General features: G+C 42.5%; 5 protein-coding genes and 1 pseudogene across 5 annotated transcripts in view; 5 read left to right on the top strand and 1 right to left on the bottom strand.

The window, feature by feature from the left end:
• Positions 1-8612: 8612 nt before the first annotated feature.
• On the bottom strand, positions 8613-16049 carry LOC111966903 (COMM domain-containing protein 7-like). Its single transcript, XM_070444318.1, has 8 exons — positions 15985-16049; positions 15766-15868; positions 13859-13915; positions 13692-13729; positions 13525-13615; positions 11141-11190; positions 8958-9006; positions 8613-8841 (listed from the first exon to the last, which is right to left on the bottom strand). The coding sequence occupies exons 2-8, from the start codon at positions 15818-15820 to the stop codon at positions 8765-8767; spliced, it is 417 nt and encodes a 138-aa protein (XP_070300419.1). The 5' UTR covers positions 15821-15868; positions 15985-16049; the 3' UTR covers positions 8613-8764.
• Positions 16050-19322: 3273 nt separating this feature from the next.
• On the top strand, positions 19323-60999 carry LOC111966294 (DNA (cytosine-5)-methyltransferase 3B-like; annotated as a pseudogene).
• Positions 61000-61189: 190 nt separating this feature from the next.
• LOC111966901 (DNA (cytosine-5)-methyltransferase 3B-like) lies at positions 61190-73893 on the top strand. Its single transcript, XM_070444605.1, is given in 5 exon segments — positions 61190-61251; positions 61609-61645; positions 61648-61683; positions 68949-69067; positions 71716-73893. Coding segments are annotated over 5 exon segments (396 nt in total). The 3' UTR covers positions 71858-73893.
• A 5626-nt stretch (positions 73894-79519) lies between these two features.
• Positions 79520-84049, top strand: LOC111966900 (DNA (cytosine-5)-methyltransferase 3C-like). Its single transcript, XM_023991853.1, has 5 exons — positions 79520-79633; positions 79898-79983; positions 81030-81099; positions 82429-82550; positions 84022-84049. The coding sequence occupies exons 1-5, from the start codon at positions 79523-79525 to the stop codon at positions 84047-84049; spliced, it is 417 nt and encodes a 138-aa protein (XP_023847621.1). The 5' UTR covers positions 79520-79522.
• A 4288-nt stretch (positions 84050-88337) lies between these two features.
• Positions 88338-95162, top strand: LOC111966293 (microtubule-associated protein RP/EB family member 1). The gene is made up of 7 exons (XM_023990808.2): positions 88338-88556; positions 89253-89376; positions 89579-89724; positions 92953-93145; positions 93474-93583; positions 93712-93864; positions 94342-95162. The coding sequence occupies exons 2-7, from the start codon at positions 89256-89258 to the stop codon at positions 94390-94392; spliced, it is 774 nt and encodes a 257-aa protein (XP_023846576.1). The 5' UTR covers positions 88338-88556; positions 89253-89255; the 3' UTR covers positions 94393-95162.
• Positions 95163-106986: 11824 nt separating this feature from the next.
• Positions 106987-130080, top strand: part of LOC111966292 (acetyl-coenzyme A synthetase, cytoplasmic) — a 24784-nt gene continuing 1690 nt past the window's right edge. Inside the window, exons 1-15 of the mRNA XM_023990807.2 lie at positions 106987-107637; positions 109132-109327; positions 123049-123244; positions 123503-123575; positions 124199-124274; positions 124709-124820; positions 125280-125327; positions 126902-127039; positions 127260-127430; positions 127923-128056; positions 128457-128589; positions 128817-128873; positions 128997-129077; positions 129229-129337; positions 129514-129582. Of these exons, the coding sequence (XP_023846575.1) occupies positions 107511-107637; positions 109132-109327; positions 123049-123244; positions 123503-123575; positions 124199-124274; positions 124709-124820; positions 125280-125327; positions 126902-127039; positions 127260-127430; positions 127923-128056; positions 128457-128589; positions 128817-128873; positions 128997-129077; positions 129229-129337; positions 129514-129582 (1720 nt within the window). The 5' untranslated portion in view covers positions 106987-107510. The remainder of the gene's footprint in view (positions 107638-109131; positions 109328-123048; positions 123245-123502; positions 123576-124198; positions 124275-124708; positions 124821-125279; positions 125328-126901; positions 127040-127259; positions 127431-127922; positions 128057-128456; positions 128590-128816; positions 128874-128996; positions 129078-129228; positions 129338-129513; positions 129583-130080) is intronic.

Below are 130080 nucleotides of genomic sequence, written 5' to 3'. Positions count from 1 at the left end.
AGGTTCATCAAAGAAAACAGTTGTTCACACAGGTATGTGCTGCCAAACATAGACAACGTTTGAGAGCACTCCCCTGGATGCGCAGCTGGGGCATTGTATCGGGAGGAAACGGGCGAACTCCGCAGCACCCACTGCCGCATTATTTTGCCCTCAGTGCATCATTGCATTGGGAGGTCAATCAACTCCATTTGGCGGTTTCGGTGGTGAGCTTTCCCACCGTCAACAGCAAATGGGTTACCGAGCAGTTCCAACCTGCTTTTTTGTGCTTCAAAGTCAGCAAATCGGCGTCGAAAGTCAGCGCAAGCATACTTACGATTTATCAAGCCAACTGTGCGCTCGGGAACGCACTGGTAGAGAGCTTTCTTTCATGGTCTGGCAGCTGGAGAAGTGGCTCAAATTTCTTCCGCATCTGCGTCTCCACAGAGTCAGTTTGGTTTTTAAAGCCTTCACTGTACTGTACATATCAGAGATGACATGATCCGACCCTGCAGCTGCAAGTTCATTGCATTCAGATGACTCGTAATGTCACACAGAAAAGCCATTTCACACAGAAACATTTCGTTCTGGAGTTGTGTTGTGTCTTTCCCTTTGCTGTCCAAAGAACAGACAATCTCCTCACGAAGCTCGAAACATCTTTGAAGCACCTTTCCCTGGCTTAGCATCGCACCTCTGTGTGATAGGCAATCCCATTGCTCCGTTTCTACTCCGTCAGAAATGCCTTGAACTGGCGGTGATTCAAACCTTTGGCTCTGATAAAGTTAACTGTGCGCGTGATGATGCTCATGTACATCTCCCATTTCAAGGCTTTACCGACACAACGCTTCCATGGTGTATTGATACAATGATAAAGCTTCAGCTCACTGTCGCGTTTTCCTCTTGCATCTTTTTCCCGTATCTTCGCCACCAGGTCCGCTCCTGTGTCCACACATCGCAGGTGCCTCCGTCGGTTGCTCAAACCCACGAGGTTTTTCCCAAGGCAGCTCCATCTCATTACACATCTTGACACCCTCTTCATACAAATCATGCCCCGTAGTTGTGCCATGCATAGGACGTTAAGCCAAAAACTCCTCTGTCACGCTTAGGCTGGAGTCCACTCCGCGGATGAAAATTGACAACTGGGCAATGTCAGAAATGTCGGTGCTCTCATCCACAGCCAAGGAATATGCAATGAAATCTTTGTTCCCTTTTCACAAGTCTCTTTTAGATTGATGGACAACTGGTCTACTCTCTCGGCAATGGGTTTCTGCTCAGACTCACATTTAAAAAGAGTTGCCTTTTTTTCTGGGCAAACTTCGTCACAAACTTAATCATGCAGTTTTTGATGAAATCCCCCTCCGTAAATGGCCGGCTGATTTAGCGATCTCTTCTGCCAAAATAAAACTGGCCTTGACAGCAGCCTGGCCTTGTGATTTGGCTTTTTTGAACAGAGCCTGTCGAGATTTGAGGCCTCGTTTTAATTCCTCTGCCTTTTGTAGCCTTTGTTCCATGTCCATATTTCTTGTTTTTGTCCGCGTGTTTCGTTTTCATAATGTCGTCTCAGATTATACTCTTTCAGTCCGCCACACTTTCTCCACACAGAAGACACACAGGTTTTCCAGCTACCTCCGTTGAACATATACTCCGACTCCCACCTTGTTTTGACAACCCACCGTTCTTCAGTGTCCACCTTCCGTTTTGCCATTTTTGATGGGTATCTGAAAGTTAATTTTACTGTGATGCTGACGACTGCTGTGCCAATAAATATTGAAATGAAGCAGCCTACTGCTCGGTGCGTCACCGTTGCATTGTGGGAAATGTAGTATTGGTGCGTGTAAAAGATCTGCGGGCTGCCGGCTTGCTGCGGTCTGCGGGCCGGTTCTAATAATAAATCAAGATCATCCCAGGGGCCGTAAAAAACCTTCTCGCGGGCCGGATGTGGCCCGCGGGCCTTGACTCTGACATATGTGCTATAGAACATTTGTGGGCAGAACTGAAAGTGTGTGCAAGCGAGGAGGTCTACAAACCTGATTCAGTTACACCAACTCTGTCAGGAGGAACGGGCCAAAATTCACCCAACTTATTGTGGGAAGCTTGTGGAAGGCTACCCAAAACGTTTGACCCAAGTGAAACAATTTAAAGGCAATGCTACCAAATACTAATTGAGTGTATGTAAACTTCTGACCCACTGGGAATGTGATGAAAGAAATAAAAGCTGAAATAAATGATTCTCTCTCCTATTATTCTGACATTTCACATCCTTAAAATAAAGTGGTGATCCTAGCTGACCTAAGACAGGGAATTTTTACTAGGATTAAATGTCAGCAATTGAGAAAAACTGAGTTTAAATGTATTTGGCTAAGGTGTATGTAAACTTCCGACTTCAACTGTATATATGAATAATGAAAACTAGTAGTGGATGTTTCAATAATTCATAAAACGTTTGATACATACTGAAAAATATATAAAATGCAACATGTAAAGTTTTGGGCCCATGTTTCATGAGCTGAAATAACATATCCCAATGTTCGAATGCACAAAAAGCTTGTTTCTCAAAAACTTTGTGCACGAATTTGTTTACATCGCTGTTGGTGAGCATTACTCCTTTCCGAATATAATCCATCCACCTGACGTGTGGCATATCAAGAAGCTGATTAAACAGAATGATCATTACACAAGTGCACGTTTTGCCGGGGGCAATAAAAGGCCACTCTAAAATGTGCAGTTTTGTCACACAACACAATGCCACAGATGTCTCAAGGTTTGAGGGAGTGTGGTTGTGAAGAGTATGAGCAGGCACAAGCTACGGACAACGAACACAATTGCATTTTATTGATGGCAATTTGAATGCAAAGAGATACCTTGACGAGATCCTGAGGCCCATTCATCTGCCGCCATCACCATGTTTCAGTATGATAATGCATGGCCTCGTGTTGCATGGATCTGTACACAATCTGAAAATGTCCAAGTTCTTCCATGGCCTGCATACTCAGACGTGTCATCCATTGAGCATGTTTGGGATGCTGTGGATCAACGTGTACGACAGCATGTTCCAGTTTCCGCCAATATCCAGCAACTTCGCACAGCCATTGAAGAGGAGTGGAAAACATTCCACAGGCCACAATCAACAGCCTGATCGACTCTATGCGAAGGAGAAGTGTGGCAATGCATGAGGCAAATGGTGGTCACACATGATACTAACTGGTTTTCTGATCCACGTCCCTACCTTTTTTTAATGTATCTGTGACCAACAGATGCATATCTGTATTCCCAGTCATGAAATCCATAGATTAGAGCATAATTCATTTCAAATGACTGATTTCGTTAAATTAACTGTAACTCAGGAAAATCTTTGAAATTGTTGCATGTTGCGTTTATATTTTTTGTTCAGTATAATAGAACCCTCCTCCATCCTTATCTTCGGAATGTATACTTCTGAGAGTGTGAGACAAAGTAGCGTATGTCTAACCGTAAGGGACTGCATCATAAGTCATTGAATGGTGCAAAGCCTCTTTTGCAATGTGAAGAATTTGGCTCGTAGAAAAGGAAACTCAGAAGAGACAGGGAGGAAGTTATCTACACTGAAGTGCTACAGAAGCCAGACTTTTGCAGTTGGAACGTTCCCATATCAGTCAGAAATTCGGATATTCCAGGAAGTAGTGGGAAAGTGTTTGGGGAGTATGGGGGAAGTTTCCAGGGAGTAGAGTCTAGGGTCTCCTCTTTCTGGATTGGCCTTTGTTTCTGTCTGTTGCCCCACTCCTCCTACAGATGGAGACAAAAGACATCAAACCAAAAGAGAACTGAACTTTTCTTGTATCCAATCAGGTTGTTTTCATAACGACCTGTGGTGAAATCAGTTTGGTGAAACGTTCCAATTGTTGCAGATAGAACGATATGAAATGATACGGGACTGTGAGTCAATTGTCCAACAACATCTATTTATATCTATAGATTGTGTTAAGTTGCACTCTAATGAATAGATGTTGTGCACAAATTTGTTTACATCCCTGTTAGTGAGCATTTCTCCTTTGCCAAGATAATCCATCCACCTGACAGATGTGGCATATCAAGAAGCTGATTGAATAGCATGCTCATGACATAGGTGCACCTTGTGTTGGGGACAATAAAAGGCCACTCTAAAATGTGCATTTTTGGAATTTCTTTCCTTCTTAATGCGTTTGAGCCAATCAGTTGTGTTGTGACATGGTAGGGTGGTATACAGAAGATAGCCCTATTTGGTAAAATAACAAGTCCATATTATGGCAAGAACAGCTCAAATAACCAAAGAGAAACGACAGTCCATCATTACTTTAAGACAGGAAGGTCAGTCAAGTACAAAGTTTCTTCAAGTGCAGTCGCAGAAACCATCAAGCACTATGAAGAAACTGGCTCTCATGAGGACCGCCACAGGAAAGGAAGACCGAGTTACCTCTGCTGCATAGGATAAGTTCATTAGAATTAACTGCACTTCAGATTGCAGCCCAAATAAATGCTTCACAGAGTTCAAGTAACAGACACATCTCAACATCGACTGTTCAGAGAAGACTGTGTGAATCAGGCCTTCATGGCCGAATTGCTGAAAGAAACCACTAGTAAAGGACACCAATAAGAAAAAGAGACTTGCTTGGGCCAAAAAACACAGGCAATGGACAATAGACTGTGGAAATCTGTCCTTTGGTCTGATGAGTCCAAATTTGAGATATTTTGTTCCAACCGCTGTGTCTCTGTGAGACGCAGAGTAGGTGAACGGATGATCTCCGCATGTGTAGTTCCCACCATGAAGCATGGAGAAGGTGTGATGTTTGGTGGTTGTTTGCTGGTGACAATCTCAGTGATTTATTTAGATTTCAAGGCACTCTTAACCGGCATTGCTACCATAGCATTCTGCAGCAATACGCCATCCCATCTGGTTTGCGCTTAGTGTGACTATCATTATCACACCTCCGGGTTGTGTAAGGACTATTTGGCCAAGAAGGAGTGTGATGGAGTGCTGCATCAGATGACCTGGCCTCCACAATCACCCGACCTCAACCCAATTGAGATGGTTTGGGATGAGTTGGACTGCAGAGTGAAGGAAAAGCAGCCAACAAGTGCTCAGCATACGTGGGAACTCCTTCAAGACTGTTGGAAAAGCATTCCTCATGAAGGTGGTTGAGAGAATGCCAAGGCAAAGGGTGGCTACTTTGAAGAATCTCAAATATCTAATATATTTTGATTTGTTTAACACTTTTTTGGTTACTACATGATTCCATATGTGTTATTTTATAGTTTGTCTACACTATTATTCTACAATGTAGAAAATAGTAAAAATAAAGAAAAACCCTTGAATGAGTACCAAACTTTTGACTGGTAGTGTATATAAAGTGTAATATTGGGATGCAAACTCAAAATGTAATACATTTCAAGCCCATAACCATGTGTGTGTGAGGTGTATACTTTTGTTTCAAAGTAGATTGGTTTAAGACCAAGAAACACTGTGTGACCCTGATTTAGCCCACTGCAGTAAAAGGCTAACTCCAACATTTCTCCACATTTTCACCGTCATTGTAAAGCCCTAGGTATTTGTTTGCTTTGACAAAGACATTATTATTTATTTCATGTGATTAGTTAAGGTAAAAATGTGATTATGTTTGTCCCTCATTTTAAGATCAACCCTGTTATGTGAACTGAACTCTATTATTACGGTGATTATTTTTACATTTTTTAAAATATTTAACATCTAAAACGTAAAATCAAAAGTGTAAAAGCAGGTGAACTGGTTCTACTCCTTCTGGCAATTTTCTGGTGTTTTGTGGTAAAAAACTGAGCGGATTCAGCATCACACATCAACCCTGTTACCCATAGATAATCAGGCTAGACATATTTTGAAAATATTTATTGGGGGGTGAAACTTGCATTTAATTACCACTCCCTGTTGCACACAAAAAGCTTCCATTCCACCTGTCACACAGGGATTCATGGCTGATTTAAGATGAAATTGTCAACCCTGTTACTTTATTTGTCACTTAATTTAGACTTACTATAGTCATTTTTACTTAACCTCAAAATGCACAATTTTTATGTTTATGAAAATGTGCTCTTTATGACAGAATGATAAAATTAGGTGACATCAAATGTTGTTTTTTGATCAAAGTACACTTCTCAAAAGGCCTCGTAGTGGTGGAATGACACACCTAGCAGCCAACATGCTTGCACCAATCCCATGTAATTACAGTAAAATACTGTGAAATACAAACCCCATCTCTCTTCAATGAATTCCATTCACTCACTCAATTATTCACTCATATCGATTACAGTAGCATTTACTTTTGTACAGTATAAAGTAGGAAATTCCATGGTATTGGTTTCATTACACAGAACTTGCTTTGATACTGTATTTAGATTACAGTAGATGTACTGCAATATGAAATACAGTAACTTACCACTAGTTGCTTGTAAGTTTCTGTCAAATGCGCTGCAACCCGTTTACATTGTAGTACGATTCAGGTTGGCCCTATAGTGTAAATCTGGTATGAGTATAGTGATACTGGTAATGGAAGAAAAAAAAACATTTCTCTCAAAGGACTCTGGCAAGACTAGTGTTTTCCTCTATTCCTCCAGAAGGACGGTGGTTTATCAGTGACATTGTGCTGTTGGCACATCAGCACCTGGCCTAAAAACGAGCTCCCAGACTAAAGTTTGATGGATGCATGGCTGCTTTCACTTTCTTGTCATGTGAGACTGTGAAAACTTCAGGGAGCTAGTCTCAGAAATCCCAGACCTTGGAGCTACGTAAGCCTAGATTTCCACAGAATCGACTCTCTCATAGAGCAAAAACATGTATTTGCATAAATGTGCATAAACTGCACACCCTTAGGGGAATGTTATATGATTTGACACACTCCCTCAGGTAACAACACAATAAGTCAGGGGAAGTTGGTTTTAAACATTCTGGAAATTCTTAACTGGATAACACACCCTCATACATATCCTAGGGGCAGGATGAGATCTAGAGTGATGTTGAACCACGTGGAAATGTTCAACATGAGCCACATACATACATCAATGAAGTTCTTGATCTCCTGCATTGATACGGTGTCTCTCAGGGGATATACCCAGGGGATACACCCAACTGTGAAACTTCTCAATTACCACATTCAACGAAGTATGAAAGGTATGAGTAATTGCAGTAGGTTCTGTGAAATAACTAACCTGAACCAAGCTTCTACTTCCTCTTCTGTGCTGTGCTCACCAACGGTATTCTCTGTCTCTCTCTCTCACACACACACACCCACACTGCATGTGGCTGGTGGGCTTTGGTGTCATTGGGCGAGACACCGTAATCTGTCTGATCTAAATGGGAAAGACATTTATTTCACTGACTCATTTCTTTATTGAGAAATTGCATATATTCCTTCTTCAGAAACCTGTGAGCGGAATCCCCTCTTTAAATCAGTCAGGCAGTCTAAATCATGCAGGTAAGAAAGTGTTTGTTTTCGTATGAATTATTATGGATATGACTTGACAAGGGAATTTCCTCACTAGAATACACTGGAAATGGGAGTACACAGCTGGGTTTATGAGAAACAGGTGGATTTCTGAGAACATGCAGGTGAAAAACGATCCCCCCTTCCTCCCCTTTTCAAAACTGCACCATGTATCAATATATCTCATATTTTGTTTGATAGGTATAGGATCCTTTACTGTTATCATATCCAAGTTCTCTATTGAATTCATATGTCAACTGAGTATAACACTGGATTTAAGGATTGTTTAAAAGCCTAATTTAGGTTTTAGTTCTACAACAAGGAATATCAAAGGGGAACAGGCATGGTGTATGAAGGGGAATAAAGGAACATAATTATACAAGTGAGAATGAAAGAAGGGAGAATAGCCATTTCCATGAACTTGTCCAGTGATTTTTCTTTGTTGTTGCCATTTACAAAGTTCGCATTGAAAATAGATGCAACAAATGCCTGCTATTGTGCATTTCACTGAAAGATCGTCGCTGCAGGCTCAAATGACAGTAGACAATATCTGGGTGTAAATTTGATGTGACTAGTTGGATAATTAAGGTACAGAAGTAGGATGGAGTGACAACTAGTATGCACATGCTCCTCTCTCTCGTGGTTCCTCATTATGGTGTCAGTGGAATAGCTACTGAAACCTGTTATTAGAGCCAATTCAATAGTATCTTCTATGTCAGCGTAATAATCTTGTTGTGTAATTGTCTGAGGATATTGTTCAGAATTTCTAGCATTCATTCATCATTATGTGAATACCTACAGCAGACCAATATGACATCTGAATACTTAATAAAATAGACTAAATGAATTGAAGCAAATCTGTGATACAAATGATTAAAGATTGCAAAAAGAAACAGTTACATGTATGTCTCACATCACTTGTAGTGACAGCCAATGGAATTAAAGTAATTGGGTTACAATTCAATACTCTCTCAAAACACACCCGCGAAGAGTTACTCACGCACACAAAATCTCTACTGCAAAATAATTGTGCACATTTCAAAAGACAAAATATTGAAATCGTTTAATGGTATGTGAGAATCTGGAAGATTCCTTCAGATTCTGTATGTTCTATTTTGAACTCATTGTACATCCCAAATTGCACTCTATTCTCTATATAGTGCACTACTTTGCCCCTGTTCAAAAGTATTGTCCTATAACGGGAATAGTATGCCATTTCGGGCAGACCAAATGTCAATCACTGTCGCTGGCAACTCCATTCATGTTTTCTCCTGTCCCTCAAGGACACATTCAGTACATTCTCATGTTACTGGTGATAAGGCTCAGCTGAAGCAGTCCATACTGGCTTTGGCCCTCTTAATTTCATGGAGGAAGTTGTAAAACTGGGGGAGGGTCAACTCTGAAGAAAGAACAAAAAAAAACAGACCAAATCTGTCAATGACACCAAGAACAATAGGCAAAGTGAACCAATGACATGTTGACTAGGAGATAGTGCAGCCAGAGTAAGAGACTCACCCACGTAGACATTTTCAGTTGAGTTCCCCTTTCTGATGACCAACTTAAGCTAGAAGAGACGTAGAGATATTTTCAAATAGTGTAGAACACTGCAATGTGCCAATTTCCTCGAAATTATGAACATGGACAGATTCTGTATAGTGTGCTAGTCAGGGTTACTAGTCACATGTCCAAAATTGTAATTGGTAACAACTTTTGGATTACCCAAACTCAGTAACGTAATCTGATTACTTTCCCTCTAAGAGGCATTAGAAGAGGACAAATTAATATTACCAATTGAATGACATACACTACCGTTCAAAAGTTTGGGGTCACTTAGAAAGGTCCTTGTTTTTGAAAGAAAAGCTTTTTTTTTGTCCATTAAAATAACATCAAATTGATCAGAAATAGAGTGTAGACATTGTTAATGTTGTAAATGACTATTATACCTGTAAACGGCAGATTTTTTATGGAATATCTACATAGGCGTTCAGAGGCCCATTATCAGCAACCATCCCTCCTGTGTTCCAATGGCACGTTGTGTTAGCTAATCCAAGTTTATAATTTTAAAAGGCTAATTGATCATTAGAAAACCCATTTGCAATTATGTTAGAAGAAGAAGCAATAAAACTGACCTTCTTTAGACTAATTGAGTATCTGGAGCATCAGCATTTGGGTTCGATTACAGGCTCAAAATGGCCTGTAAGGGTTTTTCTTCAAGTTGGATAATCTTTGGATGTCGACAGCAGTCACACCATTAGAAGACATAGCTTGGACTGTAGCCTATTAAAATCCTGTTCCTGCTCTTTTCCCGCAATCCATCAAACGCATTGGTGTGTCATAGTGGTCTCTGACTAACCCTAAATGTCATTGAGAAAACAGAAAGGTGTCCGATTTTTTGTTGTTGCAACAATCCTTTCTGAATTTAAAAGTAATCATCTAATTTGATTACAATATTTTTGCTGGTAATGGATTACAGTTACTGTTTTTTGCAATCTGTTACTCCCCAGCACTGGTGCTAGTAATATGGTCATGCTATGCTCATTAAAAAAAATGTTTTTTTCACACGCATCAAATAAAACAAGTGTAGACTTTACCGTGAAGTGCTTACTTACGAGCCCTTTCCCAACTATGCAGTTAAAAAGTACAAATAAAATAGTAACAAAATAACAATAACGAGGCTATAAACAGGCTATAGCCTACAATTCTTAGGGCCTTCCTCCTTCAGAGTGTTACTTTCACTATGTGTGGACATATTTATGTCAACAAATCAAAGTGGCTGAAGCCATGGGAGAAAAACAGTACTTGGCAGGCCGCAGGAATTCTGACACATGTTGGAAAACTAACCATGAAGACTAGAGGCTAAAAGGCGAACTAAGCTTGAATTAAAAAAAAATTAAAAGCAGCAATAGTACCGTTTGTCCATCTTGAGACGCTGTAGCCAGTGACACTGCTTCAAAATAGTCTGAATTAATCTAAGATAACTCAAGAAATACAGTACCAGGCAAAAGTTTGGACACACCTACTTATTCAAGGGTTTTTCTTAATTTTTTTAAACTATTTTCTACATTGTAGAATAATAGTGAAGACATCAAAACTATGAAATAACACACATGGAATCATGTTGTAAGCAAAAAAAGTGTTAAACAAATCAAAATGTATTTTATATGAGACTCTTCAAAGTCGCCTTGATGACAGCTTTGCGTTTTTGCTGAGGAAATCTTAATCACGCAATTTTAAATCGAACTCAGATGTTTGGTGCAGTACTTCTCAAGCCTCTCTTTGAAAGACAAATACTTCATTTATGAATCCCTACTGTTGACCAATCACCGATGAAGGGACTTCGGTTTGCTTCGAGAATTTTTTTTGTATTCACGAAGAACAAAACATCACAAAATGTCATCGTAATATATGCACAAACTGTTCCAAACTTTTTTGGATGGGAAGCATGCGGACGCCTTAAGTCTGTCATCATAGCGGTCTATCACACCCTCATCAGTCTGTCAGTTAGCCCATAAAGCTGGAAATGGTATAATTCAAACTTCTTACAAAAACATGACTGTCTATCAATCTTAAAATAATCAAAGCTATGAGTTTATGGTCAAGAAGACGGTAGATACACACTGAATAGATACACACCATATTTGATAACATGGTCAATTTATACATGGATTTAATAGAAATCATGACGACAACATAAATACCTGTAGAAAGATGTTCCCAACTTTCTGAAGTTCACTCGTCCTGAAGGTCACTGTGGAGACAGACAACATTCGATCGCAATGCCTTATTGCACATTGTTCATATTGTACTTCAACAGCACTTCTAACATGCTGACTACACCGCTTGCGTCGCGTGCGCGAGCATTGTAAAACACTTTTAGAAATCTGTTATTCAATTATTGTGCCAATGAGCGTCTGCGTTGCCAAGGGCTAAAATAGAAATCATTCCTATTTCTGACGCAGATCGTGCTGCAAGTCCTGCCTCTCCCATCTCCTCATTGGTTTACAGAAGCAGGTACCCACGTGCCATCTCCTCATTGGTTATACCCACGTGGGTGACTGAAAGACGAACGAGGTCAGTGGCGGTAATGCACCTAATTTATGAAAGTTGCCAATCGCATTATAGAGTCAAGAGAAGAAAAGGCCTGGAAGGAGGAGAGATGATTAGAAAAGACTCGGTTGACCGTTTTAGGTGTGGATTAATTGTCAGAGTAGAGGACCTTGTGCATTTCAGGTAAAATAACAACTCAATGTTTATATCGCAGGACAAATTAGCTAGCAACAGCAAGCTAGCTAAATAGAACAAATTAGCTAGCAAGTGCAAGCTAGCTATCTAAATTGCCATACATATTTAATGCTTTTCGACCTGTCCCCAAATTAATATAATTGGTTCAGAGTTTGTTTTGATATTTTAACCTGCGTGTCGTGATCGCGTTTGGTGTGGGGGGACAAAATGCATGTATGCACGATGGCGAACGATGGCGAACGCGCGCAGCCGGTTTGAGTTCCGTGTAACTATCAAGAGACATGCATTTGAAAGTCAACACCATTAGTTTGGCTTCAGCCAAGGCTCCTAGATGCATGGATTATAGACATGCAAACAGGATGCCTGAGAAATATGTTGCATACGACTGCCTTCTCGTCTTGTGCACCAGAGGCACGGAATAGTCTACAATCCATGCTTCATCTAGATACGTTAGTGCCTCACATTTTAGTGCCACACATTTTCACTCACACACAGTCAACGCTGCTGTCCCACTTATATACCATTTTATTCAACTGCACGACAAAGACACTATCCACTTTATAATTGTAAATAAGACCCAAGACACTTTATATCTGTAAACAGTCATTCTTGACAGAGGATATACAGTATACATTCTGAATGTGCTAACGAGTACATAGCAGCTCTATTAGTATGTTTACTATTACTATGCAAACTACTTTCTCCAATGACTTTTGTATCTTTTGATTACTTTTGAACAGTTGATTCGATACATAACAGTCATCAGATTAATGAAAGTCACGTCACGACAGTAGTCATGGAGAGGCTGGGAATTGGGTAATTTATCTATTATACACTGAACAAAAATATAAACGCAACATGTAAAGTGTTTGTCCCATGTTTCATGAGCTGAAATAAAAGATCCCTGAAATGTTTCATACGCAAAAAAAGGTTATTTCTCTCAACGGACAAGGCCACAATCAACAGCCTGATCAACTCTATACGAAAGAGGTGTCGGACTGCATGAGGCAAATGGTGATCACAACAGATACCGACTGGTTTTCTGATTTACATTTGTTTTTTTAAAGGTGTCTGTGACCAACCGGTGCATACAGTGGGGCAAAAAAGTATTTAGTCAGCCACCAATTGTGCAAGTTCTCCCACTTAAAAAGATGAGAGAGGCCTGTAATTTTCATCATAGGTACACTTCAAATATGACAGACAAAATGAGGGGGAAAAATCCAGAAAATCACATTGTAGGATTTTTAATTAATTTATTTGCAAATTATGGTGGAAAATAAGTATTTGGTCACCTACAAACAAGCAAGATTTCTGGCTCTCACAGACCTGTAACTTCTTCTTTAAGAGGCTCCTCTGTCCTCCACTCGTTACCTGTATTAATGGCACCTGTTTGAACTTGTTATCAGTATAAAAGACACCTGTCCACAACCTCAAACAGTCACACTCCAAACTCCACTATGGCCAAGACCAAAGAGCTGTCAAAGGACACCAGAAACAAAATTGTAGACCTGCACCAGGCTGGGAAGACTGATGAATATATTTCAATTGACTGATTTCCTTATATGAACTGTAACTAAAATCTTTGAAATTGTTGCATGTTGTATTCATATTGCCTAATTGCATGTTGTATTTTCATAGTGCCTAATGAATATATTTCAATTGACTGATTTCCTTATATGAACTGTAACTAAAATCTTTGAAATTGTTGCATGTTGTATTCATATTTTTGTTCAGTATAAATGAGTGAAACACACATCTACATTACATGATAAGGTGGGGAGGATCACAAAAGAGTGGACCATTCGCAAGGGAACTTCTATCCTAAGGTTATTTGTCTTACCACCAAACTTCCACTCCATGTCAACCAGCTTGTTGACCATAAGAGTCTGCCCTACAGCCAGCCTGGACAACACAGGGTAGTGGCTGCTCCACTGAAAAAAAATATTCGAACAATTACATTTTTTCTCAATTCAATATCCAACATGGATGATATATTATGTAACATACCTGTTGTGAAAAATGGGCTGTCTTGGAATCATTGAATCCTATAAATTAAAAAGTTATCGTTAAAAGTTGTTTAATGACACTGTAAAGCTCAGTACCAATATGGACTGTGGAGACTGGAGTATTTGCAGCTTTGATAGTGTACATGGGATTTATATTTTACAACATACCTAAAGCGAAAAGGTCCTCTTTGACTTGGTCTGCCGTCAGATTTTTCTTCAGGGCACCTAGATTAAAAAAAAATAAACTACAACGTGTACTTTGTCCATTTTAGGTTGCTGTAACCACATAATTAAATCGAACACATTTTACAGTGCATTCAGGAAGTATTCATACCCCTTGACTTTTTCCACATTTTGTTATGTTACAGCTTTATTCTAAAATGTATTGAATGGCATTTTCCCTCAATCTTCACACAATACCCCATAATGACAAAGTAAAAACAGGTTTTTAGAAGTGTTTAGAAATGTATAAAAAATGTTTTGTTGAAATATCACATTTAGTATTCAGACCCTTTACTCAGTACTTTTTTGAAGCACCTTTGACCATGATTACAGCCTCGATGCTACAAGCTTGGCACGCCTGCATTTGGGGAGTTTCTTCCATTCTTCTCTGCAGATCCCCTCAAGCCCTCTCAGGTTGGTTGGGAGCGTCGCTGCACAGCTATTTTCAGGTCTCTCCAAAGATGTTCGATCGGGTTCAAGTCCAGGCTCTGGCTGGGCCACTCAAGGACATTCAGAGAATTGTCCCGATTCCTTCGTTGTCTTGGCTGTGTGCTTAGGGTCGTTGTCCTGTTGGAAGGTGAACCTTAGCCCCAGTCTGAGGTCCTGAGCGCTCTGGAGCAGGTTTTCATCAAGGATCTCTCTGTACTTTGCTCTGTTCATCTTTCCCCTCGATCCTGACTAGTCTCCCAGTCTCTGCTGCTAAAAAACATCCCCACAGCATGATGCTGCCACCACCATGCTTCACCGTAGGGATGCTGCCAGGTTTCCTCCAGATGAGACGCTTGGTATTCAGGCAAAAGAGTTCAATCTTGGTTTCATCAGACCAGAGAATCTTGTTTCTCATGGTCTGAGAGTCCTTTAGGTGCCTTTTGGCAAAATCCAAGCGGGCTGTCATGTGCATTTTACTGATGAGTGGCTTCTGTCTAGCCACACCACCATCCACCATAAAGGCCTGATTGGTAGAGTGCAGCAGAGATGGTTGACCTTCTGGAAGGTTCTCCCATCTCCACAGAGGAACTCTGGAGCTCTGTCAGATGACCATCGGGTTCTTGGTCACCTCCCTGACCAAGGCCCTTCTCCCTCCATTGCTCAGTTTGGCCGGGCGGCTAGCTCTAGGAAGAGTCTTAATGGTTCCATCATTCTTCCATTCAAGAATGATGGAGGCCACTGTGTTCTTGGGGACCTTCAATGCTGCATAAATGTTTTGATACCCTTCCCCAGATCTGTGCCAAGGACACAATCCTATCTCGGAGCTCTACGGACAATTCCTTCGACCTCATGGCTTGGTTTTTGCTCCGACATGTACTGTTAACCATGGGACCTTATATAGACAGGTGTGTGCCTTTCCAAATCATGTCCAATCAATTGAATTTATCACAGGTGGACTCCAATCAAGTTGTAGAAACATCTCAAGGCTGATCAATGGAAACAGGATGCACCTGAGCTCAATGTAGAGTCTCATTTCAAAAGGTCTTAATACTTATGTAAATAAGTTATTTCAGTTTTTTATTTCATGAAAATTTGCTAAACTTTCTAAAAACCTGTTTTCGCTTTGTCATTGTGTCGTATTGTGTGTAGATTGATGAGAGAAAAATGTATTTAATCCATTTTAGAATAAGGCTGTAACGTAACAAAATGTGGAAAAAGTCAAGGGGTATGAATACTTTCCGAATGCACGGTATAGCTCTATAGTTCTAATAGTATGGACCCGAAGAAAGGCAATTTTCCTTGATATACTAATATACTAAGATAATTGCTGGACTCTTTACCATATTTTGGTTTAGGTGTATTTCATGTTGTATACACAAGTTATTTCTAAATCTCTATTTGTGAGTGCTGTCTGTCAGTCTCACCATGGGGAAGCAGCATGCAACTCTTCATAAGGTTTCTCAGAGGGCCTGCACTCATCCCATTCTCCTCTGCAAACTCACTCAGCTGCTACAAGAGCCTGTCCGTCTGCAAATACACACCACAATGAATGAAGGAAACACAGTCAAGTGGCTGTCTGTTCACACGTCCAGCACACAATTAATGATAAGATAATGTCTGTCTGGTCTCATGAGTGTGTTTACCTCTTTTGGCTCCAACAGGAAATTGAAAACAATCTCAGTCAGACGTATAAATTGCTGCAGGGAAACAGTTTAAGAATACAGAGTTTATTGGTCTATTCAGTACATTGATTCATAGTTGCCATAGATCTACTTTGTTGTCGGGTAAGATGGGCCAGACCTKATTTGAATCATGAATCAAGTGACAGTAACTAGTCATGTGACCTGGGACGTGTATAGCCTAACTACACACATTATGAAACATTGCATCATACTAAAAGCAGCATGTTTCGAAATCAGTTAGGCTTTATGTCAATTCGTAAGTACAAGCAAGCATGCAGCTAACATTTGCAGGCAACTGGGGTGTATTCATTGCGGATACCGTTCACCGTTTAAGAACCACACGGAAGCAAAGAGAAAAACGAGAGCTTCTATTGGACAAATTCAGGCAGGTCCCGCAGACGCCTCACAAGTCCTCAACTGGCAGCTTCATTAAATAGTACCCGCCAACAGTGAAGAGGCGACTCTGGGATGCTGGCCTTCTAGGCAGAGGTCCTCTGTCCAGTGTCTGTGTTCTTTTGCCCATCTTAATCTTTTCTTTTTATTGGCCAGTCTGAGATATGGCTTTTTCTTTGCAACTCTGCCTAGAAGGCCAACATCCCAGAGTCGCCTCTTCACTGACGTTGAGACTGGTGTTTTGCAGGTACTATTTAATGAACCTMCCAGTTGAGGACTTGTGAGGCGTCTGTTTCTCAAACTAGACACTCTAATGTACTTGTCCTCTTGCTCAGTTGTGCACTGGGGCCTCCCACTCCTCTTTCTACCCTGGTTAGGGCCAGTTTGCGCTGTTTTTTGAAGGGAGCAGTACACAGTTTTGTACGAGATCTTCATTTTGGCAATTTCTCGTATGGAATAGCCTTAATTTCTCAGAACAAGAATAGACTGATGAGTTTCAGAAGAAAGACCATTGTTTCTAACCATTTTGAGTCTGTAATCGAACCCACAAATGCTGATGCTCCAGATACTCAACTAGTCTAAAGAAGGACAGTTTCATTGCTTTTTTAATCAGAACAACAGTTTTCAGCTGTGCTAACATAATTGCAAAAGGGTTTTCTAAATTAGCCTTTTAAAATGATAAACTTGGATTAGCTAACACAACATGCCGTTGGAACACAGGAGTGATGGTTGCTAAAAATGGGCCTCTGTACACCTATGTAGATATTCCATTAAAAATCAGCCGTGTACAGCTACAATCGTCATTTACAACATTAACAATGTCTACACCGTATTTCTGATCAATTTGATGTTATTTTAATGGACAAAAAATATGCTTTTCTTTCAAAAACAAGGACATTTCTAAGTGACCCCAAACTTTTGAACGGTAGTGTACATGCTATGTTACCCACAGGCTGGCCAATCCTAACCAAAGCCAATCAAGAAAAGGATCATAGGCTAATGCCAACTCAATATCATCTAACTCAACTGTACTGTGATTCAATCCATCTGAACAACCTTCCATGTACCATCATCTGAATATAAAGACTCCGGTCTGAGACATTAGCATAATGGATGACTGGTGGACCGCATTGAGCCCAGGGCTGAAGTTTTGTACAAGTTTTGTAAGTGCTTCTGCTATCATTAGCAGTCATTGCATGTTTTCTTTCTCTTGAATGTGAAATATGTCATTTTCGTTGATTTTGAAGAATATTCATGTGATAATATTACTGATCTTTGAACTGTCTTACTTTATCAATATAAAAATGTGAAAGACCTGTCAATGTTTTGTTGTCATGTGATAATTTACAAAGAAAAGATAAGGCATTTGAAGCTTCAAAATCAGGTTTTGAAAAAAATAATGTTGTACTCATTAATTATTTCCCTGGACAAATGTATTAATTTGTATTTTCACAAAACTATATTTTCTCATATCCTTTGTTTGAGCATAATACTGTACATTTGACCTTTTGTAATTACCAATGAGGAGTTCATCAGCACAAGAGCAGGGAATACACAATAAGTGGACGGACACCCTTCTACTGTAGTTGGGAACTCCAGAAGAAGGGATCTAATGCTGCACTAAACAGGACTCGAAACACCATACTAGTGTTTTCAATATTTTCCGGGTTCGTGCTCCCAGCCTCTTGCAAGGTGTTKCACAACTATTGATTAAGTGGTGTTTCAGAACACTTTAGGATGAATGTTTCAGTACACCTTAAATCTGTCTCATAACTCCTTACACCCATGTGTTTCAAAACTCTAGCAAAGTTAGTTTTGTTTCCTTAACATTGGTGGCAGTTCAGTTGCCACTAGTTTTAGTGTTACAAAACACTTCATTATGACAGTGCAGTAGCAAGTAAAATAAATAAAAGTGTGTCAAAATATAAAGGATATTTCATGCTGAAACCCTCATATTAAACACCAATGGTATTCACAAGGTTGATAGGTTAAATTTAGGATAATGTTTCACAGCTTTGTCATTCTATTTTTTATCTTAAAATCTTCTTATTTTATTATTTTACATGTGATAAGGCCACACAGGGGGCCAGCGATAACTACAGACACCTGTGACAATCTGAAGTATCCAAAAAGGCCACTAGATGTCTTGTGATAKATTACATAAAATCCTTGAAAGTTACCAAAACGCTGGTAGTTTATTTTTAAACTTCAAAGGTTGCCAGTAATATACCCMCCCATTGCACCCRTATCAATAATCAAGTTCAAATTCAAGTTTGGTTTGCAGGTAGGWTGAACAAAGCACATTACATAGGCTACAATACAAAACATAGAAACATGTAAGACAAATGTGCGATAGAATTTAAATGAGCACAGTTATGATGATGCGTTTGTTATTATACCAATGGATTTAAGAAGACTTCGGTAAATGAATAGAATGGGCAATACTTTTTCAGTGACAACTTCAAATGTTTGGATATATTGTTATTGTGGACATTCGGTTACACGTACATGCCGTCTACTAACAAGGACCAGTGGGGTACTACTAAATATACCATTGGCAGAGCAGTTTATAAATGGTGTATAATGCAATGTAGGTCTATTAAGGGTTAACACTGGAAAAGGTAAATATATTTTTCATTCAGCTACAGCGTGATTCGAGACCCGGGAAAAGTTACGCCTGAATACTGTTGCAAWAAAAAAAAAAAGGAGAAAAAAGATTGCAGCAGMCAAGTTTGAGGAGTAAAGAACTCGGCTTAAATATTCTCCCGCAGTGTAAAAAAGGCGTGTGTAGGTTGAAGTAAGTAGAGTGTGGGCCAAGCAGTGAGAGAGGACCAATCAATTTCAATTGTTCCCCCTCTTTCTTTCCGAATGACAACCTCTGCAACAGGTAATTWTTTTGTACAGTTGCCCTTCTCATGATAAGTGTTCAAGTAGCATAGGCTGTGCTCTCTGCAAAACAGCACCCAGGAGATCAATTTACCCTACAGCATGCTGCTTGAGACAGTAAGAATTCCTGCATGAGGTTTGACAACTTTCTTACTTTTACAGTCATTTGTTCGATTGGGAGTCATATTAATTCCCACTTTTTTTGCTTAAAGACATGCTACACTTCGATGTAATTGATGCAACAAGGTTGCGCGGATGTATAATTATGAAAGTTGGAGACAAGGAAGGAAGGGGAAATATCCAACATATCCTCAAACATGGCAAATATAGGGCTATTTACTGTGAAATAAATCTATATTATTTTATGTATCGGAATGTTTAATGTTGCAGTTTAAATTCACCGAGTTCATCTGCGTCGCGCAGTTAGTAGCCTGTACAGTTGGCAACAGACGTTGCGAGGGGAATCTAATGCATTTTTACGCGTGAGTAGGCTAGTTTGTGATTTTCAAGAAGGCGGTGATTTAGTTTTAGCGTGTCTTAGACGTTTATTGAAAAGTTGGTTCATCTTGAACTTGACTAACGAAGTGTTACATTGTTATTATGGCAWTGGCACAATTTCCTCAAAATCATTTCAAGTTCGATTGCGACGTTTTTCATACAAGCAAGCGCATGTTTCCTAACTCCATGCCGTGCCAAAGAGAAAGATATATTTTTTAATCGTTTATTTGGAATCATTGTTTTCTGTAAGAATATGTGCCTTCATAATCATTGTATGTGGTAGGCCTAATAGGGCTACATTGTAATGCGGAAACTTAATATAATAGGCCTATAACCCTAGCCTAGTCGTTTTGAGTGTTACAGAATTCGTAAACTGTTGTGCACCTGCGTGGATTTTTATATCACGTTTGCAGAGTCTTTGAAGTTGGGTCTTTATTCTCTGAGAGTTCACACGCATCAGCGCGAAAGTAATAGGATAATTGGCGTATTTGACTGTAGCCGACACCGCACCGTGTGAACCCGCTTGGGCCTGCTCAAGGCATGCCCGCCGTAGTGGGATTTCCAAAGATACATTTTTACCACACATACATGGATACCGTTTCTAATTAYGAACAAAAACTCGTTGCTTTGGCTTTGTTGTTAATCTCTCGAGAACTATACGTTCTGCTTAGTGGCGAGGGATGGCATGAACCTTCTTCGTACCCCTCATAAACGCTGCACGCACACGTGTGAACACACTCATTTTAAAACATCCACATTTTTCATTTTTCTGCCCCAATTTGAACTATTTGGAGGTTACAAATATAACAAATACCGTAGGCTTACAGTTTCTTGCACACAGAATTTATGAATAGTCAATTTAAAGGTAGGCTGCAGAATTGTAATGGCTGTTAGCGGTGACACCCCCTGTGGGTAAAAAAAAACCTTTCATGTTGTAGCTCCTAATCTCTGACATTCAGGCTGCCGAAAGAACTTTGATGTGGCCCCTTATTGTCCCCCCACTCTCCCCTCCACCTCCTACCTTCACCCTCTCAGTCGCCATGGCTTTTGCCCAGTGTTAACTTCACAATGTGGCTTTGCATTTCAATGTGTTTCTAAAGAAGCAGTAAAAACAGAGGTTTTTATTTAGAGATTAATCTTGAGTCATTTACCACTCAGACTGGAGAGGATCATTAGGACTTTCCCTGGCTTTCCCTGGCTGTGTGTGTGAGTGTGTGTGTGAGAGAGAGAGAGAGCGTGCGTGAGTGTGTGTCTCCAAGTGTGTGTCCCTTGTAGTTTGCAGGATGCACCTGTGGCCCTGGCTGTTTCTGGTCTTGCGTATGGGCTTCTTCTTTTAATGCCTAGAATATTCTTGCAAATGGGGATGTAGATGTTGCATAGTAAGCTGTATGTGATCTTTCACTTCTTCTTTGGTTTATGGGGTGCTGCAGYGCTGACTGTTAAGCCCCTCCCGTTGAAAATAACATTCAGCCAATGGCTGAAATTATCTCTCTGAAATTATCTCTCAAACAAAACGACAGCAGTGCCCCAACACACGATTTCAATCGGTAACCGCCTGATCACTAGGCACCAACCAGCCTTATCTGACCTCYCTCATTGCCCTCCAGCGGGGTCAGATCACTATCCTGCGAGACAAATTCCTCTCTCTCTCTGCAGAGGCATGTTTGACAATACTGTTGACCTGTTAGGTCCTTCCCGGCCTCTGTGTGTGTGTTTACCCCCGGGGAAGTGTATGGACATGTCTGGTCTGCTCCCGGGCCTCATCATGAACCCATTGTCCTGTATCCAGTGATGTAGTGGTAAAGATAAAGGTGGGTAAGCTGTAAACTCCAGTCAGTGGGCTAACGAGATAAGACGAACAACCACCGATATAAACTTTTTTTTGTAAACTGTTATTTGCATTTTGATTGCATTTTAATGTAGGCCTATAGTAGTGTTGAGGGAATAGTGCTTTTTGAGGTCAGTTCGTTTTTTGTAGTTTTTTTTAAATTTTTTACATTAAATGATTTTAGAGCTTTTTAATGGAAATTCCAAAGCCAAAAATAGTGACCATTCAATTGCCAAAACATAGAAAATATTGTATTGTCTCTGTCAGGGCCGCAATGGGTAGACATCCGTAAAAAAACGTGTATGTTGTTGTGTATATTACTTGAAATAAATAAATGAGGCCCTAATCWATGGATTTCACGACTGGGCAGGGGTGCAGCCATGGGAGGGGGTGGCGGGCCCAGCCAATCAGAATTWGTTTTTCCCCACAAAAGGCCTTTATTARAGACAMAAATACTCCTCAGTTTCATCAGCTGTCCGGGTGGCTGGTCTCAGACCATCCAGCCGGTGAAGAAGCCGGATGTGTAGGTCCTGGGCTGGCGTGGTTACYCGTGGTCTGCGGTTGTGAGGCCGGTTGGACGTCCTGSKAAATTCTCAAAAATGATGTTGGAGGCGGCTTATGGTAGAGAAATGAACATAAAATGATCTGGCAACAGCTCTGGTGGACATTACTGCAGTAAGCATGCCAATTCCACGCTCTCTCAAAACTTGAGACATCTGTGGCATTGTGTTTGTTGTGTGACAGAACTGCACATTTTAAAGTGGCCTTTAATTGTCCCCAGCACAAGGTGAACCTGTGTAATGATCATGCTGTTTAATCAGCTTCTTGGTATGCCACACCTGTCAGGTGGATGGATTATTTTGTCAAAGGAGAAATGCACACTAACAGGGATGTAAACAAATTTGTGCACAACATTTGGGCCCCGACCTCAAGTTTTGGTACCACTGTACTGTCCTCTCTGCTTGCTTCCTATCTCTCTGTGTCTCCTCTGCCTCCTCCTGCATGCATTGCAGCCTTCCTCAAGCTCACCACTGTCTGTCTCACTAGTACACTCTGTAAAGCAAAGTTAGAATGAGAACTAGCCTATCTTTTGCTCCTGCTGAGGTCAGGATCTGTTTAAAAATTAGAACTGAAATGCTCAATTCAACCTATAACATTATTTTACATGTCAGTGTTAGGTAACCTTGTTGAACCATTGATTTACATGTCGATGTTAGGTAACCTTGTTATGAAAATGTATACTATTTTAAACAACGTCATGGGAATGGGAGTGTACGCGCTTTACTCATGACTTTTTGATCAAGACTGATCAAGAAGTGAATAAAATCTAACCTTAAACAATCAATTTGAGATGGAAAAACGATCAAATACTCACAACCATGCTAACAAACCTGTATTGTCCGCTCAAAAATTCACTTGCATATGTTTTTGAGCACATTCAACTGTAGGRTACATTACATGGGCAGAGGCATCAGATCTACTGTTACCCGACATTAGTAACCTAGCTAAATGCATGATGTCCACAATAAGAAAGCAGCTAGCTAGCATCGAATAAGTGTCTATAGTCCAGTCAAAACCCACTTGCACATGTTCTTGTGTTCATTCAGCAAGCAAGGTCTATCTGTGTTCAACATTACAGTAGTTTTGACATGGGCATTGGATCATACTGTGTTAGCCAGCAAGCTAGCTAACAGAAAACGAGATTAGGAAGCTAGCTAACTACATGGTCATGCACCTGATAATAAAGACACTTTTGAAYGGAGATCGTGTACACAATGGAGGAAATGTTATTCAATATGGCTTGTATTGAGGGTCTTCAGATGTGCCAAACCCAGTAGAGGCTAGCTAGCTAGCTAGCTGGGCTAGAAACAGCTGGCTAGAACTTCACAAGCTAACGTTAGCACAATATCCATCAATGATAGCTGAGCTTGTCATTGTTTTGGACTAGCTGGCTATGATAGCCCACCTGGCACAGAATACTTTTTTGGTCTATTTGTCATTCATGCCATGTTACCTGGCTAGTCTCTAGCAGGATAGCCCTCTAAAAAGTTTTCAGATTTTTTTTATGTTGTCTGGTCTGCCTTTCAGCCGAACCATTCAAGTGATGTCATTGATGACACATTATCAAAATGGCGGCGCACAGTAGTCAGATGAGGCCATTTTCAAACGTTTTAACATAAATCTGTCACGTTGGCATAAATGGTCGGGAGACAGGCGCAGGAATGCGTAATAGGGTTTTTTATTTACCCAAATTACAGCGTGCCGTGTAAAGGCACGGGGACGAAGACCAAACAAACACGTAACAAAACACAGGGTAGAAACCCAAACAAAAGAGCAAGGAGAACCTCGAATAAATACACAAGCGCACAATGATTATCACACGGGACGAGACCCGTAATCATCTGCGCAATACACGTGGCACAAAAGCCAAAACAACACAGCACAGGTACTCACATGACCAACGGACATTGTAACAATAATCGACAGGACAATGGTGAACAAAGGACACACTTATACAATTACTAATGAATGGGAATAGGGACCAGGTGTGCGTAATGACAGTTCCGGAGGGATCCGTGACAAAATATGAGTTTTTCAGCTGTTTTAAGAGTAGGAACATTATCACATTTGGTTATCAAAATCACGTTAACTTACATAAATGTTTCAGTTCATCTTTAACATGAGCTTCTTACTTCATCCTAACACCAGAGGCCTTTAACATTACTGCAATATTATTAATAGAAGTCTCTGCCGGCAGCTAGCCACCTGACTAAGCGACTATTTACCAGTTGTGCACTAATTTCCCGAGAGTCTGTTTTTTCTTTGTTTGGGGGATMTCTGGAGACACAGTCGGAGTCGCGGACACCTTATATCTGGCATCTCGCCAACCCACTAGCCTAGTCTGTCGGCGCCGTTGGTCTGCTGAGCCCAGCTCCGAGCTGGTGTAGTTTGTTTGCGCAGGTGCTGCGATTCGCAAGAGGGCCGTTTGAGAGAGTGGGGAATGTGCTACTAACAAGGCAAATCCGAGGGGCGCACGCAAACCTAACGAGCAAACAACTATTCATGATTCCACTCGTTCGCAAAGAGGCAGGCGCGATTACAACTCAAGAAGATCAACAATATAAGCGTTTTGAGCTTTGATCAACACTGGGAACGTAATAATATGTGGGTAAACGCTCATTAACAAAATAAAAAGGTGAGTAAACGCTATTTCAGAAATCAAAAGGTGCTAAATGGCGTTTACGTGCGTTTTATCCTCCACTACATCCCTGCCTGTATCCCCAACCCTGGCCTTGAACTTCAGGAAGAAGAACACTTTATGTTGAGGAACTGTATTGTTGATGTTGTTTCTTGAGCTGTTGCTACTAAGTTAATCCAAATTATTTTCGATAAATTTATTTTTACGTGTGAATTAGCTTTCAGAGCCTATTTTSGTGGGGATCTTCTCTGGTGCTCTGATTGTAGTGTCAAGACTGTTGCTTAAAGACAACGAGGTTAAAGCTTATTTTTGAAACATGAGATCTAACTTTTGTGGTGGGCGTTTGAGTGGAAGATGTACGTCGAAAATGTAGCATTGGTGTATTATAGTAATATTATAATACTATAATACTATAGTAATACATATTCAGGTGGTCACTTAGCTAGTGATTCTGTGTGATTAGATAAGGAATTTGTATTTGACTCAAGATTCTGTACCTGTTTAGTTTGTGAACTTGMAAGAGAGGGAAGTATGGGAAATGTATGTCGATTGTGTGAAATAATGCACATTTAAATGTGCTGTTTCCTGCACTCTCCTAACTGCTACATCGGGGTTTTTGGGGTTTACTTCCAGGTTAAAAGAGAAACAAAAGAACAATCCCTGAAGAAAACAACTGCAACAGTAATGCCATCCAACAAGTATTCTTCAGCCGTCATGGTGGAGAGTGACAAGATGACGGCAACAGTAAGTGGGGGGTGGGGTGGGGGGGGCTTAGGTCTTCTGCTGGTGGTATTGCCAACAAAGTCACCAAATATCCACTGTTCACATCGTTTTCCACTGGGTTTTTGCTCCAAAATGCACACCACCGTTCTGCGCACTGTTATACTATACTATATATTGTCCTCAAATGTTTATTGAAAACATAAATGCACGATAAGCATTTGTTGTSTCTCAAATGCACCATTACAGTTGTTGGCTAGCTAGCTAGTCGAATTTGAGCCATATTAGCATAGACGTGGCATATAAGTCGTAAACACCTCAAAACAAGACGTGGTATCAAGAACAAGATAAAAACTAGCTGAAGGGAGCCATCTACGGTTTACCACGTGGCAGCTCCGAGATGCGTACACATTGTCATGATGTTGTCAACCCACCCTTCATATCATGGTAACTCATCTGCCTGGCTTTAGTGTCTGCCCCCTCCTCCTCCTCCTGTGTTTGCCAGAAGCCTCAGGCCTCAGCTCCCTCCCTCAACTGGTCTGCCTCTGTGTCTCCCAGCCTCCCAGGCTGAATGTGCATAATCATTTGGCCTCAGAGAGCAAACAGGCAACTTTTCACAGTACATCTGGCCTGGATGTGTCATAGCCTTTCATGGAGCAGCCAGGGCAGCTGCCTCTTTAGAGAGAGAGAGAGAGAGCGGGAAAGAGGAAATGGAAGAGGAGGAGCGTGTGTGTGTGGTGAGATCCATCATCACAGTGGGCTCTTTATGTTCCGAGTTAACACTCGCTCTAGTGTGGACTTCAGGTGGCCGTTGTTTCCGCCCATTGCTATTTCTTGGTATTGCAGTATTACTAGTGTGTTGTTACCTGTCTACACATCCCTCTCCTCTATTGGGGAACTTGGTACAAGGTACAGTGCTTGGTACTTCTCAGCAAATTACCGCCGTGTTTTCACCCTACAAAGCATTTRRRCCCCCCCRCTGCAATTCCATCAACAGGTGGTTTTTCACATCATATCAGATGAGATATGCCCACTGCTCCAAGAGTTGAGATTCTTATAGTTTCTCGCTGGTCGGATAACACTCCTTCTGGTTCCACCACTAACGATCTCGCACAGAACTGGATCATGATACATTGGGACTGTGATAGTTTCGGTTGTATTGGTTTTGCCCTCAAATCCCTCTTTTTCCGTTCAGTAGGACAATCTATCTGCCCAGTTAATTAGAGTAGAAGAATGTGACTTCCAGGCAGCCCCAATAGCATTCTCTGCCTGTTAGGTTTTGGGTTTCAGTCCTGGATTATATTATTAGTTACTTTGAGTAACTGGARGAGTCAAATGGTTACGTAGTTATACAGTTACTTGAGTTTGTGTCGAAGACTCAGCCGGTCTAATGGGACAACCACGGCTATGTTGAGAAATGTTGTTATGGGAGAATATCTAGATCAYTCGGCATATCGTAATACATGTAGTAAGTTCTCTTCTGTGGTGTCAGTCTGTGTTGGAGCAGGGTGGGCGTGTGGCGTCGCCTGTGGGACTGTGTRTGCTGCTGTGACCCGGAGTGCGATCGTTCTTCAGGGCGTCAAGGAACAGCTCGAGGGAGAGAGAGAGAGACCAGTTTCAAACCAGAATGACCTGCTCTTTATTTTCTCTTTCTCTTGGATTTTTTACATGCTTTTCCAATGGGAGTTTCTACCGTTTCTAGGTCTGCCTTGCAATCTGGTCCTCGGCTATATGAATCTGTGATCCCAGAGCTTTTGTTCTATGGAAGGCAGTTAAAGCACGGACATGTCGTCTTAAGTGTTATATCTGTTGACAAACTTCACCTTTTATGGTTCTCTGTCACGTTCTTATCTTGGTGCCATTGTGCCGAGCCAGTGGAGCGAGTCTAGACTGTGAGAATGAGATTAACTGACGTCGGCTAAGCACCTGGACATGGCAAGCCAGTGACTTATATTGTAAATGTGTCTGAAAGGTGTGTGTGCTTGTAATGCAATGCTGTGTGTGTGTGTAATACTGTAGGTCGGGTGTGGGTCCATTGAAAGGGCCGATCTCTCTCTCCGACTCGGCATAGTCTTTCCTAACATCTCCTTCCCCTCTGGAGACAGACAGGCAGATCAACCAAAGGTGTTGCTCCGCAATTTGTCAACACACTTTGAATGAATCCATACATGCGTTGTCTTATGTCAGGCACCGATATGTTTCCTAAGTCGTCTGCACTCTCCTAGCCAGATGTGGGGAGGAGGGGTGCAGACAGGGGGGTGGGGTAGCAGACGGAGCGTTAACACACGCAGAGGGGTGTCCTGGTTTGGGACAAGGCGGCTCTCTCAGGTCTAATCTCACTAATGAGAGAAACTCTGGCACTGACCTCCCGGCCTGGATGTGTCACTCTCTATCTCTCTCGCTCTCTCTCACTCTTGTCTGTCTGTCTCTCTCTCACTCTTGTCTGTCTCTCTCACTCTTGACTGTGTCTCTTTCTCTCCCTCACTCTGTCTATCTCCTCTTTCTCTCTCTCTCTACCTCTGCCCCCTGTATGGTTTAATAATCGCTGTATCCGGCGTGAATTGAGTTCATTGGGACCTATGGCTGTACTGTACTGTGCCTTACTGTATTACACTGTGCTGCGCTGCCTGCGTGTGAGGCCCAGGTCGGCTTAGGTGAACTGCAAATTGGGCTGAGATGGATGTGCGTCAGAATGAATCTCACAGCCCGAGGGCTCTCTTTTCTCCTCCATTAAGTTTGAGAGGAGCAGGGAGAGGGGAGAGAGAGTGAGAGGGGAGAGAGAGAGAGAAGGACACAAGGGCACAGCAGCCAGAGAGAGAAACTGCTTAGTTCTTTTTCTATTGTAGTGCTGGTTTTCCAGAATGAGAGAGAACACACTGTGTGGCATGTAGGGCACTATAAAATCTAGTGAATTTTTTTGTCTTTCCCCAAATTCCGTTTTCTCCTGGGGTTTTTTCCAGGCCCCCCCCGTTTTTTCCAGGTTTTTGTTCTCAAAATCAAACAGAAAAACAACTAAATTGAATGTTCTAAGTCCACAACAAATCTTAAACCACCTCAGGAGACCACTTTTGAGACCTAGAAAAATTGAAGAAATGTCGAATTTTGGGGTGTAATTGCCCTTTAATGCAAGTGTGCACCAGCAGTGTTTCTGTAGCGCTCATGTGATTGCAGAGTTTGCAACACAAATGGCTACTGGATTCAATGCAAATATTCATGATATCATTCTGCCCGGKTACTTTGTGGTGTTTGGGAAAGCCTTTCCATCGACCAGCAGAACGGTTATCATTAGCATTACCACTAACAACTACTCAAAGTGTAGACTAAACATAGGCGCGCCACACGACACACACAGACAGGGCTATTCCTGTGCCGTTTCTCAAAGTTGCAGGAAAATAGAAATCGCTGATGCATTTTGTTCATGTCACATGATTAACTTGGGCAAATGAATGAATGTTCYATGAGATGAGATGTTTTTATTTAGTCACATGCACAGATGTAGTTGCAGTGTACAGTGACATTCCTAAGCTGCGAGTTCCGAACAGTGCAGGTGTTGATATGAGAACAATGACATAAAAAGAAGTGTAGAACATATACAGTGGGGAGACAAAGTATTTGATAACACTTGCCGATTTTGCAGTTTTCCTACTTACAAGCATGGTAGAGGTCTGTAATTTTTATCATGGTAATCTGTTACTGTGAGAGGACGGAATCTCAAAAACAAAAGTCGAAAATCACATTGTATGATTTTTAATAATTATTTGCATTTTGCATTGGCATGACATGTATTTGACACCTATACCAACCAGTAAGAATTCCGGCTCCTCACAAGACCTGTTAGTTTTTTCTTTAAGAAAGCCCTCCTTGTTCTCCACCTCATTACCTGTATTACTCACCTGTTTACAACTCGTTACCTATGTATAAAAGACACCTGTCCACACACTGCAATCAACAGATTCCAACCTCTCCAAGCATGGCCAAGACCAGCGAGGCTGTGTAAGGACATCCAGGGATAAAGATTGTAGACCGCACAAGGCTGGGATGGGCTACAGGACAATAGGCAAGCAGCTTCGTGAGAAGGACAACTGTTGGCCCCAATTATTAGAAATAAAGGAGAAGTTCAAGATGACGGTCAACTCACCCTCGGTCTGGGGCTCCATGCAAGATTTCAACCTCGTGGGGCATCAATGATCATGAGGAAGGTGAGGGATCAGCCCAGACTACACACGGCAGGACCTGGTCAATGACCTGAAGAGAGGCTGACGCCACAGTCTCAAAGAAAACCATTTAGTAACAACTACGCCCGCATGGATAAAATCCTGCAGGCGCCGCAAGGTCCCCCTGCTTAAGCCAGTGCATGTCCAGGGCCTTCGAAGTTGCCAATGGACATCTGCGATGATCCAGAGAGGATGGGAGAAGGTCATGTGGTCTGATGAGCACAAAAATAGAGCTTTTTGGTCTAAACTCACCTACTCGCCGTGTTTGGGAGGAAAGAAGTAGTAATGATACAACCCCAAGAACACCATCCCAACCGGTGAAGCATGGAGGTGGAAACATCATTCTTTGGGATGCTTTTCTGGCAAAGGGGACAGGACGACTGCACCGTATTGAGGGGAGGATGATGGGGCCTGGTTATCGCGAGATCTTGGCCAACAACCTCCTTCCCTCAGTAAGAGCATTGAAGATGGGTCGTGGCTGGGTCTTCCAGCATGACAACGACACGAAGCACACAGCCATGGCAACTAAGGAGTGGCTCCGTAAGAGCATGCTCAAGGTCCTGGAGTGGCCTAGCCAGTCTCCAGACCTGAACCAATAGAAGAATTCTTTGGCAGGGAGCCTGAAAAGTCGGTATTGCCCAGCGACAGCCACGCGAACCTGAAGGATCTGGAGAAGATCTGTAGGGAGGAGTGGCCAAAATCCCTGCTGCAGTTGGTGCAAACCTAGTCAAGAACTACAAGGAACGGTAATGCTCTGTAATTGCAAACAAAGGTTTCTGTAACAATATTAAGTTTGTCTTTTCTGATGTTCAAATACTTATGTCATGCAATAAAATGCAAATTAATTACTTAAAATCATACAATGTGATTTTCTGGATTTTTGTTTTAGATTCCGTTTCTCATAGGTTGAAGTGTACCTATGATAAAAATTACGAGACTCCTACAATGCTTTGTAAGTAGGAAAACCTGCAAAAATCGGCAGGTGTATACAAATATACTTGTTCTCCCCACTGGTACATGTTTACAACTGTGACAGTGATGAATATTATTATGTCCATTGGTGTGTGGGCAGGTAATTGTCGTGTTGAGGGGGGGTGTGTAACTGACTTGTGGTGGCTATTCAGCAGCCTGATGGTCTGGGGGTAGAAGCTATTGGCAGTCTGTTGGTTTTACCCATGACTGCTGCGTCTGAGTGATGGCAGCGGGGAGAACAGGCCGTGGCTCAGGTCGGTGAGGTCCTTGATGATTTCTTGGCCTTCCCTGTGACACTGGTGTTGTAGGGTTCCTGGATGGCAGGCAGTGGCACCAATTGATTAAGTTCAAATACATTTAGTTGATTTCCTACTAAAGTCAAAAAAATATATCAATATTTTTTAAATTCCTTTTTATGTCTGTGATTCCGTGATTCAATCCACGTTTTCCACAACAAAGATTTTATAGGCCCTAGGTATGTAATTGACTGTACTCAGCTCTGCTGTCTGCTGTGCTGTTGTGCTCTGTGCAGTCTGGGCTAGGTTGGGTTGTGTTCTTGCCCTGTGTCTGCTGCTGGCTGCGTTAGCTTTGGCAAGTGACGGTGCCACTGGAGGACTTGTGGTGGGAAGTGTACGTGTCTCAGTCTGGCATTCCAGAGGAAGATCCTGATAACCACAGCTGCCGGCATTGTTCCCAAGGCCAAGGGCTTACGCTCCCTGAGGGAGGAAGCCTGACTTTGGTGAAGGCCCTTAACCTCTTTACGTCTCGTTCGCACTCCTCTCTACCTCCTCGCCTCCCTCCTCTACACCTCTTCCTCCCTCCTCTCTACCCTCCTTCTCCCTCCTCTCTCACCCTCTCCCTCCTTCACCTCCGTTCCTCCCTCCTCTCACCCTCCTCCTCCCACTCTCTCACCTCCTCCTCCCTCCTCCTCTCTCACCCTCCTTCTTCCTCCTCTCTCACCTCCTCTCTCTCCCTCTCTCTCACCTCGTACTCTTGGCCTCTCCATCGAGCCCACGCGGTTCCCTGTCATTGCACAGAGGTGTGACAATTAAAGATGCTCCATCCGATCTGTAATTCTATTCATACAGTGCAGGTCCATGATTATTAGCGAAGCGCCGCACTCTAGACATAACAACGAATGAGCACGCAGATCGATACTGCAGAATAATATAAATTCGGAGCAACACCCCTTCAAATTAGTGGATTCCACTATTTCAGCTACGCTCATTGCTGACAGGTGTATAAAATTGAGCACACAGCCATGCAATCTCCATAGAGAAACATTGGCAGTAGAATGACCTTACTGAAGAGCTCAGTGTCTTTCAACGTGGCACTGTCATAGGATGCCACCGTTCCAACAAGTCAGTTTGACAAATTTCTGTCCTGCTAGAGCTGCCCCAGTCAACTGCAAGTGCTGTTATTGTGAAGTGGAAACATCTAAGAGCAACAACGGCTCAGCCGCGAAGTGGTAGGCCACACAAGCTCACAGAACGGGACCGCCGAGTGCTGATGTACGTAACGCATAAAAATCATCTGTCCTCGGTTGCAACACTCACTACCCAGTTCCAAACTGCTTCTGGAAGCAACGTCAGCACAAGAACTGTTCGTTGGGAGCTTCATGAAATGGGTTTCCATGGCCGAGCAGTCGCACATAAGCTTAAGATCACTATGCGCAATGCCAAACGTTGACTGAAGTGGTGTAACGCTCTCCATTTTTGGACTCAGGAGCAGTGGAAACTCGTTTTCTGGAGTGATGATTCATGCTTCACCATCTGGCAGTCCGACAGATGATTTTGGGTTTGGCGGATGCCAGGAGAATGCTACCTGCCCCAATGCATAGTGCCAACTGTAAAGTTTGGTGGAGGAGGAATAATGGTCTGGGGCTGTTTATCATGGTTCGGGCTAGGCCCCTTAACGCTACAGCATACAATGACATTCTAGACSATTTTGGGCTTCCAACTTTGTGACAACAGTTTGGGGAAGGCCCTTTCCTGTTTCAGCATGACAATGCCCCAAAGCGAGATCCATACAGAAATYGTTTGTCGAGATCGGTGTGGAAGAACTTGACTGGCCTGCACAGAGCCCTGACTTCAACCACATCGAACACCTTTGGAATGAATTGGAATGCCGACTGCGAGCCAGGCCTAATCGCCCAACATCAGTGCCCGACCTCACTAATGCTCTTGTGGCTGAATTGAATCAAGTAACACTAACACAGTTTTGCTTGTGCCTGTCGTTTTACCCGTAAACATTACGTCCGRGGAAATGTTTGTAATGACCTGTCAAACACACCCCGGTAATGGCTGAAATGGGTTCAATGGAATACATTGTCTTTCCGTTGTATCTTTAAGAACGCTAAGCTTGTCTGGGATTTAACGCAACGTCTCGAGACATACATCACCAAATAGAGAAAGATAACTTTATTTTGATGGGTGTACATTTTTTGTGAAGTTTAACAAAATAATAATTTAGTACAGATTAAATGTTTTCAAATGATATGCGCTGAAATGAAAGCAACTTCCTAAAATGTACACTTGGATTATAGTAATATTATGTCTGATCTCGCAAACAATGTAAAGTATGTTTAGATAGGTGTTATCTAGAGCCAAGCATGTTGATTTTTAATCTGAGCGTATCCTGCTATTGAATTATGCAAAAGACCGTGACAACAACAGTAGTTAATGAGGCAGTCTAGACAGCACATGTGAGTGCAAGTAGGGTAAACAGAGCAGGTGAGTGCAGGTATGGTAGACAGAGCAYGTGTTTGGTGGTTTCAGCCCTCCTCCACCCCTTTATGTTAATTMAGTCATATATGKAAATATGCCCAATYTATTTASGCAAATTAGGCACATATKATTTTCTTTATTTTAACACACCATATAAAAACAATACCTGATACAATATGAACATTTATATTTGAATGCATTCTAAAATAAAATAAAAAGGAAATGTTTGACAATAAATGTAATACCTTCCCACCAAAATCCCTCATTATTTGTCCATGCCAGTAAAATGTTTTATGTGCTACAATTCAGTCAATATCTGATGGATTATAAAAATGATTAAAGTTTGGAGTTTCTTCATCCATTGTCCAACTGTTGTATTTATTAGAATTGTTAAAAAAATAAATGTTGCTACTGTGTTCCATAGTGTTGTTGAGTGCTGTTTGTTGATAGCTCCTCTCCTGTCGTCCRCAGGCTGAGGTGAATGGGGACATGGCTGCAGCCGACGACAGTGGCATGGAGATGACCAAGGAGAACAGCCCGCTCACCCTGGCCGAACCGCACTCCCCGTTCAGCCCCAAGCAGAATGGAGATGCTGCCTCACCTGCAGGTCCGGAACACACACACACACTGGACATTCTCGGAAAGCTTTCACCCCTCTCAGTTGACTTCAGGCCTTTGCTCTCGTTATCACATCACACCTTCCGACCGCGTTAAGTTACATCATTCTCTCACCTCTCAACCCTCAACCTTCTCACACACTCTCTGAAACCTGTGTTTGCATAAAGGCGTCAGCATGCTTCAGTTCGAGTGTGCTCGCATACTCCCTGGAAAGACCTTCGCTTGAAAAACAAGAAAAAGCACCAATCGTACTGTTTGTCCATTTTGTGACGCCGTAACCAGTATATACACTTCCTCAAAATAGTCCAAATGAATCTAAGATWACTCAAGAAATCTGTCATTCATTTTTCAGTTTTTGCCGAAGAGATCTTATTTCACATCTAACTAAGTCGTTTGGAGTCTGAAAATGAGTGGTCTTTCATTGAATGACAAAGACTTTATTGAAGAATCCCTACTGTTGACCAATCACAGTCGAAGGGGCGTAGACTTCGGCTCCGAACTTCGTCTTGCCTCCAGAAAGAATGTTGTGTGTCCGAACAGCCGAAAAAACCCTCACCGAAGTCCAAACCGAAAAAAATACGTGACAAAATGTCAGCGTAATTTTGGAGAGGCAGGTAGCCTAGTGGTTAGAGCGTTGGGTCAGTAACTGAAAGGTTGCTTTACCGAATCCCCGAGCTGACAAGGTAAAAATCTGTCGTTCTGCTCCTGAACAAGGCAGTTAACCCACTAGGCCGTCATTGTAAATAAGAATTTGTTCCTAACTGACTTGCCTAGTTAACTATTGTTTTATTTTGTATTATTATAATGTATGCACCAATTCTACTGAGCTGTTTTGGCTGGGAAGCAGGAGGATGGCTTAAGTCACCATCCCTTACCTTGTATCCCATTCTCTCTCTCACTTTCTCCCCCCCCCTCTCCTCTTGCTCTCCCCCCCCTCCAGACTCAGATGTGAATCAGTTTTCAGGCAGCAGAAAGAGAACTAGGAAGAGGTCCTCAGAGGAGGAGTGCAGCTGGACTCTACCTACAGTGAGGTGAGTCTCACAGACACTACATAGACACAACCACACACACACACACACACCACCACACACACTCTCAAGGGTGTCTCAGGTGCTCGTACAGGTTACCCACTTGTGCATGCAGTGAAACAGGACAAATATCTTCTTTCCCCCGTTTTTATTTTTTTATTTTCAATGTTTTTATGAATATCGCTAGCAACAACAGAATTAACCCCAAAAAATGTTTTTTCTCAACTCCTGTTATTGAGCAAATTACACTCATTGAGCCATTTACACTCACTTGCGTATTTGACAAAGGCTTTGAAAAAGCACCTGTAGCCGCAAAGTTTATACTTATCTTCCAATTTAATGTGGGGAGGTCAAAATAATGACAAAACTATCTACCCAATCTATTCATTTTAAAATGTGAATTACTTCTCCTTGCGTTCACCTGATTAGACGAGACTTGTGATTATTATATTGTTTTTGCTAACGTATGATGGCCGTCCCATGGGTCGCCGTTTGCCTGGAGGGGGTCTCTGGTCAGAAAAGGTGAAGACCCCTGCCTGATATAGATAGCAATCACACACACACACCACACACACACACACACAACACACACACACACACACACACACACACACACACACACACACACACACACACACACACACACACACACACACACACACACACACCACCAACACACACACACACACACACACACACACACACACACACTGCTCCAGCTCTCTTCCCCAGACACTGTCATACCTGTGACCCGTAAACCAAAAGAACTGGCAGTCTGTCTGGCAGATAGCAGGACTAACTGGTTCTAACTGTTAGGGTCATTGCTGGTATCAACTCAGCTTTGATATAACCACACATCTCTCATCAACCGAAACCTGAACGGTGTTGATGATCATCTCGTAGCCAGACACCCTCTTCTCACATTCCTTCTGCATCCTGGAACCAAGACAAGCACGGCTAGTAATGCTGAAACCTGAGTTGTGTACAGTTGGTAGACACGTTTTGAAACGGTGAGGCAATACCAGAAATTGCCCAATAAGAACACAGATTGTTGTGTTCCGTTAAGATTTTTTTTGAAACATTTGCCCTATTCAACACGACTCTGACGCTGTGTTTGCCTGGATCTTGGTCCCCTGGTACCTATTGGTTGAGTGAAAGGGTTGTTGTGTTGTGTCTTTTCAACAGCAGAAGGCCAAGGTGGCAGGGGTGGGGGCCTCGGAGTCGGGCTCGGGCCTGAGACAGAGACCTTCTCCCAGGACCATCTTCCAGGCCGGTCTGCTGGCCCCTCACAACAAACCGCGCAGCCGCGAGCAGAGAGGAGGAGGATGCCAGAGCAAGCTGGAGCACCACAGCAGCTCTCTGGTGAGAACACACCATTCAGACTAGACTGAATGTGCAACAACGTAATGAACAGACACTATAACTCCCGGGGCATATCCTATCCAGTCTGTCAAAATATTCAGCTCTGGTCTTTTATATTATAATTCATTATTTACACAAAACAAAACATGTCCGCCTCCCCTGAATCATATTTTTAAGTCATTCAAATTTGACACCCCCTAATAAATGTCTTACTTTGTTCCAACAGTACCTGAGACATTATTTGACATTAAAGAAGACATTGTGTCAATCCCATTAGCGATGACATGGCTAGGTAGTCATACTTTTGGCTGTCTCTCTGACTCTTGGCCTCACAAGGCAATACATGTTTCTCTCTGCGTCTTCTCTCAGTTCTCTGAGACATGACGAGTCAGCACCTGTAGAAACACACCATCCAACATGACTTGTCACTCTCAAACAGTCAAACACACACACACACACACACACACACACACACACACACACACACACACACACACACACACACACACACACACACACANACACACACACACACACACACACACACACACACACACACACACACACACACACACACACACACACACACACACACACACACACACACACACATACACCACACACACAGGAGATATGACGCTCAAACAGGAGATATGAGTGGGTAGGTAGAGCTAAACCAAACCAAATCGTTGGAGACATAACACACACAGAGAAACCGTAAGTGCTGCCTTTGTTTGAAAGGCTGTGGTGATTGTTTCTCTCTCACCCACTTTTTCCTCCGTGTTTATTTTCTGAAGCCTCTTCTTTGCAGCGAGAGCCAGTTAAAACATGATTGTCTGCAGTCCGTCACGTGATGAGATTTCAGAAGTGCTTACTTAAGTCCTCGCCGTCTCCGCTTCGTGACGGCGCCGACAACGCCTGGCGCCTCTCTGGGTCTCTCTCTTTCCCTCTCTTTCGCTCTCTCTCGCTCTCCCTCTTGCGCTCTCCTTCTCCCTTTCACTCTCTGACGTTCTCGCTCTCCCTCTATCTCGCTGTCTCTTTCTCTCTCTCTCCCCCCTCTCTCATACCCTCTCCGTCTGTCCCTCTGTCACAGTACCTGCATAAAGAGTTGCTTTGGTTCAGTTACCACTGAGAATCTTAATTGAATCGGAAAGAGAGAAGAACACTTGAGCAGGTTTCAAGGTGTTGGTCTGAATTAGCCGTGTAGGTGTGGGAGTCCATTTGAGTCAAGAGGACTAAAACACACACTGATGGAAGTAAGAAATAGGGTTGGGTAGAGCAGAGAACATCAGGACCAAATAAAACAAACAAAAAACACATACAAGTTCAACAGTTACTTGGTAACATTGTGTACTTACACTGTAGTTAGACAGGCTGTAATGACTAATGCAATACAATAAACCCCAACTAACGTTTCATGCATTGTGCCTGCCTTTCCCCCCTCCCTATCTCCCTCCCTTCCCCTTTCTCTCGCTCCACAGAGCCTGGCCTGCGGTGTCGGCCCCGGGCCCCTGGTGTCRGTGGTCCCTGAGGGCCCCTCCCTGGAGCTCCTGGAGCAGGACTCTAAGGACTCGGCCCGGAGCACCTCCACCTCCTCCACCTCCCTGATCTCCCATACCACAGAGATTGCCTGCCAGCCGGAGTACAAGGTAACTGAACGGGGATAGAGGAGAGGGTAGGAGGAAGATGGGGAAAGGGGGGGAGGGGGGGTGAGAGAAGGGAGAAATGGAAAAAAAGTGAATATTGGGCCAATAGAAGAGGGAGTGAAGGTGAAACAGAGAAAGAAAGGGGAGAAGATCAAAGAGGTCTCTCATCCCGTCTTCTGTTTGTCCACCTGCAGAGAGAGAGTGTGCGTAGCTGACTGTTTGTGTGTTTGTACATCTCTGCATCCTTTGATGCCTGCAACCTCACAGGTCTACACAACTGAGTCTTTGTAATGTGTGGTTGGAGACCAACCCGTATCCACAGTCCCCTAGCAGTGTATATCCATTATGATCGTGTGCACCTGGCGGTGTATCTATGCACTGACATGTCCCATGGAAGCTAAGACCTCCCCCGTCTCAAACTCCAAATCCAGATCTCACACTCACACCCCTTTTGACCCCTCTAAACGTCCCCCCTCCTCTCTCTTCCCCTCGCAGGACAACAAGGGTTTCGGTATTGGGGAGCTAGTGTGGGGGAAGATTAAGGGGTTCTCCTGGTGGCCAGGCATCGTGGTCACCTGGCGCGCTACGGGCAAACGACAGGCCACGCATGGCATGAGGTGGCTGCAGTGGTTCGGCGACGGCAAGTTCTCTGAGGTGAGCATTGAGGAAGTGGGTTCCACAACCCTCCGTCATTGTTTTGGGCGAGAMAAACATTTTGGGTGTTATCGTAAGTCTGTCATAAAGTCTGCTGTATTATCAGGGCCAGCGTGCACAAAAGCCCTGTTTATACCTGGTGCTAACATGTGTCCTTGTCCTGATCTTGTCCACATTCTGATTGTGCCCACGTTTTTAGACCGGTGTAGATGATTAAAAGATGCATTCCCTGTGGAGGTAGTTAGGCASGCATTGTATCTGGATATCAATCAAGTGTAAACAGATCTAGATGGTGAAACTATTTAAATCATCATTATACCGGCTTCTAAAATCATTGACAGGTAGCACCATTGCCTTCATAATTATCTTAAAATAAATAAATATTATCTGTATGCAAATAAATTGCATACAGGGAGGGACTAGGAAATTTGCAGACAGACAGACACATTTTAATACCATGTGTAGATGCTACACATACACTATATACACTATATATACAAAGTATGTGGACACCCCTTCAACTTAGTGGATTCGGCTATTTCAGCCACACCCGTTGCTGACAGGTGTATAGAATCGAGCACACAGCCATGCAATCTCCATAGGAAAACATTGGCAGTAGAATGGGCCGTACTGAAGAGCCCTGCTAGAGCTGCCCCGGTCAACTGTAAGTGCTGTTATTGTGAAGTGGAAACGTCCATGAGCAACAACGGCTCAGCCGCGAAGTGATAAGCCACACAAGCTCACAGAACGGGAACTGCCGAGTGCTGAAGCTTGTAGCACGTAAAAATGGTCTGTCCTCGGTTCTAACACTCACTACCGAGCTCCAAACTGCCTCTGGAAGTAACGTCAGCGCAATAACTGTTTGTTTGGAGCTTCGTGAAATGGGTTTCCATGGCTGAGCAGCCGCACACAAGCCTATGATCACTGTGCGCAATGCCAAGCGCCGGCTGGAATGGTACAAAGCTCGCTACCATTGGACTCTGGAGCAGTGGAAACACGTTCTCTGGAGTGCTTCCAACTTTGTGGCAACAGTTTGGGGAAAGCCCTTTCCTGTTTCAGCATGACAATGCCCCCGTGCACAAAGCGAGGTCCATACAGAAATGGTTTGTCAATATTGGTGTGGAAGAACTTGACTGGCCTGCACAGAGCCCTGACCTCAACCCCTTGAACACCGTTTGGATGAATTGGAACGCCGACTGCGAGCCAGCCCTAATCGCCCAACGTCAGTGCCCGACCTCACTAATGCTCTTGTGGCTGAATGGAAGTAAGTCCCTGCAGCAATGTTCCAACATCTAGTGGAAAGCCTTCCCAGAAGACTGGAGGCTGTTATTGCAGCAKAGGGGGYKCAACTCCATATTAATGCACATGATTTTGGAATGAGATGTTCGATGAGCAGGTGTCCACATACTTTTGGTCATGTCGTGTATTAACGCAAMGTGTAAACAAGGCTCATGCGARACAGAGTCTGATTGCTGATCGAGAATCCGTTTTAGATTATAATGAATAACATTACATGYAATGAGACGCTAGATGAGACGCTTGGGGCCTTTCCTACGGACTTCTCAGTATTTGGTATTCAGACTTACCTTATTCAGTAGGGTAACGCACTCTGCAGATGTGGSTACCTTGCACGCTCTCAGGGGCATCATGCACCCCAAGAATTTGAYGGGGCACCAACTACGTGAGGATGGCTGGGGTCCAGAAGGGTGCTATGCCCCACCCCCCAGTTCGTAAGTTGTAGAATTGTTCAAACACCTGAAGCAGCTTTTTCCTGCCGTCTAGAGCTACAATCATTCTGCTTAATTCTATGACAAAAATATTTTTCTGCATATCTAATCATACCTCTTGAGCTGTCTGTATCCACCTGACTGGTGTTTTTTTGTTGTGTTGGAACTAAATATGCTTCTTTGCATCTCTTCTAAAATCTGTGTAAAAGATGGAAAGGAACGTTATTAGTTAGTTATTAGTTATTTCTTGCTTTTCTAAAGTCTACCAGCCTTACCAGCAGGCATGCCAGCTAAGATAGCTAGCTACTCTAACTTGATTGACAGCGTTTTATATATCCCTGTTAGTGAGCATTTATTCTTTGCCAAGATAATCCATCCACCTTACAGGTGTCATATCAAAAAGCTGATTAAACAGCATGATCATTACACGGGTGCACCTTGTGCTGGGGACAATTAAAGGCCACTTTAAAATGTGCAGTTTTGTAGCACAACACAATGCCACAATGCCACAGAAGCGAGCAATTGGCATGCTGACTGGAGGAATGTCCACCAGAGCTTTTGCCAGAGAATTGAATGTTCATTTCTCTACCATAAGCTGCCTCCAGCGTCATTTTAGAGAATTTGGCAGTATGTCCAACCGGCCTCACAACCGTTTACAGAGGAAGCAAATGAAGGTAAACGAAACAATGTAATAAAATGATCATGTAGGCTATACCAACTGAAGGGAACTAATAGTAAATTGGCAGTTGAATATCTGTGGTTATTATTCCTGCTGACAGTCAATACTGATAGTGGCTAATATTTAACATGATAGAAATCGTAAAACAGAGAAAGTCGGGGGAAGATTATAATTAAGACATTAGAGAGTGCCCATCCCTGCAAGTTAAAAGGCTGTACACATGAAATGCACAGCATTTCATAAACTTTACTTTGGGAAAGTTGATATGTTGATATGCTTCAGTTAGCTGCCATATGACTAGTTTCACATTTTTTCTTTGGTAAAATAGATCTAAAACAATTGTCATTTATATTTACAATTCCCTTATCATTTACCTAGTTATTATCACTAGCTCTTATCAAGTTGTAAATGACAGTGCGTGGAGAATGGTGTAGATGTTTTTCTCCCCCACTTGGAACCGGTCGGTTCGCTAGACCTTATTTACAGTTTCCTCGCGTGTAAAGGTGGTGGAATTATTAGGGAATTAAGTCAAGGTCAGAATAGGGATTATCTGTAGACACACCTCCGCCACACCTTCATTTATTCGATCTACATCCCAAATGAATAGCGAGTGAATAGCATGCTGTTCTCATGCTGAAGTTATAAGGGTCCGAATATGCATAGAGAGAAAAAGGGCATAAAAAAGGGAATTCCATTCCACGCCCATGCTTAACTTGTGTCGGAATTCCCCCCTGTGTGAATGCGGACGTTGTTTTACAGCGAAGCAATGAATGAGCGTTTAACCCTCCACGTCTCCACTCATCATCCTTCCCCCAGGTGTCTGCTGACAAGCTGGACTCCATCACTGCTTTCCCCAAGTTCTTCAACCAGGCCTCCTACGCCAAGCTGACATCCTACCGCAGGGCCATCTTCCAGGCGCTGGAGGTAAGGAAGGAGGAGGAGGAGGGGGGGTTGAAGAAGAATGTGACAGAGTGAGAAAGGCTATGTGTGGGGGTGGTTTAACACTTACTTGCCTAGTGCCTACCTTCCTTCATTTAGTGGCAGGTGTGTGTGGGTGGTTTAACACTTACTTGCCTAGTGCCTATCTTCCTTCATTTAGTGGCAGGTGTGTGTGGGTGGTTTAACACTTACCTGCCTAGTGCCTACCTTCCTTCATTTAGTGGCAGGTGTGTGTGGGTGGTTTAACACTTACCTGCCTAGTGCCTATCTTCCTTCATGTCAGGTGTGTGTGTGTGCTTGTGTGCATGTCAATATAACTGTGGTTGCCTGTGTGCGTGTGTGACAGCTGCACAATAAAGTCAATAAAGGGCCTTGCTTTCCCTGCAGTTCCTTTATCAGTCTCTCAATATGAGGAGCTGTTAATAATCTTCGAAGACAGAGAGACAGACAGACAGACAGACAGACAGACAGACAGACAGACAGACAGACAGACAGACAGACAGACAAACAGATAGATAGATAGATAGATAGATAGATAGATAGATAGATAGATAGATAGATAGATGAGTAAGCAACATGACATTGAAAAGAAGTCTAAAATACATATTTTCCAGACTTTGYAGTTAGCTTAAATTTAGGTTCTGAATGAAAGGTGAAAATTCTTATTTTCCGYATGTTGAAATAAGGTWAATTTTTGGTTCTGAATTAAAGTTGAAAATACATCATTTATAYACCAATACATAATTTATAGACCAAAAATCTATGTCCGTGGACGTTGAAATTAAGGCCAGACCGCACCAGATCTAAACAAAACATAYCCATCTATGATTGGTTCAGATTTGGTCCGGGCCGGACCAAAAACCAACTTCTGTGGACGTGGAAATCAAGGCCGTATAGACTGCACCAAAAAAAACATCCAAAAGGTATTGGTCCGTGCTTACTGAGGTATGGCCTATCAGTGTCGCCTGAAATTAAATTTGACGAGTGTCCATCTTTGTGGTAGGCCTACCGTTTGTAAAACACTCCAAAAAAGACGTCCAGATGACGTCAGCGTCGGTCCGTGCTTACTGGGGTTGCCTACCATGTCTACCCGTAATGGAGTTTTATCAATGCCCATCCATGTGGTAGTCCCACCGTTTGTAAACAGGCCGGTGCATTGCCTTTATTAGGCCTTATTCGTGTGACTAATACATTTGGCTATTTAAACTCTGAATATTCAGGGGTGGCAGGTAGCCTAGTGGTTAGAGCGATGGGGCAGTAACCAAAAGGTTGCTAGATCAAATCCCCGAGCTGATAAGGCAAAAATCTGTCATTCTGCCCCTGAACATGGCAGTTAACCCACTGTTCCTAGGCTGTCATTGTAAATAAGAATTTGTTCTTAACTGACTTGCCTGGTTAAATTTTTTATTTTTTTAAAGAAGTTATCCTGAGCCTATTTGCAATGTGTTTACACAGCGAGAAATGCAAAAATATTGAATCAATATTTTACTTTTTCGCTATGATCAGCTTGTCAAAAATATAAGGATACATACTTGAAACCACTGATCATGACAATTTAGCCCACGGGATGAAACTCCTGGACAGAAGTTGTGAGTAGCCTGATTGTCCATTTTACCTGTCCTGTGTTTAGGATATGTTGTTTGTTAACATCTCAGCGCATTTTTTTATCGGATTGGCCGCCATTTAGGTTAGGCTATTRGATCGGAGAAACATGATGTATTGCCATTCATTTTATCTCCAGCCTGTAGGCTACAGAAAAGGCCACATAGCCTACTCTGTCTACCATATGCTATATCCTGATTCATGATTTATGTCAGATAATTTTTGGGACGGAACGTTGGTTGGAGCGCTGCAGAGATGAATCTCTCCAACAGCACTCTGGAGAAGCACGCTGGGAATGGACAAGATAAATATTTTGCGTCCTTGCCTTTGACAAAGTGGGCACTGTTTATCCCAAGGCGGCGTCAGCGCTCACCTAAAAAGACCATATGCCATTGGTTGAGAGAAATTGTCATAGATTTTTAGCAGAATTATGTGAGGTTTTATGTGTTGTTGGAGGTGCTTCTTGGCCAGTTTAGCTCAGAAAATGCCGTGCTCCGAAAATGCTGCCTAATGAGCGGGCCGACCCTACTTGTTCTTGTCTCCTTGTCTTGTTCTTTTGTGTGTTTGTGTTTGTTTGACTCTTTTCTCTGGTTAATGATGATCTGTCCGCCTTTGTGAGATAGAGAGAAAGTGGAAGACTTGTCTGTCTGTCTGTCTGTCTGTCTGTCTGTCCGTCTGTCTGTCTGCGAGCACAAGCCCCTTCTTGTAGTAGCCTAGTTCAGTCTGTTGTCTCTGTCTACCAGGTCTGTTTGGTCTCTCTCGTGTGCTTGACTGTCTGTATAGAGTACCTACCTGCCTGTCTGATCATCTGTTTGTTTAGCAAGGCTGACACTCATCTCTTCTCAGCTCCATTTTTCTCTCTGCCCCTCTTCCCCCTTCTCCTCTCACTTTCTCTCTCCCTCCCATCTCTTATTATCTTCCCCCTAACCTCCTCCCTCTCCTTCTACCTCCCTTCCCTCTCTCCTTCTCCCCCCCCTCCCTTTCCCCCTCCCTCTCTCAGATGGCAAGTCTGCGTGCTGAGAAGACGTTCCCTCAGTGTGAATCAGAGGGGCCAGAGGACCAAGTCAAGCCCATGCTGGACTGGGCCATCGGGGGCTTCCTACCTAAGGGCCAAGAAGGCCTCAAACCCACAGACAACCCTGGTGAGACTCACCAACCAAAGCCACCAATATAAGGTCTAAATGTCATGGCTGGTGTTTTCTCCTGCCTCCTCCTGTCTTGTCTAGTATGGGCATGTTAAAGGGATAGTTAACTWTTTAGAATTGTTTTGTTGTTGAAACTTCTCAAATGCGAATGATCCCTTGAAGCAATATTTTAGTTTTCACATCATACAGTAATTGTGAATGTACCTAGGAAGTACATATGTAGTCCAATAGATCACTGTTATAGCACCCAACTTAAAGGTGCAATATGCAGAAATTGCTCTGCCATTTTGTTGCTAAAATTCTAATAGTTCAGGTGCTTTCAGTTTATTGTACCATCTAAACCGCTGTGAAATATATTTTCAATAACCAAAAATATTATATTTTCTGCTTTTTGAAGCTGGTGTACAAAATCGAAAAATAAAAGACGCAAAAACAACATTTATGAACAGGAAGCATAGAAATAYCGCATATATAACAGATCTACTGCTTCTTGAGAGTGACAGATCCATAACTCATATTTCTATGTAAATTTGGTCGGGTCGCCCCAAAAAGTTACATATTGTGGCTTTAAACGATAGCCCCAGTTAGGGCTGAGACAATAGTTGCTGACATATTTAAGAGTTCCACCATTACTTTCTCTCGATCAATATGACACTTTTTTTATTAAATACTTTTAAGACTTACGTAATTTATTCCTGTCTCTTCTTGGCATCCTAATCTGCCTCTCCTCTCTCTCTCACATGATGGGTTAACTGTATGTTGGCACATTGGTATTTCATTAGAGAGGAGGGGTGGTTATAGCCTAGGTAGCAGTTCCTTTAGCTAATCCACTTCCTGTGCTCCGGTTTCCACTAGTTACCACAGCCACAAAGTCAAAATGGCCTAGATCATAAAAATGTTATGTTATTTCCAACAACCAATGAGCAACTCCACAGTAAATACAGCGCATACTGAATGTTGAGATTGCCAAAAGGCCAGTCTCTTTTGCAATGACAAGGAGTGGAATGTTAGCAGAAAAGACTGGTACTCACACTCGGGTTGTTAAGGTTTGTCTCCTGTTTAGTAGGTTTCATTATGTCATTCACCATACTCCGGAGGTAAGGGTTCAATGGGTTTGTCGGGTCTAGTGGGCCGATATTACTTGGCCAATAATACACAGTAATATCAACTGGTATACAGTAATATTACATATATTTGTAGAGTATTTTAGGTATAGTATACTTTCTTCTACATGCTTTGACGGTTGTCTGTCTGTGTGTGTGTGGGTTTGTCCTCTCCAGATAGCAACACGTTGAACCACCAGGTTTTGGACGTCAGTCTGCCAGAGTATTTCCCGACAGCCAAGAGGCCCCGCATCAGCCTGTGTAAGGCCAAAAGCGGCCCAGAGGAGGTCTACAGTCGAGGTCAGAGGTCAACCAAACGGGTCAACCTGGGGTTATCAGGATCGTATTTATTAGTCARCAAACGGAAGAAAACAGAAACGGGGAGGGGACTACTACTATAAGAAACACTCATTTCTCATTTCCGTTGCAACATTTTTCTAACATTTTATGCCCTAATGAATACGATCCTGGAGTCGTCTGTGATTTATTGCTATGGCATGTTATTATTCATGTGACTCAAGACCTGTCTTTAATTAGTCACCTGCATGTGTCTCTCTCTCCTCTCTGCCCTTCAGAACAAATGGTGCATGAAGTTTTGAAGAATAACAGAAGTATAGAAGGTACGTTCTCCTTTTAGTTTCAGATATTTCTTTCTAGTTGACATACAAGGGCATTCAGATATTGTAGAAAGTATTCATACCCCTTGACTTATTCCACATTTTGTTGGGTTACAGCCTGAATTCAAAATGAATTAAARTGTTATTTTCTTCCTCACCCACCCATTCCTTCTTTTCACTCTGTCAATTAGGTTAGTATTGTGGAGTAACTACAATGTTGTTGATCCATCCTCAGTTTTCTCCTATAACAGCCATTAAACTCTGTAACTATTATAAAATCACCTTTGACCTCATGGTGCAATCCTTAAGAAGGACACCTGTATCTTTGTAGTAACTGGGTGTATTGATACACCATCCAAAATGGAATTAATGACTTCACCATGCTCAAAGGGATATTCAATGTCTGCTTCTTTTTTTTTTACCCATCTACCAATAGGTGCCCTTCTTTGCGAGGCATTGGAAAACCTCCCTGGTCTTTGTGGTTGAATCTGTGTTTTAAAATCACTGCTCCACCCTCGGGACCTTACAGATACTTGTATGTGTGTGGTAGAGTTGAGGTAGTCCATTTAAAAAATCATGTTAAACACTTTTATTGCACACAGAGTGAGTCCATGCAACTTATAAGCACATTTCTACTCCTGAACTTATTTAGGCTAGCCATAACAAAGGGGTTGACTATTTATTGACTCAAGACATTTCAGCTTTTCATTTTGTATTCCTTTTTTTCCCCTTCACATTTTGACCTTATGGGGTATTGTGTGTAGGCCAGTGACTAAAAAACACCTCAACCCGTTTTAAATTCAGGTTGTAACGTAACAAAATGTGGAAAAAGGTCAAGGGGTTTGAATACTTTCTGAAGACACCGTAGCTGTTGAACATGAGCTGCGAAAAGTGTTTTCGTCGAAAGTGTTCGTCCATCTCATATTTGTTTRGTGCAGACTTTTGCATCTCTTGCGGGAAGACAAGAGTGGCAACCTTCCACCCACTTTTTGAAGGAGGCCTTTGCCAAGCATGCAAGGTTAGTGCACTTCTCTAATGCCCTCTCATTCACGCTGACAAGAAATACACCTATATTACATTTACACTGTCATCACTGTCATCAGTCTCACACAGCCATCTTTACCAACCGCCACTGAGTCTAGATCCCATTGAAAGAGTSAGGACACCCTGAGGTGAATGACACCGACCTACCTAAACATATAATCCAATCCTGAATCCCTGCGCTGGGTGATAGTGTTTATCCATGTGTTTGTGCGGCTCTCTGGAAGAAGACTTTCCACAGAAGTCATCTAGAGCTATTTTGTCAATAGAACCACTGTGTTCAGAACTTAAGAGTGAGACATGCCTAGGCCTGTCTCTCTTGTGTAAGGGACTAGAAGCATCGATACCAGGCCTGGCTGACTGCTTCTATTGACATACCCCCAGTCCAATAGATCATTACCACAGGCGTGAATGTTCCCTACATGATCATATTACGTCATATCATCCTGACCTGGGTTCAATTACTATTTGGAACTTTCCAAATACTTTTAGCGTTTGCTTTAGCTTGTATGGAGTGCCAGAGGGGCCAGGTTTGTGGCATTGCGACTATTCTATTTGCTCCAGGAAAGCTCAATTAAGCCCAGCTAAAAGATTTGTAAGGATTGCAAATCATTTTTGAACCCAGGTCTAATCACATCATCTTATTGGGTTTCTGAAGCAATGGCCTTTATCCAGATTTATCGAGGTCTCAGGTTGTTCTTATAGAAACTACTGGCTCAAGGATTCTCTTTATTATTAGCAGCTTTGTTTTTATGGGCCATCATAGTTCAAATAGCTATGGTTCAGCCCCTGTTAAGTGCAATGGGTGCATGGTGAGTGACTGGTACAATTGCAGTGATGTTGATGTCAGTTTACAGCTTTGTCAATGTGTTATACAATGTGTCCCAGAGCGGTGCCTTTGTGTCTGTGGACTTTGGTCTCTGTGTTTAAAATACACAGATGTTAAGATTTCCCTTCCCAGGAACTGAGGCCTAGACCGAACCATGAAAACAGACAACAGACCCAGACATTATTCCTCCTCCACCAAACTTTACAGTTGGCACTATGCATTCAGGTAGGTAGTGTTCTCCTGACATCCGCCAAACCCAGATTTGTCCGTCGGGACTGCCGGGTGGTGATGCGTCACTCCAGAGAACGTGTTTCCACTGCTCCAGAGTCTAATGGCGGCGAACTTTACACCACTCTGGCCGACGCTTGGCATTGCGCATGGTGATCTTAGGCTTGTGTGCGGCTGCTTGACCATGGAAACCCATGTCATGAAGCTCCCGATGAACAGTTCTTGTGCTGACATTGCTTCCAGAGGCCGTTTGGGAACTCGGGAGTGAGGACAGATGATTTTTACGTGCTACGAGCTTCAGCACTCGGCGGTCCCGTTCTGTGAGCTTGTGTGGCCTACCGCTTCGTGTCTGACCTGTTGTTACCACTAGATGTTTCCACTTCACAATAACAGAACTGACAGTTYACRYGGGCAGCTCTAGCAGGGCAGAKATTTGATGAACTGACTTGTTGGAAAGGTGGCATCCTATGACGGTATTCGCATTCTTGTTTGATTTCCTGCCTCACCATACATGCTCCAACTGATTAAAGATCCTGGTGTCAAGAAATGTGGTATTTTTTATTGTTTTGTTCTGTAAATCAAGACTGGCGTCTAGATATTGTTGTTAATGACTGTTGTTGCGTGCGTGTTGTAGGACGTGTACCTGGAGATCTCCTACATGTATGATGACGACGGCTACCAGTCGTACTGCACGGTGTGCTGCGGGGGGCGCGAGGTGCTACTGTGTGGGAACGCCAACTGCTGCAGGTGGGACTCAACACTCACCTCGTTAACCGTATCGCGGTAATCTTCTGCGAGTGTGGCCCAAATGTTGCCCGTGTCCCTTTTATACAGTCTTACGGGAAAAAAGGGGGCGTTTCTAGAACCGAAAAAGGTTCTTCGGCCGTCCCCATCGGAGAATCTTTTTGAAGAACCCTTTTGGGTTCCAGGTAGAACCCTTTCCAGTGAGGTTTCTGCATGGAACCCAAAAGGGTTCTACGTGGAACCAAAAAGGGTTCTCCTTTGGGGACAGCTGAAGAACGCTCTTGGAACCCTTTTTTTTRCTAAAAGTGCAGTGCACTACTTTATGGGCTGTGGTCAAAAGTAGTGCACTAGGGAATATGGTGCTATTTGGGACACGGGCTGTATCTATACTGTGTCATTAGTGTAATATTCTGCGTCTTAACTGTAATCTGCTGTATCTTAGTTCATTTCAACCCTCTTTTACGTGCTGCCTTCTCAGTCAGCTTCTACTTTTTCTTTCACTCTCCTTTCTCTCTAACCTGTTGATTAGAAGTACAGTGCTGTGAAAAAGTATTTGTTTTCTATTTTTACATATTTTTTATACTGAATGTACTGTTTGGTTTTTGCCAGATGTAATGGGACCCATCTCATCCAAAATGTTGACTCAAGTTTGCCAAAAGAAATCGCCTGGATGATCATCAAGACTCTTGGTAGAATGTTCTATGGACAGATGAGTCAAAAGTATAACTTTTTGGACGACATGGGTCCCATTATGCCTGGCAAAAACCAAACACTGAATTCCACAGTAAGAACCTCATACCATATCAAGCATGGSGTTGGTAGTGTGATGGTTTGGGCATGCTCAGCTGCCTCCGAACGACGACTTGCCCTAATAGAAGGAACCATGAATTCTGTTCTGTATCAGAGAATTCTACAGGAGAATGTCAGGTCATCTGTCTGTGAGTTGAAGCTGAAGCGCAGCTGGGTCATGCAGCAAGACAATGATCCAAAACACACAATCAAGTCTARATGAAAATGGTTAAATAGCAACAAATATGAAGTTTTGGAATGGCCTAGTCAATGTCCAGACCTAATCCCATTTGAGATGTTGTGGCAGGACTTGAAACGAGCAGTTCATGCTTGAAAACCTACAAATGTTGCTGAGTTAAAGCAGTTCTGCATGCAAGACCGGGCCAAAATTCCTCCACAGACTGATCTCTAATGTCGCTACAGGAAGCATTTGGTTGCAGGCATTGCAGCTAAAGGTGGCACAACCAGTTATTGAGTTTTTCACATGAGGGAATTGGTTGTTGCATAACTTTGTCAATTAAATAAATGAGGTATAATTTTTTACAATTATTTGTCAACTTTATCCAATATTAGATTTTGGTTAAAGATCTGATAACATTCAGTATAAAAAATATACAAAATAGAGAAAATCAGAAAGGTGGCAAATACTTGTTCACYGCACTGTATATGTTTCCTCTCGGTGTCACCTTTTATTTTCACTAGTTCCACCTGCTTCCTCTTGCTTCTCCTCCCCCCATATTATTCGCCTCCCTCCCCCCATATATCTCTCCCTCCCCCCACTATCTCTCCTTTCTCCTCCCCCATAATATATCCTCTCTTCCCCCCATATTATCTCCTCCCCTCCCCCCATATATCTCCTCCTCCCCCCATACTCTCCTCCCCTCCCCATATCTTCCTCCCTCCCCCATATGCTCTCCTCCCCTCCCCATATCTCTCCTCCCCTCCCCCAATTATCTCTTCCTCCCCTCCCCCATATCTTCTCCTCCCTCCCCCAGATATCTCTCCCCTCCCCCCATAATCTCCTCCTCTCCTTTCCCCCCATATATCTTCCCCCCCCCCATATCTCTCCCCTCCCCATATCTCTCCTCCTCCTCCCCCCCCATATCTTCTCCTCCCCTCCCCCCATATCTCTCCTCCCTTCCCCAAATCTCTCTCTCCCTCTCCATATCTCTTCTGCTCCCCTCCCATATCTCTCTCCCTGCCCCATATCTCTCTCCCCTGCCCCCGTATCTCTCTTCACATCCTCTCTCCCTCCCCATATCCCTCTCTCCCCGCCTTTCCTCTCGTCTCCTCTTTCCCCCACTACCTCCCCTATCCCTCTCCCTCCTCCCCCTGCTTCCCCTTCCCTCACCCTTTCCTCCCCTACTCGTCCATCTCCCCTTTTCCCCCCTCAACCTTATCATACACTTCTGTCTCCTCCCCTACAGGTGTTTCTGTGTCGACTGTCTGGACATGCTGGTGGGCGCAGGGGCGTCGAACAGTGCCCGTAACCTGGATCCGTGGCGCTGCTTCATGTGCCAGCCCCTGCAGAACTACGGCGTGCTCAAACGACGCCACGACTGGAGCATGAAGCTGCAGGAGTTCTTCGTCAACGACAACGGCCAGGAGTTTGTGAGTCCCATCAAGATGCTTTAGTTAACTCCTCACATTGACCCTTGTCCCACTACCGAGGCCAAACTAACTTAGCTCATACAGTATCTAGGGCCTGCCGTTCTTCTTGGTCAGGTCACAGGGTCAGGAAAACTTCAGGGTCCCACTCATAGCAACATTACTACAGTACATACAGTGTCTGTGTTTGTTTATATAAACATTTTGATTTGGTCTATATGTTTCTCAGGAAAGCCCAAAGATCTACCGGGCTGTCCCTGCAGAACAGAGGCGCCCCATCCGCGTGCTCTCACTGTTCGATGGCATCGCCACTGGTAAGTGTGTGTGTGTGTGTGTGTGTGTGTGTGGTGTGTGTGTGCTCGCTCGCTCGCGTGCGCATAGGTGTCAATGCATTACTCAAGTGTAATATTCAGAACCCGCAAAAAAATATCTGTTGACCTGTGTGTGTTTAGGCTACTTAGTGCTACGAGACCTAGGATTCAAAGTGGACCATTATATTGCATCAGAGGTGTGTGAAGATTCCATATCGGTGGGGGTCGTCCGACACGAAGGAAGAATCCAGTATGTGCACGATGTGCGCAACATCTCCAGGAAGAATGTAAGCAGATCAAATCTCCCTCTTTCTCTCTCTCTCTTCTCTCTTCACAGTCTTTACATATGGGTGGGCAGAACAAATGGAATCTGAGTTAAATCATATAGATGGAGGGGTGAGAGAGGGGAGAGTAGAGTACTAGGTTTGTCTCTAAAGCAAAGATCCAATCCCTTCCCCAATGACTCATTATGTTGTTGTGTAAAGCAGGTGCTTCTTTTCCTTCTCCTAATTCAACATATGACGAACTATCGTTATATTTAGCAAAAGTAACGCGTTACTTTACAATATTACTTTGTGTGGAAAGTAATAAGTTATNTTCTCCTAATTCAACATATGACGAACTATCGTTATATTTAGCAAAAGTAACGCGTTACTTTACAATATTACTTTGTGTGGAAAGTAATAAGTTATATTACTTTGTGTTACTTTCATGGAGAAAATCTCAATCTCCCTGTTTGACTGTGGGAGGGAGCAAGGCGAACCTTGCGCGCTCTACCAAAGATAGGCTACTTACTAACTCGGGGTTGATCGCTGGTTACTCCTTTCATCGGTGGCGCTGCTTTCCTGTACTAGTCTACAAGTACTGCGCTATCATATGGGCTGCTTAGTTAGCCATATACACTACCGTTCAAAAGTTAGGGGTCACTCAGAAATGTACTTGTTTTTGAAAGAAAAGCTATTTTTTCCCCATTAAAATAACATCAAATTGATCAGAAATACAGTGCAGACATTGTTAATGTTGTAAATGACTATTGTAGCTGGAAATTGCTGATTTTTTTATGGAATATCTACATAGGTGTACAGAGGCCCATTATCAGCAACCATCACTCCTGTGTTCCAACGGCACGTTGTGTTAGCTAATCCAAGTTTATCATTTTAAAAGGCTAATTAATCATTAGAAAACCTGTTTGCAATTATGTTAGCACAGCTGAAAACTGTTCTGATTAAAGAAGCAATAAAACTGGCCTTCTTTAGACTAGTTGAGTATCTGGAGCATCAGCATTAGTGGGTTCGATTACAAGCTCAAAATAGCCAGAAACAAAGAACTTTCTTCTGAAAAATAAAAGATTAAGATGGGCAAAAGAACATAGACACTGGACAGAGGAAGATTGGAAAAAAGTGTTATGGACAGACAAATCAAATTTTGAGGTGTTCAGATCACAAAGAAGAACATTCGTGAGATGCAGAAAAAATGAAAAGATGCTAGAGGAGTGCTTGACACCATCTGTCAAGCATGGTGGGGGCAATGTGATGGTTAGGGGGGGTTTGGTGGTGGTAAAGTGGGAGATTTGTACAGGGTAAAAGGGATCTTGAAGAATGAAGGCTATCACTCCATTTTGCAACGCCATGCCATACCCTGTGGATGCCGCTTAATTTGAGACAATTTCCTCCTACAACAGGACAATGACCCAAAGCACAGCTACAAACTATGCAATAACTATTTAGGGTAGGGAAGAAGCAGTCAGCTGGTATTCTGTCTATAATGGAGTGGCCAGCACAGTCACCGGATCTCAACCCGATTGAGCTGTTGTGGGAGCAGCTTGACCGTATGGTACGTAAGAAGTGCCCATCAAGCCAATCCAACTTGTGGGAAGTGCTTCAGGAAGCATGGGGTGAAATCTCTTCAGATTACCTCAACAAATTGACGACTTGAATGCCAAAGTTCTGCAAGGCTGTAATTACTGCAAGTGGAGGATTCTTTGAAGAAAGCAAAGTTTGAAGGACACAATTATTATTTCAATAAAAAAGTATTATTTATAACCTTGTCAACGTCTTGACTATATTTCCTATTCATTTTGCAGCTCATGGAAAACAAGGACATTTCTAAGTGACCCCAAACTTTCGAACGTTAGTGTATATATTTAAGTTGAAGTCAGTCAAACATCTGTACAGATTTCCTATCTTTTGATTCAAAATCTTTCTCTCGAGATGTAGAGACGTAGAGACGTAGAGATGTAGAGACGTAGAGATGTAGAGATGTATAAAGGGAACACTTGCCACTAGACAGGAAAGCCCTCTATGGGCTTTGCTATCACAGAAGCCATCAATGGCAAAGATCAGAGGTGCAACCTCTCTAAAAATGATTGTTGGTGCTATTTTATAAAACAAGACAAAATCATTGGATTATGGAAACATGCGGCATGTCGGTATATTAACTGTAATAATACCAGATGAAAAGTATTGCGATCTGTAACGTACTATAAACTCTCTTTGCTCTTACTTTAATCCTGATATACGTAAGTTTCCTGGCAAATATTCATACCCCTGCTGCATTTTTCGTAGTTTGTTGCTGACAGACCTGGTAATTTAAATAGATTTTTATTTTGGATGGGTCATGTAAGGACAACAGCAAGAAATTGTCAGAATTGGTGAAGTGAAATGTTTAAAAATACAAATTTCAAAGTGGTCTCTGCAATAGTGCACGCCCATTCCATGAGTGCCCGTAAAATAAGATGTGGTGCAACCAATTAATTCAGAAGTCACATAATTAGTTAAGATATAGACCACCTGTGTACAATCTAATCGTGTCTACAATATCTTCACTATGATCTCATAGTATATACACGCTGCTTCTGTAAGGCCCCAGAGTCGCCAAACAGACCAACTAACCAGGTCACCACCCAACCAAGCGACAACCATGAAGATCCAAGAACCCTGCGCAAACAAGTCAGTGGAACAAAGTTGGATGGAAGTACAGATCAGGTTGGTTATAAAAATACTGAAACTTGAACATCCGCAATGAGCACTATTAAATCATTATAATGAAACATTTTAAGAGAAAACGGCACCACAACAAACCTGCCAAGAAGACCCCCACACCAACTCAGACCTGGCAAGGATGCATTAATCAAGAGAGCAACAAAGAGACGCAAAGATAACCTGAAAGGAGCTGCAAAGCCCTCACAGCGGAGATTGGAAGTATCGCCATTGACACTTTGTAAGCCGTACACTCGCCACAGAGCTAGGCTTTTACGGGAAGAGTGCCAAAAAACCATGCTTAGGAAAAAAAAGCAAACACGTTTGGTGTTCGCCAAAAGGCATGTGGGAGACTCCCCAAACATATGGAAGAACGTACTCTGGTTAGATGAGACTAAAATGTAGCTTTTTTGCCAACAAGGAAAARGCTATGTCTGGCGCAAACCTAACACSTCTCATCACCCCAAGAACACCCATCCCCACATTGAAGCATGGTGGTGGCAGCATCCTGCTGTGGGTATGTTTTTCATCGGCAGGGACTGGGAAACTGGTCAGAATTGAAGGAATGATGGATGACGCTWAATACAGGGAKATTCTTGAGGGAAACCTATTTCAGTCTTCCAGAGATTTGAGACTGGGACGGAGGTTCACCTTCCAGCAGGACAATGACCCTAAYCATACTGCTAAAGCAACACTTGAGTGGTTTAAGGGGAAACATTTAAATGTCTTGGAATGGCCAAGTCAAAGCCCAGACCTCAATCTGTGGTATGACTTAAAGATTGCTGTACACCAGCGGAACCCATRCGACTTGAAGGAGCTGGAGCAGTCTAGCCTTTGAGAATGGGCAAAAATCCCAGTGGCTAGATGTGCCAAGCTTATAGATACATACCCCAAGAGACTTGCAGCTGTAATTGCTGCAAAAGGTGGCTCTACAAAGTKTTGACTTTGGGAGGGTGAATAGTTATGCACGCTCAAGTTTTCTGTTTTTTTGCSTTATTTCTTGTTTGTTTCACAATAAAAAATATTTTGCATCTTCAAACTGGTAGGCATGTTGTGTAAATCAAATGATACAAACCCCCCAAAAATCCATTTTAATTCCAGGTTGTAAGGCAACAAAATAGGAAAAATGGCAAGGGGAGGTGAATACTTTCGCAAGCCACTGTATAGTGTTACTTTTGTAATGCATTATCCCCAACACTGGTCATAAGGAGTAGTCCTCGTCAGTGTCATGGAAAATCAAACAATTGCACACATTCATACCACACACCTGTTACTGGTTTGTTCTGTCTGGACCAGGCCATTGCCTGTTTAGACAGGACAGTAGTACCTTATTGTAGCCTAATGAGCCTCACCTTATAGTGAATGCCCTCCCCCCTGACCTACATTATGTGGATTCACAATGAAACCTATACAGACTCATGGGCTCGCAAGGGCTCTTTTGAGAGCTTCAACACAAGAGCACAAACATGCAAACACACCAACAGACAACATTAACCACTCCCAAGTCGAACGTAAACACATAGCTCCACCACAGCTGCAGAGAGGGGCGTGCTGGCGGGTTGCACGAGAGTCCGTGAGGTCATCTGGTTTAGAGGACAAAGCACAGRCTCTTGTCAGAGTAAATCCCCCAGAACCCATTCACCCCTTTGTCAGCGACTCAGAGCACTCCTCAAAGAGGGGCTGGGCCCGGAGAGGGTCTGCTCTGGCCCTGCTTGGGAAAGCTACACCCTCTCTCTCTCTCTCTTTCCAAGGCCTTTGTCACAGATGAAAAGGCCCCTATGTAGAGCTGGGAAGGAGGGGGGTGGTTCTGTTAGGGAAGGTGGGGGGGTGTATGGATGGGTGGGGGGGTGGGTTCTGTAACTGGGTCGTGTCTGTAAGGGTGTTGTGGGTTGGTGTGTTTGATACAAGTGCCGTTCAGAATAGTCATTTCACACCCCTTGACGTTTTCGCCGACATTTATTGTTGTGGTTGTGTTTATTCTTTTACAAATTAAATATGAAAGCTGAAATGTCCTGAGTCAGTAAGTATTCAACCACTTTGTTATGGCCGAAGCCTAAATATGTCCAGGAGTAGATACATTTGCTTAAGAAGTCACATACTGTATGTATAATGTATAATAATATTTGTTTTTTAATACGTTTGCGAAAAATGTCTCAACTGGTTTGTAGTTTGTTATGTGACTGGGTTATTGTGTGTGATTTACGAGATAGCGTGGGATTCCAGTGTGTGGGGGAAGAACAATGTTAGAATATCCAATTTTATGAACTATAAGGGCATGGTAACATTGTAAGCAATAATGGTGGAAAAAGTTTAAGGAGGTCTTGAATATGTTTCAGAATGGCACGGTGCTGTAATAGAGCGTTGGCAGTGGACCTGCACTCTGTGGGCAATAATCAGTGTTTTAAATGGATTTTTAAATGACTGTACTACGTCATCTCTGGTACCGCCACACATACAATGTATCGTGTATAGGTCCCTCAGTCGACCAGTTGTTCAAACACAGATTCAACGCACCAAAGACCTAAGGGATGTTTTCAATGGTAGAGTCTGGTAAAAAAAGCAAGCATGACTATGAATATTTATTTTAGCGATGGTGAAGTTGCTTATGTCCATATTTCAAATTTAGGATGGTGTATGAAATACAGCCGCAGTCCACTACAGAAAGATACAGGCGTCCTTCTATACTGAGAGTTGCTGGAGAGGAAGGTAAGTGGTGATTTGCATGCCATGGAAGGATTTCACGCTTGATGCCCAAAGGTGACTGTTGGAAACAGTTCACGTGAGCAGAGTTGTTTTTAAGGAGCTGTGTGATAGGAAAAAACTGAGGGGATACTGAAACCTAAATGACAGCAGCAAAAAGAAAAGGAGACCGGTATAGCAATAAAAATTACAAAACACAACATCCTGTTTGCAGCAAATAGGAGGCAACTCAGTAAAATGCAAAAAATGGTGGCAGAAGGAATGAAGCGTTCATGAGCTGAATACACAAAGCGTTATGTTTGGGGCAAATACACACAGCAGGAATTGCAGTCGACTGAGTACCACTCTTGCATATTTAAAGGATGGTGGCGGTGGCATCATGTGTATGGGTTGTGCTTGTCATCGACAAGGACTAGGGATGGGTTTTTCTAGGATAAAATAAACGGAATAGAGCTAAGCGGGCAAAATTCTTAGAAGGAAACTGGTTCAGGTCGTGCTTTCCACTGGAGAACAAATTCACCATTTTCCAGTCTTTGCCATATGATTTTTCAAGGCCGATTGAGGTCACAACTGTAACTAGGACGCACTCGGTACAGTTCAATGGTGTCTTGTGTAAGAACAATTTGGCTTTTGTGTTTTAGGTTAATTGTCCTGGCTGTCCTAAGCAATAGATATCAAACAACCAACTTGAACATAGCTTCGAAGAAATTTTGTAAAAGAAGAATGTAAGTGTTGCAAGATATTGTTACAAATATGATCAATGCTCTTAGAGAAGACTTACCCAGAAAGGAGCTGACAGCTGTTAATCGCTGCGACGGTGATTCTAACATGTATTGAACTCAGGGGGTGTGAATACTGTAATTGGTAATTAGATAGTTTATGTGATTTCATTTTCAATAAATTTGCTAACATTTCTAAAGGACATGTTTTCACTTTGGTCATTATGGGGGTATTTTGTGTGCATGGCGGTGAGAGAAAAAAAATATTTCATGCCATTTTGAATTCAGGCTGTAATATGTGGATAAGTCAAGTGCTTTTCTGAGACACTGTACTGACCCCACTGGCATCGGGGGGGGTGGGCAATATGGATGAGGTGATGGGGGGAGGTGACACTGTGGGGATAGGATAGGAGGGATTGGGAATGGGGAATGGCAGATGGGGGCAGATGTTGGGGCATTGACGTGTGTTACACTCAGTCTGACAGTAGGTGGTGTGATTGTCTCACACAGATAGAAGAGTGGGGCCCATTTGACCTGGTGATCGGAGGAAGCCCCTGTAATGACCTGTCTATCGTCAACCCKGCCAGGAAGGGATTGTACGGTAAGAAATCGAATCAAAATAATGAATTTTAATCAAACTTTGTTAAATGTATTAATAAGCATGCTTCACTTRACTCCAATTACACGTTAGAATTCATGCCAAGTGTTACAGGCTAAAATTCCTGTGAAGTAGTTCTTATGAAATGCCATTTATATACATTCCCTCTTACATGTACATTTTAGACTTGTACCTCTAAACGTCCAGGGCAACATGTAAGGTATAAGAATCAGGGATATTTGAAACTCATAATGACAGATGTATTATTGGAATTAGGGCTGGGCGGTATGCCGTATTTTACTTTAGACTGGTATTGATGCACGGACTGGTTTGGGTTTTTACTTTACCTTCTGTAACGGTGTTTAAATGTTTGGTTTGTTAAATGTGATACGCTGGTGTGTAATGTCCCTTTTTATAGTTTACTCCGCTACTTGAGTCATCTCTCTCCACGCTGTTTTGCACCTAGACCGAGCTCGGCCCCGTCGATTAAGGAGCGCGTTTGTTGTTGCTCGACCACGAGACTCTTGCGTTCAGTCTGCATGGTCAGTGCAGCACACGTGTTGATGACTACGATGCTGTTTCCACTTTGCTTCTTAATATAAGTCCTCAAGTGTTATATAATTACACTATTATTTAGTGTTTCTTACATCTGCAAGCAGCTAGTTTGTCTTTTCTTAGCAGGTTGTGGCTAAGTCGTGTTAGCCACTAATGCTAATCACTAGTTAGTCAGAGAAAACGTAGCTAGCTATACAGCCTGATACCAGTGTTGGTGTAGGCTTCAATCAGCATGTTGTGTGTGTAACAATATCTTCTAAATCAAAGAGCATGAATGTGTTAGCTACATTAAGTAGCTAAGAGAAATCATTGAATGTAGCCAAAGATTGTCCCCTAGGAAACACTGACCAAAACTTTGGTTCCTACCGTGTCACAATAACTCCTCCCTGCCATTTTCATTCGTTGTCATGTCAAATAAAACTGTATTCAAAGTGCCCACTATTATCTTCTAACTGTAGAATTTGAATAAACATTATTTTTCCATCATCCCATCAGTTCACCCAAGTGTTTTGATCTAAATCGCAAGTCAAATCACAACATTTGGTTAAAAATAAGGCCTGGTTTTCTTGCCCATATTGTGCAGTCCTATGTGGCAGTGAGGAAATGATCTCAAATGAGTGCAGGAAATGCAGAAATGTATGAAAATTCAGAAATGTATTTTTGGTTGAAGTTTAATTGAACAGTATAAAACAATCCGAATAGAGATAGATAGACCCATTGGAATCACTTAGAACGTATGTGTTGGCACCCTAGGGTCACACATTACTCATAAAGCAAATTTAAAACTTTTATTATTCCACAACATAAAATACAGTAAAAAAAAAAAAAAAAAATACAGTAATATGATATTTTGGCCATATCGCCCAGCCCTAATTGCAATTGATGTACATTATTATTCAGTTTACATTGGACTGTAGTAGGAATCTCCTAGCGTGTTCTCCTCATCCCCCGTCTGTCTGTCCAGAGGGCACAGGGAGGTTGTTCTTTGAGTTCTACCGTCTGCTGAGTGAGGCCAAGCCCAAGGAGGCCGAGGACCGCCCCTTCTTCTGGATGTTCGAGAACGTGGTCGCCATGGGCGTCAACGACAAGAGAGACATCTCCCGTTTCCTCGAGGTTTGTTGTGTCCACAATATCAATTCAATATCAATGGATCAATACAAGTGACAACCTCAGAGGTCTTTGGCATTACCTCTTGAGAAGTCGTCTCGTCTACTTAGTCTTTATTTATCGTTACTGACTCGCAACATAACAAGGAGTGAAAATGTGTAACCCACGGTGGCAGCGGTATGTTCAATTAAACACCAACCTGTGTGTGTGTGTGTGTGTGTGTGTGTGTGTGTGGTGTGGTGTGTGTGTGTGTGTGTGTGTGTGTGTGTGTGTGGTGTGTGTGTGTGTGGTGTGTGTGTGTGTGTGTGGTGTGTGTGGTGTTGTGGTGTGTGTGTGTGCCTGGGCGGCGTGCGTGCGTGCGTTCCTGACAGTGCATCCAGTGGATTGAATCGACGCCATTGAGATGTGTCCTGCCGGCCTCACAGGGCTAGGTACTTCTGGGGCAACGCTACCAGGGATGAACAGGTGTGTGATGACAACAGTGTGTTTGCCTATACTAACACAATCTTTTCATATTCCTGCGTTTACTTTAACATACAAAAATGACAAATTGCATTGTAGAAATCTAATTTGGTGAATTACACAGTAATAACTTATGAAATGACTTTATACTTGTTTTTGTTATTTGGGAATTCATTTCAACGCACATGGCACATGTTGAATAGTTGCCAAAAATGTGTTTTGTAGTAATGCAGGAGTACGACATTGTTACCAGTTGAATACTAGTGGAAACCGGTACAGGTAAAAGTAAAGTATCTAGCACTTCACTTTACGGATCTCTTGGCAGGATTTCCATTTCTAATTCCCATTCTTGTTTGTCAGGCCTCGGTGTGCATCTGGAATGGACAAGCTAGAGCTAGACAGGACTGTTCGTGGACCCAATGGCGTGTGGCTAAGGTCTAATCTAGCTCTCTTCATTCGTGGAACTGGACAGGAATCACTAAGTGATTTTATTTCAATATACAACCTATTGTTCGAAAGTTTGGGGGTCACTTAGAAATGTCCTTGTTTTTGAAGAAAGCAAATTTTTTGTCATAAAATAAAATCAAATTGATCAGAAATACAGTGTTGACATTGTTCAATGTTGTTAAGGACTATTGTAGCTGGAAACAGCTATTTTTTATGGGAAAAATCTAGAAAAGGCCGAGCTCTGGGACGCTAGCCTTCTAGGCAGAGTTCCTCTGCCCAGTGTCTGTGTTCTTTTGCCCATCTTCATCTTTTCTTTTTATTGGCCAGTCTGAGATATGGCTTTGTCTTTGCAACTCTGCCTAGAAGGCCAGTATCCCGGAGTTGCCTCTTCACTTTTCACCGCCTCTTCACTCTTCACGTTGAGACTGGTGTTTTGCGGTACTATTTAATGAAGCTGCCAGTTGAGGACTTGTGAGGCYTCTGTTTCTCAAACTAGACACTCTAATGTACTTGTCCTCTTGCTCAGTTGTGCACCGGGGCCTCCCACTCCTCTTTCTATTCAGGTTAGAGCCAGTTTGCGCTGTACGAGATCTTCAGTTTCTTGGCAATTTCTCACAAGGAATAGCTTTCATTTCTCAGAGCAAGAATAGACTGACGAGTTTCAGAAGAAAGTTCTTTGTTTCTGGCTATTTTGAGCTTGTAATCGAACCCACTAATGCTGATGCTCCAGATACTCAACTAGTCTAAAGAAGGCCAGTTTTATTGCTTCTTTAATCAGAACAGTTTTCAGGTGTGCTAAAATAATTGCAAATGGGTTTTCTAATGATCAATTAGCCTTTTAAAATGATAAACTTGGATTAGCTAACACAACATGCCGTTGGAACACAGGAGTGATGGTTGCTGATAATAGGCATCTGTACGTCTATGTAGATAATCCATAAAAAATCAGCTGTTTCCAGCTACAATAGTCATTTACAACAGTAARAATGTCTACACTGTATTTCTGATCAATTTGATGTTATTTTACTGGACAAAAAATGTGCTTTTCTTTCAAAAACAAGGACATTTATGAGTGACCCCAAACTGGTTACCAACATAATTAGAGCAGTAAAAATACATGTTTTGTCATACCCATTGTATATGGTCTGATAACTTTTTACTGCTCTAATTACTTTGGTAACCAGTTTCTAATAGCAATATGTCACCTCGGGGGTTTGTGGTATATGGCCAATATACCACAACTAAGGGCTGTTCTTTTGCATGACGCAACAATGAGTGCCTGYATACAACCCTTATCCGTGGTATATTGGCCATATACCACAAACCCCCGAGGTGACATATTGCTATTATAAACTGGTTACCAAAGTAATTAGAGCAGTAAAAAGTTATCAGACCATATACAATGGGTATGACAAAACATGTATTTTTACTGCTCTAATTACGTTGGTAACCAGTTTATAATAGCAATAAGGGGTTTGTGGTATATTGCCAATATACCTTGGCTAAGGGCTGTATCCAGGCACTGCGTTGCGTCATGAGTAAGAACAGCCCTTATCCATGGTATATTCTCCATATACAATATACCACACCCCCTCTGGCCTTATTGCTTATATATATATAGTACCCGTCAAAAGTTTGGACACACCTACTCATTCAAGGTTTTTCTTCTTTTTTTTTTTTACTATTTTCTACATTGTAGAATAATAGTGAAGACATCTAAACTAAGAATTACCACATATGGAATCATGTAGTGACCAAAAAAAGTGTTAAACAACTCAAAATATATTTTATATTTGAGATTCTTCAATGTAGCCACCCTTTGCCTTGATGACATTTTTTGCACACTCTTGGCATTCTCTCAACCAGCTTCATGAGGTAGTCAGCTGGAATGCATTTCAATTACCAGATGTGCCTTGTTAAAAGTTCATTTGTGGAATTTCTTTCCTTCTTAATGCGTTTGAGCCAATCAGTTGTGTTGTGACAGGGTAGGGGCGGTATACAGAAGATGGCCCTATTTGGTAAAAGACCAAGTCCATATTATGGCAGGAACCGCTCAAATAAGCAAAGAGAAACGACAATCCATCATTACTTTAAGACATGAAGTTCAGTCAGTCCAGAAAATTTCAAGAACTTTTAAGGTTTCTTCAAGTGCAGTCGCAAAAACCATCAAGCGCTATGATGAAACTGTCTCTCATGAGGGCCGCCACAGGAAAGGAAGACCCAGAGTTACCTCTGTTGCAGAGGATAAGTTCATTAGAACCCAAATAAATGCTTCACAGAGTTCAAGTAACAGACACATCTCAACATCAACTGTTTTATTTAAAAAAAAATATATATATATTTCACCTTTTTTTAACCAGGTAGGCCAGTTGAGAACAAGTTCTCATTTACTGCAACCTGGCCAAGATAAAGCAAAGCAGAGCGACAAAAACAACACCACAGGGTTACACATGGGATAAACAAACGTACAGTCAATAATACAATAGAAAAATTTGTATACAGTGTGTGCAAATAAAGCAAGGAGGTAAGGCAATAAATAGGCCAATAGTGGTGAAGTAAATACAATTTAGCAATTTACACTGGAGTGGTATATGTGCAGATGAGGATGTGCAAGTAGAAATACTGGTGTGCAAAAGAACGAAAACAAATATGGGGAATGAGGTAGGTATTGGTTGGATGAGCTATTTACAGATGGGCTTGTACAGCTGCAGCGATCGGTAAGCTGCTCTGACGGCTGACGTTTAAAGTTAGTGAGGGAGATATAAGTCTCCAACTTAGTGATTTTTGCAATTCCGTTCCAGTCATTGGCAGCAGAGAACTGGAAGGAAAGGCGGCAAAGAAGGTGTTGGCTTTGGGGATGACCAGTGAAATATACTTGCTGGAGCGCGTGCTATGGGTGGGTGTTGCTATACAAAACGGGAAATGGTCACTGTGATAGACTGATCAATTTGCTGAGTAGAGTTGTTGGAGCTTTTTGTAAATGACATTGCAAGTCCAAGGATTGGTAGGATATTCAGTTTTACGAGGGCATGTTTGGCAGCATGAGTGAAGGAGGCTTTGTTGCGAAATAGGAAGCCAATTCTAGATTTAACTTTGGATTGGAGATGCTTAATGTGAGTCTGGAAGGAGAGTTTACAGTCTAGCCGGACACCTAGGTATTTATAYTTGTCCACATATTCTAAGTCAGAACCGTTCAGAGTAGTGATGCTAGTCGGGCGGGTGGGTGCGAGCAGCGATCTGTTGAAGAGCATGCATTTCGCTTTACTAGCATTTAAGAGCAGTTGGAGGCCACGGAAGGAGTGTTGTATGGCGTTGAAGCTCGTTTGGAGGGTTGTTAACACAGTGTCTAAAGAAGGACCAGATGTATACAGAATGGTGTCGTCTGCGTAGAGGTGGATCAAAGAATCACCCGCAGCAAGAGCGACATCATTGATATATACAGAGAAAAGAGTCGGCCCGAAAATTGAACCCTGTGGCACCCCTATAGAGACTGCCAGAGGTCCGGACAACAGGCCCTCCGATTTGACACACTGTTGCTGCGGAGGTGCAGAGCTGTTGGCCGGGGTTGGGGTAGCCAGGTGGAAAGCATGGCCAGCCGTAGAGAAATGCTTATTGAAAATCTCGATTATCATGGATTTATCAGTGGTGACAGTGTTTCCTAGCCTCAGTGCAGTGGGCAGCTGGGAGGAGGTACTCTTATTCTCCATGGACTTTACAGTGTCCCAAAATATTATTAGTGCTGCAGGATGCAAATTTCTATTTGAAAAAGCTAGCCTTTGTTTCCTAACTGACTGTGTGTATTGGTTCCTGACTTCCCTGAAAAGTTGCATATCGCGGGGACTATTCGAAGCTAGTGAAGTACGCCACAGGGTGTTTTTGTGCTGGTCAAGGGCAGTCAAGTCTGGAGTGAACCAAGGGCTATATCTGTTCTTAGTTCAATATTTTTTGAAAGGGGAATGCTTATTTAAGATGGTGACYAAAGCACTTTTAAAGAACAACCAGGCGTCCTCTACTGACGGGATGAGGTCAATATCCTTCCAGGATACCCGGGCCAGGTCGATTAGAAAGGACTGCTCGCAGAAGTGTTTTAGGTGGTCGTTTGACCGCGGACCCATAACGGACGCAGGCAATGAGGCAGTGATCTCTGAGTATTTAGAGAGCAGCAGAGGTGTATTTACATTTAAGTCATTTAGCAGACGCTCTTATCCAGAGCGACTTACAAGTTGGTGCATTCACCTTATGATGTCCAGTGGAACAACCACTTTACAATAGTGCATCTAACTCTTTTAAGGGGGGGGGGGGGGTTAGAAGGATTACTTTATCCTATCCTAGGTATTCCTTAAAGAGGTGGGGTTTCAGGTGTCTCCGGAAGGTGGTGATTGATTCCGCTGACCTGGCGTCGTGGGGGAGTTTGTTCCACCATTGGGGTGCCAGAGCAGCGAACAGAGGGCAAGTTGGTCAGGATGATATCTATGAGGGTGCCCATGTTTACGGATTTGGGGTTGTACCTGGAAATTTTGGTGGCCTTCCTAAGCCAGGATTCAGACACGGCTTGGACATCAGGGTTTGCGGAGTGTGCTAAAGCAGTGAATAAAGCAAACTTAGGGAGGAGGCTTCTGATGTTAACATGCATGAACCCAAGGCTTTTACGGTTGCAGAAGTCAACAAATGAGAGCGCCTAGGGACACACAGGTCCTGGGTTAACCTCTACATCACCAGAGGAACAGAGGAGGAGTAGGATAAGGGTACGGTAAAGGCTATAAGAACTGGTCGTCTAGTGCTTTGGGAACAGAGAATAAAAGAAGCATATTTCTGTTCAGAGGAGACTACGTGAATCAGGCCTTCATGGTTGAATTGTTGCAAAGAAACCACTACTAAAGGACACCAATAAAAAGAAGAGACTTGCTTGGGCCAAGAAACACGAGCAATTAGACCGGTGGAAATCTGTCCTTTGGTTTGATGAGTTCGAATTTTAGATTTTTGGTTCCAACTGTCGTGTCTTTGTGAGACGCAGAGTAGGTGAACGGATGATCTCCACATGTGTGGTTCCCACCGTGAAGCATGGAGGAGGAGGTATGATGGTGTTGGGGGTGCTTTGCTGGTGACACTGTCTGTGATTTATTTCAAATTGAAGGCACACTTAACCAGCATGGCTACCACATCATTCTGCAGCGATACGCCATCCCATCTGGTTTGCACTTAGTGGGACTATCATTTGTTTTGACCCAACACACCTCCAGGCTGTGTAAGTGCAATTTGACCAAGAAGAAGAGTGATGGAGTGCTGCATCAGATGACCTGGCCTCCACAATCACCCGACCTCAACCCAATAGAGATGGTTTGGGATGAGTTGGACCACAGAGTGAAGGAAAAGCAGCCAACAAGTGCTCAGCATATGTGSGATCTCTTTCAAGACTGTTGGAAAAGCATTCCTCATGAAACTGGTTGAGAGAATGCCAAGCATGTGCAAAGCTGTCATCAAGYCAAAGGGTGGCTACTTTGAAGAATCTAAAATATGTTTTGTTTAACACTTGTGGTTACTACATGATTCCATATGTGTTATTTCATAGTTTTGATATCTTCACAATTATTTTACAGTGTGTAAAATAGTACAAATTAAGAAAAACCCTTGAATGAGTAGGTTTGTCCAAACTTTTGACTGGTACTGTATATACAGTGCATTTGGAAAGTATTCAGACCCTTTGASTTTTTCTAAATTTTCTACAGGTTTAGACATTTTTGCACATGTATTGAAAATAACAAACTGAAATGTCACATTCACAGTGCATTCGGAAAGTATTCCACATTTTGTTACGTTACAATCTTATTCTTAGATTGAGGGGGYAAAAACAATTGAATCAACCTACACACAATGCCAAAGCAAAAACAGWTWAAAAWAAACTGAAATATGACATTTATATAAGTATTCAGACCCTTTACTCAATACTTTGAAGCACCTTTTGCAGCGATTACAGCCTCCAGTCTTCTTGGGTATGACGCTACAAGCTTGGCACACCTGTATTTGGGGAGTTACTCACATTCTTCTCTGCAGATCCTCTCAAGCTGTCAGGTTGGGTGGGGAGAGTCGGTGTTCAGCTATTTTCAAGTCTCTTCAGAGATGTTCAAATCGGGCTCAAGTCTGGGCTCTGGCTGGGCCACTCAAGGACATTCAGAGACTTGTCCTGAAGCCACTCCTGCGTTGTCTTGGCTGTGTGCTTAGGGCCGTTGTCCTGTTGGAAGGTGAACCTTCGCTGTAGTCGGAGGTCCTGAGCGCTCTGGAGCAGGTTTTCATCAAGGATCTCTCTCTACTTAGCTCCGTTCAGGCCAAAGAGTTCAATCTTGGTTTCATCAGACCAGAGAATCTTGTTTCTCATGGTCTGAGTCTTTAGGTGCCTTTTGGCAAACTCCAAGCGGGCTGTCATGTGCCTTTTACTGGGGAGTGGCTTCTGTCTGGCCACTCTACCATAAAGGTCTAATTAGTGGAGTGTTGCAGAGATGGTGGCCTTCTGGAAGGTTCTAACATCTCCACAGAGGAACTCTGGAGCTCTGTCAGAGTGACCATCGGGTTCTTGTTCACCTTCCTGACCAAGGCCCTTCTCCCTTGATTGTTCAGTTTGGCCGGGCGGCCAGCTCTAGGATGAGTCTTGGTCGTTCCAAACTTCTTCCATTTAAGAATGATGGAGGCCACTGTTCTTGGGAACCTTCAATGCTGCAGACATTTTTTGGAACCCCTCCCCAGATCTGTGCCTCGACACAATCCTGTCTCGGCACTCTACGGACAATTCCTTCGACCTCTTGGCTTGGTTTTTGCTCTGACATGCACTGTCAACTGTCGGACCTTATATGGACAGATGTSTGCCTTTCAATCATATCCAATCAATTGAATTTATCACGGGTGGACTCCAATCAAGTTGTAGAAACATCTCAAGGATTATCAATGGAAACAGGGTACACCTGAGCTCAATTTCGAGGCTGATAGCAAAGGGTCTGAATACCTATGTAAATAAGGTATTTCTGTTTTTTATTTTTCATACATTTGAAACCATTTCTAAAAACTAGTTTTCGCTTTGTGTAGATTGAGGGGGAAAAACGATTTAATAAAGTTTAGAATAAGGCTGTACTGTAACAAAATGTGAAAAAAGTAAAGGCGTCTAAAGACTTTCCGATTGCACTGTGTGTGTGCGTGTGTGTGTGTGTATATATATATGCACACATAGTGTATTAATATGAGTGTGCATTTTCTTTGTCTGGTAGTTTGGAAAGGTGCGCACCATCACCACGCGCTCTAACTCCATCAAGCAAGGCAAAGACCAGCACTTCCCCGTCATGATGAACGGCAAAGAGGACATCCTGTGGTGCACCGAGTTGGAGAGGTGAGACCTAGACCCACAACTCTAATCTGACTGTGCCACTCTTGGGACTAATTTGTCCCAAGTGCGCCCTCTACCTTTTTTAACTCTGTGGTGCCTCTGTTAAAAAACAATGTCAAATCACATTCCTGGGTCATAGTCACTAGGCACCAAACAAAAGAAAACAGACTGAAACAGGGAGGGACTACCGGAACATGTCTTAAGCTCGTTTTTGTTTTCTGTTGCAAAATGTTTTGCTACTGTGTGAACTAATAAATAAGACCAAACTCTGCCCACACTGCCCTCTGATGCCACACTAATAATACATTTTATTTTCCATGACACCCAAAGTCACTTTACATACACAAGAAAATCAGCAGGATAAACAGCAATAAAATGACATTTTAAATAAGTATAAAAACATTATGACAGACTAACCAGGGAGAACACTAAAAATGATGACAGACTAACCATGGAGAACACTAAACATGATGACAGACTAACCAGGGAGAACACTAAACATGATGACAGACTAACCATGGGAGAAACTAAACATGATGACAGACTAACCAGGGAGAACACTAAACATGATGACAGACTAACCAGAGAGAACACTAAACATGATGACAGACTAACCAAGGAGAAACTAAACATGATGAAGACTAACCAGGGAGAACACTAAACATGATGACGACTAACCAGGGAGAAACAGTAAACATGATGACAGACTAACCAGGGGAAGAACACTAAACATGAATGACAGACTAACCAGGGAGAACACTAAACATGATGACAGACTAACCAGGAGAGCACTAACATGATGACAGATAACGCAGGGAGAACACTAAAACATGATGACAGACTAACCAGGGAGACACTAAAATGATGACAGACTAACCAGGGAGAAACTAAACATGATGACAGACTAACCAGGGAGACACTAAACATGATGACAGACTAACCCAGGGAGAAACACTGAACATGAATGACAGACTAACCAGGGAGAAACTAAACATGATGACAGACTAACCAGGGAGAACACTAAATATGATGACAGACTAACCAGAGAACACTAAACATGATGACAGACTAACCAGGGAGAACACTAAACATGATGACAGACTACAATGGAGAACACTAAACACGATGACAGACTAACCAGGGAGAACACTAAACACGATGACAGACTAACGCAGGGAGAAACACTAAACATGATGACAGACTAACCAGGGAGAACACTAAACATGATGACAGACTAACCAGGGAGAACACTAAACATGATGACAGACTAACCAGTGAGAACACTAAACATGATGACCGACTAACCAGGGATGTGAACTAGACAGAGGATAAAAGCTAAGACAACAGAGAATCTGGGTAAGRCTGTCTGAAGAGGTGTGTCTTTGGTATGAACATATGGGAGTGTAGGGGTGCAGGAGGTAAGTGAGGTCGGTGGGTGCCAGTCCATTGTAAGTGAGGTATGTGAGGGCTTTGTAGGTGAGCATGAGCAATTTGAAGATGATCCTGTATTGAATTGGGAGCCAGTGGGAGTGATGTGGTCCCAGGGTCTGGTGTGTGTGAGGAATAGTCCAGCTGAATTTTGAATGTGTTGAAGTCTGTCCGGTGTTTTGGCGGGGAGTCCATAGAGAATGGCGTTGCAGTAGTCCAGGCGTAAGAAAACAAAGGTGTGAATGAGGGTTTCAACATTGGGGTCAGTGAGAGAGGGTCTGAGTTGTGAGATGTTTTTGAGGTGGAAGAAGGCTGACRTAGTGATGTTTCGGATATGGGGTACAAATGACAGAGTGGGGTCAAATGTAACACCAAGGTTCCTGACTGTGGAGTTGGAGTGGATGGTGAAGCCGTCGATTTCGATTTTGAGTTCACCCAGTTTCTTGATGAGGGAGTTGGGGCCCATGAGTTTTGTCGCCATTTAGTTTTTAAAAGTTTTCACTTCACAGAGATAGTCAACAACACAGGGGGGTTGCAGAGTGGTGGTGTTTTGTGTGGATGTAGATGTATGTCTGTGTAACGYATGTGAAATGGCTAGCTAGTTAGCGGGTACGCGCTAATAGCGTTTCAATCGGTTACGTCACTTTCTCTGAGACTTGAAGTAGGGTTTCCCCTTGCTCAGCAAGGGCCGCAGCTTTTGTGGAGCGATGGGTAACGATGCTTCGTGGGTGACTGTTGTTGATGTGTGCAGAGGGTCCCTAGTTCGCGCCCGAGGTCGGAGCGAGGGGACGTACTAAAGTTATACTGTTACATTAATGCTGTTGACCAGGATCACTGGTTGCTGCGGAAAAGGAGGAGGTCGAAAGGGGGGTGAGTGTAACGGATGTGAAATGGCTAGCTAGTTAGCGGGTACGCGCTAATAGCATTTCAATCGGTTACGTCACTTGCTCTGAGACTTGAAGTAGGGTTTCCCCTTGCTCTGCAAGGGCCGGGGCTTTTGTGGAGCGATGAGTAACGACGCTTCGTGGGCGACCGTTGTTGATGTGTGCAGAGGGTCCCTGGTTCGCGCCCGAGGTCGGGGCGAGGGGACGTACTAAAGTTATACTGTTACATCTGCATAACAGTGAAATCTGAATTCAAATACTAAACAGTAATGGACCTAACACTGAGCCTTGTGGGYCAACTTGTGATACACCATTGTTCTGATCATCTGTTTCCTCAAGGATCTTTGGCTTCCCAGTCCACTACACAGATGTGTCAAACATGGGTCGCGGTGCCAGGCAGAAGCTGCTGGGCAGATCCTGGAGCGTGCCTGTCATCAGACACCTGTTTGCCCCACTGAAGGACTACTTTGCATGTGAATAATTCCCTCCCTGATCCATCACTCTATCCATTCCACACCTCACCTTGACCTTCTCCAATCATGAGGCTGTGTAGGTAATGGTAGGGGAGGGCCCCTTCTGGAAGAGCAGGAGGACACAAGACTGGGCAAGTACAAATGATGACTTTGCTCTCACCACTCTCCGTTCAGCCTAGGTGTTTTCATRCAACACACTTGAAAAATACCCTACAATCAAGGAGTCAGACCTGCTTCTACTGAGCGAAACCAGCCCTGCCATAGGGGAATCATTTGAGGGTCCGGCTCCTATAGCCTTCCCTGTAGCAAAAGGCTGGACTGAGTGTGGCATGGAAAATACCACTGATCGTCAATCAGAAGTGCCAATGCCAAGTTAGACCATCTTGTTATCCGCTGGTAGCCAAAGTGTTATTTTAGGGTTTTACGGTTTTAAACACTGCTTTTATTTTATTTTTACTAATGACTTCCCCTTATGTTGTCTTTGACTGGTTTTGTTGGGATCACCATTTTTTTTTTTTTGTTGATCAAACATATTTTGATGCCATGCTGATTTATATATAAATTCTTAAATTGATATAGATCTCTTTATGAATGAGCAGAAATTTTATTTTTCCATTTTTATGTCAACATAGTCAGGGTTGGGAAATATACATGTTCTTCTCCCAAATGCCAATGGACTGAGGAAGAATCCATTCTCAGCCATATCCAAATATTATTATTTTTTAAATACTGTAAAATCAATGCAAAGACATGTAAAGACATCTCAATATTGGACATTTTAACATTTGTCATCTGCTACTGTTCTAAGATATCCAGATTTTTTAACTGGATTTTTTTTTATTTCACCAAAAATAAGTGGGCATTACCTCATCATCCAGGGCATCTAAAAACACACCTTGGTCATCTGTGCAAAAACAACAACAAAAACATTTGACACTTGTTTTTTTAGTCACTGGAATGTTTTATAGAACTTTTATACTTCATTGTTATACTGTATATATGCAAATGTTTACAGGATTTAACAGTATTTGATTGGACTGGGAGTTTGACTGTCCTAATGTCATCTTAAATTGATCTTTTTAAATCTGTGAATTTCAGCAGTTGATAACCCCCAGTATGGGGCATAGATATGCCTCACCTCACATTAAAGTACTCTGAACTTCAGATTGAAGTACAATATACACTTTTTGTCTACTTATTTTGGCTACATTTGTAGCCCTTTTTTGTTTTGGTAATTGAATGTGTACAGTTTGCTATTCCGTTTTTTAAATACTGGACATGTAACAGATTTTACATATCATATGTGCACAGTGGAGACCTGCCAGTTATTTGTTTTTGAGTTGTCTGTACTCACTGAGTACTACTCAATAATACTCACTCATTCAGGGTGCCTTTTATCAGTATGTTCAAAGAGCTACTTCAGTTACACACTGATTGTATGTCCATGACATAACCAGCAGTTGCTTTACTTCAAAGGTCATTTTTTACTAAGATGCCAAAATACATAAATCGTTTACATGCTTTATCACTACTGTATTGTTTAAAGTTTGCTGAATGTCATGCTTATGATTTTGAATATTCTAAAAGTTTTTTCTATCATTTTATGACTACCTTTAAAATGTTTAGTTTTATATACTCAGATATTCTGCTTACTTGTAACAGTATCTGAAATAGTAGCACAACATACTGTATATAAGGCTTGCTTCACATTTATCATTTTATAGAGCATTTTAGAACATGATTGTAATCAATAGGATTTTTTTATTGTCAGTGCATGTTAGATTTGCAACTTCGACAACTGTTAGATGTGCTTGATTTATCTTTTGTGAAAAATACTTTCTCCAATAATACTGTACTTTCATTGTGCTTTAAAAAAAAAAAAAATATTAACCTTTTTTAAATCTACACTTGTGATTTGAAGTGCAAGCAATTCAAAAAGACCAGTCTGCTATTTTTGCATTTTTTGAAAAAGCAGCAAGAAAGTATTTCTGTGTACTCGGTATATGTTACTTTTATTCAATAAAAAACCTTCGTTCTAAGCTGACATATGGAATTGTTTTAAGAAGGTCATACCGTGTATCATTTAGCTATTTGATTTAGAATTTTAGGACCCCTTTAGGCATCAAAAAATACATACAAAAATTTGATAAAATATTGAATTTGGCCTTTACTACTATAGCCCATAGAAATGCATTGAATAACACATTCAAAAATGTTTAGATCTAGGAAATGTAAGAATGTGTGTATATATATATATATACAGTTGAAGTCGGAAGTTTACATACACCTTAGCCAAATACATTTAAACTCAGTTTTTCACAAAACCTGACATTTAATCCCGGTAAAAATTCCCTGTCTTAGGTCAGGTAGGATCACCACTTTATTGTAAGAATGTGAAATGTCAGAATAATAGCAGAGAGAATGACTTACTTAAGCTTATATTTCTTTCATCACTTTCCCAGTGGGTCAGAAGTTTACATACACTCAATTAGTATTTGGTAGCGTTGCCTTTAAATTGTTTCACTTGGGTCAAACGTTTCGCGTAGCCTTCAACAAGATTCCCACAATAAGTTGGGTGATTTTGGCCCATTCCTCCTGACAGAGTCAGGCTTGTAGGCCTCCTTGCTCGCACACACTTTTTCAGTTCTGCCCACAAATTTTCTATAGGATTGAGGTCAGGGTTTGTGATGGCCACTCCAATAACTTGACTTTGTTGTCCTTAAGCCATTTTGCCACAACTTTGGAAGTATGCTTGGGGTAATTGTCCATTTGGAAGACCCATTTGCGACCAAGCTTTAACTTCCTGACTGACGTCTTGAGATGTTGCTTCATTATATCCACATCATTTTCCGTCCTTATGATGCTATCTATTTTCTGAAGTGCACCAGTCCCTCCTGCAGCAAAGCACCTCCACAACATGATGCTGCCACCCCCATGCTTCACGGTTGGGATGGTGTTCTTTGGCTTGCAAGCCTCCCCCTTTTCCTCCAAACATAACGATGGTCATTATGGCCAAACAGTTCTATTTTTGTTTCATCAGACCAGAGGACATTTCTCCAAAAAGTACAATCTTTGTCCCCAACAGTAGTTTGCAGGCTTTTTTATGGCGGTTTTGGAGCAGTGGCTTCTTCCTTGCTGAGCGGCCTTTCAGGTTATGTCGATATAGGACTCGTTTTACTGTGGATATAGATACTTTTGTACATGTTTCCTCCAGCATCTTCACAAGGTCCTTTGCTGTTGTTCTGGGATTGATTTGCACTTTTCCCACCAAAGTACGTTCATCTCTAGGAGACAGAACGCTTCTCCTTCCTCAGCGGTATGACGGCTGCGTGGTCCCATGGTGTTTATGCTTGCGTACTATTGTTTGTACAGATGAATGTGGTACCTTCAGATGTTTGGAATTTGCTCCCAAGGATGAACCAGACTTGTGGAGGTCTACAATTTATTTTTTGAAGTCTTGGCTGATTTCTTTTGATTTTCTCATGATGTCAAGCAAAGAGGCACAGATTTTGAAGGTAGGCCTTGAAATACATCCACAGGTACACCTCCAATTGACTCAAATTATGTCAATTTGCCTATCAGAAGCTTCTAAAGCCATGACATAATTTTCTAGAATTGTCCAAGCTGTTTAAAGGCACAGTCAACTTACTTTCCTGTCCTAGATGGGTGTTTAAATTCTGGTCAGATTACCAAAAAAGAACACGCCTTTTTGGCTATTCAACACCCTAAAATTGCCACATAATATACTTTGCCGAAATTACACAAGAATGTTACAAAACCTCCAGGGCGCCCTATTGTATCAAATCAAAATTGTATTGGTCACATACACATGGTTAGCTGATGTTATTGCGAGTGTAGTGAAATGATTGATGGGCATTATCGACTTTTGTTTACTTTTTTATTAGACCAGTCGCAGAACAGCTCCCCTCCTTTGTAAAGGACAGCAGCAGTATGATCTCAATTATTGAATATCTTGATCCTCTCCCTGATAATACTTTGTTAGTTACTTTTTATGTTGAGTCGTTATACACACATATTCCACACGAGGGCGGTATTGAAGCCATGGAACATTTTCTTCTGCAACGTGACCCTAATGAACTACCTTCCAGTGCATGCATTATTGGCTGAAATAATACTTACACACACAACTACTTCATGTTTCTAAATTATTTATTTATTCAGACGAAGGGTACTGCTATGGGATCCCCCTATGGCTCCTAACTATGCTAATTTGTATGTGGGTTACATGGAGAAACAGTCTATTTTCAACCCTCTCAAAAATGTTTTCTTGCCTAACATCATGATTTGGAAACGGTGCATTGATGATATTTTTGTTCTATGGAGGGGTGATGCAAAACAGCTCTAGGCTTTTCTTAACTCTCGTTCTGAGCACCTGAGATTTACTATGCAATCTGACACACGTCAAATCCGTTTCCTTGATCTTCTGATTTTGTGTGAGGATAATGTTCTATACACTGATCTTTACAGGAAACCTATTGATCATAACAATTTGTTGAGGGCTGATGGTTGTCACCCGCTTATCTTGAAAAACAGTTTCCCTACAGCCAATTCTGTCGAATCAAAAGAATTTGCAAAAAACAAATCAGATTTCGACAGAAATATGGCTGAGACGCAAAGAAAATTAAAGGAGAGTGGGTACAATAATGGTCAGATTAATACTGCCATTGAAAAAAATCAAAACAGGACAGTCTCGCAAAAATAAGTATTTTTTGCGTTCTAACTATTTGCTATTCAACGTGCTCTGAACAAATGAAGGGAATCGTTCACAAACAAGATCCGATAACAGTATCGGTAATGTGTTTTCCGACCCTCCCTTGGTCGTATTCTCGCGGGGCAGAAATCTCAGAGATCAATTGGTAAACTCTGATTTACCACCACAAAATATCTCTACACCACGTCTATTTGCGCCTCTACCAGATGGAAACTATTCAATGCAATGGCTCTTACAAATGTAGATCCTTCAAACACCCCCAAACAGGGAAACAGATCCCAATCAAAGGTGTTATCACGTGCTCCACAAAGGCAGTTATTTATCTTATAAATAACCTTGTGGTAAAAAGTATGTGGGTAAAACAAAGCGCGAATTAAAAGTATGAATCTCGGAGCATCGTAGCACCACTTCACGTACCCAGTTGCGGCCCACTTTTTGGAAGCGAACCACTCGATTTCGTCCCAATGTTATATCGGCATCGACAATTTATTGTTAAAACGAGAGGCTGCCTGGATCTTTCATTTAAAGACCCTTGCTCCCTTCGGTCTTAACGTAGACTTTGATCTGAAGCCATTGTGATGTTGCTATTCATTGTAAATGTTTGTAGGCCTATGTAGCCAAATTGTATATATGACCTTATGCTATCCATTCATGTTGCTATCCATTCAATGTTATTTTTATATCTGAGAATTAACCAATGATATCAAGCCACACCCAGCCATGATTACAGACTCCTGTGTGTCTCCCTTGCCACTACATAAACTAGTGACCTGCAGTGTTTGTGGTGATACCCTGATGAAGATAGCTTGTCTGTTGAAACGTTGGATATTAGGTTATTCAATTATTGCATCTTAGCTCCTAGAGTGTGCAGCTCTCCTTTTCTTTTTCCAAGTGTTTCACTCCGCTTGCCAGCACCTCTGCCTAAACAGGTGTGTGTTTCTTTCACCTCCAGATTAAGTCAAGAAACACCAACACATTTCTTATGAGATTTTGGGATGATTGCGATCAAATGGTCACATTCTTCTCTCATGTGGCCAAAACTCAAGAGCCACTCCACTATGCAAAATATGTGTTTTGATTGAAACAAAACCCATGTAGGCTATGTTACATGTTTATGCTACCATGTTAACCATGTTTATGCTACCATCTACTCTGAAATTCGCTCACAATACATCATTTAAAAAACAACACTATTTCGAAACTGTAGCCTACAACTCAAGAAGATCTAAATGCATATCCCATGTAACTGATTTGAGATCAAATGGACGGGTATGCAGATGCTACATGGACGAGTCACTGGGAAAACTTGAAGAATTGTCATTCTCGATTGACAGTGAGAAATGCACAAGGGGGGTTGTCTATGAGTCGGGCAGACTGCAGATGTGCAGAAGCTTCAGGACATTTAGCATTTGGGAAGAAAGGTCCAGAAAAGTCGGATCTGCAGCCTCGGCCTTGTATTAAATAATAGTATTGTGTTGGAAGTCTGGCTCATTCATTGTTTTGTTCACTCATGAATCACTCACTACTTCCTTTTCTATCTTCCAAAGCTTTCTGCATGTGCTGTATGTGCTGTATGTGCTGTATGACTGACGATGTAGAGATTGTCCATCCACTATTTGAAGGAAGCTTTTGCCTTTAATGCAAGGTAAAGCCAAACATATATTCCTCGTACGGTTCCTTTCTACATTTTACCATGTAGTACTGGTCACAGAGGTTCCAAAAAACATATATGTTACACAAAATGTATTGTGCGTGTGTTGCGTCCAATTTTTCAGATGTTCAGGTCTACCCTAGTTGTGCCAATTTCTCAATCTTTTTATGGGAAGTTGTAACGACTACTCTTCCCTACAGGATAACTTCACTGAGACTCTTTATCGGTACGATGAGGATGGCTACCAGTCATACTGTACAGTGTGTTGTGCTGGCCGGGAGGTCATCCTCTGCTGGAACGACAGCTGCTGCCGGTGAGAAACAGTCTTTGCTACTTACTCTCTCACTCCAATGGAGGCTAGTGGTAGGAGGGACCGTTCTCCCCATTTCTCCCTCCACCAGCCTCCAATGATGCTCCCTATGCCATTGTCTACTGTAAACCTTCCAGACATGGGTCATGTTCGAACATATTTCTTCTCCACAGCTCCTACTGTTTGGACTGCCTAAACATCTTGGTTGGTCCAGGTACCTTCGACTCTCTGAAGGAGGTGGATCCATGGATCTGCTACCTGTGCCAACCACACCATGCCCACGGTGCCCTGGAACCCCGTCTGGACTGGAGCATCCATGTCCAGGAGTTTTTTTGCAAATGATAGTGCCTTTCAGTTTGTGAGTGGCACAAACCTTCGGGTGGAATGCTCTCTGTTTTGATCTGCTCATTGGTGGGAGCTCTTGCAACCATCTGTCCATCATGAACCCAGCATGGAAGGGACTGTTTGGTATGTTCGGGACTTGAATAGATCAACAAACCTTTTAAAAATGCATTTCCATAAACATTTCCATACGCAATATTGGCGGCAAGGCTAGCGGGGGAGGGGGGGGGGGGGCATTGCTAATAGTGTTAGCGCAATGACATGCTAGCTGTTCCCATAGACCACTAGTCATTGAGCCAACGATGATCCACTTCAAAGTGCGTCTCGCCAGAAATATATATATATATTTTTAAATGACAATCTTTTTTTACAGCGGTGGCAACAATTTGGCAAAGGTTCTAAATGAATATAGGGGAAACACAGGTTTAGTGCGGCTTGTATACATTACCAGTAGAGGGCAGTGTATGAAAATGTGGTGCAGTTCAAATAGGCAAGTATAGTGCAACATCGGTCTGTTAGCTCTAATGTGGTTATCAGTTCTGCAGTGTGGTTTAAGTGTTGCGCAAGGTCAAAATGGCATTGTTCACTGCCTAGCTACAGTGCATAACCCGACTATTTCCTGACTATTCCCCTGTGTTATGGGTGCTTATTACATCTCTGTCAGTAGAGAGGACGGGCGGCCCTTCTTTTGGTTGTTTGAGAACGTGGTGTTCATGAACAACAAGGCCAAAATCTTCCGCTTTCTGGTGGTTAGCTAGCCCRACTCACTCACTCTCCTCAGAACAGTTGTATTGTGCTGCGTTCATGTGAAACTCAGGGTTCAAGCTTAAAACAAGRGTTCCCTARTTATATTTATGAGTCTTGGTCTGGGTTTCTGAATGGTTTTGAAGTTGGAAACTGTTATAATTTCGAGAGCACATGAACACAGCATCAGATCTCTCGATTTGGATGCAAATCATACTGTCTAAATATTCTGTAGTTTAGAACCCAACTGACTGATACTCTGTTGTCAGTGCAACCCGGTTCTGGTGGATGCGGTGAAAGTGAGCCCGGCCCATAAAGCGCAATACTTTTGGGGCAGCATCCCTGGGACGAACAGGTATGTGTCTCCACCCTGGACCAAACTTAACCACTCAGCTGGTCCTTGATCCTTTCTCATCAACCACATTGATTCTTGAAACCTCAGATGAAAAGTGAATTCAATGCAATTAATCAAATCAAATCCAACTTTATTTGTCACATGCGCCGAATACAACAAGTGTAGACCTTACCGTGAAATGCTTACTTACAAGCCCTTAACCAACAGTGCAGTTCAAGAAGAGTTAAGAAAATATTTACCTAATAAACTAAAGTAAAAAATTATAAAAATTAACACAATAAAATAACAATAACGAGGCTATATACAGGGGGTACCGGTACTGAGTCAATGTGCGGGGATACAGGTTAGTCGAGGTCATTTGTACATGTAGGTKGGGGTGAAGTGACTATGCATAGATAATAAACAGCGAGTAGCAGTAGTGTACAAAACAAATGGAGGGGGGGTGGTCAATGTAAATAGTCCGGTGGCCATTTAATTAATTGTTCAGCAGTCTTATGGCTTGGGGGTAGAAGCTGTTAAGGAGCCTTTTGGTCCTAGACTTGGCACTCCGGTACCAATACATAGTCTGCTGTTATGTGGGTGTTCGGAAAAACCCAGGACCACACCAGTGTGACATGATCTTTAGGCTCATCTCTCTCTGTTCATAAGAATAACACTGGCGACCCTGTCTGACTGATTCAAATCAAATTCTAATAAAATGTTATTTGTCACATGATTCGTAAACAACAGGTGTAGACTAACAGTGAAATGCTTACTTGCAGGCCCTTCCCAACAATGCAGAGAGAAATAATAGAAAAGTAAAACACTTAATACTAAATAAACAATGAGTAACGATAACTTGGCTATATACATGGGGTACCAGTACCGAGTCGATGTGCAGGGCTACGAGGTAATTGAGGTAGATATGTGCAAAGAACTAGGAATATAGTGACAGATAATAAACAGTAGCAACAGCGAATGTGATGATTATCTCTTTGGTGATGAGTCTGCTTCCTGTCTTCAGAAATGTCCTTAGGTTTTGTTCAATGTATCTGATTCTGTTCTAGGCCCATCATCACATCACAGAACGACAAGGTCAATCTCCAAGACTGCCTTGAAAGGGGCAGAGTTGCCAAGGTCAGACAAATTGTCAAGTGTATTTTCCATTTAACCTTTATTTAACTAGGAAGTCCCAATCTGATCCTCTTTGGTTGTTTTCAAACATTGTTGTCCAGTTTTTCCATTTTAATTTGAGTTACAGTGCCTTGCAAAAGTATTCATCCCCCTTGGCATTTTTCCTATTTTGTTGCATTACAACCTGTAATTTAAATTGATTTTTTATTTGGATTTCATGTAATGGACATACACATAATAGTCAAAATTGGTGAAGTGAAATTAAAAAATTTACTTGTTTCAAAAAATCTAAAAAATCTAAAACAGGAAAGTGGTGCGTGCATATGTATTCACGCCCTTTTCCAAGAAGCTCCTAAATAAGATCTCGTGCAACTAATTACATTCAGAAGTCACATGATTAGTTACAAAGTCCGCCTGTGTGCAATCTAAGTGTCACATGATCTGAATATATATACACCTGTTCTGAAAGGCCCCAGAGTCTGCAACACCACTAAGCAAGGGGCACCACCAAGCAGGCGGCACCATGAAGACCAAGGAGCTCTCCAAACAGACAGTGAAGCATGGTGGTGGCAGCATGTTTTTCATCGGCAGGGACTGGGAAACTGGTCAAAAGTGAAGGAATGATGGATGGCGCTAAATACAGGGAAATTCTTGAGGGAAACCTGTTTCAGTCTTCCAGAAATTTGAGACTGGGACGAAGGTTCACCTTCCAGCAGGGCAATGACCCTAAGCATACTGCTAAGCAACACTCGAGTGGTTTAAGGGGAAACATGTAAATGTCTTGGAATGGCCTAGTCAAAGCCCAGACCTCAATCCAATTGAGAATCTGTGGTATGACTTAAAGATTGCTGTACACCAGCGGAAGCCATCCAACTTGAAGGAGCTGGAGCAGTTTTGCATTGAAGAATGGGCAAAAATCCCAGTGGCTAGATGTGCCAAGCTTATAGAGAAATACCCCAAGAGACTTGCAGCTGTAATTGCTACAAAAGGTGTCTCTACAAAGTATTGAGTTTGGGAGGGTGAATAGTTATGCACGCTCAAGTTTTCKGTTTTTTTGTCTTATGTCTTGTTTGCTTCACAATAAAAAATATTTTGCATCTTCAAAGTGGTAGGCATGTTGTGTAAATCAAATGATACAAACCCCCCAAAAAATCTATTTTAATTCCAGGGTGTAAGGTAACATAATAGGAAAAATGCCAAGGGGGTGAATACTTTCGCAAGCCACTATATTCTAACCCTCTTTCTTTGTAACCTGTAGCTGTCTGTTTCCAACCATTTCCTAGTGTCTTACGTTCTTGTTTTCCTTTGTTTAGTTTTTATTCTATTGCACAGTTCACAAAAGTGAGGACAATCCCCACCAACTCGAACTCTCTCAAGCAGAACAAAGATGTGGGCAAGCTCCCGGTATCAGAGAAAGGCGTGGATGACAACATGTGGATCACAGTGCTAGAAAAGGAGGCATTTTGAAATGTAGCATTTAATTGATTCTCACTTTTATTTCTTGAAATTCAGTTGAAATGAAAGGTCAACTGCCCCTTAGAACCAACTTCTCTGGTTTTGAACGGACTATGTCGCATCGATATGAGTCAGAAACATTAATTCTACACTCTGACTTTTTTTTCTCCAAAAGGGTTCATCGGCTGTCCCCATAGGAGAACCCTTTTTGGTTCCATGTAGACCCCTCTGTGGAAAGGGTTCTACCTGAAGCCAAAATAGGTTCTTCAAAAGGCTTCTCTTATTGGGACAGCTGAAGAACACTTAAGTTCTAGAGTGTAGTGTCAAAATTGACTGCAAAGTGTAAATAGGATAATTTTGGTCATAAAGTACTTTTACTGGAGGTTAGTTATGGATTATGATCATGGCCACTTGCCCAGTGCTGTGCTGCGTGCACTCTATCCAATCAGAGCAGCCAAAACCTCCAGACAGTGAGACAAACCTGCACATTACACATAGCCTAAGACTTGTTTACATAAGACAACACGTCGCCAACGTTATGTTGAAATAACCCTTGGCCCTAAGCCCTTTATGGAGTGGCCATTTGCTGATATGTTTGATAGTGTCAATCACTCCAGTCTGCCACTTATTTGGGCAAAATTAGAATTGAGACGATCTAAAGCGCACTTTTATCCCAAATGCAACATATCAATATTGCAAAACACATTAGTGAGCATCTTATGTCCCCCACAACCTGTTTTGTAACATGATTCCTTGTGAAACACTGCTAGACAGACACATACTCTGGTAATAGATAGTGAGAAGGTTGTAAAAAACAAAACGGCACTGCAGCACACACGTCACCACTCGCCAGTGACTTGATAAGCTAATTGTTGCCTGGCTGCTCGATGTGCCTGCCAGCTACTACTTGTAAGCTTCATTGCCAAACACAGAGTTGGATCTTAGCTAGCTAGCAAGTGATTTTGGGCACTGATAAACAGCTTATACTTTATTTACGATAGTTTGACAGCTTGCAGATGATGACGTTGTAGATATGTTATTGTTCTCAGAAATCAGTCCTGAACACGCAGACAGACTTTCCTGACTCGATAGTGCACTGCATGCAGCCTGACTCGTTTTTCATGCACATGTTTTTACCTGAGAAATACCACACCAAAAACCTTAGCTAGAATTGCACGACTAACACCTCTTCTGCAAAAACATCGAAATTAATGACAGATTTCTTGATTTATCTATTTCCAGGAAGTGACTATTTTGAGGAAGTGGCTATGTTGTTGCTTGCTACGGTGACAAACGACAGGGTACAATATGTGAACATAACACATCCACATCAAACCTCACCCCAAGACAACTCTTGTTTGGCTTCAGTCATGGCCGCTAGCATTTCTTAATGAGCAATCTTCAAAACGAGGCCTAATCAGGAAGTGCAGTCACTCTTTAACAATTTTCTCTTCTGCCTGTCACTTCAAGGATCTTCGGCTTCCCCAAGCACATCTAGTTCCTCAGCAACAGAGATGGGGGAGAGGTCAATGGCTGACCCTTCATGGTGTAATCCCCAGGAGTGACAGTTGGGTTCAGCAAGGACACTTAAGCTAGACATACATTAGACAACGACAAAAATCTTGACATCTTGGGAGCACTCCCATTATGGGAATTGTCTGCATAATCTTGTCATCCTGAAGTCTGTGACCGGTGTGCTCTTTTTTTCCCTTCATTTTATTACCAATGTAGAAAAGTCTGTATACATACAATAAGTACATAAATAGACAATGATGACATATGCTAGGGGGTACAACAAATTACAGATTATACAAAGAAACACATTGATTGTTTTAACAACTTTCTTATTAGAAGAATGTAGTATGGTCTTAATGTACTGCTCAAATTCCTTATAGAAATGTAATGGGTGCGTGTTGGTGGCAGGGAAGTCAGGCGCAGGAGAACGAACTTGGTATAAACGGAGTCGTTTAATAAGTGCTGACCAAACTCCAAAAACCAAAATATATAAAAATAACAAAGTGGGTACAAAACCCGTCGCACACCACCACATACTAGCACAATCACATACAATAAAACAATCTCCGACAAGGACATGAGGGGAAACCGAGGGTTAAATACACATGTAATTGATGGGATTGGAACCAGGTGTGAAGGAAGACAAGACAACAACCACATGGAAAAGAAAAATGGATCAGTGATGGCTAGAAAGTTGGTGATGTCGACCCCCAACACCGCCCGAATAAGGAGAGGGACCGACTTCGGGAGGAAGTCGTGACAGTATCCCCCCCCCCCCCCGACGCGCGGCTCCAGCAGCGTGTCGGCACCGACCTCGGGGACGACCCGGAGGGCGAGGCGCAGGGCGATCCGGATGGAGACGGTGGAAATCTCGCAGCATAGAAGGATCCAACACGTCCTCCACCGGAACCCAGCATCTCTCCTCCGGACCATACCCCCCAGTCCACGAGGTACTGAAGGCCCCTCGCCCGAGGTCTCGAATCCAGTATGGAATGAACGGAGTACGCCGGGGCCCCCTCGATGTCCAGAGGGGGCGGAGGAACCTCCCGTAACTCAGACTCCTGGAGCGGGCCAGCCACCACCGGCCTGAGGAGAGACACATGGAATGAGGGGTTAATGTGGTAATCGGGGGAATGCGGTAATCGGGAGGAAGCTGTAACATGTAACCTGTAACATACAACATAGAAGCACTCTGCGCACCAGGGACACATGCTCAGCGCGTGTAGTGGAGTATATCAAAATGTCATCAATATACACCACCACACCCGTCCTGTGCAGGTCCCTGAAAATCTCGTCTACAAAGGCTTGGAAGACTGATGGCGCAGTCATCAACCCGTACGGCATGACGAGGTACTCATAGTGCACAGAGGTGGTACTGAAAGCCGTCTCCTTCTCGGATACGCACCAGGTTGTAAGCGCTCCTGATATCTAGTTTAGTGAAGAAGCGCACCCCGTGCATTGACTCTTCGCTGTGGCTATGAGCGGTAGCGGTAGCTATACCTCATGTGATCTGATTCAGACCCCGATAGTCAATACACGGGCGTAAGACCTCCCCTCTCGAGTTTATTTTTATGAAGGAGGCGGGTGAAGTGGAGGACAGAATGTACCCATGAGCAGGGATTCGGAGACATATGTTTCCATAGCCTCCGTCTCCGCCTGTGAGAGGGGATACACGTGACTCCTGGGAAGTGCAGCATCTACCAGGAGATCTATCGCACAATTGCCCCGTCGATGGGGTGGTAATCGAGTCGCCTTCTTTTTGGAGAAGGCGAGAGCCAAATCGGCATATTCAGGGGGAATGCGCACGGTGGAGACCTGGTCTGGACTTTCCACCTAGTAGCACCAACGGAAACCCCTAAACACCTACCTGAGCACTCTCGTGACCACCCCGTGAGAGCACTCTGTGGCCAAGAAACAGTGGGGTCATGACAAGCTAACCAGGGTAGGTCCAGCACCACGGGAAACGCAGGAGAGTCAATAAGGAAGAGACTAATTCTCTCCGTATGACCCCCCTGCGTCACCATGCCCAACGGCGCGGTGACCTCCCTAATTAACCCTGACCCTAATGGTCGACTATCTAAGGCGTGAACGGGGAAGGGCACATCCACGGGAACAATAGGGATCCCCAAACTATAGGCTAAAGCACTATCAATAAAATTCCCAGCCGCGCCTGAATCGATGATCGTCTTATGCTGGGAATGCGGGGGAAATTCAGGGAACGTAACAGACACAAACATATGTACAACAGAGGGCTCTGGGTGAGAATGGTGCCAGCTCACCTGGGGTGACGCTAGAGCGCCCTGCCTGCTGCCTCGATTCCCAGAGGAACCAACCCGGCACCGACCGGCAGTGTGACCTCTGCGGCCACAGATGGTGCACGAGCGGGAACCCCCTCCGGTCTCCCTGCGCACCGCCCCTCCCAGCTCCATGGGTATTGGAGAGGGGATGCGGGAGGATGGAACCAACAGACCCCGATCTGAACGTCCGCAAGTAGCCAGCAGGTTGTCCAGCCGGATGGACAGGTCCACCAGCTGGTCAAATGTGAGGGTGGTGTCTCTGCAGGCCAGCTCCCGGACGTCCTCGCGCAGACTGCAGCGATAATGGTCGATCAGGGCCCTGTTGTTCCATCCCGCGCCGGCAGCCAGGGTCCTAAACTCCAGGGCGAACTCCTGGGCGCTCCTCGTCTCCTGCCTCAGATGGTAGAGGCGCTCACTGCAGGCAGCATGCCAATTGCACTGCAGGCAGCATGCCAATTGCACACACCCTCAAAACTTGAGACATCTGTGACTGTGTTGTATGACAAAACTGCACATTATAGTTGCCTTTTATTGTCCGCAGCACAAGGTGCACCTGTGTAATGATCATGCTGTTTAAACAGCTTCTTGATATGCCAAAATTTGAGAGAAATAAGCTTTTTGTGAGTATGGATAATTTCTGGGATCTTTTATTTCAGCTCATGAAATATGGGACCAACACTTTACATGTTGCATTTATATTTTTACAAGTTAAACTACTATACTTGCTCACAAGATCATTGGGTCAAATATTCACATTTGAGCCTGGCCTACCTCAAAGCAGCGAGGCGTGCAGCACTGGGAACAACCACTGTTCTTTCATCATAATGAGCTCCAAATGGAATGTCTTCACTGGAAATGTCCCAATGTCCATGTAGATAATTATCTAATTTGTGTGTTTCTCTTGCTCTTCTCTCTCTCTCTCGTTTTGTGCATGCGTGCATACATTGCATTGTGAGTGTGTAGGGTCATGTCTCGTGAAAAGAGGCCATTCAGATGAAATGTCCCTTTCATAGCACAAAGGAGCCTTTGGTGACTACATTACAACCAAATAGGTGAATAAAGGGTTGAAAGGGATGAAGTCACTGTGATAGTACATTTAATACAACTTTAGCAGTTCAAGGATTGGAGGGAAGCATGCATGCCTTTCCCAACATAAAGTAGAATTAGACCACAGTCAAACTCTGTGCCACAGTTGTAAAGTGTAAAGAAATTATGTAAAGTAAAAGTGTTTCAAATCATATTTGTCACATACTTCATAAACAACAGGTGTAGACTAACAGTGAAATACTTACTTACAGGCCCTAACCAGCAAATCAGAAATCATATCACAAGGAATAAATAAACAATGAGTAATGKTAACTTGGCTATACACAGGGTACCAGTGCTGAGTTGATGTATAGGGGTATGAGGTAGATATGTACATATAGGTAAGGATAAAGTGACTAGGTAACTGGGTAAATAATAAGCAGTAGCAGCAGCATATGAGTCAAAATAGTTAGTGCAAAAGGGCTGGGGTCAATGCAGATAGTCCAGGTAGCTATTTGGTTAACTATTTAGCAGTCTTATGGCTTGGGGTTAGAAGCTGTCCTGTTAGTTCGAGACCTGGTGCATTGGTTTCTGCTTGCCATGCAGATCGGTAGGAGGGAGAACAGTCTATAACATGGGTGGCTGGAGTCTTTGAGAATTTTTAGGGCCTTCCTCTGACACAGCCTGTTTTAGAGGTCCTGGATGCCAGTGTTTCAAATGACTATGTTGCCTGTAGTAATAATAATGTATAAAGGTTGGTTGATACAGAAAGCGTTAGTCRAGCCCAGCGTTGTAGCTGTGTAGTGCTGGGGGGGGAAACGTGCACCGAGTTTGTGAAACCCTGTTCTAGCCCAATGACAGCCTCGCCCAAGCTGCTCCGATCAGTGCTATTTGGAATCCTTGGGACGTCCCTAACCATTTTAAATTGCAAACTTCGATGTGGTAGGGACGTCCCAAGGATTCCAGTTAGCACCGACCAAGCTGCTCCCCATCTCTACGCACGCAGTCAGGAATCAACCCGCTGTCGCCGGCATATTGAACTCGGAACTGGCTACCAGGAGAAGAAAAGAGTAGCAAACATTGACGTCTGTATTTATATGAGAAACAGTTTACGTTCAATTAATATATTAGCAACACCTAGATTTCTGAAAGCCATTCCAAAACAAGGTAAGTATTTTGCTTGCCATTTTGCATTTAGCTAGCTAGCTGTACAGTTAATGCCTAGGCGGGGGCGCAGAGGCCGGGGAGGTTTGAATGCGTCTGTCGTTGGGAGTCTAGCTGTAGCACGCTAGCCTTCTGAGTTGGGCAGGGGAAATGTTGGTAGTTAGCCATCCAGTATAAGTCAGCTGACAGTTATCTAACTAGCTAACGTTAGTTTACTCACTAGTTAGCTAACTATTGAAATATAACTAGCTAACATGTCTAATATTCAAACGTCCGCTAACTTGATACAGTGACGTTTGCTAGTTCAAAAAGCTATGTAGTAACTTAGCTAAGTTAGCTACCTTGCTAGCTATTTAGCTCATACTAGCAGGCTTGCTGGTGGTGTTATAACTAGCTAGTAAGCTAACGCTGGCTCTGATTAGTGTTAGCTGACTACTGTTGTTAGCCTTTTCAGGCCCACCCTACCTAGCTAACTAACGGTATCTGGCATGCAAGACCGGTCAGAGACGGTACAATCTCTAGCTAGTAGTACTGATTTTATTAGGCAAAACTGGCTGCAGCTTTCGTCCACTCATTTTGTGTGAACCAGTGCTAGGTCTCCACCTGTTGTGCCTCTGACATGATTACTAGCTAGTAACTTTGTTCTTTTTCTAACGTGACATAAACTTGAAAACAAATCTCTCCATTGTGCTTCAACAGACAATGGCTGTGAACGTTTACTCAACCTCAGTGTGCAGTGACAATTTGAGTCGTCATGACATGCTTGCATGGATTAATGAATCGTTACAGATCAACCTTACCAAGATAGAGCTGTTATGTTCAGGTGAGTGGCAGGGTATGGATGGCACAAAATGCATTTGTTCTTGCATTACATCGTACGGCAGAGATTGCTTCTACTTGAGTAAATGAAAGTAAATCCTATAATTGATGTAGCCTAAAGGTTTAGCCTAATTTCCTTTTGTGTGATCAAAGAGGAATAGTTCAATAGGATTTGTGATGACCCCTGGTGTGTCTGTCTTCTAAAGGTGCGGCCTACTGCCAGTTCATGGACATGCTTTTCCCCYGCTGTGTGCCTTTGAAGAAAGTCAAATTTGCTGCAAAACTAGAGCACGAGTTCATTCACAACTACAAGATCTTGCAAGCTGGCTTCAAAAGAATGGGTGTTGACAAAGTAAGTAGGCTATTATATTTTCCCTCTCAGCATAGCCTAGGCTGTAGAGCAGTGGTATTCAAACTTTTTCTTTGGGGACTTTTCCCAGCAGAATTTATGGGGAACCAATTTTTCCCCAAGAATTTCTCCAAAACCACACCCGAAATCTAATAATTCAACCATAAAATATATACATTTTGATCTTTACACCAACAAATAACCTTCAAGTCATTGCATTTTAATCTCATATCAAAAGGAAAATAAACAAATTTCCTCAGTAAAAAAACAAATGTATACAAAAAAAACAACAACATTTGTTGTCCCAAAAAGAATAATTTTGGCGACCCCACTGCAGTTCCCCCGTGACCGTGACTTTGAATGCCACTGCTCTAGTCTACATCCAGAGCTGTACCTATTTGCCGGGCTACGTATATTTGTTTTTTCATCTGTTGAACCAGTTGCTTTTGAAGCATATGTATCTATTAATCATTTTGCTTCCTGTCTTTACCATGTGTTGTCTTGCAATATATTAACCATTCAATATCACCACCAAGTGCGTACAGGAATTCATACAATCAAAAGACATGGCCTACTTGTCTCTCTTAGATGTTCTCTAAACCTAATATCCTAATCTTTGGCTTCTCATTTGGATTTAGACATCTGAGTTGCCCATAGTGTGTGTGTGTAATCATTACGGTGATTCTGTTGAAAAACGTTTTGCACAAACCATTTACTCCAAACGGAAAATGCAAACGAGTTTCTATTGGAGAAATTCAGGTAGGTCCCGCCCCGTTTTTTTCTGTTTGCTTCCGTTTTGGAATTTAAACTGTGCAGTTCCCTGCTTTATACTTCTCTGGCACTGCTTGCTAATTGTTTCCTGCTGAGCTAGCATGGCCTCTGTCTACTGTGGCTCACTGATATTTACTTTCCTGTGCCAGAAGCGAGGGGACTGTTGGCATCCTATACAGACTCCACTCTGTTAGTTAGTCATTAGTTCTCATCCAGTAGTTGGATGGCGTATTTGTTGGCTTCTGCTACTGCACAGTCGAGTGTGTGAGATGGAGAGCAAAAAATTTAGTCTGGATTTTCTCCCTTCAGGTGTCATGACGAAGTCCCTCAAATCAAATTTTATTTGTCACATGCAGAGGTTAATGTGAGTGTAGTGAAATGCTTGCGCTTCTGTTCCGACAGTGCAATAATATTTAAGAATCCCCCAACAACTACCTAATACACACAAATCTAAAGGGGTGAATGAGAATATGTACATGTAAGTATATGGATGAGCGATGGCCGAGCTGCATAGGCAAGGTGCAGTAGATGGTATAAAACACAGTATATACATATGATATGAGTAATGTAAGATATGTAAACATTATTAGTGCCATTATTTAAAGTGCATTGTATAAAGTGACTATCCATTTATTAAAATGGCCAGTGATTGGGTCTCAATTTAGGCAGCAGTCTCTGAGTTAGTGATTGCTGTTTATCAGTCTGATGACCTTGAGATAGAAGCTGTTTTTCAATCTCTCGTTCCCAGCTTTGATGCACCTGTACTGACCTCGCCTTCTGGATGATAACGGTGTGAAACGGCAGTGGCTCGGGTGGTTGATGATCTTTCTGGCCTTCCTGTGACATCGGGTGCTGTAGGTGTCATGGAGGGCAGGTGGTTTGCCCACGGTGATGCGTTGTGCAGACCGCACCACCCTCTGGAGAGCCTTGTGGTTGTGGGCGGTGCAGTTGCCGTACCAAGTTGTGATACAGCCCGACAGGATGCTCTCGATTGTGCATCTGTAAAAGTTTGTCAGGGTTTTGGGTGACAAGTCAAATTTCTTCAGCCTCCTGTGGTTGAAGAGACCCTATTGCTCCTTCTTCACCACACTGTCTGTGTGTGGACCATTTCAGTTTGTCAGTGATGTGTACGCCCAGGAACTTAAAACTTTCCAACTTCTCCACTGCTGTCCCTTTGATGTGGATAGGGGGATGCTCCCTCTGCTGTTTCCTGAAGTCCAAGATCATCTCCTTTGTTTTGTTGACGTTGAGTGAGAGATTGTTTTCCTGACACCACACTCCGAGTGCCAGACATAGGCTGTCTCGTCGTTGTTGGTGATAAGGCCCACTACTGTTGTGTCGTCTGCAAACTTGATGATTGAGTTGGAGGCGTGCATGGCCACGCAGTCGTGGGTGAACCGGGAGTACAGGAGGGGGTTGAGCACGCACCCTTGTGGGGCCCCAGTGTTGAGGGTCAGCGAAGTAGAGATGTTGTTTCTTACCTTCACCACCTGGTGGCTGCCTGTCAAAGTCCAGGACCCAATTGCACAGGGCGGGGTTGAGACCCAGGGCCTCCAGCTTGATGATGAGCACGGASGGTACTATGGTGTTGAATGCTGAGCTGTAGTCAATGAACAGCATTCTTACATAGTTATTCCTTTTGTCCAGATGGGATAGGGGCGTGTGATGGCGATTGCGTCGTCTGTGGACCTATTGAGGCGGTAAGCAAATTGAAGTGGGTCTAGGGTGGCCAGTAAGGTGGAGGTGATATGACCTTGACTAGTCTCTAGACACGCTTCATGATGACAGAAGTGAGTGCTACGGGGCGTAGTCATTTAGTTCAGCTATCTTTGCCTTCTTGGGTACAGGACAACAGACTAGGATAGGAATTGGTTGAATATGTCCGTAAACACACCAGCCAGCTGGTCTGCACATGCTCTCAGGACGCGGCTAGGGATGCCGTCTGGGCCAGCAACCTTGCGAGGATTAACAAGTTTAAATGTTTTACTCATGTCAGCCATGGCGAAGGAGAGGGGGGGGTGCAGTGCTTGTTAGCGGGCTGCGACGGTAGCACGGTATTATCCTCAAAGCGGGCAAATAAGGTGTTTAGTTTGTCTGGAAGCGTGGCGTCGGTCTCCGTGATGTGGCTGGATTTCTTTTTGTAGTGTGTGTGATTTCCTGTAGACCCTGCCACATACGTCTGGTGTCTGAGCCGTTGAATTGCGACTCCACCTTGTCCCTGAACTGGCATTTTGCTTGTTTGATTGCCAGTACAGGGACAAGGTGGAGTCGCAATTCAACGGCTCAGACAATCCTCCTAGTCTGTGTTCTATCCATATTCATTCAGCATTTAACGGTAGTCACCTCTGCAATGCATGTTTAGGCTAAATCAACTGTGTCTGGCGTTGCCATCCACTAGTGTTTATCTAACCCATTTTTGTGGTGTTGAATCCACTAACATGGTGATTTGTTCCTCTCAAGATCATCCCTGTTGACAAATTGATTAAAGGCAAGTTCCAGGACAACTTTGAGTTTGTGCAGTGGTTCAAGAAGTTCTTTGATGCCAACTACGATGGGAAGGAGTACGACCCTGTGGAGGCTCGCCAGGGCCAAGACACCATGCCCAGCCCTGCCGTGTCTGCTCTCAACAAACCCAAGAAGATCCTCAATGCTGGTGAGTGGTGCCTCAGCCTGTGCCATGATTTGTATTTATTTTATTTTCACTGTACTACAATTCTTTTTTAGGAGTGGTTCCCCTAGGTAATGTTCCAGGCAGGGCACAAAGGCCCCAAAAATCAACATCTTGAGACCTTTTGAACTAAAATTGTCAATCGAAAGCAACGAAAACCAAATTGTTTTGGGTTGGAGGGAGAATAGAAACACTAAGAGAGAAACTGACTGCTGTGGGCAGTCTAGAGATGACCTTCCATATTGAAATCTACTGAGCTTGTCAATAACAACCTCTCCCCATCTCATTCTAATTAGTTGCTTGTTCCCCTCAGCACCCCAGCGGGCAGCAGTTGCCAAGGTAGCACCCAAAATGGCGCCCAGCTCGGCACGAAGACCAGGGGCTGGCGGAGGTGACGAGGAGCGGGCCGAACTCATCCAGGAGGTACTGTCATCCATCCTTCCATTCATGTGCCTTGACATGTATTAGAAAAAACAACTGCTGTATTCACATATGGTTTGACTGAAGTTGTAGCAAAAGTTCAGATATACATCTTGCCCCTTCCCTCCCAGGTGAATATACTGAAGTCCACCATCCAGGACATGGAGAAGGAGCGGGACTTCTATTTTGGCAAACTGAGGAACATTGAGCTCATCTGCCAAGAGAAGGAAGGCGAGGGCGACCCCACACTGCAGAGGATTGTAGATATACTCTACGCCACAGACGTGAGTTTAGTAAACATTACACGCAATGCCTCGCGAGTCAACTTCAGCTTTCTTAGATTTTAAGCCTGTGTTTTGGTTCAAGCAACTGCTGATGCCCTCTAAAATTCCATCCGTGGAATGGCATGTAATGTAGCTCAAGCGGAATGCTAAAGTACGCTCGTACAGCTTGGACAAACTGTGCTGTTTCTCTCCATCAGGCCACGCATGATTGGTTCAGTCTGTTCAAAACTCGTTCATCTGAGTCAAATAAATGTCAAAACACTGGTGCGCTTGATTTAGTGTGGTTTACACTTTTGGCACTATTCCATTTGTGCCTCTACCAGGCAAATCAAACGCTGCGCAAGTGTTTAAAAAATATATATATATTTGACACATGTCAGGTTTAGATCAAAATGTGAGTATTTCGACTATGCAGAGTCCTGTAACATATCTAAGCAGATAATATCCTCCTCTTTATCCGTATGTCTGTGTTTTCAGGAGGGCTTCGTCATACCGGACGCTGAGTCAGAGGACCACGAGGAGTTCTAATGTTCAAGACTGGATCATGCAACTTTTAATACCCCCCCCCCCAGCCCCTTCAATCAGCTACAACAGCTCCCATCCCCACCCTGCGTACCACACCCTAAACATCCAGATCATGTTATTATTGCTTGGTCTCTGAATAGAATATATCAAAAATATTTTTTGGTCTGTCAAATCAAGTTGAAATAAGTAGTGTGAAGTACCTCTGAAGCCCCTACTTCGTTTCATCCTATTGGCCTGTGCCAGGGTCGGTCTTGGCATCATGTTGGAAGAAGGCGACTATTTTGGCTCTCTATTTGGGTCCAGAAGAGTGACCTGTCAGTCTGTAAGATTCTGCTTTTTTTCTTGGTCTTTTCCCTAACTTTCTGTCTCTTCTGGGAATTGGAGTTAAAAGTTCGTTGGCACCTGCACTCACTTTTGTACATTGTATTTTTCTTAGTTGACTTGTTTCCCAAATTGTCACAGTCTTTCCCACATGTATATTGTTTTATGGGTCTGAGAAAATGTACTAAGTTCCTAATCATTTCAATAGAGAAAGTGTTTTAGATGAGTTCAATGGATGGTTAATGTACTTATTGTGGAATAATTGTTTTCTTCACTAACCACAACTCTCATATTTTCAAAATTCTTTAATTTGGTCTCATCCAGTTTGGAGATTAACCTGTTTTAAATAGTGCTATTCTTTATTCCAGGAAAGTGGATATTATTATTTTTCTCAAAGATACAGGACAGCTCATAACATGACAATATTTAATGCTGAAGAAACATGTTAGAACTACAAGTTTACGGTGGAATACTTTGTGCGCGATTTATCTGTTTTGTTTGTATCTTGGCTGTTGGAAGGCAAGTGGATGCCAGAAACTCCCCTGGTCCCAACCCATCCCAAACTACCTGCTTTGGGTTTTTTGGCTTTTCTCCCGATATATCATTTGTCAGTTGGCAGGGGATAGAAGTTTTAACTTGATTTAGCCTCTAGTGTCTAATTCATCCTCTTAGGGAATGTGAAAGGTGAGTGACTTTGCTGTTGTTTTTCTTTTTCATTTCTACTTACTCAACAAAAAAACAAAATACTCCTGGTTCTGTAGCATGTTTTAACACTCCAGTTGTGAGTTTGAATCTGTTTTGATCATGTAGCAACTGCACCAGTGACAGGTTCTAAGGCCCAAAACGCTGATATGCAAATAGAACTGCTAGTCTGCGCTAGAAGATCAGATAATTTTTTTGAATTGCTTTATTCCTAATGAGTAAAAAAATAAATAATACTTTTCATAACCTACGTAGATGTGACTTTGATGTACTTTTTTTTTTTTTTTGCAGATGTTTGTAATACGATTTAAAGAATTGTAATTTAAGCTCTTATCAGTTTTTTTCTCTGCTGCTCTGAAATAAAGATGTGTAGAGAATCTGGCAGAAGCTTGGGTATTTTAAGCTGTTTATATAGACTTTGTCTTCCGGTTATACAAAAGCCAATGACATTTTTATACCGTTGATGGTTCATTGATGTGTTATGAACCTATTGGTGTACTTAATCTAACTGGTGCCGCCCAACTTTTGAATGAAATACCTTCGTAGAAATGACCTCTCCAATGATTAGCAATACATAACTGTTCAGTCCAAGGTATTGCCTCCTTGCAGGGCTCGTTAAATAATGTGTTTTAAATTGTATAATAATGCGACAATGGGAGCAGCAATAGGATCAATTGGTTGCGCTTAGCGAGGAAACATTCGCTTTTCATGATGAGGATTTTCTGATGCTGATTAGGTAATTGCCCATTTTGGAGTCCACATGGGAGCAGCACACATTTTAACATTGCAGGGTACTTCAGTTATCTGGCACTAAAACAGGCCCTTTCTATGCCTTCGACACTGACAGGCCAAGTTTGAATGTCATGCAAAATCCTTACGCATGCCTGGTATCATAATTATCATTTTCTGTTATGTTTGTCTACTGCTTAATCAGGATCCCAACCCTAATTCAATGTGTCAACTTTTTTGGCATAAATCCACTACCGGAACGTATTGGGACATGAATGTGTATATTTGATACACAGAGATGCTAATTGTGACGATCCTTTTTAGCAGATTCCATAGTGCTGAGCGATTTAGCTTTTTGAGGGTCAGTTCGATTATTAGAAAACAATCACAGATTTCGGATTTGATTATTTGGGTTGAATCCTGTAACAACACAGAATAAAGCAATTAAGTCCCATGATGGTAGTGACTGCTCATTACTGTTTTATCATAAACTGGTTATTTCGAGCCCTGACTGGTGATTGGCTGACAGCTGTGGTATATCAGACAGTATACCACGGGTATAACAAAACATTTATTTTTACTGCTCTAATTACGTTGGTAACCAGTTTATAATAGCAATAAGGGGTTTGTGGTATATGGCCAATATACCACGGCTAAGGGCTGTATCCAGGCACTTCACGATGCGTCTGCTTAAGAACAGCCCTCAACCATGGTATATTGGCCATATACCACACACCCCCCATGCGTTACTGCTTAATTAACATTACTTTCCTTTAATTAAATATCTCAGTTGTGTGTGTGTATATTACATTGGTTTTATTTGATGACTTCATTTCATTCCAAGTCATCTCAGCTCTGCTGCATATGCGGTCTAAAAATCACTATTTTGTAGTTATTCCAAGTAAATAAGGCATACTTTGACCGCTGAATACCAACTATCAATCACTCGGATCATGTATTTTTCAGGTAGAAATACTGCTCGAAGCAACAGCTGCGCAACATCCCTCACGATCGCGCATTCTAAAAGAAACAGAACGGACAAGTTTATGCGCAATGGATAATTGTCGTTGATTACCACGTTAATTATTTATAGAGAAACTGCAATGTGCACGTTGAGATCAAAGGAAGAAAAACAAACTAAATGTAATTCAAATAATTGAAGCGATGTCGGGCAATTAGTTGTTTAAAACTGAAAAATAACCCAAATTTCGGTTAATATCTCCGCACTAAAATTCCAACAACTTTGAGTGATATAGGCTTGAAAGTTTGAGAACTTCACATTCTCTTGTTTGAAACACATCTAGCTTGTGGTTTGATGACTAAACTAGTCTGATGGCTGATATTGTGGGTATGTGGGTTTTGCCAAGACAAATCTTAAAAACACTGGTCTGTTCCAGGCTGACTGCATTTAAAGGTGTTCTATTGCATCAACTAATGGTTGTGTGCCACGTCATCGTCTGCGCAGTCGGGCTTCAGTTTGCTATGTCATATGATGTTTGCTGATAATAAACACTTATCCAGGCGTTCTGAGGTCTGGCATGCATCTACAATGTAGTCAACTTGGAACGCTTTCATTGTCTTTGTAAAGTGCGTTTTAACACCTCAATGGCCTCTTAATCTAACCTTTTGCCAATCTTAACCTCTAACTTCGATCAAGTATCTGTTTGCCTTTTGATTCCCATTTTTTWAAATGGTTTATTTTGATATTTTCAATGATTAGAGTGGTTATTGGAAGGATGTTACTCACAGCACACACTGTAAGCAGCCCTTATGTTTTGGGGGTGCAAAAGATCAGTGGTGCTCATCAGATATCCACTGTGACTTTCTCAAAAATCTGTGCTGACATTCTTGTACACTGTGGGCCTTGTGCCACCTTTTTGTTCTTTTTTTGTTGCTTTCGCGGGAAATTCATTATTTTGTTCTTAATTAGTTTCTTAAATCCTATTTTCTGAATCAAGTTTCTTACAAACAATAAAACAGTATTTCCATGTAAATGTTTTCTGTTGGCTGTTTCTTTTTATCTCTAATATAAAGGTGCCATGTGTGAAGATTATCAGAAAAGGTTATTGTGTTGACAAACACAATCCTAGTCCAGAATGTGAAATTCACATTACACCATTTCCAGGTCAAACTTTCAGATTGGAATTCCACTGCTGTAACATTAAGGGCATTAGCTTTTCTGGAAGGCCAATCATTTTCCGTGAAAGTCCATTGTTGAAAACCTTACATAGATTCCACCTCTACCCCTCTCTTATATTATCCTAATGACCCTCTTTTCTCCTCGCTCTCTCTTTCTCTCTCTCTCTCTGCCCACCCCTGTCTTTCTCTCCCTCTCTCAAAGGATGGTATATGGATGAGTTTCTCGAGGCTATCAAGAAGATGATGGGTGATATTGATGAAGATGTGGACATCATCTTCACGAAGGTGGACACCAACTGTGACGGCGGTGTGGACTAGGTGGGTGTCTGTCTGGCCAAGCTGGTAGTTTTGAGGATCCTGGAAAAAGGCCGTTGTCTATTTTATTGCTCAGGGCAGGGGTTAATTGGTGGGTAATTAGAATTACGGGGATAAATAGAGTTTCAAATCCTTCTGTCCTCAGGCTTTTGAAATGCTTGCGTGGGCGCGTCCCATAGAACGCCACTTGTGTCCCTCACAAGACAGTGAGCCCCCTCTGACTCAAACCCCCAGCCGCCACCCAGAACGATTATTTATGAGGATCCCTGCCCTGTTACTAGACAGAGAGGGCTCGACCAGGGGTGTCTGTGTGCTGAGACACAGAGGAAGACTGTGGTGGGAATCTCCTATCTGAAATGACTGAAGGACTACTCACACACACATTGATACATGCCAGACTTCTACTAGACTGGAATGCAACATCCACAGGGACTTATTTGAATAATACATGATCCCATTGTTTCTGTTTCACATGGAATAATATGTATGATTCATCATTCCTCACCCATGATTTTACAGTCTTCTATCTGATATGAATACATCCACAGGCAGCTTGCTCATGAAACCCATGGATCATTAGACTTGGCTAAGATAATCTAATTGAATCATCGTAGAATAGGTCTTTAGAAATGTTGCAGCTTGCCACATTTGCTCACATACGGATTTTGACCAACAAAAAAAGATTCTTAAAATGTCCAACACATTATCCACACACAGGTTTTGTTCTTTGACTGATGTCTTGGTGGTCTGTGCGATTTCTCTGTCTGGTTCTCTGCAGTGCCCACAGTGAGCCCATCGTCCGGCTGCAGTGCTACCCCTTCCAGACACCCCAGGCGGAGAGGAACAGGGATCAGGGGCGTGCCCAAAACTCGCACCCAGCTGGGATGGTACCTGTCCATCAGCCGAGACGGCATCCTCAACTACTGGAGCGAGAGGTTCAAACTGACACGCGCGGCCATCTGTGTAGTGTGTGTGTGTGTGTGTGTTAGCGCTTGTGTGTGTACACTCTCTTCTTTATGAGTGTGCACGCACTGAAAACACCAGAACACTCCACCTTCAGGATTGGACTGAGTGAGGAGAGAGGAATTCAGCGAGGAGAGAGTCAATGCTGCGCTTCCATAGAGACGGATGGATGGATGGATGTCCCGTCACCACCTAGTCTCTTCTAAAGTGGGCCACTATGACTCATCCATGGATATATGTTAGACACCTGTCATGGCAATAAATCAGACCACGTAGTTCAGCTCCGCGGGGGACAGGGGGCGCTACACTTAGCACCTGCTTGAGTAGGGTGGGCCGCTGTGGACACAGTTGTCAGGCGGATTACCTCGAGTCTATCCATGGTCTCTCAGTTAACCTCTGTGCTTCTGTAAAGCCTGACTGACATTAGCAACATCTCATGTTGCAACATCTCTCAACCCTCTTAATCGTGTATTGGATGCCATCTCAGTAATGTGATCCAATCGGCATAAGCGCCAGCCAGGTGTCTATAAACAGCATGTAACGTATCATAATGCTTTTAATTAAAAGCTCAATGGCCAGACTCTCCCTCTCCCTCAATTCCAACTAGATTCCAAGCCCCTCCTTCCTAGCCATGTACAGTACCAGTCAAAAGTTTGGACACACCCACTCATTCAAGGGTTTTTCTTTATTTTTACTATTTTCTACATTGTAGAATAATAGTGAAGACATCAAAACTATGAAGTAACACATATGGAATCATGCAGTAACCAATAAAGTGTTAAACAAATGAAAATATTTTAGATTCTTCAAAGTAGCCACCATTTGCCTTGATGACAACTTTTCACAGTTGGCATTCTCTAAACCGGCTTCACCTTGAATGCTTTTCCAAAAGTCTTGAAGGAGTTCCCACATACTGAGCACTTGTTGGCTGTTTTTCCTTCATTCTGTGGTCCAACTCATCCCAAACCATCTCAATTGGATTGAGGTCGGGTGATTGTGGAGGCCAGGTCATCTGATGCAGCACTCCCATCACTCTCCTTCTTGGTCAAATTGCCCTTACACAGCCTGGAGGTGTGTGTTGGGTCAAAACAAATGATAGTCCCTGTCACGCCCTGACCTTAGAGAGACTTTTTATGTCTCTATTTGGTTTGGTCAGGGTGTGATTTGGGGTGGGCATTCTATGTTTTGTTTTCTATGTTTCTTTATTTCTATGTTTTGGCCGGGTATGGTTCTCAATCGGGGACAGCTGTCTAACGGTGTCTCTGATTGGGAACCATACTTAGGTAGCCCTTTCCCTCCTTTCAGTGTGGGAAGTTAACTTTGTTAGAGGCTTCATAGCCCTGTTAAGCTTCACGGTCGTTTTGTATTGTTTATTGTTTTGTTGGCGAAATTCAAATAAAAAGGAATATGTACGCCACCACGCTACACCTTGGTCCACTTCTTTCAACGGCCATGACAGTCCCACTAAGTGCAAACCAGATGGGATGGCGAATCGCTGCAGAATGCTGTGGTAGCCATGCTGGTTAAGTGTGCCTTGATTTCTAAATAAATCACAGACAGTGTCACCAGCAAAGCACCATCCAACCTCCTCGTCCATGCTTCACGGATGGAGCTACATATGCAGAGATCATCCGTTCACCTACTCTGCGTCTCACAAAGACCCGGCGGTTGGAACCAAAAATCTCGAATTTGGACCAGATTTAGGACATTTTTAATGTCTATTGCTCATGTTTCTTGGCCCAAGCAAGTCTCTTCTTCTTATTGGTGTTTTTTAGTATTGGTTTCTTTGCAGCAAATTGGCCATGAAGGCCTGATTCACATAGTCTCCTCTAAACAGTTGATGTTGAGATGTGTCTGTTACTTGAACTCTGTGAAGCATTTATTTGGGCTACAATTTCTGAGGCTGGTAACTCAGCAGAGGTGACTCTGGGTCTTGCTTTCCTGTGGCGGTTCTCATGAGAGCCAGTGTCATCATAGAGCTTGATGGTTTTTGCGACTGCACTTGAAGAAACTTTCAGAGTTCCTGAAATTTTCCGGATTGACTGACCTTCATGTCGTGAAGTAATGATGGACTGTCATTTCTCTTTGCTTATTTGAGCTGTTCTTGCCATAATATGGACTTGGTCTTTTACCAAATAGGGCTATCTTCTGTATACCCCCCCACCCTGTCACAACACAACTGATTGGCTCAAATGCATTAAGAAGGAAAGAAATGATCAAATTAACTTTTAACAAGGCACACCTGTTAATTGAAATGCATTCCAGGTGACTACTTCATGAAGCTGGTTGAGAGAAGGCCAAGAGTGTGCAAAGCTGTCATCAAGGCAACGGGTGGCTACTTTGAAGAATCTCAAATATAAAATAAATGTTGATTTGTTTAACACTTTTTTTGGTTACTACATGATTCCATATGTGTTATTTCATAATTTTGATGTCTTCACTATTATTCTACAATGTAGAAAATAGTAAAAATAAAGAAAAACCCTTGAATGAGTAGGTGTGTCCAAACTTTTGACTGGTACTGTAGATCTGTGATTGTATAGGTATAAGATAGGTATATGGTCCTGGGTCGACTGTACCAGGTTTTGACTTTTGACCTTCCTCCTCTGTTTGTCCCCCATTAGTTGGACCACTTGAAGCATTTGTTCACTGTTCGTTCGCTTGCTGTTTGCGCGGTGTGTTTTAGGGACCACCTGCTGGTAGTCGTCTGACTGACCGAAAATGTTCACCTGTTTCTAGATGTTAAATCGGTTTACACTCGGTTTGCAAATTACGTCCGGCACTTTGTTCAGAGATGCGTCCATGCCTCAGACCAGATTTGATATTAGCAATTGCCCCAAAAATTGTACCCTTATTTTACCAGGTGAAATGACTGAGTGAGAACACATTCTCATTTACAGCAATGACCTGGGGAATAGTTACAAGGGAGAGGAGGGGGGCAGAATGAGCCAATTGGATGATTAGTTGGCCATGATGGTATGAGGGCCAGATTGGACATTTAGTTCCATGAGATCTTTAGTGACCACCGAGAGTCAGGACACCTATTTAACATCACCAGTGGTGATTTTTAGCATGTAAATTTTGGTGGGGCAAAAAAAAAAAAAAGTGGGATGCATGCCAGCAAAGCCACTACTCAACACAACACTAAACAATACGTTAATTGCACTATAATGGTGACAAACGGTGCCCACAAACTGTTAGGGCTTACATAAAGCTGTCCCAACAGCAGAGTCCCAACAGCAGTCCCAACACCTTACTACTGCTACACTTGGCTATCAGTGGAGCCTTGTCTGTTCATTCAGCCTCATTTAATGCCGTTTGAAAAGCATTACTGATATGGCTGACTTACTTAAACAAATTTGGTTTCTACTGACAATTGAGATGTACAAACTATGGCATAAGGGGACGACAAGTGGACGTAGTCAATATAACTATTTATTCAGCACTTTTGAAATGTACAGCGACAGAATATGGCCGTTCTTACAGTGTTCTCCCTGTACACCAAGTCAGAACCGTAGGATAAATGAAGGGGGCGTATAAGCAGACAATGAAAGCTCTTACAATATTCAATAATTATATTTCTCAAAAACAGGTTATAGGCTACATGTGCACCACCAAGTCAGAACAGTAGCTGAAATTAAGAGGTGAAAATATACCAAATTATTAGGCTGAGGCACATGGGCTACTAACAGCTTACTACACAACATAAACTTAGTATTACTTTTTTAGCTACAGTATACATATCTTCCTGGCATATTATATAATTTATCCACCAGCATACAAGACATTTTTGGACTCACCTTGTTGTGCTGTGCTCATTTGAACAGTAAGGTGGCGTGGCAGTCCTTCGTGGGCAAATTTTGTCATCAAAGTCTGGCATTTTCTGGATTTATGGTGCTTTCAAGACAACTGGGAACTCGGGGGGGGGGGGGGGGGGGTGAATCATGATGACGTCTGTGATCTTTAGGTAGTAGCTCTAGAAAGATGCTTGAGTTTCTGATTTACAATTCTGAGTTGGATGAAAGTTCCTGAGTTTCCAGATGTCTTGAACTCACTAAAGTCAGATTTTGCAGTTCAGAGTTAAGTTGTTTTGAGCAGGGCACAAATAATGCTTCATTGACAGCATGGGCAATGTTGAATGTTTATAATTTTAAACTAGGAAAATATACCCTTAATCTTAGACTTGGGACCACTCAGCCACTCTATGGAATAGCAGGCTAATGATTGCTTTGCACTGCTTGCAGTTAGCCATGGATTCCTTCCAAACCACTCATTGTTGAATTTGCGATTTCCATTTTGTTGTGTAATGTTTATCTCCAATGGCCGATGAGCACCGATATGTTTTATCCATAATTTATCTTCATATGACAAGGATTAAAAAGGATTTGCCAGTAGATTGTCGACTTGATTCATGATGACTGCTAGCTAAGATTTTGAAAGTATGATGTTGACATGATCAGTCCAATCAAAGCTACTGTAGATATAACGTGATTTGACCTCATTTTATCTGTGTCCAATGACCTTTAGCCTTCTTGGATGGGCGTTTCTAATTAGCTCTATGGCAGCACCCAAGGGTCTAGAATTTTTTAAGTCTACCCTTAGACTTGCCGGTTACGTAGTGTCCCCATGAGTGACAGAACACTGAGCCAATCACAGCGCAACGCTCTGTATTTTCTGCTGGCTTGCCCCACCACCACAGAAAGCACTGGAACTAGGCTGAAACACCTGCATTTTGGAACTGCTTACTCAAGACAACAAAAAAGAGACCATGTTTGTATGCGGCTTTATTAACTCAATCATATATTACATTGTTTGCAAACTGATATGATCAGTAGATCATTAGGACTGTAGTGGAGATTTGGGTGGACCTCTTTCCTGCTCCAGAGTCTAGCAGAGATGTTGTAAAGGATTTAACGTCAGTGATAAGCTATCTATTGTTATAATAGTCAACAGCTTTACATCTCCTTTGGTAGCGAAACTATTTTTGGCTCTTTGTTCGCCTGTTGGAGAGGAAGGAAATAGAATAGAGTTGTCAAAGGAAAGGGACGTATCCCCTATCACTGACTAATACATACTGAACTAGGTTGAAAATATACAGGTTAAGACCACGTTGTCACAAATCTGGGACCAGCGCCGTTGCAAACTACCAGCACATTTGCTAGCTAGCATAGCTGGTCCCATTGTTTCAAATAGATATGAGATATTAGAATCCTGTTGTCTTAACCTTTGTCATCTTCAACCTAGATAATGAACAGGATGGAGATGCTAATGCATGGCAGGGAGGAGAGAAGATGGACTGACTGACTGCAGTAGACCTCTTACTTCCATTAGACCACGTACACCTTCATTTCCCTCTCAACAGCCTTCATTATACTACTCTATTGCCTATTTGTATTACCTTGGTCTTGATTTCTTTGTATTTTTTTCTCCCTATGTTTTCATTATCCCACCCATGTTGTAGCTATTCTCACAGTATTACTGTATCTCTTCTTCTCGTGCCTCACCCCCCCCCCCCCCCCCCCATCAGATCCGCTTCCTACCTGAGGTGAACGCCGTCGCCACCTGCTGTGCGTCTGACCAAACTTCACTAGTGCTCACCATTGTGCCCCACTCTCAAAAGGATAAAATACAGTATGCTTCCCCTGCTTACATAGTAGTTCTTATCCAGGAACCAGGGGCGCAACTTTCACTGGGGAAGTGTGGGGACATCCCCCCCACATTCTGAAATTGCATTTTTGTCCCGCCCAGTTTTATTATTGGAATGTGATACAAAATGAGGCAACGGTGTGCTTTAGGAGCATGCGGATGCCTCCAAGCGGTTGGGTATGCTGTTTGGAGTGTTTATCCAACTGGATAAAAATATATATATATGTTCCCCCACTTATGTTCCCCCACTTCTAAAACCAAAGTTGTGCCCCTGCCAGGCACAACAGATGTTTCTAGCTTAAATTGACAGATTTTAATGGGGATTTTTTTATTATGTTACTTAGATTGAAGCACCGGCACGTCAATCGACCCTAGGATTTTTAAAATAACTTGTAGAAAATACACTATGACACTGTCATAAAGCATCATGACCATCCTGTGTCACTTGGACTAAGAAAATGCACCTTATGAAATGTCATGAAGCATTATGACCATCTTGTGTCACTTTACTTGGACTAAGAAAATACACTTTATCACACTGTCAAGAAGCCTTATGACCATCATAATCATATAAGCCAGATAGGCCTATCAGGTACATGCCCTTATGTCAGTCATCAGTCACAAAGGGGGTGTCTTGTCCAGGCTCCATCACATCTGGCCATGATTGGGAGTCCCATAGGGCGGTGCACAATTGGCCCAGCGTCGTCCGGGTTTGGTCGGGGTAGGCCGTTATTGTAAATAAGAATTTGTAATTAACTGACTTGCTTAGTTAAATAAAGGTTAAATACATTTTTTTAAAGAATGTCCTGCTCCTGAAATATGCTCCTGCATTCATCCCAGTCATCAGAAACAGAGCATTGGGGTAGGTGCATATCCGACAACGATGTGTGCAATTACAATGATAATTTAATATAGTCAATTTCAGAAAAATTTTATATAACATGAACATACTGTTGACAAGTAGGCTATGGTGTAAGTAATGTAATGTTTTGCCTTGTGTGGTAGATTTTGTGGGTTTTGACACTCTTATATAGGTGTCATAACCAGCCATAAAAGAATGCAATATATGGCACAACAGGTCTAAATATGTCATGACAGTGTTATAACCATATTATAAAGGTTATGACAAGTTATGTCAGCTGTTATGAGATATTATGACATGGTTATGACCCTGCCATAAAGTGTGATGATGCTAGGCGTCAAGTAGTGTTACCAAAAAGTGTTAGCTAGCATGGCTAATTGAGGGACTGTCAGTGACTGACATAAGAGAAAAACTGCTGTTGCACAACCAAATTTCTAAATTTAACCTGGTTTATTCTACTATTCTTTACTCTCAATAGTAAATTGAGACCCCGACTGAGTTTCTAAAAATAGAAGTTAAGTGGCCGTGGATCTTAAATTCTGACTCGTGGTCCCTTTAAAACCTGCCTGCTCAAATATGATCGACTGCGGTGGTTGTGGGTCAAACCGAGTACAACTCTACGCTCCCATGCGTTCTACCTTAGCGTTGTTTCTGCGGTTAAACGAACGAGGTTTTTGGACGAACGGTAGACCACTTTCACTTCAGGGCAAAACGGATACCCTTGCAGATAAAAATTTCATATTTCAGTATGAATGCAATAGTTTTTGTTTGAATGGAAGAAGGGCATATCAAGTCAAGTGGTGTTCGACCTAGCACGTCGAACAGAAAGGCCTTGTCTCGCAAGTCCCAGTGAATCTTGTTTGCTTGCTACTTTCCTAGCTGCTAGGGAGCTATTGTATGCTAGCTAAAACTTACAAGGATTTGAACTCTAGCCAGCTCAAACTCAAAATGCAGTTACATTGAAACATTTTTCTTAGCCAAAAAGTATATTTTATATTTGAACTTAACTATTTTCTAGAGATGGCTAGCTGATGTAGGTAGTTCGCTGCTAGTTCATTTCTTCGGGTTCCACTGCCTAGTAATACGTTAGTTAGCTGTCTTTTTCTCAGTAGCTAACTACATTGCTTTATTATGCTTCTTTAGCTACCATAGTTCCAAGCATTAACGTGGAAGTAGCTAGTAGGAGGCTAAAGATGCATCCGCAGTCAAACAAGGAAGTACATTAATTTGGCTAACTAGCCCTTGTTTTTGTGCCAGACCAATGAGAGGGTGACTCACTGGAGGCTGGTTAGATTTGTACGTTACTAGAGCTGCATTGGGCACGAGCAAATATCAACATTTTATCCTCAAACCATTGTAGGTAACTTTGCCAACTGTCTCGTATTTCGACAGCTAATCGATAGGTAGGATAGCTAGCTAGTTAGGCAGCTGACTCGAGGGCAAAATGATTCCAGACAAAGCACCAAAGGAGGACGTTTTTCATGCAGGAGCAGCCTTGAAGAAGAATGCTCACGTTCCCAACTTTGAAAATTACAAAGAACTCTACCTGAAATCCATTGAAAATCCAGATGGTAGGATTTCGCTACACTCGCAATAACATCTGCTAAATATGTTTGTGACCCATATTTTTTATTTGATTTCTACAAATACGCGTATCAAAGCCTTGTCAACAACTTGTGGAAGTACAAGTATTGCATGAGCGGACACCTTTTCACTTCTGTATTTACAAATGATGTGCCTCTTGTCTTACAAGAAGCTAAAATGAATGTATACTGATTGCACACTCCACACAGCACCTACCGCCAGTGAGCTCACTGACTCATAGAAATTAGTTCGTTTCAGAATGGGTAATTAACAATAAACTGTTCATAAATGCCTCTACATCCAAAAACATTGTATTTGGTTCAAAGCATTCTCTTAGACCTAAACCTCGCCTGGAGTTGTGCATAAAGGGTGTGACCATTGAACAAGTTGAAGAAACTGAACTAGAAGTAACATTGGATGGTCATTTATCATGGTCAAGTCATATTGAAAAAGTTTTTGTGAAGATGGGGAGAGGTATGTCTGCTTATACATAGAGCAACTGTACTAGCTAGTTGTTCAGGCCCTGATCTTGTCCCATCTTGATTACAATCCAGTAATATGTTAAGTTGCAGAAAAAGTCCTAGCAGCACGCCTTCCCCTTAACTGCATACCAAGAAATAACAACCATGCATGACCGTGTTACATGGGTGAGGAGAAGTTAACTACTTCTAGTCTTTAAGAAAAACATGTGTAAATGCCTAACCCCTTGTATAATGTATTTGCATACACTTCAAACATACATACCCCACCAGACACACCACTATGGATTTCTTCACGATACCCAAACCAAACACAGATTTAATGAGTCGCTCAGTTGTGTATAGAGCCATGGCGTCATTGAGTGCTCTGCCGCCAGAGGTTATTCAGGCAAAAAGCCAGTTTAGCTTTCAAAAACAAACATCTTGTATCACAGCGCCTATACTCTTTAGAAAAAGATTTAACTATACTCTATATATGAATAGTGTGTAAATAGTTTATATGTTTCTTTGTGACTTTAATTTGAATTGAATCTTATCATCTTGTCTATAGCTGTTCTGTACTTTGTGTATTTGTTTTATGTGGACCCCAGGAAGAGTAGCGGCTGCATTTGCAGTAGCTGATGGGGATCCTAATAAACTAAACTTATGCCAGTAGGTCTTGTTTTACTTGGGACCCAACAATGTATACATTTTGCTAGCATATCCTTAATATTTCTGTGCTAATGTGCATAAAACACCCCTTCCCTAGCTTCAGGCTCTCTCATATCTGCAGGGGTGGATAAGGATAGCTAGCCAACATCATGCAGTAATACTGTTTTTTTTATCTGTCTAACATGGATGGCAGTTCATGAGTGTTTACACATTTGGAAATGTCACAAGAAATGCATCTGTCTGACATTTCTGTTCTTCCTGGTGGTGGAGGCTGCAGGTGGCCTTGCATGATTGTCCCTTTCAACCACCTGTTAGTGGTCATCATAATGGCTCATTGTTTCCTTATTCCAGAATTCTGGGGTGACATTGCGAAAGACTTCTACTGGAAGTCGAAGCACACGGGCCAGTTCTTGGACTACAACTTTGACGTGACGAAGGGGGAGATCTACATCAAGTGCATGGAGGGGGCCACCACCAACATCTGCTACAACGTCCTTGACCGCAACGTTCATGAGAGGAAGCTTGGGGACAAAGTGGCATTCTACTGGTCAGTGTGTGTGTGTGTCAAGGGGATTACGGAGGTTGTCAAAGCACTCTCTTGTTGGTCGTTCTATGGTTCTCTGCTAAAGGGGGGGTGTCCCTCAGGAACAATGGGATGGAATGCTAGGAGAGGAGGCTAAATGGTTCAACAGTGATCCTTGGTCCTTCGTCTCTTGCCTCATTGCGCATTACTCACATCAAATATTTTTTTCCCCCCTCCTTTGTGAAAGCTAGCCTCAGTTCAAAGATGTCCCCATGAATGAATAGTGAATCCATGAGGACGAATGGGCTTCTAGTGCTTGATGGGTTATTTAGGGATGTGTTAGGTATTTGTGTGTTATGTTGGTATAAGTGAGCGTTGAAGTTGAGACGCAAAAATACACATATAAAATTGGTTGTTTGGATCCTGGCTGCTGATTGGACGAGCAGCGTTCCAAGCCTTTCTGTGTTAGCGTCGCAGACCTATGCCTGCTAATAGTTAAATCTGAAAATGATCACTGCGCCACCATAAGAATATCATGTTCCTGTCCGAATCCTCTCTTGTATTTATCTCATCTCGTGGATTATTTCTTCTTGCTTCCAACCTAGCATTTAGTTTGGTACAGCGGGGCCTCGCTGTCTGATTTCGGGAAACAATGTTTCACTTTTTAATTTTGATCTCTGTAGTACCAGTGCTCCCGAGTGGCGCTGTGATCTAAGGCACTGCATTTGTGCAAGAGGCGTCCTACAGTCCCGGGTTCGATTCCAGGCTGTATCAAATCCGGCCGTGATTGGGAGTCCCATAGGGCGGCGTACAATTGGCCCAGCGTCGTCCGGGTTTGGCCGGGGTAGGCTGTCATTGTAAATAGGAATTTGTTCTTAACTGACTTGCCTAGTTAAATAAAGGATATATACATACATACATACTATTGTAAAAAAGTTTAGGGTCACTTAGAAATGTCCTTCTTTTTGAAAGCGCCATCAGTCTAAAATCACGTTTTCTGTCCATTTCAAATAACATAAAATCAGAAATGCAGTGTAAACATTGTTAATGTTGTAAATTACTATTGTGCCTTGAAATGGCTTGAATTGTTTTTTTAATGGAATATCTACATAGGCGTACAGAGGCCCATTATCAGCAACCATCACTCCTGTGTTCCAATTGCACGTTGTGTTAGCTTATCCAAGTTATCATTTTAAAAGGCTAATTGATCATTAGAAAATCCTTTTGCAATTATGTTAGCACAGCTGAAAACTTGTTCTGATTAAAGAAGCAATAAAACTGGCCTTCTTTAGACTAGTTGAGTATCTGGAGCATCAGCATTTGTGGGTTCGATTACAGGCTCAAAATGTCCAGAAACAAAAATTTCTCCGGAAACTCGTCAGTCTATTCTTGCCTGAGAAATGAAAGCTATTCCTTGTGAGAAATTGCCAAGAAACTGAAGACCTCATACAACACTGTGTACTACTCCCTTCACAGAAGAGCACAAACTGTCTCTAACCAGAATAGAAAGAGGAGTGGGAGGCCCCGGTGCACAACTGAGCAAGAGGACAAGTACATTAGTGTCTAGTTTGAGAAACAGATGCCTCACAAGTCCTCAACTGGCAGCTTCATTAAATAGTACCCGCAAAACATCGGTCTCAACGTCAACAGTGAAGAGGCCACTCCGGGATGCTGGCCTCCTAGGCAGAGTTCCTCWGTCCAGTGTCTGTGTTCTTTTGCCCATCTTAATCTTTTCTTTTTATTGGCCAGTCTGAGATATGGCTTTTTCTTTGCAACTCTGTAGTCTCAATGCATTGGTTTACGGACACCCGCAAGCTCCCAGTCACATCAAAGTTGAATTAATTTAGGTGTCTGCGTGTCTTGCAAATTGTAGCGCAGATATTGGCTAATGATGAACAACATTAGGCCTACACAGAACTTGTACAATGGTGACTGAGGTCTCAACTCTGATTTTAGAAAACTGACTTCTCACCACAGGAGAAGTTCTCACTCGTAGAATTTTGAAGTGTATTCCGTACCGACGGGCTACTCATTACATTGGTTAAAGTTAGAAGAGATTTTGCAGAACGTCCAAAGTTCTGTCTTACATTGCTGTAGCTTGAAATGCCATTCTCTGTGCTCATGACTTCTCAAGTGTGAAATGTCTGTCCCATCAGTTCCCATGTCCCATCAGCCTGTTCATACCATTATTTTGGCCCTGCTACTTATCTTATTCAGTCCAATGGATATGTCCTTTCTTTAGGAATTACTTTTTTTTTGTCTCGGACTGACGTTGTAATAGGAAAGCCTATCGTCTGTTGCTAGGCTACTTTAGCTGTTTTTGTCCCTAAATGCGCTAATTTGTACTGTAGCTCGTCATGTTTATTCTGTGCTGATGTAGGTGCTAGGCAGGCATGTTTTTTTCCCTCTCCTCTGCCAACCTCTACAACAGTGGAGTGTTTCATCATCTTGACTGTGAGTGGTGAAAGTGTATTCATAGGACTGGCTGCCTTGACTTGTGTGTGTTTAGTCACACTCTGTCACCACCATGGGGAGGGGAACTAGTTGGATGACCTTGATCTGCCAGCAGTCGTGTGAGACTTCACCAGAGAGCAGAGTGAAGCTCATAAATAAACATCAGTCTAAAAGGGAGGAGTGTACAGTCTATTGAGAAATCCATGTTGTGTGAAAGCAGAGCTTTGCATGGGTCTTTTCGTGCTTGCACTTACACAGTTGCGAGATAACAACAGTGGCCCTCTACAGTATCTGGCAGGCCTATTGTTTCTCAATCCAAATTCACAGCCAGACCCAGGAGTGCTCTCTTTCCTTTAGATTTCTTATTACACACAGCCTAATAGGTTTTGTACCTAAATGCCCTAATTTTTACTGTAGTTCGTTATGTTTATTCTGTGCTGATGTAGGTGCCCCCCCCCCTGTTCTGGCAAAAGAGGCATTCAGTTAAATCACAAGGTTTTGTCTGTCCTATATCTAGGAGATATGAAAAAGCTCAGGAATGATGTAAAAATAGTTMTACACATATTTAACCCCTATTTTTGGGGGGGGTCACAACTACTTCCATTCATTTTAAAATCGGTATCGGGTTACCTTCAGACGAGAAATGGAGGATGCCATCGTGTTCGTGGGGTCATTAGTCTGTAGCCCAAACGGTTCGGACGCTATAGACAGAAGTTGACACATCAGCGGTACCGACTTCAGACGAGTCCCATGACACTTGTGGGGGGTCYTAGAACAAAACAGAGAACACCATCTGTTCGRGAGTCTTATCATTCCGTAGAGTGGTCATATTAATTTGTAGGCCAAACCTTTCGGACGCTACAGATGTTTTCGTGAGAAGACCAATTTTTCGACAAACYGCGCTCTAGCTCTGCCACTTTCCACCACAGATGCGGAAGGCCGACATCGGCGGGTGTGGTGGATGGAGACACAGACCATACAAAAAAACATCTKTAACTTAAACACAGATTTTGAGGAATCTTTAGCTGATGTTAATTAGATTGACCCATGAGTCAATCAACTCTTGGGGGTTTAGGTCGGCTATTGTGTCCAATAGGCTATTTGAGCATAATGTAGGCCAGAGGTGGGGGTAGGGCTGTTGCCGTGACCATATTACCGCCACACCGTCAGTCATGGAGGCAGTTKAATTCCACGTGACCGCTTAGTCTCGGTAATTAGGCTTCTCCAAGCTCTGATGCTGTTGATGGTCATTAGTAGCATTCCAAACTTGCTAACTGCCTGGTAATCAGCACTCTATTGTCCCTCTAATCACTCTGACATCAATGCAAATGTTATAGGAAATCTAATCAAACAATTCATYAGAGCCCATGAGCACACGTTGCGCCACATTTCTGTAYGCTATGCAATTGCGTGAGGACTGAGGGATGGCCTCTATTAAAAAGAGGAGGATCCCATCAGCTTTCCATAGGCTAGGCCTACTGTATTTATTTCTCAACRTTCCCAATATTAAGCACATTGCTTTGCTTTACACCAGGGGTATAGCCTACTGGGCRGACATGAAAATGAACCACTGGAAATGTGTCCTCCATTCACTGCTTAACCTCACTAGGGTATGTGGGACGGTACCTCAAACAGCCAGTGAAACTGCAGGGCGCCAAATTCAAAACAACAGAAATCCCATAATTTTAATTCCTCAAACATACAAGTAGTTTACACCATTTTAAAGATACACTTGTTGTAAATCCAGCCAAAGTGTCCGATTTCAAAAAGGTTTTACTACGAAAGCAKACCAAACGATTATGTTAGGTTAGAGCCAAGTCACTGAAAAAGACAGCCATTTTTCCAGCCAAAGAGAGGAGTAACAAAAAGCAGAAATAGAGAAAATTAATCACTAACCTTTGATGATCTTCATCAGATGACACTCATAGGACTTCATGTTACACAATACATGTATGTTTTGTTCAGTAAAGTTCATATTTATATCCAAAAATCTGAGTATAGGCGGGACGCTACTGTCTCACTTGGCAAAAAGACAGAGAAAATGCAGAGCGCCGAAATTCAAATTAATTACCATAAAAATTACTATAAGAATCAAACTTTCATTAAATCACACATGAAAGATACCAAATTAAAAGCTACACTGGTTGTGAATCCAGCCAACATCTCAGAATTCAAATAGGCTTTTCGTCGAAAGCAAACGATGCATATTCTGAGGATAGCACCATAGTAAAAAGAGAGAGAAGCATATTTCAACCCTGCAGGTGCGACACAAAACGCAGAAATAAAAAATATAATTCATGCCTTTGACGAGCTTCTGTTGTTGGCACGCCAATATTTCCCATAAACATCACAAATGGTCCTTTTGTTCAATTAATTCCGTCGATATACAGTGGGGCAAAAAAAGTATTTAGTCAGCCACCAATTGTGCAAGTTCTCCCACTTAAAAAGATGAGAGAGGCCTGTAATTTTCACATAGGTACACTTCAACTATGACAGACAAAAATGAGAAAAAAAAATCCAGAAACACATTTAGGATTTTTAATGAATTTATTTGCCCAAAATTATGTGTGGAAAATAAGTATTTGGTCAATAACAAAAGTTTATCTCAATACTTTGTTATTATACCTTGTTGGCAATACAGAGAGTCAAACGTTTTCTGTAAGTCTTCACAAGGTTTCACACACGGTTGCTGGTATTTTGGCCCATTCCTCCATGCAGATCTCCTCTAGAGCAGTGATATTTTGGGGCTGTTGCTGGGCAACACAGACTTTCAACTCCCTCCAAAGATTTTCTAGGGGTTGAGATCTGGAGACTGGCTAGCCACTCCAGGACCTTGAAATTCTTCTTACGAAGCCACTCCTTCATGGCCCGGCGCGTGTGATTTGGGATTCATTGTCATGCTGAAAGACCCAGCCACGTCCATCTTCAATGCCCTTGCTGATGGAAGGAGTTTCACTCAAAATCTCACGATACATGGCCCCATCATCTTTCCTTTACACGGATCAGTCGTCCTGGTCCCTTGCAGAAAAACAGCCCCAAAGCATGATGTTTCCACCCCCCATGCTTCACAGTAGGTATGGTGTTCTTTGGATGCAACTCAGCATTCTTTGTCCTCCAAACACGACGAGTTGAGTTTTTAACCAAAAAGTTTATATTTGGTTTCATCTGACCATATGACATTTCTCCCAATCTTCTTCTGATCATCCAAATGCTCTCTAGCAAACTTCAGACGGGCCTGGACATGTACTGGCCTTTAAGCAGGGGGACACGTCTGGCCACTGCAGGATTTGAGTCCCTGGCGGCGTAGTGTGTTACTGATGGTAGGCTTTGTTACTTTGGTCCCAGCTCTCTCAGGTCATTCACTAGGTCCCCCCCCGTGTGGTCTTGGAATTTGCTCACCGTTCTTGTGATCATTTTTGACCCCACGGGGTGAGATCTTCGTGGAGCCCCAGATCGAGGGAGATTATCAGTGGTCTTGTATGTCTTCCATTGCCTAATAAATTGCTCCCACAGTTGATTTCTTCAAACCAAGCTGCTTACCTATTGCAGATTCAGTCTTCCCAGCCTGGTGCAGGTCTACAATTTGTTTCTGGTGTCCTTTGACAGCTCTTTGGTCTTGGCCATAGTGGAGTTTGGAGTGTGACTGTTTGAGGTTGTGGACAGGTGTCTTTTTATACTGATAACAAGTTCAAACCAGGTTGCCATTAATACAGGTAACGAGTGGAGGACAGAGGAGCCTCTTTAAAGAAAGAAGTTACAGGTCTGTGGAGAGCCAGAAATCTTGCTTGTTTGTAGGTGACCAAATACTATTTTCCACCATAATTTGCAAATAAATTCATTAAAACATCCTACAATGTGATTTTCTGGATTTTTAAAAGTCTTTTGTCTGTCATAGTTGAATGTACCTATGATGAAAATTACAGGCCACTCATCTTTTAATTGGGAGAACTTGCAACAATTGTGGCTGGACTAAATCTTTTTTGCCCCACTGTATATCCAAAATGTCCATTTATTTGGCGCGTTTGATCCAGAAAACACCGGTTCCAAATTGGTGAAACGTGACACAAAATATCTCAAAGTTTACCTGTAAAACTTTGCCAAAAAATGTCAAATTTACTTTTTGTAATACAACTTTAGGTATTTTTTTTACGTAAATAATCGATCAAATTGAAGACGGGATGATCTGTGTTCAATACAGGATTAATACCAACTGTAGCTACAGTGGGGGCAAAAAGCTGTTTAGTCAGCCACCAATTGTGCAAGTTCTCCACCTAAAAATATGTAATTTTCATCATAGGTACACTTCAACTATGACAGACAAAATGAGGGGGAAAAAATCCAGAAAATCACAATTGTAGGATTTTTAATTGAATTTATTTGCAAATTATGGTGGAAAATAAGTATTTGGTCACACTACAAACAAGCAAGATTCTGGCTTCTCACAGACTGTAACATTCTTCTTTAAGAGGCTCCTCTGTCCTCCGACTCGTTACCTGGTATTAATGGCACCTGTTTGAACTTGTTCATCAGTATAAAAGACACCTGTCCACAACCTCAAACAGTCACCACTCCAAAACTCCACTAGGCCAAGACCAAAGAGCTGTCAAAGACACCAGAAACCAAATGTAGACCTGCACCAGGCTGGGAAGACTGAATGCTGCAATAGGGTAAGCAGGCTTGGTTTGAAGAAATCAACTGTGGGGAGCAATTATTAGGCAAATGGGAAACATACAAGACCACTGATAATCTTCCCTCGATCTGGGGGCTACCACGCCAAGATCTTCGACCCCGTGGGGTCAAAATGATCACAAGAACGCGTAGCAAAATCCCAGAACCACACGGGGGACCTAGTGAATGACCTGCTGAGAGCTGGGACCAAAAGTAACCAAAGGCCTACCATCGAGTAAACAACCCACTACGCCGCCAGGGATTCAAATCTGCCAGTGCCAGACGTGTCCCCCGCTTTAAGCCAACATGTCCAGGCCCGTCTTGAAGTTGGCTGAGAGAGATTTGGATGATCCAGAAGAAGATTGGGGAGAATTCATATGGTTCAGATGAAACCAAAATAAAACTTTTGGTAAAAAACTCAACTCGTCGTGTTTGGAGGACCAAAGAATGCTGAGTTGCATCCAAGAAGAACACCATACCTTACTGTGAAGCATGGGGTGGGAAAACATCATGCTTTGGGCTGTGTTTTCTTGCCAAATGACCAGGACGGACTGATCCGTTGTAAACGGAAAGAATGAAGGCCATATCGAGAGATTTTGGAGGGAAAAACCTCCTTCCATCAGCAAGGCATGAAAGATGAAACGTGCTGGGTCGTTCAGCATGACAATGGAGTCCCAAAACACACCGCCCGGGCAACGAATAGGAGTGTCGCGTAAGAAGCATTTCCAAGGTCCTGGAGTTGCCAGCCAGTCTCCAGGATCTCAACCCCATAGAAAATCTTTGGAGGAGGTTGAAAGTTCGTGTTGCACAGCAACAGCCCCAAAACATCACTGCTCTAGAGGATCTGCATGGAGGAATGGGCCAAAAATTACCAGCAACAGTGTGAAAATCTTGTTGAAACTTACAGAAACGTTGACCTCCTTCATTGCCAACAAAGGGTATATAACAAAGTATTGGAGATAAACTTTTGTTATTGACCAAATTACTTATTTTCCGCCATAATTTGCAAATAAAAATTCCATTAAAAATCCTACAATGTGATTTTCTGGATTTTTTCCCCTCGTTTTGTCTGTCATAGTTGAAGTGTACCTATGATGACAATTACAGGCCTCTCATCTTTTTAAGTGGGAGAACTTGCACAATTGGTGGCTGACTAAATACTTTTTTGCCCCACTGTAGCTTTCTGGTCATGCGCTTCTAACAGGACACTTCGAGTGACCCTCCTTCAAGATGGCTGTACTTCTTCATTACACAAAGGAATAACCTCAACCAATTTCTAAAGACTGTTGACATCCATTGGAAGCGGTAGGAACTGCAAGAAGGTCCCTTTAGAAATCTGGTTTCCCAATGAACACTCATTGAAAATAGTGACCTAAAAAATATCTGGATGGTTTGTCCTCGGGGTTTCGCCTGCTAAATAAGTTCTGTTATACTCACAGACATGATTCAAACAGTTTTAGAAACTTCAGAGTGTTTTCTATGCATATCTTATCTTCTGGGGATGAGTAGCTGGCAGTTTAATTTGGGCATGCTTTTCATCCAAAATTCCCGAATGCTGCCCCCTACCCAAGAGAAGTTAAGTGCATAGATAAGTTAAGTGCAAATTTTTTTCCCCCTGCCGCTATTTTGAGACAGGTGCGTGATAATTTTCCATTCTAAGTCAAAACAAATTTCACACATTATTTAGTATATGTAAGACACGATTAAATAAAAAGTAGTCTGATAGGTGACAATATTAGCGTATCACTTGTGAATGATATATTCACTTGTCAGTGATGCCCAGCATAAGGTATTAAACAATGGCTTTTTTTGCCAAATATTTTAATCGTAGCACAACTCGTGTAGCCTAGCCCATAGGCCTATATGTTTTTATAAGGTTTGTATCATAACTGAAGTTGCCAAATAACTTGTTAAAATTAAGCAGATTCATCTGCTTTACAAGTAGTGTAGAGCCTAACTGGCATACATAAGCAGCACGTGAGTTTCAAGTTTGGGGAAGATCATTTTCACCTTAAGAATGCACCTTTTTTTATAATAAAATCATTACATCTATAATCGCATTTGCGGTCACTTTTGATAATGATGTTTTCCCGCGAGTGGAACATTTGCACATATAGCCATACTGCCACGTGCGCTTTGCTGTGCTTATAATGTGAAGAAATAGCCTAATAGTTTATCAACGTTTTAAGCTAAATGTTTTGATCTGTTGCGTCAGCCACATTTCATAAAGATGTTTTTCAAAAAAAACGAAGCAGAGCTTCATGGCCCTTTCAAGCGACTTTTTTCAAATAATCATTAGTCGCATCATGCAGCCTTACAATGTATTAAAAATGTAAACATATAGCCCAACGTTTGTATTCCATCTAAAGTTACATAACTCTAAATGAAGCATATACGGGTACCTATTTCTTTGTTAACCAGTCAACAAAGAATAGCTGCATTTGCGCACTCCCTCAAATCATTTGGAGAAAATATCCTTCCTATTTWATTCAGCTTTGTTGTTGTATRCTTCATACTATAAAATAATGTCATGGAATTCTAAATGAACTAGTGTAGCCRACAGCAATTTTGCATCGCTAGATCAGGGCCTAACATAAGGACAACTCGGAGTATGCTATTCTGTTCTTCTGAGATGGACTACATTTTCTTCATATCATGCTTCTTTAGACCTYTCTAAAACAAAAAATGGATTTATTGTGAAGGTGTAGGCTATATTCCATGTATTTATTTGACTTTTTAYAATGTAGATGTTCCAWAGGTCTGCATCAGTGGCCTGTAGGCTGTGTGGAWGCCAGGAGATGCCGAAMGTGTTTATGTTAATTAACGGTCAYTTATCGTGAGGCCGACCAGTTATTTGCTTGACAATCACCGGCTGACGAAATTTCATGACCAGCACAGCCCTAGGTGGGGGCCCAAAAAAATCTAGCTCATCGAGGGGCTGCAGTGGCTTGTGGGTCTGCGTACCCACATCCACACATGTTGTCAGAGCCTGCCCTAGCCTTGCTAGCAAAACATCTTAGCGTCCCCCCTCATGACAGCGAAGAGAGAACATATTTAGTTATATAACTAATTTCATGCAGTTCTACTAATTTGTCATGGGGAGGATAGAACAATTACCATTATTACAGCAAAGTTCCTGCAATTCCTTCACATTTTGCCATATGTTTGCAGTTTTGGTAATTTGACCATTCCTACTACAAGTTTAGATAGTGTAGCGGCCAGCTAACTCAGGGTTTCTCAAACTCGGTCCTGATCCGCGGGGGGAATGATCCCGCGGGCCATAGGTTGCCCATCCCTGATGAAGGCCTATCAACAAAACCAATGGAGGAAATGCCGTAACATTTCCACATGGATATAGCTGTTGACTTCTATGATGGCTTACAATGGCCAATGTGTGATGTTCAATGTAGGCCTACACTTTTTCTTTTTTTAGCGTTATGCGTGGCTTGACATGAACCCTTGTATGAATGTTTTACTTGTCCGAAAGCTCAAATTATAGGTGACTTGAAATTGCGCTATTGTGTTATATTACAAATTTAAATGTATTATTACCATACAGAGAATCATACAAAAATGTATGCGACCATCTGCCTATTGGCTTATTTYCAAATTCAAGCCGGTCTCAAAATAGGACACTTTTTGCCCTTCTAAGACAAAAGCTCGCTTTTCATAGACTGATATGTACAAATTTGTGTTCTTGTAGAAAGCAATGACTKCCCCATTGCTGAGTAAAATTTGCTATAAGTGGGCTAGAAACGAACGAACTAGCAAATAATATCAACAAKTGTGCAAACTTGGCTGCACGTGTCTCTGGTAACCTAGTGTTCAAGTTCGTTGGACCAGTAACCGCAAGGTAGTTTGTTCGAATCCCCAAGATGACTAGGTGAAAAATCTGTCGACGTGCCATTGAGCAAGGCACTTAACCCTAATTGCGCCTGTAAATCACTCTGGATAAGAGCTTCTGCTAAATGACGTYAATGTAAAATGCTATGTGATCTCAGATGCGCATCTACTAGTGCTCTCGGACTGCAGGTGATGGAAAGACCGCTCSTGCCAGTGAAATAGAACAAGYCTACTCCGATGCGCTCCTCAGCCTACAAAAAAATGACCAATTCTGTTTTAAAGTCTGGTTACTGGGCAAGTTTGTTTCTCTGTTAAAGCACTATGTCCCTCCTAACACAGTTGGCCATGTCATACCTCTGTGTGAACACTGGCCCATAACAGGAGCCCCAACAGACTGCTGAGAAGTCAGAGCAAAGGTCACTTATCAAGTTCACCCATCTATCCCACATTCCATGCCTAAGGATAGCAATCACTGTGCCATCCTAAAACATACTTTTACGGGGGGTGGAAAGCAGATTGTGAAACTTAGATTGCTTAATATTACACAAGGCTCGATGAATTGATGATAAAATAACTGACAATATAAACTAGCCAACGCCCTGTGAGAAATGTTCCCTGTAAACTGTGGTGCAACAAACCAAATCAGTGGGCTTGTCCTTAGTTTGCCAGTCATGCGTTTTTCGWTTTAAGAGGATATTTCAAGAGATAAATTATTCCACAGCTCAGGCACATTGCTGAGTAAAGCAGAGGCAAAATGTCAGTTTAATAATTTAACCTTTTGGCACATGAGACTTAGCTAGAATAGATCCATCGTGAGCACGAGCTTTGTGAGCATGTTGGTATGAGGGAATGTTTTGAGTAGAGGTCGACRGATTTATGATTTTTCAACGCCGATACCGATTATTGGAGGACCAAATAAAGCCGCTGCCGATTTTTATATATTTGTAATAATGACAATTACAACAATGCTGAATGAACACTTTTATTTTAACTTAATATAATACATAAAATCAATTTAGTCTCAAATAAATTATGAAACATGTTCAATTTGGTTTAAATAATGCAAAAACAGTGTTGGAGAGGAAAGTGCAATATGTGTCATGTAAAAAAAGCTAACTCTTAAGTTCCTTGCTCAGAACATGAGAACATATGAAAGCTGGTGGTTCAATATTCCCAGTTAAGAAGTTTTAGGTTGTAGTTATTATAGGAAATATGACGTGTCGGCTATTTCTCTCTATACCATTTGTATTTCATTTCATATACCTTTGATCGGCTATGAAAAGCCAACTGACATTTACTCCTGAGGTGCTGACCTGCTGCACCCTCGACAACCACTGATTATTATTATTTGACCCTGCTGGTCATCTATGAACATTTGAACATCTTGACCATGTTCTGTTATAATCTCCACCCGGCACAGCCAGAAGAGGACTGGCCACTCCTCATAGCCTGGTTCCTCTCTAGGTTTCTTCCTAGGTTCTGGCCTTTTCTAGGGAGTTTTTCCTAGCCACCGTGCTTCTACACCTGCATTGCTTGCTATTTGGGGTTTTAGGCAGGGTTTCTGTACAGCGCTTTGAGATATCAGCTGATGTAAGAAGGGCTTTATAAGTACATTTGATTTGACTATTGGATGTTCTTATAGGCACTATAGTATTGCCAGCCTAATCTCAGGAGTTGATAGGCTTGAAGTCATAAACAGCGCTGTGGTTCAAGCATTGCGAAGAGCTGCTGTCAAACGCAGGAATGTGCTGTTTGAATGAATGCTTATGAGTCTGCTGCTGCCTACCACCGCTCAGTCAGACTGCTCTATCAAATCATAGACATAATTATAATATAATAAACAGAGATATATGAACCTTTGGTCATTAATATAGTAAAATCAGGAAACTATAATTTRGAAAACAAAATGTTGATTCTTTCAGTGAAATATGGAACCGTTCCATGTTTTATTGAAGGGGTGGGAACCCTAAGTCTAAATATTGCTCTTACATTGTACAACCTTCTATGTTATTTCTATGTTATGTCATAATTATGTAAAATTCTAGCAAATTAATTACGGTCACACAGTTCGCAATGAGCCAGGAGGCCCAAACTCCTGCATATACCCTGACTCTGCTTGCACTGAATGCAAGAGAAGTGACAATTTCCCTAGTTAATATTGCCTGCTAACATCAATTTATTTTAACTAAATATCCAGGTTTAAAAATATATACTTCTGTGTATTGATTTTAAGAAGGGCATTGATGTTTATGGTTAGGTACGATTGTGCTTTTTTTCGCGACTGCGCTTTTGTTAAATCATCATCCGTTTGGCGAAGTTGAAGTAGGCTGTGATTCGATGATAAATTAACAGGCACTGCATTGATTATATGCAACGCAGGACAAGCTAGTTAACCTAGTAATATCATCAACCATGTGTAGTTAACTAGTGYTTATGTGAAGATTGATTATTTGTTTTATAAGATAAGTTTAATGCTAGATAGCAACTTACCTTGGCTCCTTGCAGCCACAAGGTCCTTTTGCATAACAAYGTCCTCTCGCATAACAGGRGGTCAGCCTGCCACGCAGTTTCCTCGTGGATTGCAATATAATCGTCGTCCAAAAGGKAGATTTACCGATTGTTATGAAAACTTGAAATCGACCCTAATTAATCGGCCAGTGGTTAAATTGAGCACTGGACATTGGCATCCCGGCAACATGACTAAAACTATGGTCATTTTGGTCGGGAAAACATCTCTACAAACATTATGTATGATACATCTGTTGTTGGTCCCATCACAGGGAAGGGAATGAGCCTGGCGACATGATGAAGGTGACCTACGGAGAGCTGCTCCAGCAGGTGTGCCAGTTTGCCAACGTGCTCAAGTCCCAGGGGGTGAAGAAGGGTGACCGCGTGTCCATCTACATGCCCATGGTGGTGGAGCTGGTGGTGGCCATGCTGGCCTGCGTCCGCATCGGTGCCGTGCACTCAATCGTGGTGAGTAGCTAAKAGCCACCATCTCAACCATGTCTGGATGTGGCCTTTAGGTACATATCATACCAGCRTGATTTAGACGCCGACTTAAGCCACTTAAGTGCTAAATGGATGGAATAGCCATTTTACCAGCTTTTCCTCGTACAGATTTCGAAGGAACAAATCTATCTACCCACACCCTACAAGGCAAACACTTACGCACACACTGCACAGTGTATTTGATTAGTGTACTTTTAGTGTTTTTATTTGTGTGCTTTCCAGTTTGCAGGCTTTTCGGCAGAGTCGCTGTGCGATAGGATCCTGAACTCCCAGTGCTCGTTGCTGATCACGGCCGGTGAGACTGCAAACTAAACTGCAGTAATAATAAAACTCTTATTAGCTGGATTATAGTGCCATAGATTATCCCATGACCTCCTAATCCACGGTTTTAATTAGCCCTGCTTTATTTTTCTCATAGAGAGCCCAGTGTATAGGCTTGCCGCATCACTCTACAGATATTGATCTGGAGTGACGCTAATCTTAATTGTATAACCGCAATAACCATAACCTCTTTAGATGGGGTTCCTTTGTGTGCGCCAGTGGGGGTGGTCATTGGCAATTTCTCCCCTCTAATAAAGACTGTTGCTAAGGGGACTATAAGTTATTATTWTTTWTTTTTTTTACTATTAAATTATACTAAAACCCTAGATGTGCATTTTGGGATTGTTTGCCATCTGAAATCCCTCAATACTCAAATGTTTTGCCACTTAGCTATACATATAATTTAAGACGGAATCATTTCCTTTTCATAGTCAGTGAGTTTCAAAATATCAAGATGAAGATTGTTCCCAGGCTGTGACCGGTTCATGCCAGTTCACTGACAGTCACATCTTACAGTACCAGTAACGTCCTGTCTATGGCATTGTTCGGTGTGCACCCTTTCACCTCATCCATTCTGAACTCCCCCCCCTCTCTCAGATGGTTTCTACAGAGGAGATAAGCTGATCAACCTGAAGGTGATCGCTGACGACGCGCTGCAGAAATGCAGGGACCAGTAAGGGCCAAGCTTTTCATGACGCACTGCTTTATCTGACTAGCTCACAGGAGGTTGGTGCCACCTTAATTGGGGAGGACGGGCTGGTGGTAATGGCTGGAGCGGAATCGGTTGAATGGTATCAAATACACCAAACGCATGGTTTCTATGCAATCCGTTCCAGTCGTTATTATGAGCCGTCCTCCCCTCAGCAGCCTCCTCTGGACTAGCTAGTCGCATTTACACACTTCTACTCGGTTTGCCGTTCCTGAAGAGATGGTTTGTCTTGGTATTTACAACAACACATGCCCATGCTTGCCTCCATTAGATGTCTCCTTTGTGTGTTTACCTAGAGAGGGCTGTGACGACTTTGTTCATGTGAAAATCACGACTCTCTCTTCTTTCTCTCTTCCTCGTCTTCCTTCCCCCCCCCCCCCCTCTTCTCCGTCTGTCAGGAGTTTCCCAGTTCAGAGGTGTATCATGCTGAAACATCTGTCCAAGGAGGCGGAGACCACTCCCCTGGTCTCCCAGTCCCCCCCTGCCAAGCGGCCCTGTACTGACCTGCAGGTGAGACCAGCAGCAGAAGCCCCACTGTCCTATACATCAGGGCACACCATAGTAAAATGTTTTGCAATGAAAAATAAAAATGGGTGTCGCTTATTAAGAAGTTCAGGTAGTCCCTCCCTTTTCTTCCAGTTGGTGCCTAATGAATACGACCCATTTGTTCATAGGGCAGGTCTATCAACTTTACCACATGCTACGGGGGCTACTGTTTAGTTAATAATGGCTTAAGTCGTTATCCCTTTAATGTTAACTCCCTCCTGTGTTTTGTTTTTCCACTTGTATTTCCTGAAACAGTCGACGCTTTTGCCTTCTTCCTTAATGTTTGTATAAGATGAGAAGTATAGATAGTCCCTCTGCAAAGCCTGTACGGCTTTGTCTCAGATGTCACAGTTCGAATGACATGAAGCCACCCCCTTTTTTTTAATGTCTGTTGAAATAACCGTTTCTATTAACCCCTTCTAGCAGGAGAAACAGAAAGACGGCGTAAAGAAAATCCGTCCCGTCCCTCAGGTATTTCAGATTTCCCTGAGCTTGAATTTCTTGTTTCCTTGTTGTTGTTTTTTAAACACCTTTCTGTCTGATCCTCTTCTCAGCGGTAGCCTAACCCTGGGGGTCGATCCTGTGTTACACCTATATTAACACCGTAACTGCTGTCTATAGAGGGTCTCCCTCTGTCTGTGTCTGTGGTCTTACTAACAGCACTCTGCTCACAACTGGTCTGGGGTCCCTTACCTTCTCTGCCTGGCTTGAGCCTTTACTTTTACCTATACTTAAGATGATAAGATCATTGGGTTTGAATTGACCTGAAAGCAACACTGAAGAATCAACAATGACTAGAAGATTTCAAATGGTAATTGACCCCTGACTCACCATGTAGATGTAGTGTATCAATATTGATCTCTCGTGCCGTCAGTGGGGCCTTTCGTTTCCTGCTATAGATAATGGCAATATTTCTCTTACTGTGATTGTGCAGCACTGTCCATATACACTGAGTGAGTGTACAAAACGTTWGGAACACTTGCTCWTTCCTCGACAGACTGACCAGGTGAACGCTATGGTCCCTTATTGATGTCAGTTGTTAAATCCACTTCGATCAGTGTAGATGAAGGGGAGGAGACAGGTTAAATAAGGATGTTTAAGCCTCGATACAATTGAGACATGGATTGTGTATGTGTGCCATTCAAAGGGTGAATGGGCAAGACAAAATATTTAAGGGCCTTTAAATGGGGTATGGTAGTAGGTGCCAGGCTCACTGGTTTTAACATGTCAAGAACTGCAACGTTGCTGGGTTTTTCACACTCAACAGTTTCACCGTGTCTATCTAGAATGGTCCACCACACAAAGGATCTCCAGCCGACTTGACACAACTGTGGGAAGCATTGAAGTCAACGTGGGCCAGCATCCCTGTGGAACGCTTTCCACACCTTGTAGAGCCCATTCCCTGACGAATTGAGGCTGTTCTGATGGCAAAGGGGYATGCAACTCAATATTAGGAAGGCGTTCCCGATATTCTGTACACTCAGTGTATATCAGTATATGTGCAACGCTATCAATGTGATGCACATGTATGGCATTTTTCAGAAATGCTACGACGATAACAGTTGGCTGAAGACGCAGGACCCTACCCATAGTTTCAGAACATCTGTACAGTATATTTCATTAACCCCACCAGTGACGTTTAACCCCCAAGAACAGCAGCTTGGGAGATGCGTTTTTGATGATGAATTCTGGAAGTTGCATTATTTGCTAACTTCTCTCACTGTTGTTTCACAGACTGCTCAAGTGTAAACACTGCTGATTCCCTGGCCTCTCGCTTTCTTATTCTCTCGTTTGTTCTATTCTTTCTCGTCGAAGCGGCAGGTTTGATTTGCGCTGACTTCTGATTTTAAGCGATTTTAAAAGCATTTAATACTTCTTCCTATTGCTTAATATGAGTGTTGTCTGTTAGGCTTGGATGTTGCTCTTGACTGACTGAATAGAATCAGTTGAATTAATCATTATTGTTGATGCGGTCTCTCGCAAGGGCTGTGAACATTCAGCTATCCGTGTCACCCAGTCAGTTATTCTGTGTGTGGTTCCGCCAGGTGCCGTGGAACCCTGAGGTGGATCAGTGCTGGCACAGCTTGCTGAGTGGCGTGTCTGACGAGTGCGAGCCGGAGTGGTGTGACTCTGAGGACCCCCTTTTCATCCTGTATACCAGCGGATCCACGGGGAAACCCAAGGTGCACAATATCACACGCAACAATTACACTCCGTTTCTGTGTCTCTGTGTCCACTCGGGAAACTCTAAAGTACATGTCTTCATCTTCCTCGGTCACATTTCCAGTTTGTTGGCCTCCCCCCTCTCTCTGTGTCTTCTAGGTTTTTGCACTCTGCTTTTTTGTCTTTCTTCACATGCACGTCAGTGCTGCTGTCATGATCATGTGTGTCTCTTCTCGTCAGGGTGTTCTACACACCGTCAGTGGCTATATGCTCTACGTGGCCACCACCTTCAAGCTGGTGTTTGACTACCAGCCTGACGACGTGTACTGGTGTACGGCCGACATCGGCTGGATCACGGGCCACTCCTACATCACATATGGACCCCTGGCCAACGGCGCCACCAGCGTCCTGGTGAGTGGCGGGCCCCTCAGGCTTACTACTGTCATTAGTTCCGTTTGGGCTCTGGTGCACTATATYGYGAGTAGGGTGCCAGTTAGACACCGATGCTTTTTGTGATTAATTATGAGGAACTTGTTGCTTTTCTGGTCTTCCACTTCAAGTTTTGTGCAACAGGTTTATAATATCGTATGATTTTAAATGGTGTCAAAAACCTCCGTAGTCCATGTTGACAAACTGTATAGAGATATTTGTTGTAACCAAGTCATGGTTTTATTGTGACTCATCTCATACAGCGACTCATTAAAATGTCTTCTCATAAAAAAAGCGATCAAAGGAGATGTTATTTTCCACCTCTGCTTCCTCACGTAGTTGAGAAGGCATTCTCTTTGATATCAGACAGCCAATTATGACTTKGTTTATGATCATAGAGTTGTTTTGACATAATCTGCCTCATTTTGTGACTGCCTCTGARTCTGTTGTGATGTGAATCTGATCGGTGTCCAGTTCGAGGGTCTGCCCACCTACCCGGATGTGAGCCGCATGTGGGAGATAGTGMACAAGTACCAAGTTACCAAGTTCTACACGGCGCCCACAGCCATCCGCCTCCTCATGAAGTATGGCAGCGAGCCCGTCCAGAAGTGAGTCTCCACACACTTGGCTCATACACCCTGTTTCTAACCAGGATTGTGTTCATTAGGGCACACTGTCGCAAAATGTTTTGCAACAGAAAACAAAACTGTTCTAGTTGGACAGTTCTTCATGGTTTGACACCGTTTCAACCATTTCTGCCCTATTGAACACAACCTAGGCCTGAATATGACAGGACTTCATACAGAAAAAGGGTCKGTGTCTACAGATGGGGCTATTGAGTGTTCCATCTGCTTAAATGATCATTTAAGTACAGTAGACGGTCTGTTTTTGCCTTCTCAATATACTGCTATATACATAAATACCTGCATTTTTGGTTTTGTTCTTTTGTGTGAGTCTATGGGAGTGTGTCTTCCAGGTTAACACGTTCCCTCCCCGTGTGTGTGTCAGGTACAATCGGGAGTCTCTGAAGGTGCTGGGGACGGTGGGGGAGCCCATCAATCCAGAGGCGTGGCAGTGGTACTACAGCGTGGTGGGGGAGAAGAGGTGCCCCGTGGTCGACACCTTCTGGCAGACTGAGACCGTCAGTACCCACTTGTTTGTTTTTAATGAATTGGTCTTCCTCTGAATTCAGCACACACAGCTGTTTCTAGTAAAAATAGAAAACAATAACGGGCCACGGTAGCTGCCTTGCGGCATCGACATCTCTCCTCTGTTTCTGTCACTGTAAACTGTAATTACTAAAAGGTAGTTTCATTTTGTCCTTTTGGTGTGTGACTGAATCTCTCTTTCCATTTGTTTTTCTCTCAGGGTGGCCATGTGTTGACTCCTCTTCCCGCTGCCACGCCCATGAAGCCTGGCTCTGCTGTAAGTGTTACGTTGATTCTATCAAGTTCTCCATTCCCGCCCACTAAGATGCTGCCTGCCTCCTGTCATTATGAGGGCCGAGTCGGTCTAATTTGCTCTCTGGTCTTTCCCCTCCACCACCAGACCTTCCCTTTCTTTGGAGTTGTCCCAGCCATTTTGAATGAGTCTGGGGAGGAGCTGGAGGGACCATGCGAGGGTTACCTAGTAAGAAAACTGTAGAAATTACCCAGTACTTTAATTTAGCMGCAAAAGTAATTAATTCTCATATATGCAATATGTTGTCGGCATTTGATGAATTGGATTTTGCAATGCTTTTTTGACTTTGGACATCCTTGCATCTTGTCCTCCTCCTCAGGTGTTCAAACAGGCCTGGCCAGGAGTCATGAGGACTGTGTATGGGAACCACCAGAGGTTTGAGACCACCTATTTCAAGAAATTCCCTGGATACTACGTCAGCGGTGATGGTAAGATGAGGCTAACATGGTCCTGAGCACCATCATGACTGATGTTTCTAGAATACCGCACAAATATGTATTCTTTAAGTGGKATCATTTTATAGACTTCCAATTTGTTTTATGTATACTTGTTTAAATCAGGACCCTCTGTAAACGGCACTTATGTATTACCGTTTCTCCCCCAGGTTGCCGTAGGGACACGGATGGGTACTACTGGATCACAGGGAGGATGGATGACATGTTGAATGTCTCAGGTCAGTACTATCAGCTGGAGCTCTGTGAAATGTAATGCATAGTGTTGGTATGTCTGTACTATGGTCTCTTGTTCTGCCCTGCTGCTAATGGTGGAATTCCCCTTTGTGTTGTAGGACATWTTACATTATGCACAGGATACAGAAGATGTAAACTGTACATTGAAATGGTTGCTTGCATAGTGGAGTCTTTTGTTTTAGACTTGTAGCTAGCTAGCTAAACAATATACCATGATTCCAACTRTAATGCAGAGTTCAAAACAACTGTGAACTCGGGGTAAAAAAACGTGCTCCAACTGGGTGAAAATCTATTTGAACGGTCATCCAACTCGGAATTCCAACTCGGGAACTAAAGCTCCGACCTGAAGATAGATCTCTGACGTCGGGATTTGAACTAGTATTTTTAAGAGTTGCCAGTTCTCCCCCTCTGTCACGGATGCCCTTAGTTTGAAGATGTAATCCGGAGACCGGTGTTTTATATAACAGCCTTTGCGTTCTCAT

The sequence above is a fragment of the Salvelinus sp. IW2-2015 genome, linkage group LG7 (assembly GCF_002910315.2).
Source record: "Salvelinus sp. IW2-2015 linkage group LG7, ASM291031v2, whole genome shotgun sequence".
Classification (NCBI taxonomy): Eukaryota; Metazoa; Chordata; class Actinopteri; order Salmoniformes; family Salmonidae; genus Salvelinus; species Salvelinus sp. IW2-2015.
This window is presented reverse-complemented; position numbering and strand designations above follow the sequence as displayed.

Excerpts from the sequence above, each read along its gene's own strand:
- LOC111966903 (XM_070444318.1), bottom strand. The coding sequence starts at position 15,820 with ATGAGTGCAGGCCCTCTGAGAAACCTTATGAAGAGTTGCATGCTGCTT. Across the intron at positions 11,191-13,524 it reads CATGGAGTGGAAGTTTGGTG|TGACCTTCAGGACGAGTGAA; the intron begins GTAAGACAAATA and ends CTGTCTCCACAG. Across the intron at positions 9,007-11,140 it reads TTGGGAACATCTTTCTACAG|CTTAAGTTGGTCATCAGAAA; the intron begins GTATTTATGTTG and ends CGTCTCTTCTAG.
- LOC111966900 (XM_023991853.1), top strand. The coding sequence starts at position 79,523 with ATGGGTGCTTATTACATCTCTGTCAGTAGAGAGGACGGGCGGCCCTTC. Across the intron at positions 81,100-82,428 it reads AAAGGGGCAGAGTTGCCAAG|TTCACAAAAGTGAGGACAAT; the intron begins GTCAGACAAATT and ends TCTATTGCACAG. Across the intron at positions 82,551-84,021 it reads TGGATCACAGTGCTAGAAAA|GATCTTCGGCTTCCCCAAGC; the intron begins GGAGGCATTTTG and ends TGTCACTTCAAG.